The sequence below is a fragment of the Lygodium microphyllum genome, chromosome 12, assembly GCF_053477565.2.
Source record: "Lygodium microphyllum isolate KBCC chromosome 12, Lygodium_microphyllum_v1.1.10, whole genome shotgun sequence".
Lineage (NCBI taxonomy): Eukaryota > Viridiplantae > Streptophyta > Polypodiopsida > Schizaeales > Lygodiaceae > Lygodium > Lygodium microphyllum.
Genome location: NC_141146.1, coordinates 8,467,455 through 8,611,633, shown reverse-complemented (window position 1 = coordinate 8,611,633; position 144,179 = coordinate 8,467,455). Strand labels below are relative to the sequence as shown.

The following is a 144,179-nucleotide window of genomic DNA, read 5'->3' as shown; positions in this document are numbered from 1 at the left end:
AAACCACCTCCACTACTCCCCACCTTGCAAATTCAATAGATAATGTCTTGATCTCCTTCTGTGAGATCCATTGCACTAAATTTGACAACTTGTAAATCGCCCCGTATATTTTTGGAGTGAGGCATCTTGCAATTGCGATCGCTAGTATAAATTGCCAGAAATGAAGAAGCATTATGAACACTGACTAGACTCTAAATAGCAAAATATACAAGCCACTTACAATCCATTTGTAGTACAAACCTGACATATCTTATGCCAATCATGGGATTTTAGCCCTAATAGTTAATCATCTTTAGAAAAAGTGGATCTGAGAAAACACATCATACCCGTCAGAGTGCAGATAGACTTGATAATTTGCTTCACAAGGCGCTCTTCTTTAGTGGACAAAACCCAAGGAGCATGAGGTAGTTGCAAGCAACCATCAGAACTCTACTATAGCCAAAGCACCTCCATCTTGCCTATCTCCTTCAAATCTATTCGTGCCCCTACAGTGTCTCTATTTTCTGTGATGTGGTCCCATAGTAAGCTGCCCACATTCTTGAAAATATGCATGGGGATCCAACAAGTGGTTGATTTGTAAGTGGGTCGAATACGACAACTCGTAGAAAACTGAGAACCGTTGCATTCCATTTGGATGCAACTCCGTGTGGAACATTTTCAACTCGTACCAGTTTTGGGTGTTCATTCATGCTGGAGGTCGTGCAAGAAAGCCTTCCCTCAATTCATGACCCTCCAGCAAGAAGGAGGTGTATCCTTGATATACCATCTTCTTCATGGTTGGTGTTAACCCTAACACGAAGAAAGCAAAAGGAAGTGGAAAAGACGTAGGGCAAAGGCGGGAAAAAGGTAGCCCGACTGAAGAAAGAAAGGGAGAAAAGGCCAAAAGCGCAAGGGCAACCTTAAAAGTCCAAGGCAAAGGCAAAAGGGGAAATGCGCATTTTAAAATAAAAAGGCGCACCCTGAAATCTTGTAAAAGAGCGCCCGGCTCTCACCTGTGCAATTTGTAAATGTAGATGGGCGGTGGAAAGGAAGCTAGGAAGATAGAAGGACAATGGGGAAAAGGGCCTAGGCTACGGCCGACCATGTAAAAAAGGGGAAGACCGCCCAAAAGGGATTTAGGGTTTTGTATATAAAGTTGAAAAGTGAATGAGAAGCTCATTCTTGTGTGTGGCCAAAAGTGGCTCTCCTCTTCTTCTTCTTCTCCTTCTTCTTGCTTGCTTGAGCTTGTGCTTGAGAGAGGGAGTGTGAGAGTGTGAGGGAGTGAGTGTGTGAGGGTGAGGGACCGAGGAGAAGAAGCTCTCCATCTTCTCCTCTCTTCTTCTCTTCTCTTCTCTTCTCTTGTCTTGCTCGCGGACATGGAGCTTGGAGTGTGGAGCTTGAGGATGGAGCTTGCTTGAAGCTTGCACTTGGATCGTGGAGCTACCGGAGTGCGCGGGAGAGGAGGTAACTCGAACGGCATCAAGGTAAGCTCACTACACCTGTAAGGTATGCATAGCGCGTCGGCTATGTGAGAGGTAGCCATTAGTGCTCAGCTTGGAACGCTTGAAACAATAAGCGATCCGTGGGTCTTGGCAGTTGAGCGAAAGCTCCCACATTTTGGTTCCGTTGCCGGGACAAACGGATTCAAGCCTTGAGCGCTCGCGCGCTTTGAATCGAGCATTGGAGTAGGGTTTTCCCCGAACCGGTGCTTGAGGTAGATAGGTAGGAAGCGAGGGGGTTGAAGATGGTATTCGATCTCCTTGGCAAGTAGGTTTGTTGCTTTCTTGAGATTTATGTGGTGGAATGAAGTAGTGTAGGTATTTACTTTATGAATTGGGTGCATTAGGGTAGGAAAAAACAAAGAAAAAGAAGAAAAAACAAGCAAACAGTAGGGTTTTCTGTTGCTGTTTAACAGGCTAAAACAGGGAAACAGGGGACCAGATTCAAGTTTTTGGGTGAGACAGGGACAGGGAACTAGCTGTGAGGTTTTGCAGTGCTGGGAAAGGACCTTAAGAGGCCTGGGAGGCCAGGACAAACCTCAATTCCTTGGTTTGCCTTGTGAGAGAGAGAGAGAGAGAGAACTTATGGTTCACAGGACGAGGAAGCGCTACCTTGATCTCTAGGTGCCGGCGATTCGCGCTGCTCCAGGTGAGTCTGGTGTTTTCCAACAAGTGCTCTAATCAGATCTAGAAAGTCTGTGGTGATTGCGGGCAGCAGACAGTAAGGAGGGGTCAAACCCGTGGGAATCGCGCTCGCCGCCAACACAGTCGGACCAACTCGCAGTGGTCCGATTCCCAGAATCGGACCACCCGAGTTAGGGAGTCGGACCGTCTGAGTCCCAGAATCGGACCAACTCAGAATCGGACCACCCTGTCCGATCCGATTCCTAGAATCGGACCACTTTGAAAATCAGACCACTTTTTCAAACCGACTCCCAGAATCGGACGTGACCAAAATCGGACCACTGGGCCGATTGGACCAACCCAAGATTGGACGTCCGATTCTGATAATCAGACTCCTGAAAATCGGACATCTTAGAATCGGACCAAAAACTGTCAAAATCGGACAAGTATCTTGAACACAAATTCTGACACATCTAAACCCCAAAGTCGACCCAAGACCACGTAGAGCTAAAGGCACTTCACAGATCCATCACGGGGCTAAAATTTAGAGCACGTAGTTCAAAATTTGGCTATAAATGGTTCTCCAAATTGTGTATGGATTTTACCGTAATGGCCCTGCAGGCCGGGGGAGACTGCCCCCCCGAATCCCCGCAGAGGGGGCTCTTCCCCCTCCGCACCTCCCCCAAGTAGGTTGGAGAGAAAACGTGCGCCGTGACAGGTCCTCCAAATTAGACCCTAGTATAGCAATGGCTCTGCACCAGCATGGAATCTCACTTGCGATAGAGCAACCAAAAGCCCATACCCGAACAGAGAGAAACAGAGACCCTAGAACATCAATGGGCCAATCTAGCCATCAAGGGCAAAAAGGCCACACCACGAGAACACAAAGACATTGTGTTCAAACCGTGTCTAGTCAGAGAAAAATGCAACTTCAGTAAGCTACAAATGCGAAGATGACTGGACATGACACTCTTGATGAGAGATGTACCTTGAATAGCATTGCACTGACGATCCAAGACAGCACTGGAGAATCCACATCTGGTCGTGCAGTTGAGAACTCAAGGGCATTTGTCAGAAGGCTTAAATTTACAAGCCAGGACCCGGAAGATGAAGACATAGTACCACCTGCTTATCTTAGGGTCAAACTCACCGCGAAAAGAGAGCATACTATTGATGCTCTAATTGATGAAGGAGCAGATTTTAATATCTTGACCTATGAATCATGGAACCTACTAGGCCAACCAGAGCTCACACTGACTAGTGCAACTCTTAGCCCTTATGGGGGACACCCACAAGCACTCATAGGGAAGTGCAAAATCCTTGCGACAATTGAAATGGAAAGCTTGCCTATCCTATTTCATGTTCCTCCAAAAAGTGCTAGCTGCAGGAAAGAAACCCTCCTAGGAAGACCCTTCAAAAGGGCGACCAAATGTGAGGCTGACTATGTAGCACAGAGGATACACCTGACACTACCAGGTGTGAGGATAGTCACCACCTTTAGCAAGGGTGACCTCATCGAACCTCAAGGGAAAGGTAAGGAAGGTACTGATGTAACAGTCAAGCCTACTAACGAGGGCAAGGACTTGTTGGAAGAGTTAATACAAGCACAGGTCGAACAACGAGAACTAGTGAGTGAGGCCAGGCCTGAAACAAGAAGGTCAAGAGACAATGCCAAGGACGGGCTTTGGACTTACAAATATTGTAGAAGACCCCAAGAGAAACCCAAGCCTTATAAAACTGTGTGAAGCCACGAAGTTTCAATTGCATGAGGTCTATTTGAAGGGACACGCTAAACATGTCAGACTCACAGTGAGTACAAGTGGTCATCAGTATGTTATCTTCTCTCTCTTTTCAAGGAGTTTAAGTCATTGTCAAGTAAGGCAAGAGGAAAAAGGGCAAAGTAGGGGAAAGAAGGCTCGTGTGTTGACACTTGTGCCCATACAACAGCACCTTCCTACAATTCGATGCCATCATCCTCCATTGCTTTCTTCATCCCTTTTCATCTTGATTCTCAGCAGGTTGTGGGTGATGCTACCATGGTGAAGACAAGGCAAAGAAAGATTTCAAAAAACCTCTTGTGAAGAGAGGGCGACAATAGTCGAGGGCTATTCACGAGCATGACGAGGGTTGGAGTGACTGTCCACCTAATACAACTCTATCAAAAGTCAAGGATAACACGCCAAAAGCATCTTCTACTATGTCTAATGATGATGAAGGTGAGTTGGCTACTCCAATGCTTGATTACTCTATTGTTATGGATACCAATGAGCCCAATACCAGGGGCTGGTTAAAACAGATTGGTTTGTTTAGTTTTGTTGAGTTGCCATGGGATGCTTGGGGCAACAATGTGCATGCTCAATAGCAGTAGTTGTTAATGATTAGAGAGAGTGGCAAGATTGGTGGCAAACTAGAGCTTACTCCATCTCTTTTAGCTCAAGTGTTCTCCATGGAACTCAAAGATAGACCAAAGCATTAGAGGTGTATCGATGAAGCCATGCAACTGGAATTTGGAGCTGCTACTAATGTCAGAAATCAGTATGTCTTGAGACATGTTGATCCAAAGAGGAGGTCTTTTATAAAGTGGCTCATGCAAAGGTTTTTTTTGTTCATTAAGGCAGATGCCATCACAAGGATACATTCAGTATTTTATGGTATGCTGAAAATGTTGGAGTTCCAAATCGGCTAGGAACTCTATATGATAAATTGATGCAAGAAGTTCATGTACCATCCATTCGGAAGTAGTAGTAGAAAAGTAGGATTGGACCTATGTTGGTTGGGTTGTATGCTCATTTGTAAATTGTGTGTTCGACATTGTTAGTAGAAATTTTTGAATGAAAATTCATTCTAGTATGTGCCAACTTATGAATGAGTCCTCTTTTGCTATTCTTCAACTTGGGATAAAGGTCTAGGTGAAATAATGTCAAACAATGTTACCCTATTATGTTGTCCAGGTGTTGTCCCACTATACCTCCTATCAATTAAACTGAAATATCTTGAGCTCCCGATATCATATCAATGATTTTTTTTTTAAAAAAATGGAGTTGAATATCCCCTCTATATATTAAGCGATCAACCTTCAATTATGGATTAGTACAAAAATTTCTATGATAAGATTTGCAGTACTGTACTAAAGTTCCTACACCCTATCTACTACTACTACCTGTAAATGCCCTGTTTGGACCTGTAAAAAATCCCTAGATACAACAGACCCTATAGACACTTGTGGGGGCTTCAAAAAGGTTACGGGGAACCTATGGGGATCAAATTTGACCTACAAAAGGATGGGTACTTGTTGTTAAACCTATAGGGCATTGAGAGGGAAAGAAATACCATGTTCTCATCCACTGTTTGTTCCCATGTTTGAATGGGCTGAGATACTACTAGAACATTGTCAACCAATGCCAAGGATGATATATCTGCACCTAAACTTGAAATTTGAGTTGATTTTGAGGCTTGAGAGATGTGCCAAGGTCCTCCTCAGGCTGATTAATGCACCCCTTCGGGATCATAATCAGGAAGGGAGGGTCACCTCTATATTATCTTCTTGACTCACCTAGCATATCTGCTTTTTTATAATAGGAATGAACATGGCAAGGTACATGCTACTTGGCTAAGAAAATAGTGATGCTATGCATTGGACTAAAAAACTCTTTGAATCCTTTAATAAAATGCAAGTGGGAAATAGGAATTGATTGAATTGAAATGAGCTAAGGATAGGGTTGGACTGAAAAACTATTTGAATCCTTTAATAAAATGCAAGTGGGGAATAGGAATTGATTGAATTGAAATGAGCTAAGGATAGGGTATTACCCTTTTGTAGTGACTCGTTGCATTACATGTATCCCACTTATCATTTTCACTAATATTTTTAGTCATGTAGCATCAATGATCACTCAAGCTCCATGTTAGGTATAAAATGTAGGCAATGAATCAATGCTTGTAACCAATTTTGACACTAATCTTGAGTGGACATGATGAACAAAAGGGATTAAAAATAATTTAGTAGGAATACCTCTTGTTTCTTATGAAGAGTATTGAAGGGCTTAAATTGATCAATTCTCCACATAATACATCCCCAAAATGATCAAGATTGAGTGACATAGGTTCAGCTTCAACCAAAATTTGGTCCCATAATGCTTGCCCAAATATGTCTTTAGCTTGTATTAATGAACAATGCCCCAATGTATTATTAGAAATCCATGCTTGGGTAAATGACTCCAATCACCATAGAAGAATAGCCTTTGAGTAATGAAGATGTACTAATTCTTGATGGAGATCAAGAATTGAAGAAGATACCATACATTCAAGTATCCAAGAGAGTGAAAATGCCATCTTGATTACATGCCTCATTGTTGGCCAAATCTTGGTGGTGTGTCTTTACTCCCACCTTCCTTGAATTGATTAAACCATAAACCCCATTGTTGGAGCCTCATTCAAGCAAAAATTTGAAGAAATTTGTGGTTGCCCTATTTTTTCCCAAATTGGAATGGAGAAATTACTTTAAATCTTGTAAAGAAGCTCCAGTCTCAACTCAATGATGAATGTAACTTTTTGTATTTAACTTCTTGAGGCCAAGGAACACAAAACCCTTCTCAAATCTTCAAGAAATGGTCAAAATATATATGTTGTCCTGAATCTGCCATAGCTAGGGTTTCCATAAAGCTCCAAAGACTCAAGAGAAGACAAGGCTCTTGAATATAACCATCAAGTGCTCTTTATTGGAGAGTATAGAGCCTGACTGTAGCTCAAATGAAGTTAGAGGTGTCATGTCTTGCTGAGGATGAAGAATATGATGGCTGAAATTCAACACAAATTGTGTTGATGTATCATGATACACACGTGGTCTTCTACTCAATTTCCCAAGCATATATGGTGCTCAATGGGTAGGAAATAATATCAGGAAGAAGACTATGCCATGCTTAAAGCACAAAAGGAAGAAAAAAGAAAGATTAAAGCAAGAATATCCATGAAAGCTTTTGAGAAAGCTTGAGAGACAGAAAGGTAACTCTTGATTAGTGAAAAATTAACCTATTTAAGCCTTTTTCTAATCTTCATTAACCCCAGTTATACCAAATACCTCCAAAATGGGCCTCTTTTTGAAAACAAAGTACCAAAATGTCCAAGAATTCTCCACTTCAGATCTTCTCCAAGAGCTCTAAAATTGGTCAGCTTATTGTAAGAAACCTCGACTAGTCACAATTTGAATTGCACCAGTTCCTGTAACCAAATTTTAAATCCCAATTACTCAAAATGGTGTTAGTAACTAGATCTAGATTTGAAAATGACCTTGCCTAGAATCAAATTCAAGGCTCTGATACCATTGTAAAGAAGCTAATTCCCATAGTAAGTTAAAATACTAAAAACAAAAGAAATACACTAAAATGCCAAGAAAGCCATATCCAAGGTGGCTAGGCTGCCATGAATCATGTTACCACTTGAATACAAAGGCTGAGAATCATTCATGAGAGGTTGAAAAATGATATCCTCCTCATGCTATGGAGGGGCATGGAATCAACCCCAATGCCATGGTGGTCAAAGTGTATGCACCCTCAATGGATGGTGCAAGGTGGAAATCTTTATAAAAAAAAGTTTACAACTGGAAAAAGATGCTTGGCAAGTTACAACCCAACCTTTTATACCTAGCCCTAGACCTAAGGCTAAATATTGGCTAAGGTATTAATTTTTCATTATTATAGATATTGTATTGGAAGAAGCTTATGATGACATCACTAGATGACACTTTGATATAACCTCCACAGCCAAAAGGGTACTTTAATCACAGTTATGATAGCCTACTTGTTTTAAAAATGCTACATGGTTTGTTCAACATTGTAACAAAAACATGCAAAATTGCCTACCAAAAAGGATAGAATGGAACTTACACTAGTAATCGCATACCAACCCTGCTGGAAATGGGATATAGACTTCATGAGACCTATCAACCTATCTGCTCAATACTCACAGGCTCAATACATCATCATAGCCATGGATTATATGACAAAATGGGTAGAGGCTAGGGCCACCTGTAAAAATGATGCAAAAATTAGTGCTCAATTTCTATAGGAGCAAGTTATCTCATGTTTTGGATGCCCCATTGAAATCATCACTGATCAAGGCATGCATTTCCTCAATGAGGTCATTCAGTATCTCCTTTCCACATTCTTGATAATTCATGGAAAATCCAACCCCTACTACCTTAGGAAAATGGCTAGACACAAGCTACAAAAAAGATATTGGTTAATGTCTTAACAAAAAATATTTTAGCTTCACGATCTGATTGGGATCATAAACTCATGGCAGCATTGTGGGCCTATCAAACAACCTACAAGATTGTGGTCATAGATCAAACTCTTTTTTACCTTACATATGGAACTCACACCATTATGCCAATAAAGTTCTTGATTCCCAGCTTACGCAATGCAGCCTAAGAATGATGAGAAGGCACCAAGACCTTGGAGCAATGACTAGATGAACTCAAGCATTTGACAAACACCCAAATCCTTGCAACTTATGCCTTACTTGATAAGAACACTCGATGCGCTTGGTTTAGCAAACATATGTACTTGTTGCTGCTTAAGATCCAATAAACACTTGCCCCATGGTTAGAGAGAAGAATAATGCCTCCGATGAGCAAGAGAAGAAGATCAATGGCTATCCACCATGGGAGCCTGAAAAGTAAACTTCTATGAAGAGAGAGAAATCCTTTAATAAAAAGTAGCTAAAGTTTAAACACTAATTAACTCCTTGAACTATTGTTTAGTCAAAGTACCTTCAAAGATAGCATGTATCCAGGTGATGACCTCCTAGGTTGTCCATCCTACCTCCAACTTTGCCTCCATATCATGGAAATAGCTCTAACTAGGCTATCCTCTACACTTGAAGATCCCTTGGTCTCTACACTAGTCCCCTTCAGGAGTTGTACAACTTGTATCTATGTAACTTGGATTGATTGTTTGAATGGGAAAATCTTGGTTAGGATATGACTAAATGGATCAAAGACCAATGCTTTGATAGCACTTGTTAAGAAGAGGACTCAAGAGGAGAGAGAAGAGTGTAGAAGAGAGAGAAAAGAGGAGAGAGAAGATAGGAGGGATGTTGGGGGTAAAGGCGCCTCTACCTAGCCGCCCATGTATTACTACACTGACAGGACTCGCCACTACACACTGCAAGTGGCGGGCGCCAGTCACCATCACACATTGTGACTGTCGAAGTTCCCATTTTGTGTCTCTCTCTTTCTTGCTCTTGCTCTCCTACCATAGCTCTTCCAAGAAAGCTTTGATCCTTCTCACCTTTCAACTGGTATCAGAGCGTGGTTGCTTGAGCATTTTTCCTTGGTATGTGACTCATTTAGCTTCCTATTGATTAGCTACATGCATTGGGTCTCCTTCCCAGCAACCATAGCCGACTCTCTCGAGCTCTCGTCACTCCCCGACTTCCCGAGCACCTACCTGGCCCATTTGGGCACCCTCAAGGCATTCCTTCAGAGGTATTGAAGCATTCTTTTGAGTGTTTATTTTAGTTTTTGTAGGGTGGGGTACAACAGGAAAGGGCTGCAAAAAAAATCATTTTTTACTTTAGCCCTCCCTTGGCACTCATTGACAGCTTGAAAACACTTCATTTGGCACTTCAGAACACCCTCTTGATGCTCGGCATTGGTGGTTATCATTGGCATTGATTTGTGGACTGATTTACCTCAGTTCAAGACTGTTTTCCATAGTCCACATGCAACCACAAACAGTTTTACACCAACAATTTATGTTTATGCTTGGTTGGCATTGACATTTGATGCCCGGTTGGTCCCGAATGCTAGGGGAATGTATGCCTATGATGTGAGATGCTTTTGGGGCTGAATTTGCTCAGTCATTGACTATTTTACATAGTCCACAAGCAACCCAAAATAGGGCAACCCCCTACCATTACACTTTATACTTATGCTACATGGTCATTTGATGCCCGATTATGCCCGGTTGTGGTCTCGAGTGGTTCTCAAATGTTTGGGGAATGTATGCCTAATGATTGGCCATCATTTGCAGTTGATTTAGTGGCCTAAAATACTCAGTTTTACATAGTAAATCACTGTTGTACACTTCAGGGCTGAAGCTTGTTTAGTCACTTTATGCTCTACCTACTGGCCACAAGTTCTTCCCATGTGTTTCATATGACTATTGGGATGCAAATGAAGGTTGGCAAATGCTTTGGATGGTTCCGAAATGTATTTTGAGACTTGTTTGAGCTCCGTGTTGGTTAGCATTTACTTGACATTGGTCTACATTGGCATGCTTTGTGATGATGGAGGTTATACCTATGGTCTATGTGTGACCCATTGGTACAAGCTTGATGCTTATGTTACCTACATATGCTAGTTACATTATTTACACTTGAATGCTACTAGAACTTCATTTGCACTTGACTTTGGATATTCTAGAGCTTATTTTGGTCTTGCTTTGGCTTGTCACAGAGATTGATTGGGATTATCTTCATGACATTAGATGATATCATTGGATACTTGACTGCTCATGTGTTATGGATGTCTTACTGATGTATGATCTTGGATACTCCATCAGTCTTGCTCTTACATGCTTTGTTTGAGCTTATTTGCTTGACACTTACAGCTTGTGTGCCATGGGAGTGTCTTTGTATGCTTATCAGACATTGAGCACTGTAGGTTATGCATATTGAGCATTTGGATCTTTGAGACTGGGATCTCCTCGTGGATGATGTATGGTTGATATACCTTGGTCCGTGTAGATATACTTGGGTTGATTCGGCTTTGCTAAGTAGACACCGACTTGTGTCAGGTCTTGGTAGTGGGTTGATTGGGAGGTGTATCGACTTTACTAAACGGACTTTGTCTAACATGCTTCGGTGTTGGCTCATGTTAGTTTGACAGTTACATGCTTGTTTATACCCGGGTTTTGTATGGACAATAAGTGATTGACTTTGAATATTGGGTTTTGTCTATTGTTAGCTCTCATTGTACAGTGCTATCATAAATTACAACAAGCATATATCCCCAGACTGTCATGTATTTTTCATGTTGAATCATCTTGGTTTGATGTACTTTTGATTGTACTTGGTGGAAAGCATCATTAAATACTTGTTTCTTGCCATTTTGCCTTGGTTTTGGTGGTTTTTTGTCATTTTCTGCAGTTTACAACAAGCAATTTTTGAACTATCTGCACTATTTTGGAATGCAGTATGGCTTCTTCTTCCATTGATAGTGCTATCTTCAACATCACTAAGCTTGATGGTACAAATTACGCCTATTGGAAGAGCCAATTTTGGCAGGGATTGGTGCAGAAATCACAGATCAAGCCACTAAGCATGCATGGAGAGCAGCCTGAAACTATGATTGATGATGAATGGGATGAGCTTGATGAGTTATGCAAGTCCACCCTCATCTTGTCTCTCACTGAACAGGTTCATTACAATGTGGTTGAGGAAGCACAGAGTGCATGGTAGCTTTGGAATAAGATAAAAAACCTCTATGACAAGAAAAGTCCAACAAGTCAAATGTATTGGCTGAAGCAACTTATGGACCTGCGCATGAAGGAGAATATGACAATGTCTGCTCATTTGAGCCAGTTCCATGCTATTCTCAGGAACTTAACTTCGCAGGGCATTACCTTCAATGATGAGGTTACTCCATTGTTTTTTCTTGGGACTCTAAGTGAGTCATGGAATGTATTTTGCACTGCATTATATGCTCATGCTACTATTTTGAACTTGCTTGATGTAGAGAGTGCTCTTTTGTAGGAAGAGATCAACTGTAAGAACTTGGATGCCTCTCATGTGTCGCATGCTTTGATTGTTAGAGGCAGAGATGATAATGGAAAGAATGACCCTGGGAATGGCCGTGGTAGAGAATCGCAGAAGTCTAGGTCTAAGTCATGTGGTAAGTCGCGTGGCAAGTTTCGTGGGAGAAATGCTAATATGACATGTCATCATTGCAGCAAGAAGGATCATATACACCCACAATGTCATGAGTTATGCAATGAGAAGTGCAAAAAGAAAAGGGGAAAGACAAAGTACAAGAAAAGTCCTTTGATCGCAGCATGGTGCCTACGAAATCCAATGTGAAAATCTAGGAAATAAATGTCATGCAGACTGAGGACTCCGATGGGAAATACATACTTGCAGCTAGTTTCTGTGATGCTAAGCCGTTGACCAAGGTTCACTCTATGTATGCACACTGCTGGCTTTTGGATTCGAGTGCTTCATTTCATGTTACACCATGCCATGAGCGGTTCCACTCCTACTGCACTGTCTCTGGTTCCATTCACTTGGATGATGGCATGTCACTTGCTATTGTTGGCATTGGGGATGTACGGCTACAGTTCTCTACTGGCAGTACTTTTCTGTTACAGGATGTACATCATGTACCTACGCTTACACGTAGTCTTATGTCTACAGAGCCGCTTGATGATGTTGGATTTCATGTTTCATTTGGGGATCGTGCCTAGAAGATCACATGTGGCAGGCTTGTGCTTGCTAGAGGTGCCAAAGCTGGTAGATTCTATCCTCTTGTAGTTGATGGGTCCTCTGTTGACCATGTTCTATCAGTGGGTTCCATCCCACATGTATCTCTTTGGCATGCCCGTTTGGGCCATATGTCCTTGAAGGGAATGAAAAAGCTTTCTAGTTTGCAGTACTTACCGCCCCTTGACTACGCATGTTTTGATTCATGTGAGCATTGTCTTTATGGCAGACAGGGCTAGGAATACGCATAAGAAGTTTGGTAGGACACGCATGAGTGACCCCTTGGCATTGGTACATTTAGATGTTTGTGAGCCCATGTCCTGTGAGTCTATGGGTGGTGCAAGGTATTTTGTGACGTTTATTGACAATTTTTTGCGTAAAGTCTAGGCTTATCCCATTAAGTGTAAGTCAGATGTCTTGGCTATATTTCAGAGATGGCTTGCATTGGTTGAGAACCAAACTTGGCATACGCTAAAATGCCTTAGGACTGATAATGGAGAGAATATGTGTCACGTGCCTTTGAGCAGTTATGTGATGAGAGGGGTATTAAGCGTCAATTGATCACCCCCTATTCCCCACCCCAGAATGGTTTGGCTGAGTGGATGAATAGAACCATCCAAGAGTGTGTACGTAGTATGCTTAGCCATGCAGGCCTATTACAGAGCTTTTGGGTTGACACAGTCAGTACAGTTGTGCATATCATCAATAGATCACCTTTCAATGATTTAGATTTCCAAGTTGCAGAGGAGGTAAGAACTAGAAAACCTCATCTTATGTGCATCTACGTGTCTTTGGATGTGAGGCATTCTGCCATGTGCCCAAGGACAAAGCAGACTAAGTTGGATCCTAAGAGTATCAAATGCATTTTCCTTGGCTATGGAGATGTAGGTGAGATGGGTTACCACCTCTGGGATCCGCAAGCGCGAAAAGTCATCCGCAGCCATGATGTAGTCTTCCATGAAGTCAAGATGCATAGGCAGCCTGAGAAGGTGGTAGAGATATGCAAGGTTATATTCCAAGAGGAGCCACGTGCTCCTACACAGCCAGTTGGACAGCCTTCAGCAACAACAGTTGGTACACATGGCTAGGGTGTTGGACAGGATACTAGACATGTAGCAGAGCCTGCAGTGAGATGGTCTACTAGAGCTAGATGTCCACCTGATAGATTTGAGTCCTCAATGCATTTGTCTTGGTTACATATGCAGGAGAGCCTCTCACCTATGATGAGGCTATGTGTAGGGGTGAAAGTCATTCTTGGGAGAGGGCTATACAGTCTGAGATGGACTCCGTGCATAAGAATATGACCTGGGATTTGGTTGCATTGCCTCAGGGCAAGAAGGCTTTGCCATGCAAATGGGTGTACAAGCTGAAAGGCACCCCTGGAAACCCCAAGCAAGCTTATAAGGCAAGACTTGTCGTTAAGGGTTTTAAATAGGAGCATGGAGTTGACTTTGATGAAGTCTTTTCATCTGTGGTCAAGATGACCAACCTATGCTTGGTTTTGGCCTTAGTCACACAGCTTGACTTGGACATGTACCAGATGGATGTTAAGACTGCATTCTTGCATGGAGATTTGCACGATGAGATTTACATGGAGCACCCTAAGGGCTTTGCAGAACCTGGCACGGAGCACCTAGTGTGCAAGTTGAAGAAAAGTATTTATGGATTGAAGCAAGCACCTAGGGAGTGGTATCATAAGTTTGATGCCTTTATGCAGTCACAGGGCTACAGCAAGAGTGCTATGGATCTGTGTCTTTACATGAAGAAAGCCTGTGATGGCTCATTGCTTATGTTGGTACTTTATGTGGATGATATGTTGATAGCAAGGACATCTCATGATGAGCTGGATGCTCTTAAATCTCAGTTAAAGAAGAACTTTGAGATGAAGGATTTGGGACAGGCCTCTCACATTCTTGGTATGCGCATTAAATGCGACGGCCATCAGGGACTACTCTACCTCTCACAGAGGGAGTACATTCATAAAGTCCTTGAGCATTTTCACATGCAAGAAGTTAAGCCTATTGGCTGTCCATTACCTTCTTATGTGAAGGTTTCACAATTCGATTGTCCGTAGACAGATGGGTAGAGGGCCGAGATGGCCAAGATCCCTTATGCATCAGCCATGGGCAGTTTGATGTATGCGATGATAGCCACTCGTCCAAATATTGCCTTTATAGTTGGTGTTGTGGCACGCTATATGGCTACACCTAGCAAGAAGCATTGGGATGTCGTGAAGGGTATCAAGAGACCTAAAGGGCACATCAGATATGTGTGTTTGCTATGGCAACTAGGATACAAGAGTTGTGGGGTACACATACCTTGATTATGCAGGACATGCAGATAGTAGGAAGTCCACTTTTGGCTATGTATTCACCTATGTTGGAGGTGCTGTCTCTTGGATGTCCAGGGTTCAAAAGTGTACGGCTCTATCTACCACTGAGACCGAGTATGTTGCAGCCACCAAGGCCTGTAAGGGAGGCCATATGGTTAGGCCGTTTAGTTCATGACCTTAGGCCGTTTTTCCTCATCCTGTTGTACATGTGTACACTGTATTGTCTTTTCTTTTTCTTTTCACTTTTCATTAGGGAAATTTTGCCTTTAAGAGGGAGGTTGTTGGGGGTAAAGGGCTCTCTACCTAGCCACCCGTGTATTACTACACTAACAGTACCCGCCACTACACACTGTAGGTGGTGGGCGCCCATCACCGTCACTTTATTCTTTATTCTTTTAGTGACAGTTTGAATAAAGGAAGGCTTGGTCACACATTGTGACTATTGGAGTTCCCATTTTGTGTCTCTCTCTTTCTTGCTCTTGCTCTGCTGCCATAGCTCTTCCAAGCAAGCTTCGATCCTTCTCACCTTTCAAGAGAGGAGAGAGAAGCTACCAAAGCTAAGAGAACAAGGTTACATGAAGAGATTATAATTATGTTAATGAATGATGGAAAAAATACAAGTCTCAACATCTTTTATACATATGTGAGTGTGACATGATATTATCTCACAAACTTACTAAAATAATATCTCTTTCCAATTTCTTACACTTTCCTCTAACAACTCTAACCTTTCATACTTTTTCTAGTTTGTTACCAAGGAAATTTAAGGAATATTATATACAAAAAATTTAACAAATAAAAAACAATATCTCTACTTTTAATTTGGCTTTAATGTTTGTGAGTTTGACTTGTATAATGATCATGATTTTGACACCTATCTAAAAAGGAGGTTATAGGCTTTCTTTTTTGTGGGGGCTGTCCAAATAATGAGTGCATTACATTTGCAAATAACTTCTATTGATTCATGCCACAATAGATGTGCACAATCTCATAAAGCATGGATATTAAGGACCATGTGTTATTGATATTCTCTTGTTTCCCACTATGCACATGAGTGCACATATGTAGACAAACTTTCATATGAGCCTACTCTTCTTTATTTTTGAGAAGGCGTCAACTATATGGTTCTTTGTACTATATTTGTGCTATACATTGGGGAAGGACAAGTTATATTGTTCTATGTCTGCAAAGTACATTCTATTCATAGATCATATGGCATGTACTTGAGCAAAGTGTCTTTAAAAATGTAAAAATGTAAAATGATACACCATGGTGTGACTATGTGTTGTTATTTCCTCATGTCGTATTTAGATCTATGTTTCCCTGCATCATTACATATGATAAGGTACACCTAAGAAATAGTATGATTAGTCATGCCTAAGAAACACAACAATTCTTGGCCACATGGAAAAAGGCTTAGCTAAATTCTCCCAAAGAAGATTTTATGTGAATGTTTGGCTAATTAGCTAACTTTTACCTTAACCCTTCTTATCTATAAGGGGTTCTAAGATGGTGATTGATCACACAAAGGGCTTCTTACATGATGATGTATGTCTAGGTAAATGCAATTTCACCTCATGCAAACATATTACAAACAAACATTACCAATGCACATGTTGAGATACAACATGCTAACACTAAAGTTTAGGGGCAAATTGTAGCATATTATACCAATGTGCCATGATAGAAAACTTGCATACACTTTATGGATATAATTGAAAATGGACATTGTGTCACTTGGTTAGAGAGGGTTACCCTATCAAATTATTTGTTAAGAGTATGGACTAGCAACTCATCGCATGACATGGTTTGCCTTATGGCATTGGAAACTTACTGAATTAGATTAAATGCTTGGAAGAAGTCTTGTAAGTGTAGGCACATGTAGATGTATGGTTCTTTTAAAAGATCTCAGAACATTATGCATAGCTTGTTTGTTGACCTATACAAAATTATCAATCATCTAAGCTTCTTGGATATTGGACTAGCATTCCTAAGGTACCTAATGCCAAGATCTCAAAGACACATATTGCCAAGATTCGAAAGATACATAATGTCAAGAGCTAAAAGTCTAAGCTTCTCTCTAGAAGCTAAAGTGAAGGGTTTTGTGTATATATCTTGACCACACTCTCTCTCTCTCTCTCTCTCTCTCTCTCTCTCTCTCTCTCTCTCTCTCTCTCTCTCTCTCTCTCTCTCTCTCTCTCTCTCTCTCTCTCTCTCTCTCTCTCTCTCTCTCTCTCTCTCTCTCTCTCTCTCTCTCTCAAACAAGAGCTCGCTCATACTCATACATTTAGCAAGCTTCAATATTTTGATTACTCCCCTACGGTGCAAAGGTCTTCCAAGATTTTCAACGTTTTGATAATCCACCTATGGTGCAAGGGTGGCACCTATGGGAGAAGACTAGACTTGAATTCTTTCCCTAACAATAATGAAAACAAACAAGAGAAGAGGGAGGTGAAGCACTCAAGAGAGCACACACACAAAATCAATGGAGACTTGAGAATACAGAGAGACAAGGATGAAACCTTCTTCTTTCTTCTTCTTTAACACAAAAGAACTAAGTCTACAACATGATAAAAGACTAATATGAAAGTGCCACAATGTATATACACACAATCACTAAGTGTGAACATGCTAAGAAGGAAGAGGTGGCACAATAAATGTACCATAACCAAGGATGGACTATGTGGGTGGTGTCCAGCTATAGAATCACTGGCGTATCCTCATGTCGGTCAACATACCTTGAGCTCAACATGAGCTCGTGAACTCCAAGCATAGTCCTTAAACATCTAAGCTTTTTAACTCTCCTAATTCCTTGGTAAAAATATCAGTAGTTTGATCCTTTGTGCTAACATAAACCAAGTCAATATCACCTACTAGAACTTGCTCTTGAAGGAAATGGTAGTGGACCTCTATGTTTTTGGTCCATGCATGATAGATTGGGTTCCTAGCCAATTGAATTATGCTAAGCTTATCACAATAGATGATAATCTTCTTATCCACCTACATCCCCAAACCAACAAGTACCTTATATAACCAAGCTACCTCACATGTTACAATTGCATCACCTTTGTATTTTTCCCCTTTGTACTAGACAAGGCAACCATCGGCTATTCCTTACTGCTCCAAGTAATAGCACCATTGCCAAATGAGAACATAAAACCACTTGTAGATCCCCTATTTGAAATACTACTAGTCCAATTTGCATCTATGTAACCATGCAAGTCTAATGATACACCTGCACCATAGAATAATGCATAGTCCAATGTGGACTTGACATAGCGCAATGTACACTACATTGCATCCAAATGTGGCTTTTATGGAAGCTGCATAAATTGACTCTCCAAACTAACTATGTATTTTTTGTCTAGCCTAGTACTTGTCAAATAGATAAGGCTTCCCATGATCTTCTAATACATAGTGACATCCTCAAGTCACCCTCATGTGCACTAAGCTTAGCATTAACATCCAAAGGTATAGAGATAGGCTTGCAATCAGCCATACCATACTACTTCAACATATACATTGCATACGGTCTCTATGACAACCATATACCCTCTAGAGTCCTAATAATCTCTATACCAAGAAAATAGCACAACTCTCCTAAATCCTTCATATCAAATTTAGCCTTGAGAAGACCCTTCACATTGTCAATCTCTATCTCAGTACCACCCACAATGATCAAATCATCCACATATATAGTAATGCCCACAATAACTACACCACTCTCACATACATAGAGTGAGTGATCAATTGTGCTCTACAAAATCCAATGCTCACAAGGTATTATACAATCATGTCATGCCATGCCATAGGTGCTTACTTCAGCCCATACAAGGCCTTACAAAGCTTGTATACATAATTTGGAATATTCTCATTCACATTACCAGGTGGCTGCTCCACATAAGATTCCTCTTGCAACTCCCCCTATAAGAAGGCCTTCTTAATATCCATTTGATGCATGATCCAACCTTTTGATGTATCCACAACTATGACAGTCCTTATCGTGGCCATTTTAGTCACTCAAGTAAATACCTCCTCATAGTCTACTCATACCCGTCGTGCCTTATAGTGCTCAATAGATCCATCTGATTTAAGATTTTGACATTGTAAACCCATTTGCAACCAACTTCCATGTGTCATTATCCATAAAAGTGCAACCATTTATTCATCCATAGCATGATCCCAATACTCATTATCCACCCACTACATCCTCAAAACAAGTGGGTTTCACATCTTACACAACCTTAGCAATGTACACATAGTGATGAGCTACATAGCTATCATATATCAATCATTGTGTTGGATTTCTTACTCCACTTGACCTGCGTGGACCTGGATCACTACCATGTGCCTTAGCATCCTCTTATGCCTTTTGTAATACCAAGTGTTTTAATAGATGGAATTCCAAACTCCTCATCCAAGCTCTACTCAGAGCCATTTGAATCAGCATTAACATGACAGAAATATGATGATACATACGTCATTGTAGGTGAGTCTCCAACCTTCTCTTTACCTTTTCTTGATGTTTGTGATGTATTTGGTGGAGTAACTTACGACCTCAATCTACCACTCTAAGGTCTATCAAATATAGAACCATGACTAGGAGACTCTTGTGGTCTACATTACTATACCAACTACTCATTTCTTCAAAAATAATATCCTTGTGAACTCTCAACTTATGTGTAACATGGTTATAATATCTATATCCCTTCTGCTCAAGAGAATAGCCAACAAATACACATTTTTCTACTTTGGGATCCAATTTTTACTATGGAATTCATTAGGAATATACACACAAGTAATAAATCCAAATACCTTCAGATGGAATAGATTTAGCTTTCTATATATAAACTTCTCTTCGGGTATATGCCATGTACATCAGCATAGCGGGTGTCATGTTCATAATGCATACAACAGTAGCAACTACTTCAATCCAATAGTAATGGGGCAAGTTTCTTTCTCACATTAATACACGAGCCACCTATGCAATATGCATGTTTTTACATTCATCAGCAACTCCATTTTGTTGCGGAGTATATCTACATGTATACTGCCTCTATACACCATTTATTTGCAAAAAATCAAAAAAATCATTGGAGAGATATTCTCCCCCTCCGTTTGACCTTAGGCTTTTAATATGTAGCCTAATCTCCTTCTCAACCAAAGCCTAAAAGGTTTTAAAGTGAGTGAACACGTCACTTTTCTCAGGTATGAAGTAAACCCATACTTTGCAAGTATGATCATCAATGAAGAAAACATAATACCTGCAACCACTCGAAGTTGCAGTCTTTGTAGAACCCCATACATCAAAATGTATCAATTCAAGTGGCTTCTTGCATACATGTTTTTCATGTGGAAATGCATGTCTTGCTTGCTTTCCAAGTTACATGTTTCACATACTTTGTATATCCCATCAAATCTAAACTTAGGCAAGCCATCCACAATCTATTTTGATTGCATTTCTTTCATGGCAACATCCATTTTAGGTAGATTTACATCAAGAGTAAACAATCTGCCAATGCATTTCCCTTTTGCAATCAACCCACAATCATTTTCTAGATCTTTTACATAGCAGACATCATATGTGAACCAAACCTGCAATCTCTATTCTACCATGTGACCAACACAAACCAAATTTTTGGTAATACTTGGTACATACAACACATTAGTCAAGTACTTAGTTTTACTATCCTCCATAAAGGAATATTTCCAACATGAGTAATGGGGTGAGTTGTATCATCCCATGTCTTCACATAGCCTAGAGAATTTGGACTGCATATCTCTCTAAACCACTCTCCATGAGAAGTCATGTGGTTAGAGGCTCCTAAGTCTACATACCATACATCATTCTTTGATGAACCATTAGCAGTCATAGTATTCATAAAGTGCTACATAACAAACAACTATTCACTTCTATTATCATTGTTTTTGCTATTAGATGCATAGTTACCTTGTTGCTTTTTTCCATTTCTAATTTTAACCTTCTTTTTGAAGCAATCTTTAGAAATATGGCATTTTTTACCACAATGTCAACATTCTCTATTATCACCAAAATTCTATAGCCTATTAGAATTTGAAACTTGTCATCTTTGACTCCCCTTAATTGGGACTATCCTCCTCTATTTGTATGTGCATCATAACCTTGACTACGACCACCACTTTAGCCTTTGCCCATGACCTCTACCTCTGCTAGTCAAGTAAAACACTTGAAGAACAAGAATCCAAGCTAAGGTTCTTCTCCTCAAGGATTAGCATAGAAATCAAGTCTGCAAAATCAAGGATATCATCTATTGTATTCATAGATGACATGAAGCTCTTGTATTCATCTCCATGTCTATCTAAGCATGTACGCACAACATTATCATCATCAACGACCACAGTAATAGATCCAAACGCTTCCACAATACTCTTGATCTTCAAGGCATAATTATTAATGGACAGGTTCCCTCTTTTCACTTAGTTTCTAGACTTTATATTTACTTTCACACAACTTTCTAGCCTTGAAGATCAATAGTATTGTGGAAACTCTTGGATTATGCCTTGAAGATCAAGAGTATTTACTTTCTAGAAGCTCTTGGATTATGGTTCCCACATCTTTCTAGCCTTTGTATTTACTTTGAATAGTCTTGATAAATTCTTCCATGCAATAACAACGACTTCAGATTTTTGCAATTTAATTGTTCTATGAGTAGCATTTCGTGCAAAAAATCCATGTGCTACGGCCATGTATCATTCAATGTAATTCCAAACACCTTTGCCCTTCCAAAAAATTCTCATCTTGAACTTCCATGTAGGATAGTCATTATCAAGCTTTTCACTAACAATTTAGTTGAAGTTATCAGACATTTTGACAAAATAGAAAACCTTGCCAAAACCTGCAATCTGCAAGCAAGTTGATACCAAATGCATCACAGCCAAACACACAGCCATTCTCAATGATTGCACAATAGTAACTGTAATCTACAATTTGTATGCAAATGCCTTTTGTATCTACAACCTAGGAAACATCTGAAACCTTACATATTCAAAATCTGTAACCTATGCATCTATAGACGGCAGGTACTGCCAAAACTGCAATATACCTAGAAAATGTTGTTGAGACCACTTGTAGGTTCAAAACGGAGGCCGAAATGACCTCAAATACCAAAAATCACAACAGGGGGAAATTTGTAAAGGGATTTGCAATATATACACAGTTCTTCTTGCTCACAAAGTTTCACTACAATTAGAGATCGATGCTTGCTTGCTTGCTTCCATCCTCCTATGCCTTCACCTCGGCCTTCAATCGAGCTCAATGTAGCTGTGGAACGACTTTGATACCCTAAAAACAAACAAGAGAGAATGGAGATGAAGCAATTAAGAACACACACACACACACACACACAATCAATGGAGACTTGAGAACACACAAAGATCGGGTTGAAACTTTCTTAGTAGGAAAGAAGTGCCACAATGTATGTACACGTGGTCACTAAGTGTGAACACATTAGTAGGAAAGAAGAGGTGGCACAATAAATGTGCTATAACCAAGGATGGACTACGTGGGTGTAGTCCAATTGTAGAATGACTAGCGTATCCTCACATCGGTCACCTAACATACCAATGAATAATATCATGCCACATCACCAAGGCATGTAGTGGATGCCATCTCATGTAGACTTCAACACCTCAACAAATGAGATGTACCCAAAGACTTTATCAATCATCTTGGAAACACACCCAAGCCAATTGAGAAAGCCCATGGGAGGAATATCTACATCAATGAGTTAACAACTTGGAAGTAAAAATTGTGGCCTTGAAGGTCTCACTTTCCAAGATACATTTGCATAAGAAACAATTAGAGGAGAAGTTGGCTATGGAGGTGACTACAGCTGACAAGAAGATTGAAGATGAAGTCAAGTACATGACAACAAAAGTGCAAAATGAGGTACATAAGGAAATTTAAAAAATGGAAGCAAGAAAATAAAGTAGGTGTGATAGATACTGTTTTTTTATAGTTAGTGAAGCTGCATTCCAAAAAAAGATTAAATCCCGTGCACGACTAGGAGGATTTGAAAAATTACAAGAAGAACTAGATTATGGATCCAAACAAGTTCAAAACCAAACTAAATCCAATATTAGAAAATCGAGGTTTGAGTGGTTGACATCATGACACATCACCAAACAAGGGAATAACCAAGCAACCTTGAGTTTGGAGATGCACAATATAAAAGTGAAGTACTAAAGCAATCAAAATGTTTCAAGGGAAACCAAAGTGTGGATCACCAAACTATGGTTAGACTATGATTAGAGACTATGGTTAGATCTCCAAGATGAAGGAAGCTAAAAAAGTGAGAAAATGGGTAGTTTATCAAGGTGGCAAAGCCATCATAAAATACTTCAAAAAGCTAAGTGTTAGGCTACTATAGGCTCATCACCTTGTATAGTAATGCTTGTAGCTTTAACAATTTGTATTGATCTATGCCAATGGGATCCCAAAGTGGACTGTATATGGATCTTGAGTTTACCCTTCTATCCTCTATGCCTTTGAGGTGTCTTAAAGAACATTACACACACATGCACATGCACAAATACCAAAACCAAATGGGTTTGAAGGCCTTGCTATGAGCTCAAGGCTATTATGCACACAATCCATGGATTTGGCTATTGAAGCCTTCACAACCATTTACGCTTGGAAAAGCTACAATGACATCATCGACACCGATTGACTCATCTTAATCACAACCCAAACATCACCTAACTATGGAAACAATCATGGGATCCAGCCACACAATGCAAGACCTAAAATACTAAACTTGTGTTGGTATACATGAAGAAAGTACCTATTGTGGCATCTCTACTAATTTCCCTAGCTACAATAGAACTCTAGTATGAAAGCTTGCCAAACATGTTGGCCACACAAGAAAGCTCAAAGCTTTAACAAAAGGCAAACACCAAAGCTAGAAGTAGTGCAAAGACACACAATTAACTTGGAATGAGATTGGCTACAAGCACAATCACAAGATGATAGTGCTTCTTCCACAACAGCCATTAAAGACCAACAACAACCACTGCAGATGAAAATCTTGTCTTATCCTAATGACACACGAGTTGAAGCTCAATCGAATGCCCCACCCAAAGTAACTACTCTAATTGACCAAACAAGGCATATAAAGCTGGATCCGCCTTTAGGACTAAAACCCTCCTATTAGTGATCCTCTGTCATATTATATGGCCACTGATATAGGTGACAATACAATCGCATGTATCAAATACCTGGACAATATCTTCACCCTATTCGATCACAATTATGAAAGGATTGATCTAGATCTCTTAGATGAGAGTATCGTCAAAGTTGTTAAGTCTCACTACCCTACTTGTGGGTGGTAAGAGTTTAAATTCATTTTCATTAATCATCCTATGATTGTTGAAGAGATTATCTTGACTCAAATTTCACAAGACAAAGCTCTCTAGGGATAGATAATTATCTCTTTCAAATGCAATTGTATAAAAACAACACCAAAAGACCTAGAGGATCTTGATTGCCTAGTAAAACCTGAGTCCATCTTCTTGCACAAATGGTTCCCACCACACACATAATGGAAAATTGTTGGCTATGAAATAATGACCAATGTTGAATAGCATCATGCCATCAAGTAAAATGAATATAACTCCATCTATGTTACCTCTACATCATTTCAAGTACTCATTTTGACTCAAAATCAACCATTAAAAGGAACATGATGCTCGACCCATAATTGGACTAGATATTAAGTGAGGAAAAGCTTCCCATTATTGCTAGCAAAGTAGGATCATGCGACTTCCTAACAAACTTCCTAACCTATTTCACATGTTTCCATATGACCGTATGACATGTATTGTTATGTGTCACTAGAATATAATTTGCACTTCTTCGAATGGTTGTTGCAAGGCATAAACTCCCACTCTCATGTACATCAATTTGAACCCATCCTTTTCTTTCAATTTTTGTGTCACCCTTTCAATTTTATTACTTTCTAGCCTTTTTTTTTAACTTTACTTTATTAAAGAAACACTTACACTTGTAAGAACCTCACAACCCCTTCCAACTAGAAATCTATACACTAGTATGAGGAAGTATTGAAGGAATAAGGAACAAATGAATGTACTGTCTTTAATAAAGTTCATTTTCAAAGAAAATTGGGAAGTTTATAAAAATGTTAAAAAGCCATGCCCCTTGAGCATTGGTTACATATTTTTACGTGCCTAAAATCGTGTTTGAATTTTCCTCCTATTCAAAAGCTTCCACTTTGAGCTATTTTCCCTATGCAAATGACAACCTACGCACCTCCTCAAGGAGTCAAGGTTGTTAGGGACACCAAGAATGAGAACAAGAATAATGTATTCACCTTTGAGAACAATAACAATTCAACCTTCACCCGTAATTGTGGACTATTGGGGGCTTAAAGTTCCATCTCCTAGGAAACTTGGACATGCTAATGAAGAGCAATAGCATGGCCAAGAAATTCATCTCAAATTACATACTTTCCCATGTGTGGGCCACCACAAATATTGGGATGCTTGACCTTCATCCAAACCTTCAAAAGAATGGAGGCCAAAATGGGCATTGCCAACTTGAGAGAAGAGGTTGGAAAACTCTTCCTACTGGCCCTTACATGAGTTAGTGGAGCTCTCCCTAGGTCTAAAAGCAAGAGAAGGAATATATAAGCTAAGAAAGAAAGCAACAATAGTAGCATTTAGGTGGAACAAACAAATAGGGATGAATGATAATGGGTGCTATTCAACAAGAGAAATTGAAAGTGAGGGCCTAATTATTCCACATTTTATTCACTAACAAAGCCTAATGCAACAAAATTTTGAGGGGCCTCATGGAAGACATCCTATCCAAAGCATTATCAAACAAATTTGAGCAACTATTGGATCGACATAATCATGGAGGCACTTAAAAAGACCAAGAGAGTACTACGAAAGCCAAGGAATATTGACAAGTGCAAAAGAAATGTTCAATACAATAATGTATGGTCTGCACTCAAGTGATATGTGCTACCTTGGGAGAACCAATTGCAAGGATCTTCACAACAAGCCTAGCAACAAGTGTAGAATTTAGCCCTTTGACAAGGAGTGTGAGCATCACTACTACAATAGCCATCACCATCGCACATGATAGAGAACAATACACAAGAGTGCAAGGCTTTGCATGGCAAGGTGTAGCAGAATAAAGGAAAAGATCAAGGGAATTACAAGAAAATATTGACACATGAATGGGAGATACAACAAAATAAGTGAGAATCCAAAAGAGGACAAAGACACTGTCATCCTAGCAAGGAGGGCCTGATCTCACACATACCATAAAGGAGACTTGCACAAAAGAGAGGAAGAGCTACTTAAGAGGAATGAAGTTATGTGCAAAAAAGAGGAAGAGTTAATAATAAGTGTTGGTGTACACAAGTGGAGGAGCTAAAAGCTCTAACAAAGGATGGAGAAAGTCAATGAAGGGCCCACAAAAAAGAGAGATTTATGGAAGAAGATACCTCTAAAGCCGATGGGCATCAACCAAATGATTCCACAATGGGCTCTCATGAGCAAATTCGTCAATTAATCTACACAAGAGGAAACTTGACAATAATGGAACAATGATGCAAAGGACTTTAAAATGGAGTTCAAATTGATGACCTATGAGTGTGCCAAGGAGAGATTGGTGGCCCATCTTCACCATGTAGGATACAATGATTGGAACTCGAAAGACATGGGATTATGGCTATCCACATCCCCATCATCAAGTGAGGTTCAACAACCAACAAAATAGAAGCCATCCTAGAACCACCTTCCATCATGTTTCCTTCAATGGATCTAACAAAGCCCTTAGATTATGATCCAATACTAGAAGGAACCAATGATGAAGTTCCATATCAACAACATGTCTCAAAAGTCACACTAGAGCATCAAGAATCTTATGAAAGAATACTTAGGATATTGAGAGCCTAGCCACCCACAAAAGGGGATGGATGTTCCACTTAAAGTATAAGTGATAGAGGAGCAAGGTGAAATCCCGAAAGAACTTTCATGCATGTACCAAGGCAACAAATTGACATTGCACAAAGTCACATTTTACTTTAAAGTATATAAAGCGTCCAATTTCAAAAGGCCCCTTCCCTTGAAAAGGGTGTATTTACTCATTAAGAAAAGAGTGAAAATAACTCAAATATGGGTTATTAATGTGGAAGCCCTTTGCAAACATTCTAGCCTTATAGTTACAAAGAGGAGTGGTTGCTACCTCAAGCAATAACCTAGGGATGCATGTGACCAAGGCAGTTATAGTGGAAGCACCTTATTTTGGAAAATGATAAGTTTGCATGGGACGCTTACTACTACTATGTGCATAGAGATTAGCAAGCCCATCCCACGTACTATCCTTATCCTCAAGGGCATGATAAATAATGTGAAAAAATAACATGGGGAGTACAATTTTCCTAAGGTCCTTAATATTTGGGCCCTCGAGCATACACACATATATTTGTTCCAACCTATTACCCTTGCACTTTCATCCAAGGAATTTGTGAGACAACTACTTGGACCAATCATTCATTACATGTATTTACCTATGCTATTAGTGACACTCCTTCAACATCCACATACCTCTTACAAAGATGGGCTTCCAACCCTCTTCTTTGATGTGAATACTAGAATAGACAAGGTAATTGTTGCATCTTCACACATTGCCCCTATTGTCCTATTGTATAGGTATCTTGGAAGACATGGTGGGTAGTCGGTTCACCAAAGGCACTCATCCGTTCTACTAAAGTCTTTAGTTAGTCCAAGACTAAGTAAGCATTGCTTGATAAGGACACTACAACCACTCCCTAAACAATAGATGCCAAAAAAAAAAAAAAAAAAAAAAAAAGAGAATGAATAGAGAGAGAGAGAGAGAGAATGCACACAATTGATGCATCTATAGGAGTCCTTGAAACCTCAGTATCTTTTCCCATAGCACAACCCAAGGCATATCAAGGGCATGACACCTTGAGCTTACCCAATGATTTGCCATCATGAGCACTGCACTACACAACAAGCTAGTCCTCAACTATTGGACAACTTTTTAGGTTTGCCTAGGGTTCCAACCCACCTCATCATTATGCCAACACATGCACAAATCACTATATTGATAGGTATCACATCCCCACAAGAGTGCACAAAATTGTAGATACATGAAATGTCTCCACCCATACTAATTTCTCATCTCCTCTTATGTAGAAACTAACTTTATGTGCACAAAGGAGGAGGAGAGGGATAAACACACACACACACATTGAAATGTGAGAGGGGAGAGAGAGACACTGAAAGTTTTGGTTTCTTTATTTCTCCATATCATGTTATAAGAGTGGCATCATCCTAAAGAGCATGAAGAGTAGGATCTATTTGTGTATTCAAAAGTGGTAAATAGTCGAGATCAAGGAGAAGATTAGAAAAATAGGATGCTTCATGGCATGGTATGCATGTGTTTTTTTTTCATCCTCTTTCTCTCTCCATGTTTTGGAACATTCAAAAACATACCTTGACTCATAGCCCTTTAAAATTTGTCTATGCCTTTGGACCATGCATTGCCATGCAAATTACCCTAAATTATTTTGATATTATTTTTGGTTCGAAATGCATTGTCTTAATGTGGGGACAACTCTCTAACCATTGATATGCTTTCCACGACACTAACTTTGTACTCTTATCCCACGTTTGCCTTTAAAATGCACCATAAATTATACCTTGGATGCCTTGCAAAATGAGGGTCTTTAATCTTCATTTGTGAGCTTTAAATTATCCAACAATGCTTATGCATCTCGCAAAATAACTCACATTTTTCTCTTTAAAATATCCTCTCATTGTACTAAGAAGATCTAGGGTCCTTTACTAATGGTGGTGCAAAACATTTGAGAAACACATGGTCAAGAGACCACTAAATTACATGGATTTTGGCTTAAGCTACCTAATGGCATGTCCTAGGAATGTTGATCATCCTGGTTTTCAACCATTCATTATGTGACCTAATGCGATTGCTTCTCTATCATTATGGTCCACCATGTCATCACCATTTAGGGGTATTTATACTTGGTTTGCATTAAAAACATTTCAAAGGATTCGAAGAAGCCACTCCATGCTTGACTATAGCTAAAATCAAAAACACAATTCTCATATACAAGTATAAAAAGTGTTGAAGCATACTAATACTATAAATATCCTCTTTTACACAAGGCTTTCAGTTCTTCAACCAAAGATCTGATAATCATTTCTACAATGGATTTGGTTATTTACCAAAGATATTCCATACTCTTACCTTTAACTTTGCAAACACAAAGATTCACTTCCTCACCTCAACAATCACATCCATACATAAGATGGGACTTAGTAAACACTCACACACTTCTTTAGATCTCCAACACCAACACTAACTCCACCCATCCAAGGTAATTTGGAAGAGTTAGTTACTCTTGTGTAGAGGTAGATGGCAATGTCCACTCTTAAGTGCAATGCAATGTTAGCTAATCAAGTTATAACTCCTTGCCTCAACATTTTTCCCTACCATTTTATACTTGTGATTCCTTTAGGATATTAAAAGAGCACTTTTTTAAACTTTTAATTCATGACAAGAACAATATACCAATTTTATTCCCCATTAAGGTCTCATAGGTCATTTTTGCCCTCAATTAATAGACTTTTATTCCTATTTACACACTTGCCATATTGGCCACAATATCTTAACTATACATACAACCAAATGCAATCATGTCTATATGTGTAGACATCGTCTAAAATTATTATGTATGTGATGTATAAAATGCATCACGTGTATTGACTATCTATGTTGATACATAGTTTACACAAGCATATAGTCTACAAGAGAAATTTCATACATAAAGACAAATGCTCATTACCTGTGTGCACATGATACATGCACATACATACCTGTGTACACGTGCATGTGCACATGCACGTTATATAATAAAACATTCTATGCTTTCTTGGCACATGTTATAATACATTACTTGTGTGTGTACATATTCACACACACACACACACATTCTTGTTCCTATTATATCCAAATACAACCATTAAAACATATTTATACATAAGCACATTAACAAGTGAGAGAGAGTGTGTGTGTGTGTGTGTATGTGTGCACCCACAATCTAAAATAATATGCATTTCTAAAATTAAAGCATACATATAACATGTTTGAAGTCAATGCTTCCTTGGAACGTGTTATAATACATTGCTAAGTCAATACACACATGTGCATTTGTACATACATATTTACTTACGTACATATACATATAAACCTACTATCATAACTTCTTGTTCCTACTAGATCAAAATACAACCATTGAAGCATATATTTATCCAAGCACATAAACATGCTCTCTCTCTCTCTCTCTCTCTCTCTCTCTCTCTCTCTCTCTCTCTCTCTCTCTCTCTCTCTCTCTCTCTCATGTTTAGAGTACTTACAATTTGAAATTATACATGACCCTAAAACGAAGCATACATATAACACTTATGTTTTACATGTTAAAATCAATTAGAAGTCCATGAATGTAACACACATTAATATACACTTGATTGCACCTAGTTATATGGTGTCGAGATATTATTCATGGTCTAAGCAAGTTTTCTACTTTGAGGATCAGCTAGCATTATAAGAGAATGAGCAATAAAGAAGGGTACAATACTACCTAGGGATTCCTATTGTAAGAAACATTGCAAGGCTCATTCCACTAAAGCAACAATCAATATTAGAAACCCAATCTTTTGGCTTGATACGAATATAATCTCAAGTGATGTAGATCAACCAAAGCTAGTTTGGTTCTCGACACTCAATTCATCTATATCAATTGAATGCTCTTAAAATCAAGAAAATAACTTTTGCTTGCCAAGTAACGAACAAGACAGCACAAACCATTTGACACATTATCCATCAAAATGGACATAACCACCCTAACTATGGTTTCACATTTGATAACTTATCTTAAAATCTAAGCCTTTGCTTGCCAAGATCAAGTGCCTCTCAAAATCTAACTATGCCTTTACTTGTCAAGTATGAAAGCAATAGCCATCTAAAGCAATTAAGTATGAAAACCCTAATTATAACTAAACATATGTCACAAGCATCTTGAGTTGGTGAGAGGTCATAGAATCCGTGCACCTTGCAAAATAAAAACCATCCAAAAATGATCTAACAAATCAAGTCAACCAAAAGTACCTATTTAACTAGGTATGCTACTTAAATGCATAAATTTTTTCAAATGCTAAAGTTAACCCAATGGAATGCTCTTGATCATTTCCAACAATATCAACTTGAATTGTCAAACTTGGTTACGTTTTGCTCTTTGCAAGCATCTACAACCCCTCCCTTCACCACCCACCAAAACAACACACGTGCTTCCTGGCAAATCAAGGCAAAAAACAAGGCGACTATAACATCCATTGGAAACCAACTCCAAATAAATTGCAAAATTGCAACTAGAAGACTTTTAAACCCACAACTTGATGTGGATTCTTTTTTTCACTAGTTCAATCTAGAATCCATAGAAATTGTTAGAAGTTACAAGAACCCAAGCTAGTTACGTAACACCTTTTGTTTTCCAATTGTGTGCAAGGGTGAGAGAATGGTATATGAATCGTGCAATGCAAGTGTAGAACTTTTTGACACGACAAAAATCAAGGCATGCTCGGATCTCCTCTCCTCTTGCCCCTTTTCTTCCCTCTCTACCCCTCTCTTCTTCTCTACGTCTCTTTCCTCCTCCTCCCTCTTCTTCCATTCTACTCTTCTCCTCCTACTCTTCCTCTCCACCCCTCTTCTCTTCTTGCTCTCCTCCTTTTCTTCTCCTCCTCATCTCCTCTCCTTCCCCTCCAACTCTCTTCTCTCCTTCTCTTCCCTTCTCCTACCCCTCTTCTTTGTTCTTCTTCTACTCTTTTGTTTTTGGGTGTGTGTGTGTTTGTGGGGGGGGGGGGGGGGGGGGGGGGGGCGGTGTGGGTGTGTGTGTGAGAGAGAGAGAGACTGATCAACAATAAGTGCATAGGGAGAGTGAACAAGTTAATAGGTTAGCCTTTGAACAAGTTAATAGGTTAGCCTTTTGCTAGCCTTAGCTAGAGGCTTAGTACGCCTGTCACATGTCAATTACTATCGTAAGCTTTGCTTATTGTGTGATGAGATGATGGCTTTTGGAAGCAGTTAAAGAGAGAGAAATGACAGCAGTAATGATGATCCCAAGGTAGGTAGTTCACAATTGCAACATTTGTTTGGTTCATAAACAACATTGTTGCAATTGAGAGGCTATGCTCGGATCTTCAAAGTATAATGTGGCATGCATGAGCAGCGACAAAAATCTCAGCATTTCTTACATGCACTTACCTTTTAGATCAGGTTTGCTGAACCATAGATCGAAATCTGCTAGAAATAAAGGATGAGCACAAGATCTGATAGGATATATGTATATCAGTCTCATCATTTGGAGAAAAGAACACCACATACCAAGTGTAATCTTCAACAATGTCCACTACTGAAAGATATTGTTAGATGAAACGTGGCAACTGCAAGGTTCAAGCCTATTCAGCATGATTTTAAAGAGCACAGGTAGTTGGGACTAACATACATTTCACAAATCCAACAGTAACATGGAAATCCTAAAAGTTTCTAGAGATCCAAAACAGACAGACAAAGCTTTATTAACATATCTCACAAACCCACACAAGAATCATCAGATATCCAGATGCAGAGTGTGTGTGTGTGTGTGTGTGTGCGTGAGAGAGAGAGAGAGAGAGCGCTCTTTGCATCCCAGATAAGAAAGAACAAAGAGGATACATAATCAAATGCTAGAAAGAAATGCTACACTGAGAAGTTGAGGAATAAACCACCATGTGTGTGCACATGCACACGTGCATGATCAGTGTGTGTAGCATTGGAGCTACTGTGTGCATGTACCTAACTAAAGCCTTGTCAACATATTGAGAAAAACATCACAACTGCTGCCCAAGGCTGGCTTTTCAAACACCAAATCAAATCTGGGACATCCTGAAAGGCACCTTAGAGAGCTTTAAGAGCTGCATGGTAAAAATTGTAAGCAACTCTCCCTCCGGCAACACAAATCCCTGTCCATCCTCAAACATCAATGACTGCCTTTTAGCACTGGCATCCCGACTCAACCCCTCTTTCATTCACTCAGTAACTGCACAGATGACTTCCTGTAGCATCAGCATACCTGAGAAATGGGATTCAGAGTTTCCCTGCATATATGATGTGAAGAATACATCCTACATAACGAAGTCCTGTCAATGCTGTAATGGCCAGTGACATGTACTCCAATCATGTAATCCTCAAAAGGTCATCTGCAGGCCCTATCAGTGGTGCACAAAGGAATATTATCATTTTCATGCGTCTCATGGCAAACTGCAATAAATGGTGCTGGATTCGCAATAAATGTGGGAATATTTTCCCCTGGCATCAGGACGGATACACCAGTGATCATGCATCCCTTTTCCTGCAAAGTAATTGAGAATAGATGTCAAGCAAAGCAGAAAGGTCAAATTCTCACATACACTGATCTTGTTATTTTCCAAGCCTGTCGCAACAGTTTGTGAAAATTTTTGATAGAAACTATATACATGTCACTGTTGGAAACATACGCCTGCTGTAGCTGGTAATGGATGCCTGGTTATGATATTGTTCTTTAACCAGAGTAGAACTTAAAAGTGATGAGAAATAGAAAATCAGTGTGGCTATGGCTATCATTCTTCAACACAACTGATCTACCCAAGTAGAGTGTCACGCAAGCAAAAGAACAGACAGAAAAGCCATCAAATATTCAATATCATTCTTTAACGCAACTGCCAATCAGAGTACTCACACAGAGTTGATTCCGGGTGTTAGTAGACAGAAATGCCATCAAATGATTAAAACCAGTCCCTTTTTTGATTTGTATGTGTGTGTTTGTATGAGTGTTTTTCTTTCTTTCTTTCTTTTTTTTCTTTTTTTTTTTCTGTGGGCGGGGGGGTATGAGTGTTTTTCTTTTCTTTTTTTCTTTTTGTGGGTGAGAAGGGAAAAAGGGGGGGGGGGCGGTTTGGGGGGTGTGGTGGTGTGTGCAGATGATAAAAATCAGGAAGGAGAGAGCACAAGCACTGACATGACAGAAAGAAAGAACACATGAACATGAGCTCAGAAGATACAAGCAATGGAGTCCGTACGATAAAGCACAAATTTTCAGCAAAATACCAGCAGGGTACCAGCACAATCGTGACCAGTAGCAGTGCCTCCAGTTTCCCTCTCCCCCAGGGTGCAAGATGATGCGCTAAAAGAATAAGAGGAGTGGAGTATATGCAGAAGCCTCCAAAAAGGGCATGAGACAACTAGAGGAACCCTAAAATGGACCCCCTTTTTTTGGCGTGCATGTGCAGCGGGTTTTTGTGTGGATGCAGAAACAATTGGATGCGTGAAAGAGAAAGCATGAACATTAACAGAAGGAAAGAACACATGAACGCAACTCAGAAGATACAGGCAATGGAATCCATAAGATCCATAAGATGAAGCACAAGATGTGTGGTACGATTACCAATAGGCTACCGCCCCAATGATGACAATGAACAGGGCCTCCAATCTCCCTCTCTCCAAGGATGCAAGATGATGTGATACAAGAATGAGAGTGGAGTATATATATATAGAAGCCTCAAGCTAACACACGAAACTAAAGAAAACCGAAAATGGTCCACCCACCTACCTACCTATTTTTTTGTGCACGTGTGGTGGGTTTATGTGAGAATGCCCAAATGATTGGAATTGTGAAAGAAAAAGCATGAACACTAACAGAGAGAACATGAATACAAGAACTCAAAAGATACAGGCAATGGAATCCATAAGATGAAGCGCAAGTTGTGCAGTACAACCACCAATAGGATACTGTCCCAATGATCACAATCATCAGCGCCTCCAAACTCCTCTCTCCAAAGATGCAAGATGATATGAGACAACAAGAATGAGAGGCGTAGAACATATATAAAAGCTTGAAGAGGACACCCCAGATAACTGATGAAACACTAAAATAGGCTGCCCAATTGCTCTATCAGGCACGCAACTAAAGGAGAAACACGAGGCCTAAAGCCCATAGTATATACTAAACTAACACCTCATAGAGTCATGAATTTTTAACCGAATGCTCTTTCCACACTTGAGTTGTGACACTTAAGTTGTGCACATGAGTGGTACACATGTGAGATTAAGTTGAATGTGTGTCACAATGACAGATAATCCTAACTTTGGCAAGCAAGGACTGAAACCAGCCTTCCTTTTAACAAAAGGGTGGTGCAACCCTAAAATGCATTGATTAACAGCAATTAACAGCAAGCGATAAAAGCCTGAAATAAATAATCAAAATTGAACCACATTACTATGGGCTAGATTGCCTTTATTGAGACCAGTCAAAACCTGATTGGCCCCAAAATGTTGGGGCCCATTGTGGTATTTGCTTTCACATTAATCCATAAGCTATCCTCTATAACCATTAAATTTAATTTGCCCCTCGATCTGATGCACATCCAAACACAAACTGAGTCTCTAATGACCAGTCACATCAAGCCCCAAATTGCCCCTAGATTACAAGCACAAGCTTGAACAAATTCGGCCTTGTACACTTACATATAGGTCCCAAACAACTAGTAGCATCAAACCCAAATTGCCCCTTTTTTATTGCATGCAAATCAACCCACCTATAGACCCAGAATCTCACCTATGCTACTATCCATTAACCAAACTGTTGGAGCGCACGGGTAGCGGAAGTGTGAAGATTTGCAGCAGAGGAAGTGAACGGGTGGGTGAGAGTGAGAGTAAGAGTGACGAACAAATTTGGGTGTACCAACAATGTGTTGGTACACAAAGAATAAAATGTATTTATACTTAGGGCCCATAAGGGTGCATTCACATGTACAACATAATACATGTGTAAAATACACGGAGGTGAATAAAGGACCTTTACATCCCAACAACCTCCCACTTAAAGGTCCGGAGTGAACCTTTAACCAACGCCCACTAGTCGTATGCAATGCTCATGCTGAGCCTTGCCTAGCCTTTTAGTGAGAACATCTGCAGGGTTGTCCTGTGTTTTGATCTTAGTCAATGTGATTAGACCATCCTCCAGAATTTGTCTGATAAAGTGATATCGCACATCAATATGCTTTGTGCGTGAATGATACATGGCATTTTTAGCCAGATACACAGCACTCTGGCTATCACATCCCAACACTGCAGTACTCATAGATATGTCGAGATCCTCTGCGAGTCTCCTCAACCATATAGCTTCCTTAGAAGCTTCAGTAGCTGATATGTATTCAGCTTCAGTAGTACTCAGTGCTACAATGTTCTGCAACCTGGAGAACCAAGAGACGGCCCCTCCAGCAACTGTAAAGACATACCGCTAGTGGACCTGCGAGTGTCTAAGTCACCTGCCATGTCTGCATCACAATAACCCTGCAAATTAAGTGCACCCTGCCCATAGCAAATATACTTTCTTTGTGTACCCTTTAGATATCTAAGAATACTCTTGACAACCTCCCAATGTGGTTTGCCAGGATTTGACATAAACCTGCTGACAACTCCCATTGCATGAGCAATGTCTGGACGAGTAGCCACCATAGCATACATAAGAGAGCCACAAGTTGATGCATAAGGGACTCCCTTCATAGCATTGGCTTCCATGTCATCTTTTGGGCTGTTGGCTTTACTAAGCTTAAGGTATGGAGGTAAGGGTACTCCGAGAGGCTTAGCTTCAGCCATGTTAAATCTGTCCAGTACCTTTTCAATGTACTTTTCTTGAGATAAGAACAACAATTTCTGCATTCTATCCCTACGAATCCTCATGCCCAATATATGCTCTGCATTCCCCAAATCTTTCATGGAAAAAGCTGATTTCAGCTTATCTTTGAGAGCATCCAAGCTAGTCTTTCTCTTCCCAGCTAGCAACATATCATCCACATATAAAACAAGTATGATAGGGCTGCCATCTGTATCCTTTTTCATATACAAACAACGATCTGCATGGCTGCGTGTAAACCCATGAGAGAGCATAAAAGTGTCAAACTTTTTGTACCACTGCCGTGGTGCTTGTTTCAGCCCATATAAGCTGCATTTTAGTTTACACACCAACTGCTCTTTTCCAGGAACTACAAAACCCTCGGGCTGTTTCATGTGGATCTCCTCATCAATGTCACCATGCAAAAAAGCTGTTTTCACATCCATTTGGTACAGCTCTAAATCCAATACAATAGTGAGAGCAAAAAGCACACGTAGTGTGGTCATCTTCACGACAGGTGAGAAGACCTCTTGGAAGTCAATCCCTTCCTTCTGTGCATATCCTTTGGCAACCAATCTTGCCTTGTACTTGAGTTTCCCATCAACTGTCTTTACTTTGTAAACCCATTTGTTTGGAAGAGGCTTTCTTCCTTTGGGCAACGACACAAGATCCGAAGTATCATTAGCATACAGAGATTTAATCTCTTCCTGCATAGCTAGCTCCCACTTATTGCTGAATTTGCATGACTTAGCCTCTTTATATGTCAGAGGCTCACCCTCATCAGTAAGCATCACATAATGCAAAGAGGGGTCATACCTATGTGGCTGCCTTCTTGGGCGTGTAGACCTGCGTACCCAATGATCTACACTCTCAGGAATCGGATCTACATCTGGAGGCATGTTATTTTCAGCATTTATTGGCTGCTGTAAGCCATTTTCAGCATGCTGTTCATGCTGTACAGCACCTTCATTTTCATTTCCAGCACCTGCATTTTCATAATCAGCAAGTCTATCTTGCTGTCCATGACCTCCCTGTGCTTCTATTTGCTGTCCATCATCATCTGGCTCAAAGATAACCGGCTGATCATCAGTTTCAGACTGTGGTACAGCACCATGAGGCTCATCATTTGAAGTAATAGGTGGCTGCGAATTCTGAAATTTGACCTTTTTCATGTCTTCATCAGAGGCTAAAGTACTTTTCAGCAACTTTGCCTCATTAAACACAACATTACGACTGTGAACAATTTTCTTGGACTGAGGTAGCCACACTCTATAGCCAAATTCACCCTCATCACCATAGCCCATGAAAATGCCTTTGGTGGATTTTGGGTCAAGCTTATTCCTCAGCTCATTTCTAACATGCACAAAAGCATCACAGCCAAATATTCGTAAATGGTCATATGAGGCCGGTTTGCCAGACCAAACCTCCTCAGGAATGCCATTATTCAAGGACTTGTTTAGAGAGCGGTTGCAAATGTGAACCGCGGTTTTAAGTGCCTCTCCCCAAAATTCATGAGGGAGATTAGCAGTGGACAGCATGCACCGCACTCTCTCACATAGAGTCCTATTGTATCTTTCAGCCACACCATTTGAAGAAGGGCTGTAAGGGGCTGTAAGCTCCCTCTCGATCCCATGCAGGTCATAAAAGGACTTAAATTCATTAGACATGAACTCACCCCCATTATTAGTTCTCAAGCATTTCAACTTTCTACCTGTCTGAGTGGTCACGAATGCATGAAAAGTTTTAAAAACAGCAAATACTTCACTTTTCTTTTTCAACAAATAAATCCAAATCTTCCTGGAACAATCATCAATAAAAGAGGCAAAGTATGCAGCACCACCCAACGATTTCAAAGCCATGCTACATACATCAGAATGCACCAAGTCCAATACATTTGACTTACGGGAGACACCAGAGTAAAAGGAATTTTTCATTTGCTTTCCAAACTGACAGTCATTACAAAAATCAAGTTTAGAGCCTTTTCCATCAACCCTCTTCAAAGAGGTAAGAACATCAAGTCCTTTCTGGCTCATATGGCCTAATCTCTTATGCCATAACTCCAAATGACAGCCAATTTCAGCAAAACTACAAGAAACTTGCCATTCAAAGCTTTACAGTGCAGACAATACAGAGTGCCCTTCTTGGTTCCTTTAGCAATCAGCATGGAACCCCTTTTTTAATTTCCACAAACCACCACCAAACAGTGTGGTGTAACCATGCAAGTCAAGCTGTCCAACAGATGGTAAACTCTTCTTGATGCCAGGCACATATCTGCAATCTTTCAACACAAGTTCTTGCCCATTATCCAAAAACAAGTGTATGGTGCCAATCCCATCAATGCTGCAAGCATGATTATTTCCAAGGTAAACCTTGCCATAACAGCCTGCATCAAAAGTAGCAAAACACTCCAAGCATGGAGTCACATGGAAAGAGGCACCAGAGTCTACAATCCAAGTCTGAGTGACACAATCATCAACTAACAAAAGTGCATCAATCACATCAGCCTTGGTGATCTGCATATCCTGCATGTGACATACAAGGGCATCATAATCCACTGCACATAATACATCAGCCTCTGCATCTGAGAGCTCCTCTATGGCAACACTAGAGGCCACATTGGCCTTTTCCTTGCCTTTACTTGCCTTAGATGCATCTGTCTTTTCCTCTTTCTTCTTTTTGTCTCCTCCATTCTTCTTTCTCTCTTGTTCCTTCTTGTAATACCTGCAATCAGGCTTCTTGTGGCCCTTCCGACCACACTGATAGCATGTAACATCACTCTTTTCTTTTCCTTTGCTCTTGCTCCTGCTTCTCTATCCAGCATTTGCATTTTTCTTTTCAGCCCTGCTTCTAACATTATAAGTTGAGTTGCTACCTTCTCCACTAGACTTACGTCTAATTTCTTCATTTAAGATCGAACCCCTCACACCATCATATGTGAGATTGGGGTTATTGCTGAGAGAAACAACCAAAGTCTCCCAAGAGTCAGGCAATGTCATGATCAAAAAGATCGCCCTCAACTTATCATCAAAATCCAAACTTGCATCCTTGAGCTGATTTAAAATGCCAGTAAATGCACTCAAGTGCTCAGCTACAGGCTTGGACTCATCCAGCCGCATATTTACCAACTTACGCATTAAATGCACCTGATTAACAGGTGTGGTGATCTCATAGGTAGTCTTCAACTTCTCCCATATTGCATGACCAGTGTCTAAACCCTTAATGTCTGTCAAAATGTCATCAGTGACACCCATCTTTATATAAGCCACAGCCCTTTTATTGACTTTGGCCCAACCCGCCTCAGACATTTGTGCAGGTTTATCCATTTGCAAAGCATCCTCACAATCCTTTAGGAACAGTATGCCCTGCATACGATCTTTCCAAAGATCAAAGCCCTAACCATCAAATCGCTTGATTTCCATCAAACTTTTAATGTCAGAACTGGAAGAAGTTGCAGCCATTTTTCACAAGTACAAGTGTAAAAGCATTGAACTGCAAGAGCACAAGCTAAATCAGCAAATACACCGCTGTTCTTGCATAACCAGCAATAATCCTCTGCTGTTTTGACATAAACCAGCCACTGCACAGGCAAATAATGCAGAAATTTATCAAATTCTGCAAAAATTCCAAATTTCCAGGTCCAAATGTGCACAAATGTCAGCCAAACTGACTCAGCTGAGCAAAATTACATCAATACATGAAAAGCTCCAATTTTTCTTGGTCCAATGCCAAGAAATTTTACTCGGATGAGCAAAATTCCAACAAATTTGAGAAAATCCCCAAATTAATTGAGGTCAATGCGCACAATGTCTGCAATTTCTGACACAGATGTCACTGTCAAGCATAAACAGCATCAAATCTGGGAAAAGCCCCAAATTTCCAGGTTCAAATTTGACCAAATCTGAGAACTAAGCTTGCGTGCGCGAACTCCTGTCAATGGCAAAGGGGTTGCTTGCAGTAAACCTTAGAAAAATTTTAAAAATTTCTGGAAGAAAAAATGTGTCGGATTGCAGCCGTTGACCTGCGCTGCCCGTCAGATGCCACGCAGCCTTGCGTGAGCTGTCGCCTGCTCAAAAACGTGACGAAACTGCATCGCGTGACCTATGCAGCCTGCGCCTGGTGCCACGCAGCCTGTCGCTGCAGTTTCGTGGCCTGCATTGACCTGTGCAGCCTGCGCCTGGCTGCTCGTGACCTATTCGTGACTACCTGCCTGGTCAAAAATTGACCTATCGCCTGTCTATCAGGCTGTCGCTGCACAAAACATGACTTGCAACACTGTCGCCTAACTGTCCAGCACATACACATGCCTGGAAACAGTGACGACCTGACCTGTATGAGTGACGACTTACTGATTTCTCGCGAGCAAAGGGCTAGTGATGTCTCACGCGGACTTCGAGAAGCGCAAGCACCTGAACCTCAGCTCTGATACCAGTTGTTGGAGCGCGCGAGTAGCGGAAGCGTGAAGATTTGTAGCAGAGGAAGTGAACAGGTGAGTGAGAGTGAGAATAAGAGTGACGAACAGATTTGGGTGTACCAACAATGTGTTGGTACACAAAGAATAAAATGTATTTATACTTAGGGCCCGTAAGGGTGCATTCACATGTACAACATAATACACGTGTAAAATACACGGAGGTGAATAAAGGACCTTTACATCCCAACACAAACTTGCATCAGCAACCTTCCTCGACTACAAAGGCACACATGCATGCATTCCAATGCTAGTAAGCAAACCTTAATCCTTGCAAGTTACACCCTAAGATCAACAAATCAACAACCTTAATACAATCAAATTCAAATCTGAGGCTCAAATCTCCAATTTTTTTCACCAATGGTGTATGCATCAAATCTAGATGACAGAGAAGCAAGAGAGAGAAAATTATGCATGTCCAGCATTAAACAATGGCCAGTATCAAAATTCCACATTTGCCCCTTGATTTAGGCACACTCATACACAAATTAGGTCTTCTATACTTGCATGCAAGTCACCTTGGATATAGATGAGCAATCCTTCTCAAACCTACTGTAGTTTCTCAAATTTCTCACAATTTGACTTGTTGCTTGGCTGAGATTTGATGGCACGCTTCTCAAGACAAGCTGACAATTCCTAATTTTAATAGGAATTACCTTGCTATTCCTATCAAAAGAGGATTCAGCAACAAAAGCATAGGAAAATGTTGTAATAGACTGTGTAACACCAGAAAAGAGAATCACTACAAAGAAACAAAAAGGACACTGCCCAAAGAACTCAAGTAAGAGATGCTCAGGAAATGGAATCGATATGCCATGATATGAGACAATACAAAAACTACACGAGTCACCAGCTATGTGGGCACTAGCACTGGCTCCCTCTCTCAATAGGTACCTACTATGGAGAGAGAGATAAATAACTCACACAGAAGGGGGGAGCTCAATATATAGGCATAAAAATATCAAGATGCCTCAAAGAGAACCCGATATTGATGTTGATCATACTGGCTCCTAAAAATAGAGAAAAATCATAGCAGCTCTCTATGTCTGTCAACGATGTCTCTAAAGTAGCACATGTAACCATCTTGTAACCAATACCACATTGCATACCTGACCATGGATTCCTCGCCTTTGGCCAAATTGTCGAAGTGTCCCCTCATGTGAACTCAGACTAGGAGCCAAGCCCACTCTCTGTCAAATAGCTCATCATGAACTTGAATGTCAATCCCCGGCTTCAAGATTTTAAAACTTGCAAGACTTCAAGGAAACACTTGTACAAAAGTATAGATGAGGTCAAACCATCCCACCTCACTACTCACACACTCCCTCTCTAGAACCAGAGAGTTGTGAGGGATAACCTACACTGGAACCTAAACCTCGACTTGTAGATAATGAAGATTCACTAAGAGAATCGTCACCCTTTGTCATTGTCCACTCCTTCCGCAAAGCTGCTAATGTTATCCCTTCTTGGCATAGCAATAGTAATGAGACTTCTTCTTCTTTTTCTTCTTCTTCTTCTTCTATATATCACCCACTTTGAAACTAGAACTGTTGGAGCACCAAGAGAGAGCATCCTCACCGAAACCTGGATCTCGATTTTGAATACATCAAGCCTCCCATATAACACTCATAGATGAGTAAGCAATGTTTGCATGCTAAGCATCGATATGAGAAGCCGATGAGTTGTGATGAGAGAGAGAACAAAGAAGATGAGTAAAGGAAAGGGATCTTAAGGGATAGAGATGTGCCAACAAAATAGGCTCACAACAATTTCAAGAAGTCAAGCAATAAAGAAAGCACATAGAGCAAGGATCAAAAGTAACCAAAGAGTAGTGAGAATAATACGACAACAGATACATAAGAGCCTTCTCTACAGTTGAGTAGTGTATTGCACAAAGGCTGATCAGGAAACAAGACACTTGCTGCAAAAACAGACCAAACAGGAAAGAGGAAAGCAAAATACAACCAATACAATGCAAAACACTAAGGTTGCAGCCACCAGAGATTGGAAACCAGCTTGAAAACAAACGCCGGGGCCTTGCACAGAAGCAAGAGATTGAACGAAGATGCTGAGAACAAGAACGCAGAGTTAGCAAACATTAAATGCTGCTCCACAGCAGGGGAAACTGGTCGCCTCAGCCTGTAAACACAAGATGCAGATGCAGCCCCGGAAAACACAGATGGTGAGGAGTCAGTAAGAGGTTTCCAACTCTGAAACAGTCCCAAAAATAATAAATGTTGAAGGCCCACTACAAAATGCAAGCTGAAAAGCCAAAAAAAAACAGGCTGTTTTGGCTACAGACAGGGTCATCCAAGCTGTAGACAGGTTGTACCAATCAAGGAGGTCCAATTAGTAGCAGAAAACTCAAAGCACAAATCTAAAACAGAATAAAAAAGCACCAGCACACCTCAAATGGCTGACACTACGCAGGAGCAGGCAGCCCCCAACTTGAAATCTGATACCATATCAGAAGTGGATGCAGAATGAAAGCGTAGGAAACTTTGTAATAGACTGTGTAACACAAGAAAAGAGAGGAGAAAAGAGAAACATTACAAAGAAAAGGACACTACACAAAGACCTCAAAAAGAAAGAGATGCTCACGAAATGGAATCCATATTCCAAAACTCTAGGCCATCTTGTGGGCTACATGTTGATGCCCTTTGATCCATGATATGGGCTCCCTAGGCATTTAAACTATTATTGAATGCAATTGTTCCCCCTAGTGTCCTAGGCACTAACTAACACTAGGGTTAGGGTTTATTTTACGGTTTCCTATGACGGTTAAACTGTTAGAGTTTCATTTTTTATTATTTAAAGACACTTCATGCCTCATTTGCACATAAGTGTGGCAATATTCAATGTGATCACCTTGAGCGTTGTACTCCCTCTCACTCATTAATACATTGCTTCTCATTCATGACCAAGTATCGTTGTGCATCGATTAATTCTTTCATTCTCATTCATTTTTCATTAAATTAATCACACAATTGCTCCAAGCCTAGGCCAACAATGGTATCACAACCAAGCTCCTATGAGAGTGCACAACAGAAGAAGGAACACGAACACAAAGAGAAAAGAACACAGAGAGAGTAGGAAAAAAGAGCACTAGGGGCCAAGAAATCCACAATCGTGTCCACCACTAAAAGGGATGGGGGATAGAAGGTAACCACCAGAGGAGAGGGTGGGAAAAGGGATGGTAACAAACGGAAACGGAGCTAGCAATTTGCCTCGAAGGACCATGCATAAGAGAAGGGAAATGGAGCCTAGAAAGCTCGCTCTCCTACCAACCTGTTGTGATTACAATCCCAATAGAAGAATTCTCAATAGAAACAGCCTGTTTGGTAAAGATAACCAAAGTACCAAGCCTAGTAAGGCCATAAAGTGAGAGAAAGGGAAAGCCCCAATCTGAAACATCAAGGGTATGTGAAAGGGAGCTCGAAGCACGGTCAGGGAATAAAGGCAAAGTGCCAATACACTAATAGGCACCGATACAATTTCACCAACAGTGTGATCGAACCCTCACAAGGCCATAGATCTTGCAACAAATCACTTCATGGAATCATATGACTAGAAGCTCCACTATCGACTAGCCAAGGCTTCTCAGAAGACGAGGCAACCACAGAAGAAGACTCCAAGTCAATAATATGAAAGAACACACACTCATGGGTAACCATCGGAGTAGAGGTCGAAGGCTTGAATAGTTTAGCTCCATCCTTTGGTCCAGATGGAGGTGAGGATACTTCTTCCAACATCTCTCCTCTAGATGCATCCCCTCCCCACATTATGGACATTTAGGCTTCTTCAAATCAAAGTCAAAGCTTGAAGAAATCTCCTGTCATTTAGCCTTGGACTTCCCTTTCTTATTATTCCCCTCTCCCGAACCTGCAACAAAAGCTTTGATAAAGATGGATCCACTGGCAACCTCTTTGACGTGCTCGTCATGCTCTAAAACAAGCGGGGCAAGCTTCTCCCATAGAAGCTTCTCACAAGTCCTCGACGTAAGAAGGTTGGTGTAGAAGACATCAAATCGAGGAGATGACAACTCAATCAAACGAATCATAGTCATATCCTCTAAGGAGATCATTCTGCCAAGGGACATCCCTCATATCCTTCAACCTCTTAATATGATCCTTCATGAAAGGAGAATCATCAACCTCGTGCATCTGTAATTTCTTCTTAAGAATAATCCTGTGTGCATCCGTAATTTCTTCTCAAGAACAATCCTGTGGAAAAATGTACCATTGATAACACATGGAGGCCAATGAAACACACCTTTTATAAGGCATAGAGAGAACAAGGAGGAGAGTATTCCCAAACAAACGAGCTAGGTGACCTCTGTGCTTCACGATCCACGCAATAGTCTTCGCAATAATCTCACTACCATTTGGAGGACTGTGGAAAAGGCTCCTCATCTATATCATCAAAGCCATGAAACTGGTTGAAAGACATCTTCAAAATCCTACAAAACACCCACAAGAAATTTGTATCTTGGCGGTAAACAGCCCCAAAACAAGAAGAAGCGGCTAGAGGATCACAAGGAAGTCGACGTAAAGGGTCCGCCTGTAGAGAAAGGTTAGGCATGGAGATCGAGACAAACAGTCGTTACGCGCAGTGAGAGAGACAGAGAGAGTGCGAGAGAGCAGAGTAGAGAGTGAACATGTTTTTCGGTACAATGACGAGTATACCACTTTAGGTTTTTAGATAGATATATGTATGAAAGCACAATGTGCTAAGGGTGTGTTCACACCCGTGCACATATAAAAGGCATGATGGCCCTTTATTCCCAACAACCTCCCACCTAAAGGCAATGTGCCTTGAGAGGAGAAAAGAATCAGCTAAGTCTAGGTATGTACAAAGCTGAAATAGATATATCTATCCAACTCCCATCACCTGTCGGCAATGAGCAAACCGCTCTGCTGGAAGACCCTTCGTGAGAAGGTCTACAGGACTATCATCTATATGCACTTTGACAAGCTCAATGCTCTTGCTGTCAACTACATCTCTAATGAAGTGGTATGTGCTTTGTCTTTGCATGAAAGACAGGATTCCGTGCTAGCATGATAGCACTCTGACTATCACAGTGGAGAACAGGTGACTCTGTGATGCCAAGCTCTCCTACCAGACGTGAAAGCCATTAAGCCTCTTTGCATGCCTCAGTGGCAGCTACATACTCTACCTCTGTAGTAGACAATGAAACACACTTTTATAGCCTGGAGATCCAAGAGACTACTCCTCCTATAAAAGTAAACACATACCCAGAAGTGGACTTCCCACAGTCCGCATAACCAGCATAGTCTGCATCCGTAAAGCCAACAACAGATGCCTTCTCCTTTCCAAAGCAGATGCACAACTCCTTTGTGCCTTTGAGATATCTCATAATACCTTTCACTGCAACCCAATGCTTCTTGCTAGGGGTTGCCATGTATTTGCTAACCACTCCCATTGCAAAAGCAATGTCAGGACGTATAGCAACCATGGCATACATCAAACTGTCAACAGCTGAAGCATATGGTATCTTGGCCATTTCAGCCTTCTCATCATCAGATGTAGGGCTGGCCTCTGCACTGAGTTTCACATATGGAGGCAATGGAACCCCAATTGTTTTCCCCCCCCTCCATATTGAAACGTTGCAAAACTTTGGAGATATACTCCTATTGAGATAGATAGAGTAAGCCTTTAGATCTATCTCTGAGTATTCGCATGCCAAGAATGTGATTTTGCATCACCCAAATCCTTCATGTCAAAGCTGCCATGAAGACTTTGCTTCAATGAATCCAAGGAATGAGTATTCTTGCCAACAATCAGCATGTCATCAACATACAAAACCAAGATAATCAGGCTACCATCTGCTGCCTTTTTGGTGTACAAGCAGTGATCCACTTGACTTCTATGAAAGCCTTGGGACTGCATGAATGTATCAAACTTATGATACAATTCTCTTGGTGCTTGTTTCAGCCCATACAAACACATTTTGAGTTTACATACCATTTTTTCTTTCCCTTGTTCAACAAACCCTTCAGGCTACTGCATATACATGTCTTCATATAGATCACCATGTAAAAACGCAGTCTTTACATCCATTTGTATGAGTTTCATATCTTCAACTCCAACCAAGCCCAAAATGGTTCTCAATGTAATCATCTTGACTACATGAGAGAAAATCTCATCAAAGTCAATTCCATGCTCTGCTTGTACCCCTTTGCAACCAATCTTGCTTTGTACTTGGGTGAGGAACCAGAAGTGACCTTCATCTTGTAAACCCATTCGCATGGAAGGGTTTTCTACCCTTTAGGCAGCTGCACCAGTCCCAAGTGCCATTTTTTTCAAGAGATTCCATCTCTGACACCATGGCTTTATACCATTTCTTGCTGTCCTGTATGTCCATTGCTTCCTTGAAGCAAGACGGTTCACCACAATTTGTCAACATGACATACTCAGCCACATTAATTGCACCACGAACAAACCTGTTAGGTTGCCTAGTAGCCCTAGACGATCTCCTAACCCAACGGTCATTGTTTGCTGGCTGTTCCTGCAAATTTCCATTTTCAACATGCTGTCCTGGCATTTCAGCTTGCAAATCAGCATTAACAGCTTGCTATCCTGGCTGTTCATGCACATGTAATGGCTCATTTTCATGGGCAATAGCTGGCTGATCATTTCCAGCATCATTTCCTGCATTCACAGGTTCATTTACAGCAGGTATTTGCTGCTGTACAATGAGCACATTTTGCTGTCCAAAATGTATTTCTTCCCGGAATACAACCCTACAGACTTTCTCAGTCTTTTCGGGCTGTTTGTGCGTGCGATCATCCCGAAAGATAACGTCATTGCTGCGTACTACTTTCCTTTTCTCGGGATCCCACAATTTATACCCCATTTCACCCTCGTCACCATATCCTAGGAAAATGAATTTACAGGACTTTGGCTCAAGTTTGCTGCGTTTTTCTTTACGAATGTGCACAAAAACCTCACAACCAAACACTTTCAAATGAGCATATGAAGGTGGCTTGCCCGACCACGCTTCTTGGGAAAAAAAACCCCCCCCCAAAAAAAAAAACCTGTTTGGTGACCGATTAATCAAGTGAACGGTTGTCATAACAATCTCTGTCCAAAAACCATGGGGTAATGCAACATGAGACAGCATCATACGGACCTTATCCTGTATGGTCCGATTCATACGCTCTGCAACTCCATTTTGGGGTGGATTATGAGGGGCAGTGAGCTCCCTCTTTATCCCTTTGCTGTCACAAAATACCTGAAAGGCCTTAGACACATATTTCCCACCATTGTCAGAGCGAAGACACTTAAGTGTCTTATCTGTCTAATTTTCAGCAAATGCCAAGAATTTTTTAAACTTGTCAAGCACTTCATCCTTGCTACGAATAGAGTAAACCCATACTTTCTGTGTAGCATCATCGACAAAGGTGACAAAATATTTCTTTCCCCCTAAAGATTATCCTGGCATTTGGCATACATCCGAATGTACTAACTCTAGAGGAGAAGATTTCAAAGAAAAAGACTTTTTGTGAGACGTCTGTGCATGTTTGCCATAAATGCAATGATCACAATGCTCAAAATCAGCATAACGAAGACAAGGCAAATAACCCAATCGAGAAAGCACTTTCATTCCTATTTGACTCATGTCCCAACTGGCCATACCACAAAGAAACGCTTGGCTGCTTGGTCACGGCAACAACATGGTCACGCACACTAGATACATGAAGTGGATACAAAGTATCACTCTTGCAACCTTTGGCAATAACCATCATCATCTAGCTGCCCTGTGCTAATCAAGCTCTTCTTGAGCTAAGGTACATGCCATACATGCTGAAGTGTAAAGACAGAGTCATGCTGAAACTGTAGCTACACACTGCCAATACCTGCAATCTCAAATGCATAGTTGTCCCCAAGATGGACAACACCATGTCAACCCCCTGTATAGGCGGAAAACCACTCACGATGAGGGGTGACATGAAAGGAAGCATCTGAATCAAGAATCCCGGTATGCATGTCATCATCTGTATCTACAAGCAAAGCATGTATACCAAAGTATGAAGAGACAAAGAGTACATCACTCCCACTATCACTATCATGAGTGACTACATTCACCTCTTCAATTTTTACACTTCTCTTCTTAGGTTGACTGTCCTTCTTCTCTTCCTTGCTATCATCTGTCTTCTTGCCTTTTCCTTTCTCTTTCTTCCATTTGTAGCAGTCACGTTTAAAGTGACCCTTCTTTCCACAATGATGGCATTCAACATCTTTGCCACGTGATTTACTGCATCCCTTGCTATTATAATTGCCCTTTTGCTGTGATCTGCCCTAGTATACAAAGCACTGGAAGACTTACTGGATGCATTGTTCTACCGATTCATCTCTTCCATAACTAGAGCACTCTCTACATCAGCATACAAAAGGATTACATTAGAATTGCTCATAGTAGTCCTAAATGTATTCCAACTCTCTGGTAGAGTGCAAAGCAAGAAAGTAGCCTTAAATTCCTCATCAATCATGAACTTCAAGGCAACCAACTGGCTGAAAATGGAGGTAAACTCACTCAAGTGAGTAGACATTGCTGTACCTTCTTTCATACACAAATCCATAAGCTTTTTCAGCGAATACACTTTGCTTGCAGCACTCTTCTGTGCATACAGTTCTTCCAATCTAGTCCATATAGCATATGCAAAATCCAAATATTCAATGTTGAACAGCAAGGCATCAAAAATTGATAGCTCTATGGTTGAGCATGCAAGCTCATTCAACTCATCCCAATCATCCTGATCCATGTCTGCGGGCTTTGCCCCTTTGGTTTTGTTCGGCTTTGCCTGCTTCTTTTGTAACAAGATATTGTAGCATTGCTTTTGCCAAGCTGCAAAATTGTGTGCGCCTTCAAGCTTCTTTATGTGCATCAAATTACTGCTGTCATTGCTGCCAGCCATGATTTTCAGCCCAAATGTGACCAAAAAACCAGTAAATGCAGGCCCAAACTGTCATCCAAGTGACCAAGGTACAAACAAGTACCAATCAGCAATAAATGACCACGCAAAAGTATAGATTTCAGATCTGTAATTAAATTTTCAGAAGCGCCAAACCAAGTGCTACAGCATTATCCAACTGATTACAGCTGTTGCAAGGACATGTGCATCACAGTACATGAGAAATCCCAAAATTTAAGCTGCAATTTCTGTTATACAGGTACCCACGAGCATAAAATTTGACACGAACGGTCAAAAGCCCCAAAATTTTGTGCTCAAAGCATCAAACACACATCTGCATTTCCTCTGTCATGCATAGGACAGTCCAATTTTTCCAAAATAGAACAATTTCAGCAAAACCCCCAAATTTCACCAAGTGTTGATGTCCAAATTGCGTGGAATTCAACCTGCATGTACATAAAATGACCAAATGCTGCACAAATTTTGCCCAAATCGCAAAAGCCCCAAATTGCACGGGGTCCAATGTGCCTCAATATCAAGAAATTGGGTTAATTTCAGCCCAATTTGTGCATGTACATGAAAAGCCCCAAATGTCGGGGACAAAATGTCACAAATTCCTGCAATTTCTGAGACAAATTTGCTTGTCCTGCATCAAATTTCCCAAATCTAGGAAAAGCCCCAAATTTCTGGGCCAAATGTTGAGAAATTTCACTCAAATGAGCAAAATTTCAACAATTTTGGGAAAATCCCCAAATTCAAATGTGCACAATGTACGCGCAAAACCCTGTCAGTGGGTATAAGCAATTTTTTTTTAATGAATTTTTTTTAAAAGTTCTGACAGGTCCGTTGACCCACCAGGCATTGACGTGAGCCTGGAAACCCACCGGCTGGTCGCGCTCGTCAGCGCCCGCTGCAATCGTGTCGCCTGTCCGTCACGGGCTGGTCGCAGCTCATCAACGCCCACTCGCTTCTCCCCTCCGGTCTGCTACAGTCGTAACCACGCCTGCTCCCTATTTTGGTCACTGCACGCTGGTCTTCTTCGTGAGCCCCACTGCTACTTGTCGCGCCTGCTGCCTATCATCCGCTGGACCACACTGGTCAATCGTCACTTGCAATCGTTATTAGCTACTGCACCAATCGACTTTCTCTCCAGCACACGGGCCTACTTGCGACTCTCCTGCTCGCCTTTGAGCTGTCTCTTGCCAACTCTGGTCTTCTACCTCAGCCTGATGACCGTCTGCAGCACCTTACGCTCTGATACCAATTTGTAGGGAAAGGTTAGGCACGGAGATCGAGGCAGACAGTCGTTATGCGCAGTGAAAGAGACAGAGTGCGAGAGAGCAAAGTAGAGAGTGAACACGTTTTTCGGTACAATGATGAGTGTACCACTTTAGGTTTTTAGATAGATATATGTATGAAAGTACAATGTGCTAAGGGTTTTTAGATAGATATATGTATGAAAGTACCACTTTAGGTTTTTAGATAGATATATGTATGAAAGTACAATGTGCTAAGGATATGTTCACACCCGTGCACATATAAAAGGCACGATGGCCCTTTATCCCCAACACTGCTCGGGGAAGAAATATTGTCACCTGCACAAAGCAACTGTCATTTTCAAGAAGAAAGGTGTGTTTTCAGCAAAACACTGTTGTGGCAAGGCCACTTAGCAATCTAGGGTGGTCTCCTCCACAAGAAATCAGAGCTCTCTCTCTCTCTCTCTCTCTCTCTCTCTCTCTCTCTCTCTCTCTCTCTCTCTCTCTGTGGATCTGAACACTGATACCATGTGAGTGTGCAAAACGGAAGAAGGAACACCAACACAGAGACAAAGGAACAAAGAGAGGCTACAAGGAAAGAAGAAAGAAATCTACACTGAACAAGGAAAGAATACTGAATATATGAGGACTGATCAATCCTTGGATGCACCCCACAGCATTAGTGGGGGTATCGGATCAAGCTGATGATGATAGTAGCACCAAAGACGGAGGAGGATGACAAATTCTGAGCGTGCATCTACAAAGGAAGGAGGAAGATGTGGAAGGAGCATATCCTATATATAGCCAACTAACCCCAAATCTCATCTACAATAGGTGGTGATTTACGATCATACATCACTATTTTGGCCATTGTCTACACCATTCAGCCCCATGTATCACCCACAGCTCAAAACTGCCGTGCCTTTTCTAGCAGACATGGCAGCCTAGAGCATCACCACATCTGCAATTGCCACAATACTCCGCCTAGACCTACAGATTGTTGTGCTACCCTCGCTGCAAATTAGACCGGTCCACAACATCCTCGCTAGTCCAATTGCTAGGTCTCCTCACCTCATCATGTAGCTGATTGTCCCCTACCTCCTGTTGATCAGTTGACAAGCTCCCCACACTGAACACCACTACCGTCTAAAGCTACGCCAAGCGTCATTGCCTACTAACCGACACACATTTGATCACCGCATTCAACCCACCACTGACGTCACGTTTGCACCCTTTCCACCATGCTAGACTCACCTTGCCACACATTCGATGTTTTCCACATCACAAATATCAGCCAACTACCTACCTGTCATCTGCCGGCGTGCTTCTTGAGACTGCCAAGTCAACACCCCACTTTTTGCCATGTTTCAATTTGGCTGACATATCAATTTTAATCCAAGCTTATACAAAGGTACATTAATCATTATTCTCTTACATCAGAGAAGCCCTATTCAGGCTGATTGCCCTTCCTAAGCTCAATCTAGCACAAATTTGGGGCTTTCCTTAAATTTCACTCAATGTTTGTCCAATCTATACAAAATTTGAGGTTTTCCATCAATTTTTCCAAATTTTTCGCCAAGATTGAAGAATTTTGTCATTCATCACCGACAAATTTAGAGCTTTTCACTAAATTGATCACTGAAAATTTTAAGGCTTGTCAAGAATTCAGCATTCTTCTCATCAACATTAAGGTCCAATTCATCAACAAGCATGACATTCTGCAAATTTCACAAAATTGCCAAATTCCTCTTCAACTTTCCAACAAATTTTGGGGCTTTTCATCATTTGAGCTCAATTTCAACTGAATTTCTTCAAAAAATTTGCAACTTTGGTAAAATTCATCAAATTTCATCAATATCAAGGCTCAATTCACCTTGTGGCATGGCATTAGACATTAATTTATTAAAAAGATTTATTCAATTCCTTCAATTTCTCTTCACTTTTTAGGTCAAATTTGGAGCTTTTGCCCAATTCCACCACCGAGGCGGCCAGAATTTGGAGCTTTTGTCTCAATTCATTTTCTTGGCCCTCAACATGCTCCAAAATCATATTATTTCGCTGCTGGCCTTGTATTTTCTGGACATTGAATATATATTTTATTATTTCGACGTATTATTGGGTGAATTTTCAGTATATCCTACTACTGTCTGCATTATTGTAGCACCTTCAGCCATTAATCTCTAATTTCAGCATATCATTGATTACGTCTTGATCCAATAATATTTTATTTTTAAAATGTTTATTTTCTACATATTTTTCTCTACTCAACAAGAAAACAACAAGAAAAAATTATTGTTCTTCATATTATTCGACTTCATTGAGGCAAGCAAAATCTCATTTATTCAATGGCTTACTATTATTCAAGCATTTATTCTCTCTCTTCACTTGGGAATTATTATTTTATTGCTAATCATCACTCATGACCAGTAATAATAATAATGATTTATTGGGAATGCTTGGCGCCGACAATGACACCAATTATCCAATGTGGGCTTACATGATGCGACACGTTCTAGTCATGAGAATCTATGGTATATTGCGAATGGCACCGAGAAAAGTTTGGCTTATTTAACACCGGCACCGCCTCCTACCTCCACATTGCGAGGTGGCTCTCATGATGCTGATTTCTATTTTTGTTTTTTGAACCAGGTACCTAATCAGGCTCAAAGGCAGAACCCTGTGTCACTAGCTTATGATTTCGCTACTTCCTTCAGGACCAAGGTCCTTGGAAGACTCCTCCCAAGGGGGGGAGCGTGGGTAGGCACCTAGCACCCCAGTTCAAGGGTCCAAGTAGTGTTGGACTCTCACCAACTAAAACCACCGATCCCAGCGGGTTCCCTTAAAGGGATGCCATACCCCAAGGTCGGGCGTCGGCTCGAAGGTGGTGTCCCGTCACACTCAAGCAAACACTGCCCCCCGACAACATTCGCTTGCTTGAGCGAGGCGGTGCCATCATTGGTACGAGTACGAGCTTGCACACAAGTTCGCAAAGGGAGGATATCGTCATCTCCCTACCCGCAGTGGGTAGGGATCATGCATATAATGCTCCCAAGTACCTCGGCATCGCCTCGCCGAGAAATGCTGCCACGAGGCGATGCCCCGCGACCACATTCCTGGAGTGCGGACGAGTGCTCACCCATTTGGGTAAACACACCCCGCCAACATCTCCACCAAGGAGTAGCGTAGCTTCATCCTCTAAGGAACACCCTCGGGACAAAAGGTCACGAGTTTCGCTTATAATATCCGAAATGTGTCTGTCACGTTCATCGGCCAAAGCAAGATAGGAGACCAAGATGTGTGCATAAGAGGTTCCTGCTTCATGGGAGCTGCACAAGGGACAAGTTTGTTGCCAAGAGTGACAATAGCTATCTACCATCTTCACATCGCCAACTTGTGCTAAGCACAAAAACCGTTCCTCTGAAGCCTTGACATTCTCCGATAGGTTTGTGCGAAAGAGGTAGTTCCTTCAGCATTCAAACTTGTTCTCATTATAGGAGAGTCTCACACACTCGTGTTGTCATTCCCATTTCCAAACATGGTATCTTACAGTGAGTAGAGGTGCTTCAGAGACATACTTTTCCAACCAACGCACGGTCTTGGAAGACCAAGTCCATTTGTGGACTTTCTTAGTACATGACGGTGGTTTCGAAAGCTCTCGAATCCACGTTCTGACCCTAGGTACTTTTCAAAAGCACATGCACGTTGCCCGCCGCAAAACACTGGAATGGGGGGGATATTGAATTCCTTATGCAGGGTAGCTGTACCGACTACTCTCGACTTGGCCTCCTTGCCTAGGATCCACTTCATCCCCATGATCGCCATTGTCTCTAACGGCTCAGGGAGTGTCTGACGATGTCCTCCCATAATCTCGGCTTCGTACGTAAGGACTAGAAGCACGCATACCTTAAAGACAATGAGTCTAGACCACATGGGGGTTTTGCAAGCTACGTTGTTTGCAAGCTGCGTGCTTGCGGAGTGGAAGGGTGTTGTATACGATTCATAGAGGGACTATACCAAGCTTCTAAGATAAGGGTGAGGGTGGGAGACCTATCCGAAGCCATATCAGTGAAGCGAGGCGTATGCCAAGGATGCCCCGGATCCCCCACCCTCTTTAACATATTTGTCAATGATATCATAAACGAGGGTGACGGATTCGAAGTCAGTGTTCCCGGTCTTCAAGGGAAAATTCAGGGGTTGCTTTTTGCAGATGGCTTAGTTCTTCTTGCTAAATCCGCGGAGGAGCTACAAGCAACATTAAACCAGTTTACGAGTGGGCAACCAAGTGGGGAATGAGCTTTGGCCTATCAAAATGCAACGCCATGGTTTTCTTTGGTAACTTGCAAGCTCTGCAGGATCGACCACTCTACCTAGGAACCGAACAGATTGAAGTCTGTGAGAGGTACACTTACCGGGCATCGTCTTGGATAGTGAATTCTCAATTGAAACAATAATTCGAGAGAGGATTGAGAAGGGCCGTAAGACCCTTCATGACTACCAAGCCTTCCTCTCTTCCCACTCAACCCCCATGTGGACTAGACTCATTATGCCAAATCATTTTCCTCTTCCACAATGCCTCCCACTCAAGATCAGATTCAATGGGATGGCCATGATGCCCAAGCACATGCTTTAATTGCTTTATCTATAAAGAGAGTCATCGTTCCACACATCAAAATTCAAATCGTGCAAGACAACCAAGGAAGCATGGCAAAAGCTTGCATGATTATATCAAATGCATAATGAATCATGCGTTACTTTCCTATGTAAGCAACTAGAAGGTGTTCACATGGAAGGAGGAGGTAACATGGATGCCTATCTCACTCGCATCAAAGATCTTGCATGCAACTACTAAACATTGATGAAGAAGTCTGAGATAATCACCTTGTTTCTATCACTCTTAATGGTGTACCGGAGTCATATCAAGGTTTTGCTACCAACTTGCGGTTGGTAACTATGGGTAACCAAATTACTACAGTTTCGACCAGCTTGTCTCTCTTTTGTTGTAGGAAGAACAAAGTCGGCTCAACCACAATGCTACCATCAACTAAACAGGCCTTTTTCAACCATCATCATGGAAAACCAAAACCGAATATTAAAAAACAAGGCTGCTGGTCAAAAATCAGCAACCTTTCAAGCTCGTCATCCTTCTTCTTCCACCCCTTCTACATCCAAAGATACATTCAACAAACCTAAGAGGTGTAATTATTGCCAAAAGACAAGGCACGACATCACTGAATGTCGTAAGTGCATTGCATTAGAAGTAGAGGGAGAGAGGGTGTGGTCAATGCTCGCTACTTGATTGATTGCAAAGTGTGTAACAAAGTACAGCGTACAACCCTTGGACTTTAGGGTTGTGTAAGTGGCTTAAAGTGTGTGCACACACAGTTAGAGTATAATGTGTGGTAAGTGACCATACTGTATAACATAAATACACAAATGAAGAATAATGTGACCGAGAGAAAAAACCTCTTGCGGAGAGTAAAAAGTATCCCAATGTCCTACACATGCGGATCACCAACACTCTTATGTGAGCGTAAGCGTGAGTAAAACCCAACCAACCCCCCCAGAGTAATAAGTGATCAACATACAAGGATCATCCACCAAAGGAGATCAAATTAAACCATTGCGAAATGCTTCAAATTTGTCGCGAGGAAGAGCTTTGGTGAAGATGTTTGTCACATTGTTTATTATAGGACAATAGACAAGGTTGATATTCCCTACATGTAGCCTCTCTCTAACAAAGTGATAATGTATCTCAATGCATTTCATGCATGCATGAAACACTGGGTCCCATGTCACTATAATAGAACTCTAACTGTCAGTAAACAAAGGAGTAGGCTCCATGACAAATACATCAAGATCAACCAACAAACATCTCAGCCATGCACATTCAATTGTAATAGTGAAAGTTGCCTTGTATTCAGCTTCACAAAATGATATGGCAACAATGGATTGTTTCTCGCTAAGCCAAGAAATGCAAGAAAAGCCAAGAAGGAAACAATTTCCACTCATAGAGTGACGAGAATCAAACTCTCCAACCCAATCTAAATCATTGTAAGCATATAGCTACACTGCCCCCCCCCTTTGGCATAAAGCAATCCAAGAGTCCTAGTGCCTTGCAAGTAACAGAAAACAAACTTCACAGCTTGTCAATGTAACATGCGTAGGCTATGCATATATCTGCTCAAGGCTAAACTGCAAACTGAATATTTGGCCTTGTGTTGCATAAATAAATAAGGCATCCAGTTGCTAGAGCATATGTATGAATAACAAACATATCACAATTATCACGCAACGACTGCTAAAGTCCAATCTCCATCAGTGTGCCTACTGTCTTGCAATCCTCGAAACCAAATCTCTCAAGGATTTTACAAATATATATAGACTGTGACAAACCAATGCCTCTAGTATCACGAATAAACTGAATGTCCAAATAGTAATGCAAAGGCCACATATCAAAAGTTTGCTGCAAATTTTTCTTAAATGCTGAAATTTAACCAGCATATGTCCCTATGAGCAAAAGATCGTCCACATAAAGGCAAATAACCAACAAGGATCCCCATCAAATCACATTAGTGAAAATTGTTTGCTTGGTGAGATGCATCAATTCTCATTTCATTGTTCATTCACCATCTATTTTGCATCTCCTTCACAGTGATGTTTGTGGTCCTATACAGACCAAATCCATTGGTGAATTTCTATATTTTGTCACATTCATAGATGACAAATCTTGGTTCTAGCCACATTAACCATCGAGCATTGATGAAGCTCTAATCAAAGGATATGGTCAAGGATCTACCAAAAATTCACTTGCCATCAAATCACATTTGTGAAAATTATTTACTTGGTAAGATGCATTAATTCTCATTTCCTAAGGATTGTCATGTTCATTCACCATCTATTTTGCATCTCCTTCACAATGATGTTTGTGGTCCTATGCAGACCAAATCCATTTGTGAATTTCTATATTTTGTCACGTTCATAGATGACAAATCCTGATTCACTTCAGTATATGGGCTGAAATTGAAGTTTGAAGTCTCCTCTTGCTTCGAGACTTTTATTGCCATTGTGGAAAACCAAAGCGGCTTTTGCATTTTGACCCTTTGCACCAATACCGGAGGGGTGTGGTTTTAACTTCAATATATGGGCTGAAATCTAAGTTTGAAGTCTCATATTGCTTCAAGACTTTTATTGCCATGGTAGAATACCAAACAGCTTTTGCATTTTGACCCTTCACACCAAATTGTTTTCAGAGTATCTTGCATCTTGAGGTGTTCATCATCAATGCACCATTCCTTACTCCCCACAACAAAATGGAATATCCAAACAAGAGACTAGGTCACTCGTGGAGATGTCAAGATGCATGTTGAAAAGTAAGAATTTGCCTAATTCTTTTTAGTTCAATGCTATTCTATGTGCCGCTTATGTTTTGAACAAGTATCCCACAAGAGCTTTATGTACCATCACTCCTTATGAGGCATAGATTGGCGATTGGCTCCAAGCCTTCTCTCTCTCATATGAGCATTTTCGGATCATTGGCGAGTGCTCATGTGTCTTCTCAAAAAAGGCATAAGCTATAGATGTCCACTGCATATTTATTGAATATAGTGTTGAAAGTAAAGGGTACCGTCTTTATCAACCTTCTACAAGTAAGGTTATTGTCAACCGAGATGTTATCGTTGTTGAAAATGCTTCTCACCCCTTGTTAGACTATCAAAAATAGCCTATTATTGATGCTTCAAACATCTTTGATAACCTACTACCACTTTCCATGATGGTTCCATGGCTAATCATTCCTCTCAGCCTTCATTTCCACCACCTACAAATACATTACTGTGAGAGTGCACAACAAAAGAGAAACACGAACATTGAGAGAAGTAAAGAGAAAGAGAGAGAGAGAGAGAGCAGAATATGAAGAAAGAATATTGCACTAGTTAAAGAAGAATGCTAATACAATGGGAATGGGCTGATCAGTCCCTGCACGCAGCCCAAATCGTCAGTGAGGACACCAAACCAAGCTCATGATGATGGTAGCACTAGACACAGAGAGTCAAAGTGTCGAAGTGTGCACCTGCAAACGGAAGATTGAAGACTAAAGAGAGTGTGTATGTGCCAAGTGGAGGTGTGGCTATAAATAGCTAAAATTCCAAAAAACTAGCCCACCTGCTCCTGCAAGGGACATAAATGCGGCCAACCAGCACACTAAAGAGAAAAATGCCAAAAAAATAAGGGAGACCTCAAAAAAATCCCAAATGACAATGATAATGTCTAATAGATATATAGGCAATTTGTGGAAAGTAAAAACCGACCTAGGAATGCACAGAGGAGGCCGACAAATAAAGAAAATGCACCGAAACTACCAGAGCTCCTATGCAAGCCAACCAACAATAAATGCTAGTCACTAAAGAGAAAAATGCTAGAAAAATAAGGGAAACCTCGAAAAAATCCCAAATGACAATGATAATGTTCAACAAATATAGACAGACTATGGAAAGCGAAAACTCACCTAGAAATGCACACGAGAAGCCAACAAATAAAAAAATGCACCTAAACTGCCAGAGCTCCTAGGTCTCCATTAAACTCTCACACAAGCTCACAACCAAGAGATGACAAACTGACATGACTAGTATAGGCGAGCTAACACTCTCTCTCAGATCCTGGGAGTATCTAGAGACCTAGTCATCTCATGTGACGAAGCATAGAAGCCTTGAGCAAAGGCTTCATGAAGAGATCTACTGCATTATCCTCCGAGGGACAATAGGCCACCGCTAACTTGAAATCCACATCCGCTCACATAGTGATACTAAACCTCAATGTACTTCATGTGAGAATGAAACACAAGATTATTCGTTAGAGCTAGAGCACTCTAGTTGTCAACACGCATCTCTGTAGGTCAATGCTGAGGAAAGCCAAACTCCGCCAACATGTGGCAAAGCCAAACCGCCTCCACAATGGTAGTACATAATGCACGATACTCTATCTCTCTAGAAGAAAGGGCCATAGTAGGCTACTTCTTGCTGCTCCACAAGATAGCTCCCAATCCAAGGGAGAATGCATAACCTATAATGGACAATCGCGAAGCCACATTACTTACCCAATCAAAATCACTCCAACCAAAGAAAGTAACCCCCTCTCCATACATGATCCTGTAGGATCAAGTCCCCTATAAATAATGCAGAACACGCAAGATTGATCTCTAATGCTTCTAAGTGGGAGTATTCAAGAAAAAAGACGACGATGCTACAACTCCGATCGAGTATGAATGAGCCAAATGAGGGATCCAACAAGGCACCCATAATGGGTGGCATCTGTAAGGGGAGCTCCAACTGCCAAAAACTTGCTCTCTGGGTCTATGGAGCAAAAAATAGGTCAACAATTGGCCATATCAAACTCTGCCAGAAATTCAATAATATACTTGTGCTACAAAATAAAAATGCCATGTGTCATTTAATAGATCTCCAATCCAAGGAAGAAATGTGAAATCCCAAGATCCATTATGTCAAATTCATATCGCAAAATCACTCAAGTATAATCAACCTCCTAAGGAGAGCTCCCTGTAATGATAAGATCATCCACATACAAGATGAGCAAAACACACCTATCACCCTCGATCTTGAAGTAGAGATTGAGAGCTAATCGATGGAAGCCACTCTGTTGAGCTAAACACGCTTTACATTTGATTAGCATTTTTAAACAGCCCCAAAAAAAGCTTAATTAATGAAAAATGTAAATTTGATACATGGTTCGAGAGAGTTTCAATGGTCCCCCACCCCCAAAACCCTAATTTTTTGGGCACCCTTCAACATCTATAAGTAGACAGGCTGCCAACCATTCAGCCTCATCCTTTTGTGCAGGTTTCTCACTCTACAATGCAAACTTCAGCCATCAATCATCTACCATATTATCTCCAACCATCACCGGCTGCAGCCCATTATTATTTAGCCTTAGGCAACATGTTTTCACCATCACCTTACTGTTTGGAGATCTCCATCTGCTACACCATCATAGCACCTGATCAGCTTGCTTTTTCAGCATTTGATGCCAGTCAACAGGCTGCTGCCATCTCTGCCACCAAGCGATTGCTGCAATACCTAGATTTTTACTGTCCAATATACCTTCTACATCAGCAAACACCTCTCCTCTTGTCACCTCAGTTCCCTTACACGTTTGGTGTTTCCTACACTCCAACACTTCGACTGGTGGTCACAGCAATTGGGATCCCCATCTCCAGTGGACATCACTCTTCGACACTCCATTGCTCCACCCTTGGGCATTCTACACTCTTACATCCATTTACAACATTCACTCACTTCAAAGTTTCTTCTCTCTATGTTTGTCTTTGCGTTGGAGTTTTGTGTTTTATGTTTAGGGTTTGAGTTTTGCTAGTCTCTATTTCAATCTTTGTGTTTCAGTCTTGGTTGTACATGATGTGTTTCCTCAATGCAAACCCTAGCATATCTTCACAACTCTATAGAAAGAGTTGATCAATCCTTTGGTACCAAGCACGAGAAGCCTACTTCAAGCCATAGAGGGCCTTCCGCAATTTATAGACATGGTCCTCCTTCCCTTGCACAAGAAAACTTGGCATGAAAAATCTATGTCCTAAGAGCATAGTTCACACAAAGTGAAATATTCTATTGGGCTTGTAAATAAGTTGATTTGCATGGATGTGTAGGAGAAGCAAGAAAGTGAGAAATATCTGAATCCTGTATGAGCTACCGATACCACCAAGGAATCCAAATAGGCTTGTCCTGCTATAAGAGAGACTAAGTAGCCTCCAGTACCTATAATGCAGTTGTCTATAGTAGGGACTCCCCCTCACCAAGGAAAGGTAAATATGCCTCATTGGAAGAAGGCTCTCCCCTTTGACAACTGATCAGTCCTAGAAAACTCTGGAGAGGAGACTGAAGGGATAGACATATGCGACAAAGAAGTAGTAGTCGCATCCTTCTAAAGGTAGTAGGGAAGCCGGAGTAGAGCGTAGAGGAGGGGAAGAAGCTAAAAACGAAGCAAGGATGCTAAGAGGCAAACTTGAAAGAAATGAGAGAAACTGAGGATGGGGGAAGGTCAGCTAATGACGAAGAATCACATGTAAGAGAACCATCAATAGAATCCTTGAAGGCTAGAACCTCATGGAAGATCACATCCCTACCCACCTCAAGCTTCCATGTCCACGAGTCGTAGAGTCCATAGCCCTTCGTGATAGTGCCGTAGCCCATGAAATGAGCTTCCTAGACTTCGAGTCAAGCTTAGTCTTCCTCTTCTTCTTGTTCACATGGACAAATACATCACATCCAAAGATGTGGAAGTGAGACACAGAGGGCTTTCAACCAAAGAAAGCCTCGTAGAGAGTCATGTCATGTAACACATAAGTCGGATAATAGTTTATGGATGTGAACCATAGCAACCACTGCCTCATCCAAAAGAATATGAGAAAGACCCCAATGTTTCAACATCAATTGGGCCATTTCTGGCATGTTCTAATTCACACTCTCTACCACACCATTCTCCAAAGGTGTATTCGGGTGGGTATACTCCACCCAAATGTTGTGATCCCTACAAAACTAAAAAAAGAGGTTAGAAATAAACTCTCCATCATGATCTGCTTATCTGCCATGAACTTTGGAAGTAGTGTGTGTCTCCACAAACACCTTCCACTCGCGGAAACAGAAGTTCGACTTGCTCTCATACTCAGAAAATAAGGCCACACATAACGACTGAAGTCTTCTATAATCAACATCAAATACTTCGCCTTCCCAAAGGAGGCCTATTGAGCTAAAACATGCTTTACAGCTGATTACCATTTTTAAACAGCCCCAAAACACACTTAATTAATGAAAAATGCAAATTTGGTGCACAATTCGAGAGAGTTTTAATGTCCCCCCAAAACCCTAATTTTTTGGCGCACCCTTCAACATCTATGAATAGACAAGCTGCCCACCATTCAACCTCATCCTTTTGTGCAGATTTCTCACTCTACCGTGCAGATTTCAGCCATGTGCCATCAGCTGTCCAGCCATCACCGATTGCAGCCCATCACTATCCAGCCCTAGGCGGCCTATTTTCAATCATTGCCTTGATGTTTGGAGGTTTCCATCTACTATGTCATTATAGCACCTGATCTGCCTACATTTTCAGCGTCTGATATCAGTCAATAGTCAATAGGCTGCTGCCATCTCTTCGGGATCATCAAGGATGAGCATTAACAACTTCTTCTCAAGGAAAATCTTGTAGGCAAACATCTTATGCTGATACAAAGACGCAAGCTTCTTTACACTTCCGCCGCAATCTTTAACCTATGAACATGCACTTGGGCAAAATCTTGCAAACTCATAAAGAGAAAGAATCAAGCTTGAGAGTTGAGATAATCCCACAAGGTTCCTCAGTATATAGAAGTCCCATCTGTTGGATCCTCCTTAGAATGGAGAATCTAAACAAGAGCTCAAAGATCGAAGGTTTCGAGTATGCACTCCATCTTACACAACCACAATGAATACTTGTAACTATCAAGTTGTCCATTTTGGGTAATGAAAGTAAGACAAGCACCTACATCGAGGGCATCAAGGATGGCATCTTCACTAAGGACAAAACCTTTTGTGATAGATGAATAGAAGGGGAATGGGTGTGAGCAGGGGACTCCTCTCACCGACTATAATCACAATAATCACATCTCCATTCAAAAGAGTATATGGAAAGAAGCTCCTCCTCTGAGTCATCAAAGCACATGAACATGTAAGACATCTTTGATCTTGCAATCACTTAGAAAGCTGTGTTTGTCAAAGAAAGGCCGTCGCTTGCACCAAGAAGTTGTCGCATATGCCAAAAAGATGTCACCTGTACTAGAGAAAACTATTGTCTACAAAATGCAAATTTGTGTTTGTCGCAAAACACAGAAAATTAGAGTTGTCTAATATTTGAACAAGGTCGCCAAGTCTTGGATGATGTCATCTGGTCTCCAAAAGGGTCAATTGGGCACTGGACCACCTCTATGAGCACTAAATGCAGCAAACGCAAGCTGAAAATTTGTGTATGAGAAATCTGGGCTGCTCCATGTTAAAAACCTACACTTCTATAAGAAATCTCCAAATTGTGTCCTCACTTAGGCGATGATACCATGTGAGAGTGCGCAAGGGAAGGGGAAACACAAACACCGAGAGAAGCAAAGAGAGAGAGAGAGAGAGAGAGAAAGTAGAAGATGGAGGAAGAATACTACACTAACTAAAGAAGAATCCTAATACAATGGGAATGGACTAATCAGTCCCTGCACACAGCCCAAAGCGTCAGTGAGGATGCCAAATCAAGCCAATGATGATGACAGCACCAAGCATGCAAAGTCAAAGTATCGAAGTGTGCACCTACAACAAAAGAATGAAGACTGAAGAGTGTGTATATATGCCAAGTGGGAGAATGTGGCTATAAAAAATAGCCAAAACACCAAAAAATTGGCCGACTTGCTCTTGTAGAGTCATAAATGCTGGCCGACCACCAATAATTACTGGTCACTAAAGAGAAAAATACCAAAAAATAGAGACCCCAAAAAAATCCCATATGACAATAAAAATGTTCGGTAGGTATAGGCAGATTGTGGAAAGTAAAAATTGGCCTAGGAATGCACACTGGAAGTAAACAAATTAAAAGCATGCACCTAAACTACTAGAATCCTATGTCTATATCACACTATGAAAGGAGCTCACAACCAAGAGATCACAGACCAACGTAGGCAAGCTAACAATTACAGCAATCTATTCAGCCTAATTTACAGCCACAATAGTATCATGATACCTTGTCTGAAGAGCAGACCCTTATTCTTGATCAGTCAAAGCATACAAAGGCTGAAAATTCAGCAGCCTAAGAGAATCCCTTACTTGCTGCTAGACACTCTTCAGGATAGCAAACAACCTCTTCCTTTGGCTGCCTGCACACAAGCCTGTGCTCATAAAGAACAAGGTTATCTTCTTGAATGTGCATTGGTGGCTACTAGCTACAACATGCAATGAAGAATCTTTGTGTTATAAAGATGCTTTTTCGGATGATCGTTGGATGGAAGCAATGAAGGCAAAGATTGATTCCATCCATCATAATGACAATTGGGAGCTATGTACTAACCTCACGGCAAGCATGCAATAGGTACCAATGAGTTTATAAAATTAAAAGAAAGTTAGATGGTTCTATTGACAGGTACAAAGCCCGCCTTGTTGCCAAGGGCTATGCCCAACAACAAGGAATCAACTTTGAGAAGACTTTTGCCCCTACCTCTCTCATCATTACCATGAGTATTATTGCCCTTGCTGCCCACTTTCATTGGAAGATGCATCAACTGGACATCAAGACAACATTTCTCCACGGTTATCTCACTAAAAAGATATATGTTTCTCAAACCTCCAAGATTTGCAACTCAAGGCTCTGAGCACAAAATCTATTGCCTCAAGAAGACTTAGTCTAGTTTAAAGCAAGCTCCACGACCTTTGGTCATAGTAGCAAGGGAACGCCATTCCAATCCCCTTGGGAATGTGGGAACGTGTTCCACACCAAAAAAATGCCAAAGGAACGGGGAAACGCCTGTGAAGGGGGAACGGCCGAGGAAACATGGGGGAACGCGGGGGAATGTGGATGCTACCGTTCCCCAAAGGACGACGTTGAAAAGGTGACGGGTACTGTTGCGACTACCAAAAGTGACCATGAGGTGTCCAGATTGTGGCAATTGGCGTGTAAATTGTCAGACTGTCAGAAGCAAGACGCTGTGCGCTGCGACTCGCGTGCATTCATTTCAACCTCTAGGTAAGAGAAAACTGCCCGCTGGACTGCAGTCTCCTCTCTCTCTCTCTCTCTCTCTCTCTCTCTCTCTCTCTCTCTAAAACAGCTCTGTTTTCACAGTAGTCTCTTTCTCTCTCTTAAAATAGACTGAGTCTCATGGAGGGTCGACTAATGCTTTTGATTCCTAAATTTGTAGAAGTCATGGCTTCCTCGAGATCAAAGCGTTTGGGCAATAAGCGATCTCAGCCTAGTTGATGGGACAAGGTTGAGAAAGTGGACCATTATGCATCAAAGGGAGGTGCAAAGAAATGGAAATGCAAAAGGTATGAGCAATTGAAAACAAGAGGATCCAATCATGTGAAGCAACACTTATGTCATGTTGACATCGGAGCCCAAATAAATTTCTGCCCAAATACCACACCGCAAATGCGAAGACAGCTCTTGGCAATGTACCCAAGTGAAAAAGACAAAGCATGTGCGAGGAAAAAGCAAGCAATTGCTACATCTTTTTTTCATGGACAAGCTAACGATATAGTCATAGGTGATGAAGCCATGCATGGGGGACTTGGAACTCTTGCATCCTTACAATCCCATCATGGAAAATGCAGCAAGCAGCAAACCTTGGGAATAGCTCAGGATCCTCGTAAAAAGGACAAGGTAGATGCAACTGTGGCAAGGTTTTTCTACCGTGATCATGTTGCATTCAATGTTATAAGATCTCCCTACTTCCTTGAGATGGTCCAAGAGATTGCCAAGTATGGTCCAACCTATAAGCCTCCATCATATAAGACACTGTGTACCACTTTGCTACAAAAGGAAAAGGATGCAATTGAATGTGCTTTGGCAACTGTGCAAGAAAGTTGGGTGAAAAATGGTCTCTTTGATAGCAAATGGATGGAGTGATACTCGAAAGCAGTCCATCCATGGGATGGTTGCTTGTTCTCAAGGAAAGATGCAATTCATTTTCTCACATGATGCCTCAAGTACAGGAAAAAATACAGATCAGCTTGTGGAAGAATGGGCGAAAGGTGTTGAAAAAGTTGGGGCTGAAAATGTAATCCAGTTTATTGCTAATGGTGAGGCAACTCAGCAGGTATGAGACGTGAGGACAGATATCCGCACATCACATTCAGCCCATGCTTTGCTCATTGTTTGAGCAATTTGTTGAAAACATGGGTAGCTTGTCATGGATTGATCCCTTCATCCAAAAGGACAAGGATGTAATCAGTTTCATCCAAAGCCATCAGTTCATTCTTAGTGAGTTCCGTAGGAGATCACCTAAAAAAGATCTCTTAAAGTACTCTGAGACACGCTTTGGCTATAACTTTCTTATGACAAAGAGACTTGAGAAGGTAAGCTTACCCCTGCAGCAATTGGTGGTAAGTAATGAGTGGATGGAATGGGCTACTTCTAGATTATGGGCTGATATAGCAGTGGAGAACATCATACAAGATCACGCATTTTGGAATGAATTAAAAAACATCAATATTGTGATGAAGCCAATCATGTGCTTGATGTGAATTGCAGATGGACGAGAACCATGCATTGGAAAGGTCTATGCGAGGGCACATCCCATGATTGAGAAGCTAGGACAACTTGGTTTGGATGATGCAAAGTATCAAGAAGTCCGAGATTTATGTGAGGCAAGATGGGATGCTTATTACTCACCTATGCATACAGCAACATATGTATTAGATCCAAAGTTCCAAGGGTGTGGTCAAGAGAAGGATGAAGAGGTAATGCAAGGTTGGGACACAGTGCTTTCTAGGTTGGTTCCCATTGGTACTAAGAGAAGATTGGTGAAAGATCAGCTTGGTTTTTATAGAAACAAGTTAGGAAGGTTTAGGTCAGTTGATGCACAAATAGATCGGTTTAAGATTGGAACTGCCTTGTGATGGGAAGATTATGGAGCACGTATACCTGAGCTTCAAACATTGGCAGTGTAGATTTTGTCTCAAGGTGCAAGCTCCTCTCCCATTGAGCAACTATGGAGTGTATTTGGGCATGTTGCATCTAAAAAGCGGAATAGGTTTGGGACAAAATGACTTGATATTTGTCAGTGCAAACTTGCACTTGCTTGCAAATGTGGCTTCCCTTAAGGTAGAAAAGTTTATAGCTCTTGATAAAGAAGAGTCCTCTGATGATGAGGATGGGGAGACACCTATGCCTACACATATGGCCGATGATCAAGATGCTTTGGAACTTGCAAATGCTGATTTTGATGATGATATGGCTTTCTTAGACAATGTGGATTATAGTCTTTTGGATAGTCTTGCTGCTAGTGGCAACCATGTATGATCCAATGGTTACTTTGAGAGACTTTCGAATTCCAAGTTGCCATATTTTGTCAACTATACTTGTTACTTGATGCTTCTTGACTCTTTTATGTAGTATAATCCTAGATTATCATCTATTTTGGATCTTATAAGTTATGTGCTATGAAAAAGACTATCATGTTTTGCAAATTGTGCATGTGTTTTTCAAAGAGCTTTTATGAAATATATAAATGAATAGTTTAAAATATATAAATCATATATATAGTACAAGTTGTTCCCCTTACGTTCCCGTTCCCCTTGGGGCTTCATTCTCGTTCCCTTAGGACCTCACGTTCCCGTTCCCGTTCCCGTTCCCTTGCTACTATGCCTTTGGTACACATGCATACATTCTCATCACTTGCATCTTGGATTTCAAAATAGCCCTACTGAGGCTACTCTTCACATTTGACATCAGGGACCTTATTTGGGTATCCAGTTTACCAGTGTCTACTCCCTTGGAGCTTGGTTTCAAATTCACTTTTGATGATGGTAGCTGATTCTTTGATACTACTTTATATCAGTAGGCTATTGAATGCTTGATTTGTCTATGTCACACGAGACCCGATCTTCAATTTGTTGTTTCCCAATTGAGCAGATATATGCACAGTCCTTCAATACTTCACTGTAAGGCAATGAAGCATGTCTTTCGGTATCTTAAAGGCACCCAAGATCTTGGCCTTATCTACAAGGCTAAATCTTCACTTTCTTTGCATGGATATTTTGACAATGATTAGGCTTGATATTCAGATTCTCGTGTCTCTCGTAGTGCCAACTACTACTTCTTGGATACATCTCTGGTTTCTTGGTTCATTAAGAAACAAACTACAATTGCTACTTCCAATTGTGAAGCAGAGTATAGAGTAACGTTCACACCCACAATGGAGTGTGTTTAGCTCCACAAGTTATGTGTAGATCTTTGTATGCACCATAACGTTCAAACCCATAATGGAGTATGTTTAGCTCCACAAGTTATGTGTAGATCTTTATGTGCACCAAACGGCTCCAACACTTATCTACACTGACAACTAGAGTGCGTTGGCCATTGCGCAAAACCTAGTGTTCCGTGCTCGCACAAAGCATATAGAAGTTCATTACCATTATGTTCCTGAGTGGAGGTCAACTAGAGAAATAGAAATGTCTTCCATGTCCACTGAATACAACTTGGCATATCTTTTCACGAAGGCTCTTCCTCGACCGAAGTTCTAGGCTTTTCAACAAGCCTTCAACTTGATACCATTTGTTTCATGATCTGTCATACTTTGTACTGTCATAGGGTAGAGGAGCCAATTATATGACACCCCAAGTAAAGATGTGTCGCTCACTATCAATCCATAGTAATTGACAATTTTCTTTTGTTGAGCAATGTCGCTCATGTATCGCATGTTTGGAGAATAAAAAATTCTCGCTTAAATGCTTCATGCAACAACAACAAAGGCAAAAAAACAAAACCAAACATTCATGTTACATCACTAGGGCTCCTCAAAACCAAAAAAGTGTCATCTTACTAGTACCTGTTTTTTAATTGTCTCCTTTACCCTAGGTTGTTATATCCACTTGAATGAACTTGGCAACCATGACCTTATATCTCTTTTTATTTCTAGGATTCTGTCATTTCTTCCTAGATCAGTCTACCCATTTCATGGAGAGGAGTTTTGTAGGTCATCTTGTGGGCTACGCATTGATGCCCTTTGATCCATGATCCGGGCTCCCTAGCCATTTAAACTATCATTAAATACAATTATTGCCCCTAATGTCCTGGGCACTAACTGACACTAGGGTTTATTTTAGGGTTTTTGATGACAGTTAAGCCGTTAGGGTTTTATTTTTTATTATTTAAAGACTCTTCATGCCTCATTTCCACATTAAGAGTGGCATTATTCAACATAACCGCCTTGAGCGTTGTACTCTTTCACTCATTAATACATTGCTTCTCATTCATAATTGAGTATCATTGTGAATCAATTAATTCTTCCATACCCTTTCATTTTTCATTAAATTAATCGCACAATTGCTCCATGCTTGGGCCAACAAAAATATGAGACAACATAGAAACAATGCAAGTCACTCGCTATGTGGACATTGTCTCTCTCTCTCTCTCTCTCTCTCTCTCTCTCTCTCTCTCTCTCTCTCTCTCTCTCTCTCTCTCTCTCTCTCATAGGCCATTTTTGGTCTTTAGAAGATGTTAATATAACTTTCTTTCTTTCTTTCTTTCTCTCTCTCTACACAAGTACCTGCTATGCAGGTATGCAGATGAATAGCTAACCCTAAAGAAGGAAGCTTGCATATATATAGGCATTAAAATAATGCCAAATATACATCATGTCAAACAGCTAAATAAAATAGTAATAACCACGTTGGCCAACATGAAATGACCAAAACCTCATAAATGACCCACCATTAAAAAATACCTAAATTCTCTACTATCCCAACCTTGTGCCTCACACATGAACTCACATATCTACTAACAATTCCCACCCAAAAATGCTATAAATCACGTCTCTTTGTTGTCCTTGACGGCCCAATTGCTCTCTCTCAACCCATCACTCAATTCTCTGCTCCCAACTCTAACCTTAACAACCCAAAATGGGAGAAAAATGTTAGCAATCATGTTTGTCATACTTTGCTATCTCCTGCCTGTGAGCCTCAATTGTAGTCAAACAAGGACTTTTGGAGCTCTGACAGGTCTATCGTGTTTTGATGGGGGAGGCTACTCATTCTAGCATGGCTATTTGGGTGCATTTCTTTTGTTTGTCAAGTTTCAATGTATTTTCCATGAGCAATTTCTACATTACCCAAGCTATCCACACCTACAAACATTGTCCTTGCCAGTCAGATTTTTTGGTGGCCATCTAACATTTTCTATGCATTTATTATGCCACGACCAGTATTTAACCACGATCAGCATTAAATGCTAGTCAGCCAGCATTTATGACATTTTCAAATTTCAATAGGCTAGTTTAGGGATTTGTGGCTATTTATAGTCATTCCTTGCTTGGCAATCATACACATCATCATCTTCCTTCTTCCCTAGCAAGTGCACACTCCAACTTCGTCATCTTCCTCCGTCTACGTTATTGTCATCATCATCAACCTGATTTGGTGCCCTCACTAATGCTATGGGTTGTATGCAAGGATTGATCAGTCCATCATCATTGTATCAGCATTCTTCTTCAGTCAGTGTAGTATTCTTTCCTCATCTTCTACTTCCTCTGTGTGTGTGTGTGTGTGTGTGTGTGTGTGTGTGTGGTCATGTTTCTCTTCCATCGCGCACTCTTACATGGTATTCTCCAAGAGCAGGTTTTCATTGCCGAGGAGCAGCCCAAATTTCCAAAACGCGAATTTTCAGCCTGCTTTTGCTGTGTTTTATAGCCTGAATAGGTGGTTCACTACCCATTTTCACCCCCAGGCAGCCAAGCAACAACCTCCAAGGACCAAGTGGCAACTTTTCTACATCAAGTGGCATCAACTTTTGCATTTTTCCCAAAATGCAAATTTGTGTTTTTGTAGGTGTCCATTTCGTGGTGTAAGTGTCCACATCTCGCAACAGTTTTTTGTGCAACTGACACCCTCCTAGTGGTAACCAACAATTGTTTCCTTGTCAAACATAGCTTTCTGGGAGATTGCCAGTTCAAAAATGTCTAATCACAAGCTCTTGTTGATTCAAAGGATGAGGCCTCTATTTCTTCCTCCAAGAGACAGAGAGATTTTCGTGCTAATTCACATGATGAACGGAGGTCTCCTAGCATGTTTGTATGGGATCCCTCTCCTCCCCATTCTCTTCGTCTTTCACAAAAGGCCTGCTCTACTAGCCTTTATATGCCATTCATGGCACCCTGGATACTGTTAAGAAACCCTTCACCCACAGTTTGCATTTTGGCGTTTCTGCGTTTTGCATTTAGGGTTTGCAGCCCCAAAAAGGGGTGCCATCCTAGATTGATTGTGCCTATTTATAGGCCACTCTCTCACTCATTCTTTACGGCTGATTCATTCAGTGTCACAAGACTGTGACAACTATTATCTTTTTGCTGATTTCCTTATTACTATTTTATTTGGTTTTTCTTTTTGGAAGGATCCCTCTTGAAATCTAAACGCCTGAGTTGCATGGCCAGTATGTGAAACGGATAGGAATGTCAAGTGAGTCAAGACTGGACAGTTAAGGTCCAGTACAAGTCTGGAAGAGACTGATGGCACGGTAGATTGACGAGCCTAGAAGAGACTTGTGAAAGTGTATATGGACAAGTGTGTTGAAGAACTAGCCTGGAAGAGACTAGTTCAAAGTGAAGATGGACAAATCTCCAAGAGATTAGTCCATGTGGGGTCATCAGTGGAGATTCACTTTCAGTTGAGCTACATTGCAAATTTGGATGTAGCCATAGTCTGCAAAGATGGTCAGAAGACTAGTGGGGATACAATGGAAGCAAATCCTAAAATTTAGGGAGTTACTATCTTTGGACCCCAAAATCGGTTCGCATCATTATCTTCGTTTTTGCACGAGGATTAATCCTTTGGTCTGTGCCGAGGTCAAATTTCGCACCGAGGATGGAGAATTGTAGACCGGAAGGCTAGAACGGGAAACACCTTCCAGTGCTGCCATTTGGCACAAATTTGTGCACTTACCTCTTTAAAGAGGGGCTAGCATGCAGTTTTTTTGGCCTTTGGGGGCTCATTTGAGAAGAAGGAACAGTTGCTGATGGAGAAGATTTGAGAGCTTGCCTACCTTGTCCATGATGCACAAATGGCTGAGCTTGCTCCCCACACTAACTCTCTCTCTCTCTCTCTCTCTCTCTCTCTCTCTCTCTCTCTCTCTGACAGTATGGTTATGCTTCAGAATCAAGGGCGTTTCTTCTGATTCATGTACAGTTGTGTGGGAATATGCTGTTTTTGCATGAGGCAAGAGCCTCCTTTCTCCAGGAACGGGGGCAGTTGTTTGATGTCCTCGAGCAGGAACAGGTGAGGGTGGTAACCTCACCAAGCAAATATCTGAAACAGCACTAAATCAGTACTGATTCTGGACTATTCAGAGGTTATTTCAGAGCCCAATTGATGTCAGAATCAAGGGGCACTTGGCACAGATGTTGGAGAACAGTACAGGGAACAATCTGAGCTGAAAATAGGTTTTAAAACACGTCTGAACCAGTAATTACAGTGGGCTGAAATTGTCAATTCTGCACTCCAACCAGAAGTTTCAGACTTGGGCAGAGTTTCCCCTCCTGGTCAACTTGTTTTGGACCAGTAATTGTATTGTTATGCTGCCAAATTTCACCCAGAATAGGTGAAAGACAGCCCATTGTACTTTCTCTCTTTTTAAAAATAAAGAAATACCGCAAGGGACGCCTAACTTAGGGGCCAACAGGGTGTCTATGTCACAACAGGAGCATTCTAGCTTCCTCTATGTCTTCTTGATTCTGTGTCTTTAAGTTCAGGTAAAGTGGGCGACTGTGAATTGGGTGAAAGCATTTATATATTTTGGTTGTACACTTCCGCCCTTTCCAGAGAACAGGCTGGTTTCATTCAGTCCATCACCTCTTCTCTCCAACCTCTCCACTACCCTCACACCCCTTCAGGAGGACATTGCGGTTCGTAGTTTGTGGCTGTCTTCATCATCTTCCTTGTGCTACAGCACTGTTGTTCCCTTGTATCACGCTCACACCCCTTAAGGAGGACATTGCAGTTCGTGGTTAGTGGTTGTCTTCATCATCTCCTTTGTGCTACGGCACCCTTGTTCCCTTGTATCACATTCACTCCATGATTCAAAACTTCATCATTCCATTCATCAGAGTTTCTTCTCTCTCCATGTTTGCCAAGTTCACTCAGTGTTCCTCCCCGCAAACCGCACTGTCATCTTTTGACATGGTATCAAAGTTGGATCTGCTCAAACAGCGGTAAAGATTCTCCACTCTAGTGAAGACAAAGACAGGTGGCGGGTTCGGCATCCATTTCTCTTCTTCTTCCGTTGCATCAAAATCTCGTTTTTGCGGGTTTCAAGTGTTTTCAGCTTGCTGCCCACACCCCTTTTGCGGGGGGATATCGCAATCTCAGCTGTCCCTTGCTCTCATCTACAATCAGGCACCTATTTCCAACCTTCCACCCACAATTTGCAGCTGTTTACAGCAAAACAATTGTTGCTAATCACTCTCCATTTAGAAAACAATCTGTTTTTGCAGATTTCGGGTACTTCAGCTTGCTGCCCACACCCCAGATGTGGAGGACATCGCGGTCCAAGCTGGCCATTGCTGTCTACAACAGTCTCGAACCTGTTTCTAGCCTATCACACACTGTTCGGGGCTGATTTCAGCATATTGACTGCTGCTGCTGTTTTTTCCTGCGTTTTTAGTCTCTCTCTCTCTTGCAGCCTACGTTTTCAGTCTTTCTCTCTCCTCACCTGCATTTTTCTACTAGTTGCAACCTCTTACTACTGGTCGCATCCTCCTCCCACTGGCAGCTCACTTCCGGCCCTTCCACTGCCCTCCCACCCCTTGAGGCAGACATTGAGGTTTGTGCTTCATACTACCCTCGCACCCCTTGAGGCGAACATTATGGTTCATGGTTCATGGTGACTGACCTCTTCCTTCTTCAAAAAGGCACACTAGTATCCATGGCTTCTTTACCAACAGATGACCAAACTACTAGGTGCTCCTACTATGGCATCATCGGACACACCACCGATGCTTGCCGACTTCAACCTTTGCTCCCCACCCCCCCCCCGGGAGTATATGCGTCTTCCACTAGACACTCCTTGTGCCACCTCTCCTTTCTGGGCCACAGAGATCGTTTTGCATCAGCTATTAGAGTACTATGCTCAAGGCAATAAGAGACGCATCCAATACGCACTAAGTCTTTTCGAGCACATGGAGGATTGATTGGCACTACAGCCTCCTGGAGATCGTCGCAATGTCAGCGGCAGTCTTCTCCCACTTATTTTCAGGTACAATGGCTTCCACGACCTACGGATCCGCAATCCCCTCCATCGAGAGAGAGTGATTGTTTGATACCGTCTCCTCATCAATCCGCTCCTTCGAGAGACAATGGCTGCTTGACTCCTTTCTCTTCCTCGACTACCCAGTCCGCTCCATAGAGAGACAGCGACTGTTGCCAACCTCTTACTCATTTAGAGCCCCAGCCTTCCCCACCCTTGACTACTCAAGCTCAAGAGGCCACCCCTAGGAGTTCTTCGACACCCCAAATACCTTCTTCGACACGACCGGTGGCACTTCCTTCGTCATCAAATATTTCGGAGTCCGTGATCCATGAGTTTTTGGATTCCCTATCTACTTCAAAGGGGAATTCAGAGAGGGATGTTATTTCTTTACCCTAAGAGGGGGCATCTACTTCTTCGACTTCAACAGGGGCCCCTCCACGTCCCACCTCAGAGGGGGAACCTACTCCACATGAAGTTCATCACCCATCCCCTACTTTCCTTGGGTGGCTGTCTTCAACCAATCATCTCTTCTACTAATACATAGGCTCTTTAGGTACCACCTAGATTGGGACCTCGAAGGTTCAACTGTGACTTGGTGACGAGGCCTTTGTATTCCTTCTAGCATGGATGCACAGAGCTAGAGGCTTCTCGCCCAAGGTTGAGTTTCGGGTTCTCCAATTCACTCTGTCTACTGTTCTTTACTGCAAGTTTCCTTTCCGATGGAAATCTTGGATCTTAGGGATCCTCTACATCTTCCTCCTTCTCTTCTCTTCTTGCCTTGGTCACTTGGTCAGCATGGGGCCACCTCCCGAGATCAAGTACGAGCATATCCTTATGGTTCTCGGCACCACACAAAGTCCAACATTCCTCTTATGCATTGCATATTTTCATCATCTTTGTACTAGGGCGCTTGGGCAAGTGAACAATTTTCCCACCACGAGGGATACTATCCAAGTGACACCTGCTGCATGAGTATTCTTTAGCATGTAGCATTGCATCTCCACCTCACTCTTCTCTTGTTCCCCTTTTTGGGCATGAGAAGGGGTGTTGAGAAACCCTTCACCCACAATTTGCATTTTTGTGTTTCCGCATTTGGCATTTAGGGTTTGCAGCCCCAAAAAGGGACGCCATACTAGACTGATCGTGCCTATTTATAGGCCACTCTCTCACTCATTCTTTACGGCTAATTCATTCAATCCGTCACCTCTTCACTCTAGCCTCTCCACTGCCCTCACACTCTTTAGGGTTTGCAGCCCCAAAAAGGGGTGCCATCCTAGACTGATCGTGCCTATTTATAGGCCACTCTCTCACTCATTCTTTACGGCTAATTCATTCAATCCGTCACCTCTTCTCTCTAGCCTCTCCACTGCCCTCACACCCCTTAAGAGGACATTGTGGTTCGTGGTTCGTGGTTCGTGGCTGTCTTCATCATCTTCCTTGTGCTACAGCACCCTTGCTCCCTTGTATCACATTCACTCCATGATTCAGAACTTCATCATTCCATTCATCAGAGTTTCTTCTCTCTTCTCTTCTCTTCTCCATGTTTGCCAAGTTCACTCAGTGTTCCTCCCCGCAAACCCTACTATCTCACTGGTATGTCATCTTTTCACAGATACAAGTGTTTGTACCCCCTTCTTTGCCCAAAGAAAGCTGGCTTGATGGTGTAAGTCTGCCTCATTTAGCATGTCAGTCTGTCATCTCCTAGTTGTGAGCTCTTGTCAAAGTCTGGCAGGAGACATAAGAGCTCTGTCAATTTATTTAGAATGTGTGTTTGCCTACATTTCCTTCTCGGTGGCCAATAGCCCTTTTAGGCGTTTTTGTGCAGGTTGACCCATTTTAAGGGCCCAGTCGGCCAGTTTTGTTGGCCACCAGCAAGTCGGCCAGCTTTGGGGAGATGGGGCTATATATCGCTACCCTCAATCATTCTTCTTCTCACTCTCTTCTGCAGGTTACAGCACACACCTTGCTCCCGTTCCTCTCCGACATTGGTGCTGCCACTCATTTCAGCCTGATCTAGTGATCTCACTGACGCTCCAAACTGCATGTAGAGACTGATCAGTCCACATCTTTGTATTCAGCATACATTTCTGTTATCTACTCTCTCTCTCTCTTTGTTCGTGTTCCTTCTTCCATTGCGCACTCTCACATACGGTTCCAACTACTTCCTTTGGTCATGTAAAGTGGAGTGTATTCTTAATACCTTCGATCTTTGGGAGTTTGTTACCTACCTTATTCCCTGTCCAGTGGAGGATTATGCGCAAGTTGCACCAAGCAGTAGAATTGTGGACAAAGATTACTTCTTTGTACCATCAGAAGACATTTACCCATGGGATTACTCTCAAGAAGAAGTTACGAATGCTCATCATATTTTTTTCTTCATTATGTGCTCTCTCTCTCTCTCTGTGTTCATGTTCCTTCTTCCATTGCGCACTCTCATAGATGGTTCCAACTACTCACTTTGGTCATGTTAAGTGAAGTGTATCCTTGATACCTTCGATCTTTGGGAGTTTGTTACCCACCCTATTCCCCATCCAGTGGAGGATCCCACTCTTGGATCATTGATGGATCATGTGGCCTTATGGAATCGGCTCAACTCTAAAGCCCAATCTTTCCTCTTTATAAGCTTAGATTCTGTCCTAGTGCATGTGCGCAAGTTGCAGCAAGCAACAAAATTGTGGACAAAGCTTGCTTCTTTTTACCATCAAAAGATATTTACCCATGGGATTACTCTCGAGAAGAAATTACGAATGCTTGTTGTTAATGATTCTCCTTCCATGAAGGATCATATCAACAGATTGAAGGATACGAGGAATGAGCTCGCATTCCTTGGTAGGATGACCTCTTCAACAAATACGGCTATCATTCTTTTGACTTAGCTGCCATCTCCCCAATTTGATGTCTTCTACACAAGTCTCCTTACATCAAGGACCTGTGAGAAGCTTCTGTCGGAGGAGCTTGCCCCACTTGTTTTGGAGCATGACAAGCACACCAAAGAGGTAGCCAATGGATCCACCTCCACCAAAGCTTTTGTTCTAGGTTCAAGAGGGGGGAGAAAAAGAAAGGGAAGTCAAAGGCTAAAAGACTGCAGAGTTCTTCAAGCTCCAACTCTAACTCGGAGAAGTCTAAATGCCCATACTATGGGAAGGAGACACATCCAAAGGAGAAATGTTGAAAGAAGTATACTCACCTTGATCTGAGAGCAAAGGATGGATCTAAAACGTCCGAGCCTTCTATCTCTACTCGAGTCAATGTTCCTTCATATTGCTGACTTAGAGAAGCCTTCTTCAATGGTTGCCTCATCTTCTAAGAGACCCTGGCTTGTTGATAGTGGAGCTTCTGATCATATGACTCCATGAGGTGATTTGTTGCACAATCTATGCCCTTCTAAGGATTCACTCATCACTGTTGACGACATCGTATTAGTGCCTATTTGTGGTGTTGGCACTTTGCCTTTATTTCCCAAGTACCGTTGAGCTCCATTTCACAAGCCCTTTATCTTCCAAACTCGGGCTTTCCACTCCTCTCAATTTATGGCCTTACTAGGCTTGGTACCCGGGTTGACTTCACCAAGTAGGCCATTTATATTGAGGATTCTACTACAATCGCTATTATCACGATACATTGGCCAGAGAGCGAGCTTTATCAATTTCCCTTCTCTTATGCACAGTCCTCCGAGGCAGTTCTCTATCGCTACACCCATTCTTGCTTGTGCACCATCTTTTCCACAGGTTCCTTCCTAACCTCCACCCTCTCCTCCAATGGTTCCATCATACCCCCCATCCCTTTAAGAGAGGGACAATCTCGATGATGTGGTTGTGGCTTTATGGCCCCTAGTGTTTCAGAGGGGGATTCCCAAGGTCGTGAGGAGCTTCTTCATCGGCAATCTTCATCAATAGACTTCATCAACATTTACATTCCTCTTGTCATCCTAAGATCTGTTACTTCCTTGGCCTTCTGCCACATCCTAGGATCTGTTACTTCCTTGGCCTTCCGCCACATCTAGGATTTGAGGGGTTATATTTGTAGTCATGTTTGTCATGCCTTGTCATCTCTTGCTTGTGAGCCTCAATCTAAGTCAAACGAGGACTTTTGAAGCTCCGACTTTGTTATGTGTTTTGATGGAGGAGACTACTTTTTCTAGAGTGGCTATTCGGGTACATAACTTTTGTTTGTCAGGTTCCAATGTGTTTTGCATGAGCAATTTCTACATTTTCCAAGTTGTCCACACTTGCCAGACATTGTCCTTGCGAGTCGGATTTTTTGGTGGCCAATTGGCATTTTCTAGGCATTTATTTAGCCACAACCATCATTAAATGCTGGTTGGCCAACATTTATGGTATTTCTAAATTTCTATAGGTCAATCTAGGGGTTTTGTGGCTATTTCCGGTGCCCTCATTAACATTGTGGGCTGCGTGTACGGACTGACTAGTCCATCATCATTGTATCGCCGTTCTTCTTTAGCATGTGCAATATTCTTCCCTCATCTTCTACGCTCCTCTGTGTGTGTGTGTGTGTGTGTGTGTCTCTCTCTCTCTCTCTCTCTCTCTCTCTCTCTCTCTCTCTCTCTCTCTCTCTCTCTCTATGAATAAGAGTATATTAATGTATGGAAATATTTATATCAGGCCTTCAAGCCAACCAAATAGGAAGGAAACAACTGTAATGAAGCCATCAGGCTTTTAGAACAACCTTCTACACGAGTACCACAAAGAGATCAAAGAGAAAGGACAACAGGAGTAAAGCGAACAATAGCCAGCCAGGGAGCAGCAATGTCACGAAGAACCAAGTCAGCTGATATGGCTGCTTGGAGGCTAACCCTTTTGCAGGCCCTATGTGTACAAAGTCATCCTTTGTCTGATATTGCTAAATTTTTCATAGAAAAGATTGGCATATCTCATGGCAACACGGTTATTCATGCCTCCTGGTGGCATGTGCTCAATTCCTCAAGGCCTATACAAGTCTCTCAATCTTTTCTCCTTTCTCGTTTGATTGCATCCTGGCAAGAGATGTTATGTTTTGCAGTTTGGTGCCCTCCACATATTTGTAAGGAGGAGAATTCGCTACAAGCAAAAGTACTAGCCTCCTCCACGTTGTTGGACTGGCTAGATAAAGACTTGCAGAGAGACAAGTTTAATCGAATGGCTCGTTTGGGGTTACGGACTATCCTTGATGGTGTTATTCCTGAGCAGCCCCGTCTTTATTCTTTCAGGCATATTCATCAGTACTTTCAGGTGCCTCGCGGATATAGTGACATTTGGTCGTCCATATAGGACCAACTTCAAAGGTTCTCTCCCTTGCCTGCATTACAGCCATTGCAACCATGGTGTGATTGGATGTTTGTGCTTCCTGATGATTTCCAAAAGAGGTCAGCTAATCAAATATATCATCACATGGTGGAGGCCAAGAAATGGGTCACTGGGAAGGTTAATAAGTTTTTTTTTTTTTTTTTGTGCCTGTGTGTGTGTGTGTGTCTCTCTCTCTCTCTCTCTCTCTCTCTCTCTCTCTCTCTCTCTCTCTCTCTCTCTCTCTCTCTCTCTCTCTCTCTCTCTCTCTCATTGCGCACACTCACAAAAGAGAGCCCAACATGGAAGGTACACTTACATATAGCCCAAAATTGACCCCCTTATTAAAATACCATTAAATGCCACCCAACCTCAATTTTAAATCCTAACCTCTTCAGACCTAAAATTATTAAAACTTTTCACAAACCTTAGTTTAGAACATTAAATCATTTACATCTGCAACCTCCCATGACACAAAAGTCATTTCCAAAGGAAAATTCAATGTCCTTGACCAACGATGAAAGCATATGAAACTACTGTAATGGACTGCACAACACATGAGAAAGAGAGACTCCAAAGATAGAGAATAGAATTGCAAAGAAAAAACTCAAAAGAGTGCTCGAGAAATGGAATCCATATACTAAGACATGAGACACTCGAATACAACATTAAGTCATTGACTAAGTGCGCTGACAAACACAACTAAGGAGGAGGGAGCTCAACTACAAATAGCTAAGAATTAGAAATCAGTCAACCAACAATAAAAGCCAAAAAAGAAAGTCAATCAAATCAAAAAATGCATAAATAATCAATCATCCATAAACGAACTTATCACGTAAAAATAATATAGCCCTGATCATGACTAAAAAGAAATGCATCCAACTGATTGATCCACACTCAAACTCATATATGAACTGACTAATCTACTAACACCCTCTCTCAAATCATGGGTGATCTCATACGATTCAATATACAATGATAAGTACTCATCATAGTACATACAACAATGACCATCAAAGCAAAACCATGGATACCCAAACAATGGGTGATCGAGCCACTATAAAGATGCCTCGGAAGGAACTTGATGTCAATGCCAATTAAATTACCTCTTGAAAATAAAAAGTAGTCATAGAAGCTCTTTGTCTATCAACAATGCATCTCTAATAGCATATGTGACCATCTTTTCAATAATGACTCTGACTAAAGTGACCATGGGTTCCTCTCATTTAGCCAAACCGCCAAAGTATGTCCTCACGTCAATTGCTATTGTTGCTGCTCCTTTCACCATGCTATTAGCTCCTTGCAATCCTTGTATAAGTATCCCTTCTTCCCACAATGAAAGCATTGGACCTTCATCTCCTTTTTCATATCACCCCTCTCTAAAGCTACACCTTTTTCATATCACCCCTCTCTAAAGCTACAAAAGCCTTAACATGGCCACATGTCAAGATGAAAGTCTCCCCTATAACCTCAAGGATGCCTCATCATAATCACATGGAATGGAAAATGAAAACAAGGGGACACAAATGGGATGGCCACAAATTGTTGTTCCTTATGGCTATATAGTCATACAATAGCCATGAAACAAGAAATAGGAACGGAAAACTGAAACAAGGAACCCAAAAATAGCCATTTCTTACGACTGTGCCTCGTGCTCCAACAACATGAAGAACGTAAGATTAAAGTTCCTTGGTATTGATGATGTCTAGGCCCATAGAACATTGGTTACTGCATCAAACTCTAAAGGGAGCTTATAAACTACAATCGCCACAAGATGAGCTTCTTGAAGAGCTGATTGCATGTGCCGAAGTTGATTCTACATCTCTATAATATGAAGTAGAAAATATCCTTCAGCTCCAAGGTTGTGACCATAGAGAGTCATAGCTCACATAGTTAATGGAGCCTCACACAATATCTATAGCTCTCCCAAATCTCTAAATTAGTCCTATAGAAGGTAACTGCCAAAATGATCTCTTTAGATATGTACTTCAAAATAGCAAAGTAATCATGGGCATCATCTATATCCTAAGTGTCAAAAATGATAAACAATGGAAGAATAGACAAGTGCTAAAATAAATTGTTGAACACAAGACAAAAAAGAAAGGAAACATAACAACACTATAAAGGAAGAGAACTCAGAGATGCTCGAAAATGGATTCTATATGCCAAAAAACAAGAAATATGCATGCAACAATGAGCCTCTGGCTCCAAGGCCCTAGCACCGGCTCCCTCTCTCCACAGAACCTATAGATGATGTGACTAAATGAGGAGGAAGCCAAGTATATAAACAAGAAAACAATGTCAAAATAGAGACAAGTTGGCCAGTATAAAATGCCCCAAATAAGCATCATAATAATCATAACAAAATGTCTACATAACCTAGCCATGCTTGTGTAAAGAAATACTCTAAACGCAAAAAACACAAAACCAATTGTACGACACAGGACAAACTGATAAACACAAAACACAATTAGGGTTAGGGTTACAGTAACTCAAAGATAGTGAACACAATGAATAATGAATTCAATGAATATTGAATACGTTGTGCTCATGCAGCAAATATACTATGCAGTGAATACTGAACCTCGAACTCTCGTAACTCTGGATTAAGACAAAGGTTATGAGTTGGAGAGAGTGTTGTATTGTGAATGGATCCTAAAACGCAGCAAAGGCAATCTCTGTGTATGGAACACCAATAAACATAGTCAAGGAAAACTGGATCCCGTGCAAATGGCAATGCAAAAGAGAGAGACTAAAAACACAAGTACCTAAGAAGAAAGAAAAATTAGGCAGCAACTACAATCAGTAGGCAACTATGCAAAAGATGCAAGTAACAATCGGAGAAAAGAGAAACTAAGCAAACGCGGATTTTAGAGATGGCAATAATGTCTAACCAATGGCAACAGTACCATAATGACATCAACAGACGCAACAATCTAATAGTAGGTGATAGCTCCAAGGTATCAAGCGATAGATGCAAATAAGTGACGAAGGTCAAAATCAAGTAGCACATGGTGGCAAATAAATAGGGGAAGCTCTTATCGCGATGTCCTCCACGAACAGGGTGTGGGCAAAAAAGATACCGCTCCTAAAACTTGCAAAAACGAGAATGAGAGAGAGTAGTACGTTGCATGGCTATTTATAAAAAGTTTGGGACATCCAGACTAGGATTGTGCATATGGGACACAATAACTCTCTAGGATCGCGTTTCCTTTTAAAATAAGATGGTTTCTTCATTAATTAAGTATTTTTGGAGATATTTAAGCCAAGCTAATGTATTTTTGGCTCAACACTCCCTCTCAACCTAAAATTGAGCCACGAGAAGTAAGCCAGTCAAGCCCTGTTGAATAATGTTTTTTTTCCCCAGGGCGTCCCATCCCAAAGCAGCCAAGGCATGAAGCAAAGGATACACAACAACTCCCCCATGACCTACCAAGACTATAGTAGCAATGGTTATCTTACAAAGGTAGCCCAAGTGATCGCCCCACAGAGGCCAGGGCATTGAACCAAGGGTATGTCTCAATTGTCCAAGGATCTACCAAGTCCTACAAAGATGATTGAAATCAGCAATCGACTCTTTTTTTTAGGACTTTGGTTCAATGTATCACAAAATTTAGCATTAAATAAGAATTTTAAACCAGTCTTCGATTCATTAAGTCACTAAGCCCCAAAGTACGGAAAAATAAGAATAGATAGCCCTACTACATTTATAACACAGGCAAAACGGTTCCACACACTACTAGAATAAGTATCTAAGGATACCTAAGAGAGAGTGTGGGTGCGAATCTTATGGAGAATGTGTGGAGAAACGTACAATACAACACGTAAGCAAGCAAGACAAGCAAAGCCAACGTGCAGACATAGGAAAAAAAAAAGCCTTAGGAGACTGTCATGTACAATGCCACAAGTATAATGGATTCGGAGTCCACCACTCCAAGGGTGACCAAAAAGAGAGAAATATGCGCAAATACATGTTTACATGAATAGAATGTCAATGCATGGGATAATGCAAAAGAAAATCTCATACAAAATGTGATTCAATGATACCACTTGGACAATACCCTTGTAGGAAAATTGTTCACTTGCCTAAGCATCCATATAATCATGTCATCTTGACAATGCGGATGAAGTTACAAATGTCCATAATGTACAATACAAAAATAATAATTGTCTAAAGGTGAAAAACTGTAAACATTATCATTGTCATTATTAAAAGAAAAAAACTGCTTCCTCTCAAACTCCGACGAAAAGTAAGAGAAGCACCCTCTCCTTGTCAATCTAAAAATAAAAAAGGATATGCCCAAGCCGATCCACGATAAAAGATACTATAGAACCAACCGATTGACACCGCCTTGGTCAAAATATCTATAAATTTATCATTGGACAAATAGTACCTAGCTCAATCTGCTCTCTAGTAAAATGGTAATAAACTGCCACATGCCGTGTGTCAAGATCTTCCGCCTAATTAAAATCATTGTATCCCTGCAAGCATAAACCATGACTATTAAATGAGTCTATAATTACAGGTACACCTTAAATATCTTAACACACAAAGACAAGCAATCCAATGAGACATTCTAGATACATTAAAATACTGACTAAGCAAACTAATTGAGTATACAAGATCTCGTCTAGTATGAATCAACTAGAGTAATTTCACTACAACCAAATGACAGGTATGAGCATTAAAAGATTGACCCCAGATATCCTTGTGCAGATGGAAAGTGGAATCTAGAGGCAACCACTCGCCATATCTAACCAGAGCAATACTATTCCACCAATTAAAGGCTATGCTTCTGCTGTGACAAAAAGATATTTCCCTTACATCTAACAATCTCCATTCTCGAGAAATAAGATAATAAACCTAAGTCTTATCATCTCAAATGTAGAGCAAAGTTTTGCCTTAATTTTTGTGATAGCTGCAGAATCTGAGCCAATGACTAAAATATCATCAACATGCAATAGGATATAACTAACCCCCACGCTAATAGTGTGCACATATAGATTTGAATCATAGGGGATAAAACGATATCCATGAGTCCATAAAAACTCGTTCATCCTATGGTACCAAGACCTTGATGCTTACTTCAGCCCATAAAAAGCTGTTCAAAAGCGAAATGCCTTATCAATCCGATCAATGAAAGAAAAGCCGAGAGGCTACATGTACCCAGTCTTCCTCCTCGGATAGAGTGATAAATCCCTGATTACAACTTAATTACAGCAACAAACAATTGATGCAAATCTTAAAATACAAATTTATCTAATCTTGGACAATGATTGACGCCCCTTTTGGTATTTCTTTAGCTTTATTGAAAAATAAGTTGATTTACAATGGGATTCTCCCGATCCCCTTCACAATCCAAACTCCCCTTGCTGTCCAAAGTGGCCAGCAAGTCTTTAATCTATTTTGCCCCTTACTTTGGGTACTTAATTGGCCTTCACCCACTTCATAGAAGATAGAAATGCCCCAAATTCAATGGTTGGCTAGTCCTCCACCTGAATTTAGCTAAAATTCACCTTCAATCTTAATAAATCCAAGTCTTGAAGCTTCCAATTTCTAGTATACTTCCCGAGGGTGCTGCTAAATCCTAATTTCTCCTGCAAATTAGGGTTTACAGCAGAGAAAACTAAAATCTCTCAACCTCTGGCACAACAGCTTGTAGATGCAAAGAACTGAAGAAAACCAATCATTAACTGTCACTGCCCTGTCTCAACAGCATATAGATGTTGTCACCTACTGTTGATTGGTCTTCTCCTGTCTCTGGCTGCCTCAGAAGATTCTGACTAGCCAATAATTAAATTGACTAGGCATCTTCCACTCTTGAATGTCTCTGCACCATTCTTTGACCATCAGATTGGCATTAGGTACCATTAAATGTCACTTCTCTAGTGTAACCAATTGACACTTATGGCCAAATAAATGACATAGGCCAACAACTGACACTAGATACCACCAAGCATAACTTATAAACTTTTATCTTTGACATCCCGTAATTTCCTCAGATCCCAAGCTCGTAAATTTACTTTGACCCCAATTGCACCTCACACGTGCAATATTTACTTAATCATGTGATTAAAAATTAATCCACGTGTTAAATAAGATTTCAAATATGCATATCCTCATGACACTACACCGCATAAATTTTCTCCTCAAAATAACTGTTAGAAAAAGCCCTTTTAACATCCATCTGATATACCAACTAACCATGGTGAGTGACCAGCGCAATCAGCAGACGAAATGATATCAACCGAGCGGTAGATGCAAAGATTTCCTCATAGTCAATGTCGTGCTTTTACTTGAAACCTTACACTACAAGATGAGCCTTGTATTTGTCTAAAGAACCATCAACCTTGAACTCGGTTCTAAAAATCCACTTCATCCCGATACTGGATTGTAATGAGAACGATCCACCAATGTCCAAGTCTCATTTTGATCTATACTAAAACGAAGGGCAATTGCTGCAAAATGAAGAGGAACTAGTCAAATACCATCAAAATTTGCAAAAACGACCTCTATAAACAGTCGCCTAGCCATAGTTAAGGACAGAAAACCAAAAGCACAGGATAGTTAAATATTTAATGCAACAAAGTGACAACTAGAGATAGAAGTTCAAGCACAGGCTGAAAATGCAAATTGTAGGTCCGAAAACGCAAGTAGCACTGAGTGCACACAAGTTGAAAACCACCAATAGCAAGTCATCTGATCAACAAAGGAAAAAAAGCCATGTAATCAACAGAAAAATTGCAGCATGAACCTAGATCCTACAATCTGATACCATATCAGAAGTGCTGCAGCAATGGAAGCATAGACAAGTGCTGAAATAAATTGTTGAATACGAGACAGAAAAGAAAAAAAATAAAAAAACACAGCAAAGGAAGAGAACTTGTACATATGCTCGAGAAATGGAATCCATATACCACACACAAGAAAAACATGTTCAACAATGAGTCTCTGGCTTCAAGGAATTGGCATTGGCATTGGCACTAGCTCCCTCTCTCCAAAGAACCTGTAGGTGATGATGTGACTAAATGATAAGGAAGTCGGATATATAAAGAAAAAAATAATGTCAAAATAAAGGCAAGTCAACCAACATTTAATGTTGGTCGACCAACATAAAATGCCCCAAATAAGCATCATAATAACCATAATAAAATACCTAAATATATAAGTCAAACTCACACATGAGTTGTCTGGATTGCTAACAATAAAAACTGCCTTCTAGTAGTTGTCGCAGTCTGAGTCATTTGAAAGAGAATCTAGAATACAAGTATGCATTATAGCTCTTGAAGTGCCATAGGTGCTTCTACACGAACCAAGCTTCCATAATGGCACTCCAAGTGAGATAATCAAGATCATGAAGCTTATCATCAATAAAACAATGGAGATATGTCATTTGGAGAGGATAGGATGAGAAGAAGTAGAGAAGAGATGTAGAGAGAGAGTATGGCACAACCCAGTACAAATTGTACTTGGCACGAGTTCGCATACAAAGAAAAAAGACAGCTGATCACAAAATCATTGCTGCACAAAAGAACAAAATCTGATCAAACACAACTAGAAATGAAGTAATCACAAAGATTACAGCCAATAAAACATGAAACGCAGAATTAGCAGCCCACAATACAGTGGTACAGCCTGATAGAACTATCCCCCGACCTATAAAAGGACTGAAAACACAAAATGATAAGTCAAATCAGGAAAATGCATGGTGTTGGAGCCAAAACACAAGCTAGAAAGTGCTCAAAACAGGCCGTTTCAGTATTAAGAATGATGCCTAGGCCAGAAATCAGTTGCAATCAACAAGAATCAGCTGATCACCCACAAAAAAGGTGGGGACACACCAACAACAGCAAAAAACAGCACCATAAGACCTAATATAGACATTTGATTGTGAGTGCATGCAACTAAAGAGGAACATAAACATGGGGAGAGAATGGGAAGAGAAAGATTGATAATGAAATAAGAGAATGGAAAAAACAAAGAACTCGAAATGAAAGCTAAATACAAGGTGGACTGATCAATCCCTACATGCAGCCCAAGGCATCAATTAGGGCACCAGATTAGGTTGATGGTGGAAGGCAACATCAAAAGACAGAGGTGAAACTAGCCTTCCTCCTTGTATAGGGTGGTAAAACCTAATCAAGCACTTAATTACAGCAATTAATAACAGAGCATAAACTGAAATGCACACATTACCTTAACAATCTTGGACAATAGACACCCGGTTGGCCCCGAGACCCCAACACCCCTTTCGGTATTTCTTTAACTTTGATTTTGCTAATGGACAATATACAAGTTGAGATTCCACAATCTCCTTTGCTGATCCAAAAGCCCATTGCTATGCATACAATCAACAAGCAATAGGGGCCGATTGCCCCTTGATTATCACCCAAGAATTGCACAAAGGGAACCACCGACTAGCCAAATGCTGCCCCAATTTACATTGGATGACCCAACATACGAAATCCCTATCAATTCCACAAAGTTCAAGTGCTGATTTCAGTGTATGGTGTCTCTTCTTGTTGGCACCAGTCCCAAGGTGGCTGTCGAACCCTAATTTCTACAAAAATTTAGGGTTTATAGCAGCAATCCTCTTGCTGTCCAACAAATTTGGTTGAGATCTATTGAGAATGGCTGAGAAATGCCGAGATCTTTTGAGAAATTACTAAAGAAGGTCAAAGAAAGCCAAGATTAGAGAGAAATATGATTTTCTTCATTAAAAAACCCCTAAAATCTGCATGTTGCCTACTCAAGACTGCATTTAATGCAATCACCTACTACCACGCACCTCCAAAATGTTGTCACCAAATCAACAATGCTGTTGCTACCCCCTAGAAGGTGTCTTCCTACTGTCCCTTGCATGCTAAGGCCCTAGATGGCTGTCTCTTGCAGCAAATTACTGTTCTCTAATCAGGAAATAGACCAACAGCTCCCTCTCTCTCTCTCTCTCTCTCACAAGCTATAGACTAACTAAATAGCTTAGACCCAACCCCCATAAGCGTTTTCTCAATTTGCATAGGCATTTCTGCCAAGTGGCAACCTACAAACCCATTTTTCAGTATTATTTAGCCACTTAATTAATCTTCAGAATTAAATAATCCTGAAAATTAATTTCAACCCTTCTGACCCTGCCCAAAATTACATGTGCCCATCCATTAACACATTGGCTAGGCCATTCGCAACCTAGAGAGATCCGCAACCTCTCTTGACCCTTAGACTAGTATTAATTAATTAATTAATTAATGCTAATCCATGATATCACCACTAACACTTATTGGCCAAACACTATCCTAGGGTCAAAGCTAACACCAACTGAACCCCAAAGCCCAGTTGGCATAGCTTATTACAACTTTTGCCTTTGACACCCACTGCATCCTTTGCCATGCCATGAAATAACTGTCATTTGCATCACATGAGCTAAACAACCTTGAACATTTGATTAATAACATTATCAAATGTTATCGGCAAGATTAAAGCATCTCAAAGTTTCACATCCCCCCATGATAGAGAGGAATGTCCCAGATGTTAAAAGTGTCTTAAAGAACTACAAACAAATAATGACCAACCAACTAGAGCACTACTAGATGTAACAAAAATATGCCAAAACCCGTTAGATGCTACCTATAGGGGCCAAAAAAGCTCGTTGATTGACCAACAACAAAATAATAATAAAATAAAGCTCTCACCATCATGATTCATAAATGCCAATTGCCTTTGTTAGAAGTCATGTTTGTCATGCACTGTCATCTCCTATCTATGAGCCTTGTTCTAAGTCAAAACCAGAACATTAGAAGCTCTAACATTTAGTCTATCATGTGTTTTAACATAGGAGGCAGCTCTTTCTAGAGCATGCATTATAGTGCTTTTCTTTTTCAATCAATTTTAGGTGTGTTCATATTGGCTAAGGTTTATTTCCAGCCTTGCATTTCCTTTTCAATGATTTGAGGGCGTATTCACACCAATTTTTTGTGGCGCTCAGCTCATACTAAAGGCAACTACACATTATTTTATGCAATCAACTAGATTTTTGGCACTCCTGCACAGCAATCAACCAGCTTTTGGGTTATTTGGCTATATTAGCCTACCCTCTCACTTGGTTGGTCATTCTATCTCGCAAGTCTTCAACACATTTCAACATCCGGGTTATTCCTCCATCTTCTTGCCATACATCATCAACCTCATTTAGTGCCCTCATTGATGCCTTGGACTGTGTGCAAGGACTCGTCGATCCTCCTATTCAACATTCTTTCTGAGTTCATTGCAGTCTCTCTGTTCCCTTCTCTATTTGTATTCATGTTTCCTCTTTCCTTCCACTCTCTCAAAGCCTCAATCTAGCCGATGTGAATACAGTCCAAATCCACTAAAAAAGAAATACGCAAGCTAGAAAATAGCCAACCAATGTGAGCACACCTAAAATCAACTGAAAAAGAAATGCATGCTCTAAACAAAGCTGCCTCCTCCATCAAAACATACAACAAACCGAGTGTCAGAGCTCCTAACGCCCCCATCTAACACAAACCGAGGCTCGTAGATGAGAGATAACTATGCAAGACACAAATGACTGCTAACACAAATACCATGTTAAAAGTGGATGTAGTTATGCCGATGGGAGAATCTTGATGTAATAGACTACACAATACAAGAGAGAAGAGAGGGATTGCAAAGAGAAGAGAACACTGCAAAGGGAATCAAATGAATGCTTGGAAAATGAAATCCAGAGACAATAGAGCACTCTAAGTCGCTGGTTAAGTGGACATTGGCACTAGCTCTCTCTCTCCATTGTCACTAGCTCTCTCTCTCTAAAAGAACCTGCAAATGTCAAAGTATGCTAAGACAACTAAGGGGGAGAAAGCCCCAAACTGTGAATAGAATCTCCATGAAAAAGTTGGTAACCCAAAAATTAGGCGCAAACAATACAACCATAATCACAATCGAAAAGAAATGTACCCATAACCCAACCAGCCAATCCACGCACAGACTCACACATAAACTAACTAATTTTCTAATACAATGGAGCCCACATTTAAAATGATAAATCCTCAATAGTAAATGAGCAACCAAAATAACCAAATTACAAATAGAATAGATAAAGCGACTAAGGGCAAAGTGTCCTACTGCCTTCTACTAAGCGATGAGGCGCACAAGTAAGAGATGACCATGATGCTAGCAAAAAATCTCTTAATGATGAAAATACATGAGTGGGCCGCAAGATTTCCTATCACTACTATTCATTACAACGGACCCTACCCTTGCTGCATTGCATTCCCTTAGTACCTTGGATGAGTAGGATGCCCCAAGTAGGCATATTTGCAATCTTAAGTGTTTCGCTTCACTATTTTCTTTACATTTAGCACAATGCTACATTTGGTATCAAAGATAAAGGCGTAAAACTCTAGGATCTTCTTTTTTTCTCTTCACATCATCTTTGTCTTGAAGAGCATTATGCTCCACATGTGGTACACAATAGAGAAAGGCTGCAATCAGCAAAGCTCAAGTAAAAAAGACCCCAAAGTCCTCTCCTGCAACTTATCCCCAATGTCCTTTTAATAGGCTTCCTTAAGCTCCCCAACTTGGGGACCACCGGCTTACATCAGCCAGTCAATTTCTCGCCTCAGAAGATGCCTCGCTTGGTTTGGCAAGCCTATATGTCGGGTGTGGGAAAGAACACAAAGTGCTAACAAGGCATGTGGACAGGCGTACATACAGACAATCAAACAGCTAGGGACAGGCAACCAAACAAGTTGACACTACCAAAAGCAATGACATGTCAGTCAGACACTGCCATTAGGCAAGTTGGACAGGTCAATCAGCTGGAATTCAATCAGGCATGGCCTTTAACTATGCTGCCAGATTTTGCATCTGCTTCAGATTAACTCTGTGCATTGGAAGTGCTGTCACATCTTGCTGTCTGGGATGCCCACTTTCTATATTCAAAGTTCACTTTATTAATATTCTTCCCATCTCTATAATCTTTAGTGTACTGTTTTCTAAGGATCCAGTCCATGTGATTACACTAGCTTGGAACCAACTAGAATAAGAATTAACGGCATCCAAAAATCAAACCTATCACTGCCACAAGGCCAGCTACATCTTTGCTATATCTGCAACTTAACTCTGATCGTATCGACCACAAGCTTCCTCAAACATCAGCAGATTCAAATTTCATAAAATTAAACTCGAATTTCTTAATATTAAACTTTGCACCAGAGATTATTTACTTGATATATAGCATTAATCTATTTGAACGGTGAATAAACAATGTTATAGTGCACTTTTAGCAGCTTTGACTTACAGAAAAGTCGTTGTCGCTTAACATACTCACCTGTGTGCTCCTTGAGCCGCCTGGGTCTGGTGGACGGGCAGCAAGGGTTGGGGTAGCAGGGGGACGGTGGATGAATTTCTCAAAGATGGCCACAATGAGGATTAAGGAGATGAAAACACCCGTGGCGAGGAACCCAAAAGAGACCGCATTCAAGGAAGAGCCTTGGCGCAGTAAGGGGTCATCGTCAGGCCCTGTGGCACCTCCAGAAACCATTGCAGTCGGATGTGAGGATGGGACGGGAGGAATGCCTTGAAAGAATATCATGGGACGCGGGAGAATACAAAGATAGGGAGATCGTATAAGCAGGCACACAAGGAGGATAGACTCCAGGCACAGAAATGAGAGGAGATCTCTATGTTTCTCGGAAGAATGAGATGAGAGAGAGGACATAGATGCTGCGTCAAAGAATGACTGAAGACGCCCTAGAACATAAGATTCTCCCTCAATGTTTCTCTGGAGGGACCTTAGGATATAGATTCCATCTAAGTGTTTCTACCTCAATGTTTCTGTGAAGGAACCCCAGGACATAGATCCCATCTCAGCGTTTCTGAAGAAACCCTACAAACACACAGACGTGTAAGAAAGAGAGGGGGGTAAAAATGTCTACCTAGCTCTTTGCTTGCCGATTTTTTTCTCCTTCCTCTTCTTCTTCTTCATCATCGTCTTCTTGTCCTGTCATGCGTTGGCGGTGCAGTTGCTTTCTGACTATGGGCATGTGTTGCGAGGTTCCACCTGGGACAGGAGGATGCGACCATGGTCATCGTCATCGAGAGAGATGCGTTGGAAGACTCGAGAATTTGATATCTTGCCTGCGTTTGTTATTATCTCTCAAACCAAACAGTAAATACTTAATTGCTTCTATAAGGGGGTTCCTTTGTGCTTTTGTTTTTGTCTTTCCCACAGCTTAGGCCCAAATGTGGTTTTGTGCATCTGGTTAGTCAATCATGTCTCCTGTGGTTCCAAAGTCAACTTCCTTGGTAATTGTGTTGCATGGTCACCATCTTTCAACATGCAAATTTCAAAGATCAATCACTCTGCCTAAGCTTGCCCTTCATGGTTTCTCTTTCAAAAGTGGTGAAACGAGTAATAGGTCATTCATGATGTCCCTTAACATTACCCCCTCCAATATATCTATCATCGATGACTCCAACAAAGACCGTCGAGAGATATGTACATCAACCCAAAAGGGATTAGACCACATTATAAAAAAAACACAAAGACGTTGCTCTAAAGGAGCCTACAAGGTGCACACTTGGAGTAAAAAATTAGGCTAAGACCCATGCTACAATATGTTGATTGCTATTTCTATGTCTAACAACCAAAACATTTACAATGAGTTTCTTGTTTGTGGTATTTTCATGTAGCTTGTTTTTGTTTTTCCATGCCATACATCTAACCACTTTCTACAAGTATATGTATAAGGATTTTACGTGCAAAATCTAAAGTGTATACAATGTCAAAGCTTACAACTAGGCACTTTGGACCCGTGGTAAAACAATTAGGACCCTACACCACACTTTACACAACAAGAGTGAGCAAGAGCAATGTTCACAGTATAGTTTTCACATATAGGCTTCTTATTCTATCTTTTATCTTACATGCACAACATTGTCTTTGATATGTCGTTCTTTGTTATGCCTCGACTAGTCACAATAGCAGTGTTTATGCATGCATGTCTACGTGTATGTATGTGTGTCTTGATGACATGCTTCACATGCTATAGTTTTCACCACTTAGGTTGGTGCTTCACACTATTGGTCTCTATCCGTGTGTGTGTGTGTGTGTGTGTGTGTGTGTGTGTGCGTGCGTGCGTGCGTGCGTGCGTGCACACACCCCTTTGTCTTCTCTCATTGATGCCTCTATCCCCCTTCCACATGTAAAGGTGAAAGACCTTTCTTAGTATATGATTAACTTTGGAATTACTTTGGGTTAGATCCTAAACTTTAACTTCCCAAAGTCAACTACTTAGTGTTCTACCTATCTCCCTCTCTCAGCATCTCTCTTTCTCTTCCTAAGGTTTTGATGTGTCCCCCCCCCGTCTCTCTCTCTCTCTCTCTCTCTCTCTCTCTCTCTCTCTCTCTCTCTCTCATGGAAATTTAGTTATGGCAAGATTACCAAAAATGTGTAAGGTATCACCATCGTCCAAAAGTCACACATGGGGGGAGAAACATGAGAAGCAATCTACCATTTGGAGTTGTAAAAGATGTCCAAAGGCATGTGCAATATTCAAGACCATGGCTTGGAAAATGTAGTTGTGATAGCCATGTACAATGAAGGAATTTAGCAATTGAGGGAGGAAATGCTCACAAAAGTGGAATAATGGAATACATAAGGAGATATAAGCACATTTTACCTTGTGGAAGGAAGGCATCCAATCATTTCTTCGAGAGAGAACGATAGTAATTGAGGAACTTAAAAATAAGGTAACCATCTAGAAAATCTAGCTTGATCTCTTTAAAAAACGGAAAGGTAAGATTGTGGAGAATAGTAATTGAGGAACTTAAAAACAAGGTAACCACCTAGAAAATCTAGCTCTATCTCTTTAAAAAAGAGAAAGGGAAGATTGTGGAGAATAGTAATTGCAGAACTTAAAAATGAGGTAACCATCTAGAAAATCTAGCTCCATCTCTTTAAAAAAAAAGAGAGAAAGGTAAGATTGTGGAGAATATCCATGAAAAGATGCAAACATCATTTAATATGCTATAAACGTGCATAGAAAAAGGAATCAAGCCACGGGCAACAATTGCAAATAAGGTTTGAGGTGATGTGGCAAAAAGTACTAAATGGATTGAAATGATGAGGAAGGTCCCACTAAAGAAATAAGAGTTTTCAAACACTACATATAGCAAGAGGAGAAATGAAAAATGTGAGCCTTACAAGTCCATGTAGTGGGGTGGGAAGAACAAGTCAGCCCACTAGACAATGCCAAATGACTACGTGGGAAACTAGGGATCCCTAATATCTCTATTGTTGAGAGTGCATGGCGAGTCGACAAGAGCCCAACCCCAAATCCTCAACTTTACTAATTTGGAGACATGAAAAGACTCTCTCTCCAAAAGGAAAGCCCTCAAAGGAGAGAATACCTACCTCGAGAATGATCTCAATCCAACACAATTAGCCCATCGACAAGAATATATGCCACAAATCATCAAGGCCCATAAAGTGGGCAAGTACATAGCTTATAGATGCCCATTTGTTTGCCTACCAAAGATGAGATGTTGCAAATGGGAGATGACCTACCATCCTCGAACACGATCATGAGGTGACTCCAGAGGGTCATGAGGGGTGGCAATTCTATACAAGGAGGAGCTATATCACATTGTGCAGGTCGTGAGGAGAGATGAGGAAGCTCACTTCATGTTGATTTGGATACATATAGATCACCCATGTGATACATACATTACAATATACTAGTTCACCCTAATAAACTCTCCATTTACTACCCAAGGGGAAGAATCAACCTACCTACCATTGTGTATTATTCTAGCACAAGGGATGTTCTACTCGCTATCTGGGGATTTTAATGCATGCATATGATAGAGATAGGTTTCATTTTTTTAGGGAAAGGATCATATGCATTGAGAACTAGCATTAGAGGAGATGGGACTTAGCAAGACATCATAAGACATCATAGAGTGCTCAAGACTATGAAGACTGTCTCTTGGTTCTAGGAGGTACACATACAGGCTATTCTTAATGGTCTATCTAGATGGCTAGGATTGGATGCTCTCACATGCTTTCCATATAAGCATGCATCTAAATACCCAAGAGGAGACCCCTCTACAAGACCTATGTAGAGGTTCCAAGTGAGCATATTGGAGTATCTATTTGATCCTTACCTCTCATCCCATATGATTAATATTTTGCCATCTCCCTGCATCCCATTGCAAATCATGTCAACAAGGTGGTATGAAAGGCTATGCTTGGGGTGGGATGGCTATTCTTGGGTCAGGATAACAAGGTGGTATGGAATGCATTTCAAGAGCTATCAAGTCAAAAACAATGCTCGACTATGGGACAAGTGCAAAGATCCTATTATTTCAACATTTCAACCATCATAATCACTCATTTCCCTTCTCATAACCACTGCTACTATCATAGATTGGCAATGAAAACCAACAAATTTGAGATTGTAGTAGACACATCTAAAGCTTGCTTGTCATTGTAGTCTTGTTGCAAAGGTGATGGTGATCTCACAATCCTTGTGCAACCACCTCAATCACCAAGCTCTTGATTCGAATGCTTAGCCCATCTCCATACTAAACTTGACGTCACAAAATAGATGTAGAGAAGGGGAGGGAACAACAAACTTGTCGAGCATTTTAGGTCTCAATCCTCATGCTCTCACTACGACACTCACTTCCTCACTCCCTCTTCCACTCTTTCCCTCAAACGGTAATGAAGAATCACAATATAGTAAGCAAAGAATAGCAAAAGAGGACTCATTCATAAGTTGGCACATACTAGAATGAATTTTCATTCAAAAATTTCTACTAATATACATGGTTACTCTCTATAGGATTTTCCATTTTTGATTAGGCATCTTATTACCCTTTTGACTTTTGGATTGGCCCTTTTGCATATGGCATTACAAGTTGAATCCTCATCACCTGTCCAAACATTGAGACACCTATTTTTCTACCAATAAATTAATACAACTTGCACGGGAGTGAGCTCGACTCTTGATAGAATTACTTACAACATAGGGTGTGCGTGTGCATGCGTGTGTGTGTGGAGACTTCATGAATTTTTTGTGGTAGGGCCTTAAAAGGCCCTCACCAATTTTTGTTTTTTAGTCTCTCTCACGTTCTCCTTCGTTGCATCGGCTTTTTGTCACACGATTGCTATAGTCAATTAACATGTACCCCCTCCTAAACAAGTGCTACTCCCATGTCACTTGGATAATGGTCCAATGAACTATAGTTTGAAGCATTTAGCAAATCCAATGAATGGTAGACATCATGCTCTAATGGTGGTGGGGACTCTATGCTAGCTTGGAGGTCAAGTACAAAAATTGTCACTTGAAGTAAAGAGTCAAAGTGTGTACCACTAGTGTTGGAGGTTTCCTTAGAGAGGTTTTGTGTACCTACAATTGTGTGCACTTTGTGGGGATGTGATACTTATCAGTGTAGTAATTTGTGCATGTGTTAGTGTAACTGTGAGATGGGTCGAATCATAGGAAAGGCCAAAATTTTTTCCCACACTTGATACCTCAAAAATAGCAAATACGACAACCACATGTTGATTACTGGTTCCAAGTACTTGAAAATTAGTAGTTACAAGTTGTTGTGGATTATCTTACATATTTCTTTTAGGATGCATGTCTTATTCAAGGTCCAAATCAGGTGGTACATTGCCATACATTTATTATGATGAAAATGCTAGAGCATCATTGATATTTTTTCAAGTCAATGCAATTATTATTTGCATTTGGAGCAGCAATCTACTTATTTTGTTATGGTTCTATATCTTCATTCTGTATGATATACTATGGATGTCATTGTATATGATGAGTTCTCAACCCTGGTGTATTTCATTGAAATGGTTGTACTATATAACTATGGTTCATTACATGTTAGCAGTTGCAGCTACTTTCATTTTGGCTATAATGCAAGGGGGCATTGTTCAAGTTGATTATGATAAGTCACAGAAGGATTCACATGTTTAGAAAGTAGTTGGAATTAATTTTATGCAAGTCATGGCTGTAGTGCCTCACACAATAGTAGTGCAGAATTCTATGGATATTATGGTTATTTGTCAGTTTTATGAGATAAATAGTTCTTAAACTTTGATAATATCTCATTATACTTATGCTGGTGATATTTTAGTGTTGGAAGTAGTATTTGTTTGTCTTGAATGGACAAAAGAGATGTCATTCATGTTACAGGAAACTGCAATCTTGATGAAGGTGATTGTAACCTTGCTGCAAGAGACAGGGTTATTGTAGCAAGAAACAAGGTTATTGTAGCAGATAATAAGGTTACTACTGCAGGAAATATGGTTACTACTCCAAGCAGTAGGTTTACCATTGTTAGTAAAGAGTAACCCCATGCAACAACACATTTATCCCATAGAGAATGACATTGATTTCATACAACCAAACATCAACTTGGTTGCAAAAAGCAATGGTAATCTTAAGGGGAGTAAGAGAACTGATATTGAGACACTCAAGAAGCAGCAAAAGCCTTTATAAAAAACAAAGGAGGATTTTGATAGAGTATGGGTAAATAGACACATCAAGAAAAAGATAATTAAGGAGGGAGATCTTGTTATGGTGTATAATTCAAGGCATGGGAAGCATCCATGAAAGCTAAAGCTGAGGTATACTGGTCCTTATGAAGTTGTAAAAGATGTTGGTTAAGATACTTTTGTGTTGGCTACCTTGAAGGGTGAAATAGTTAAGCCCGCAGTGAATGGGTTAGATTAAGAAGGTTAGTGCAACTGGACTATGATGATTTACCTCATGAAGTTCAGGAGGAACCCATAGTTGCAGTGAATTTGATTCAAAATTCAACAATGTCACCTCATGGAGCAAGTAATGGGATTTTACCCCATAGAGTTTTTTTTAATTCTTTGAATCTCATGATCATATTTAGGGTTTCTTGGATTGATTCTTTACACAAAGAACCCTTATTTTATTATTAGATATTGGAAGATAATGTTATTTTACATATTATTTATGGTGTTCATAAAGAAGACATGCAAACTTCAATATTGCTCTATGAAGTGCAAAATATTTTGGAGTTGTTTTATGTCATGATAGGAGTGCAAAAGAGCTTCATGAAGTGGTGGTATCATATGACATTAAAAGTTGGTTATTGGAATTTGCCTTATGGGGATTTTATTTCTAAAGCTTTCTCTCATGATATTATGACTTGGGGCAAAATGGTATCATGCTTATGGGAGATTGTGCATTGAAAGGACTTTTACCTTTTAACTTTGGATTTGTGTGTGATGGTCTAGAAGACCAATTGACTTTAACCTCAGTTCCTTTGGTATTTAAACTGTGTGAAGCCACGAAGTTTCAATTGCATGAGGTCTATTTGAAGGGACACGCTTCACATGTCAGACTCACAGTGAGTACAAGTGGTCATCAGTATGTTATCTTCTCTCTCTTTTCAAGGAGTTTAAGTCATTGTCAAGTAAGGCAAGAGGAAAAAGGGCAAAGTAGGGGAAAGAAGGCTCGTGTGTTGACACTTGTGCCCATACAACAGCACCTTCCTACAATTCCATGCCATCATCCTCCATTGCTTTCTTCATCCCTTTTCATCCTTATTCTCAGCAGGTTGTGGGTGATGCTACCATGGTGAAGACAAGGCAAAGAAAGATTTCAAAAAACCTCTTGTGAAGAGAGGGTGACAATAGCCGAGGGCTATTCACGAGCATGACGAGGGTTGGAGTGACTGTCCACCTAATACAACTCTATCAAAAGTCAAGGATAACACGCCAAAAGCATCTTCTACTATGTTTAATGATGATGAAGGTGAGTTGGCTACTCCAATGCTTGATTACTCTATTGTTATGGATACCAATGAGCCCAATACCATGGGCTGGTTAAAACAGATTGGTTTGTTTAGTTTTGTTGAGTTGCCATGGGATGCTTGGGGCAACAATGTGCATGCTCAATAGCAGTAGTTGTTAATGATTAGAGAGAGTGGCAAGATTGGTGGCAAACTGGAGCTTACTCCATCTCTTTTAGCTCAAGTGTTCTCCATGGAACTCAAAGATAGACCAAAGCATTAGAGGTGTATCGATGAAGCCATGCAACTGGAATTTGGAGCTGCTACTAATGTCAGAAATCAGTATGTCTTGAGACATGTTGATCCAAAGAGGAGGTCTTTTATAAAGTGGCTCATGCAAAGGTTTTTGTTGTTCATTAAGGCAGATGCCATCACAAAGGATACATTCGGTATTTTATGGTATGCTGAAAATGTTGGAGTTCCAAATCGGCTAGGAACTCTATATGATAAATTGATGCAAGAAGTTCATGTACCATCCATTCGGAAGTAGTAGTAGAAAAGTAGGATTGGACCTATGTTGGTTGGGTTGTATGCTCATTTGCAAATTGTGTGTTCGACATTGCATCCGTCTCTTTGGGAGTCTCCAAAGATGGACAAGGTTAGTGCATTCAAGAGGCAAAAATTGGTGGATGGGATACTTGTTGACCTTTATGACAAAGATTTGTCTCATGCTCATGCTTTGAGTGATGTTGAAAATGACAATGAAAAATAGTTTGTGGATCCTTTGTTCATGAGTTTTTCTTCTCATGAAGTGTCACATGTTAATACTTTGGGATGTTCTATGCCTTTGGATATATCAGAGTGGTTGAATGATGATGTAAAAAATGATAGTGTTTAGGAAGATGTGGTGATTATAGCTGTAAAGAAACAGGTAAGATTCTCCAAAGTCAAGATGGAGAATATGCCTATACCTAGACACAATGATTCTATGCAACACGGTGTTGCTTTGTCTTATGACAGAAAAGTGGTTCATGATGGATAGGTTCCTCAAAATCTTGAGGAGGCTTCCTCTTTTGCTGCAGGTTTGTCTCAGTTTATGATTGAAATGCATGCTGATGGTACTGTGAAGTTGGATGTAGTGCAATCTTTGCAGGAGCAATTGGCTTCCATGAAGACTAAAAAGGACACCATGCATATTGAAATGGAAAAGATGAGGGAATTGCATGATGATGAGGTTGGTGCTATAAGGAGGAAGATTGATGAGTATGTTGATATGCTAGCTAAGTGTAATTTGTCTTTAGTTGCTTTTAAAGAATGGACAGCTCATATGCAAGATAAGTTCAATGGTGAACTTGATTTGTTGGCCAAGGAAAATGCTAAGTTAAAGGCTGATAGAGTACTATTGGATGCTCGTTTGCAACCTCTTCTTAAAGTGGAAAAGCAACTCTTGAGTGATTTGGAGGTTTTCTAGATGGGTCTATTTTTATGCAACAAGATTCGGCTTCAATGAGAGTTACATTGACTACTTTGATGGATGACCAGTGGGTGGGTATTGCTAATAGGATGTCACAGGTTATATCTAGACCATATGCAGTTTTACAATAGTCATTTGTGTCTGAAAATATGGAAGCATTTATTCATGAAAAAGTGCTCTTAAGGAGAAAATTGATGGGATGCAGGTTGAGTATCATAGACTTGTGGCAATGGTTACTACTTTGTAGAGTGTTAAGCAGATTGATCATGCTAAAAATCGGTCTTCTAATGTTGATGTTATCAAGGCTGATATTAATGATGTATTGCATGATATTCATAACTAGGTTTAGATCAGGGAGCTTACAATGGATAAGATTCATGATATGCATGTTTTACCTCTTGGGTACATGAGCAGCATGACCAGGAGCAATCTATTATGGACTATCATGATGCTCATGAGCCTCATAGTTCATGAGTTATTTTGATGTGCCGTTGTCAGATTTGTTTGTTTCTTTGTCTATCATACTTACTTCATATTTGATATCTATGCCTCTAGGATTATGCCTTTATGTTTTGTTTTGATTGTCTTTTGAGGGGGTTATGCACATGTAGTAGGGGAATCTAAGTATCCTACTAGAGAGGCTCTACTTATGGTTACTTTTTGTGGCTTACTTCATGGTGAAAGTATGTGAGTAAGGCATAAATTTTCTCACTAGATATGTCTAGTTTTGGATAAGGCATTTTGACTTCATAGATCATGCAAGGGTTTGAGTCATGGCTATGCGAGCTATCCACCGAGGCTGTGCTAGGTGTTAGACATGGTCATGATCTCACACTATATGGATCATGTATTATGCCCTGAGTATGGTTGGACCTTAGTTGTGTTAGTCTTATGTGTGAGGCAGCCTCTATTTGTCTCATGAAGTTCACTGCCTCATGAAGTGCGGTTTTGGGGCAGTTGCAAAAACGTGACCTGATGAGGCATTTTGTGTATTCTTCTAATCGATCTGGTCATATGTAATGTCTATACTTGATGTATGATGGATTTATCTGATTATGAAGAGACTGGCAGTTTGCGCCATCATCTATGGTGTCTTTATCTCATTTGCAGCATGTTCTGTGTGTTGTACTTCTCATTTTTTGATATGTAGTGCTAAATGTAGTATGTCTATGCTTCTACGAGGTTAATTCTGAGTTTCCACGGTTTTTGGATGTGATATTGAGTATTTACCCCATGAAGCACCCAAATCAAGGCCTTTTGCAATTTGAGGAAGATTCGAGAATGACGCCATGCTATGTGTCGGTTGCCCTACCAGCAGCCTTACCATGAAACCACACTATCCAAGGGTTAGACAAACATATTTTGGAAGGGGAGCCCCATTGGTCCTCCCTTCACCCAACGATTCAAAGCCAACCACGCCGAGGATAGATATCAACCCTATATGGATCCCTAGACCTCCTGCACCTATTGTTACCCATCCATCGAGCGAAGCTCTAGTGCACCTTATGGAGGAACCCCGAGAGGAAGATTCTTATTTGAATCCTTATGTCTCTTACAACGAAGAAGGCAATCCAATATTGATGGACTATAGGTCCGTACTAGTCATGGCCTTAGGTAGAGGAAGAGGTAGAGGCCTAGGAGGAACTCAGAACCAGGGACCCATAGCATGTTGGACATGCGGTCATCCAAGGCACATCTCATCTCACTGCCCTGAAAAGGATCAAGAAAATAGAGAGAAGGTTGATTTGAGGTGCCTCAAATATGAAGCCACACATCTATTTGCTGATTGCCCTAGGCGGAAGCCCTCCACTAACTCGACAATTCTACCACCTGTTCCATTCAAGCTCTTTTGTGTCGAGTTGCATGACAATGATGTTGCATCCATTTTCCTAAAAGTCATGACACGAGTTTAAACGAGGTAGACCAATATCTCACTACTCAAGCCTAGCAACTTGGATGCATCCTCCATAGGGAGGAAGAATCAATGACAGAGGAAAAGGAGAATTGAGGCAAAAATAATGATCAAAATTGAGAGTGAGACCGCATTAACCAAACAAAAGCAAGTTATGGATGCCGAAGCAGAAACATTTGCTCCTAAGACAAGAGAGAAGGGAAGCACTAAGGTTGGAGAGTACCTTAACCCCAACCAACAACAGCTGAAGGTTGCAAATAAGGTTAAGGAGTGGATAAAAGAAGCGCACGCTCACCTTCAAGATATTGAACCTATAATTGAGGAAGAGATTGAGGAACTCTCAACCATGAGCCCACCAGCCTTACCCACGTATTTGAGGGTAGGAGAGACAACATCACCACGTGAACAACTACATGGGCAGAGTGAGAGGACTGGGAATACACAAATAGTTCATGAACATTGGCAATAAGTAATCCATGGAGCTGAGGAGGGTAAGAGGGATACTAGCTTGCTAGCCACACTCATAACAACTCCTGTGATAGTGTCATCGAGAGAACTGTTGAGATAAAACCTTGCACTTTAGCAAGAATTGAAGAAATGAGTCGAACACAATAATGACCATAAGCTGCAAGACTTTCTAGGTCACAATGCCGTGACACACGTACCAAACCTAACACTGAATCCCATGTCTAAGTCCCCTCAAATAAACGAAGATGCACACAATCTTACCTATTGTCACCCTAGGAGGCACTACACAAAAGGGGATAGTGGACATGGAAGCAAGGTTTAGTATACTTAGTCATGCAGTCCTGTAAACTTGGGGAAACCCACCGATGGAAACCGAATGGGTCCAATGTCACCCTAGCAAATGAGATGAAGGTTAGACCCTTTGGAGTCCTAAAGGATTGGCCACTAAAGATAGCGGGAATCCAATTCTCAGTGAACTTCATAGTCATGAAGAGAGTGGATTATGATATCATGCTAGGGAGGCCATGGATGAGAAATGCTAGAGTAATAGAGGATTGGGGTAATGGCCTAATATTCTTGGGCAATAGATTAGAAGCAGTCTGAGTAGAAATGGACACTTGGAGGACCTCATCCATGGACTTAGATGCCATCTCTAACTTGCTGAAGGGAGATTCAAAAGCAAGAAGTGATTATGGGCCTCTAACAAAGTACATTTCTTACCCTGTGGATGAGCAAGATTGGATGCACATGTTGGCAACCATTGATCTCCCATTCTCAAAGGAAGAGGGTGAATACAAACAAGCTATAGGCTTTCTTAGTAACCCTAAGAGTGCCATCATTTCTAAACTATCCATAGTACCTGTGTGCATGATGATCGGAAGCCCCATGGGCCAACCTACATCAATTGCATGTCATGTCCCAGCAAACAAACTTGAACTTGACGAAATCCTCAAGCACTCATTAAGGAAGCTTGCGGGTAACCCAACTACCAACTTAAAGCTCCTCGAGGATCTTATGGGAAGTAGGGAGTGCCAATGGACCAAGGTGGACGACCTAAATTTGTCATATAAACTGGGCTCTCATGACAAGTGAGAAGGAGAGTAGGAACCTTGCAAGCAACCTATAGACCTAGTTTGACAATTCTAATGGCAAGTACGAGGACTATTTCTCCACTAGTGAGAAGAGCAAGGAGGAAGTACAAACCATAGAATATGATTCGAAAGGAAGGATAATTGAGTAGATTAGAGTAGACTTTAAACCCCGAGAGATAAACATGTTTCGAGTGAGCAAAGGAGTTGCCAAGGTAGATTGTGTGACGTACTTGCCTTAATTTCTTGACGGATAATGTTTTAGTAGTCGCACAGAGTTTTCCTTCCAGTTGTCGCCATCCGTACTCTAACCAGAACAATCGGGTTTTGTTCGGTTGGTTAACCCTAGGTCTACTCACCAATGGAAGCGTCCTATCGTTATCCACGGAGGACCAACCTGAAGGTTCCTCATTGATCTAACAGTCACCTATCAACAACTAGCTCACATTCGAAGGTGTCCTTTGAGAGACTTCTTGTCCGAAAGGAGCGACTGCAATTACCCTTAGTTCATGGAGTACAACACTTTTTTCCAATAGCAGACAAAGGATTTATGAGATCCATCACAATGCTCTGCCACATCCACCATACCTTTCCCCTAAGATAATTTATAGTTCGGGTTCTGAGACCAAACCCTACGTAAGTCAACGAAGTAGCCCTTCCTAGAGTTTCTTCTTAGCGTTTGTCTTTGGGAAAACCTCTCGGCTTAACCGAGACCACCTTGCCATAGGATTGGATTTGTCAGGAATCCATCCACCCGCTTCCCTCTATGGAAGTTCTTAGTTATTTAATTACCTACCACATTATGTGAAACATATAAAAACAACTTCATTAATTAGAATCCCTTTATGCACATATGTTCATTTACATAATTTACTCATAGACATACAACCAGAATAAAACAAATTCATTGATTATATTCCATAATGTGTGTTCTCCTGCCCATATAGGAGAAAAGAAAAATTTACAATTCCGCGTGCTATCTCATCTGGTGCATTTGCATGTCACCAAGATCAAAACCACCTATAGCTAGCATTACAGGTGTCCCAAGTAGAACTCATGCCAAATAGGGGACCAAGTAGTTCTTAGGTGCAAAAAGGGATTTACTAGCCAGAGCCCCCCTGGCACCCTATCCACCTCCTACTTAATATGATCCCTGCTGGGAGACCTCTTGCCATCGGAGCTGATTCATGCTTCCGCAGCGGTAAAAACATTCCCTCTTGGTATGGGGATTTAGTACCTATCCTTGGGGGAGGTATAGGGCTCCTCAATTTTTATATGTTTCAACACTTAATTCAATCAGGATATAATCTAGAAGATCACAAACAAGATTGATGTCTGCACGCAGTTATGACTTCAATCAATTATGCAACTTTCAAGTGATGCTTAATTCTAGTAGCAATCGACACTTGAGTTTTACATAATGAAAATTTTCCCTTGGAATTTAACTAGGGGTATCTAGATTTTGGGATCTCTTACTTCCCAGTTATTGTAGCCAAGTTTCTTGGTCTTAAGTCAGTATTTCTCAAGAGACTTATCTTATTTCTATTGAATTTGGATAGAAAATTTTTAGAAAAAAAATCAATGGTATCGCAGTTGGCAAAGGGTTGTCATCCACGCCCGCGACTCCGTTAGTGACTCCCGTGCTCGCAACTCCAATTGTTTCACGTTAGTAGGGGCATTTGTGATTTTTCGCTTCTAAATTTTTTTTCTTCGGGGCCATGACAGAATAGAAAGGAGAGTAGAGGTATGATAGAATAGGATAGAGTTCTTCAGTGTCTTCTCTTCTCGGATCAGGGTAGGAGAGGATGAGAGTCCTTCAGTGTATCCCCTTCCTTGGGTTGAATGGAATGATGTCTCTTTGTCTCGTGGAATAGAGTCTCCTCCTTCTCGATCAATGTCTTATCTTCATCAAGATTGCTCGTTGTCACTCTTCTAGTAATCCCCAACCCCTCAATTTATAGTTTTGCAAAGGGGGGGGGGGGGTGGTAGAAGAGAGGACACTTGCTTTTTTTTGTGTTTTTTGATGACATCATCGATGATAAAGAGACAAAGCTCTCTTTTACCATTTTTGACGACGTCAGGGAGGGGCTCCATTTCTGCAACTCGAAGGTAAATTTTGAAAAACATGTGGGCGAGGATGCATTGCATGCCACGTGGCCGGCCAGGCGTACGACCAAGGCGGCACCAAGACATAGACCTTTGCATCTTGGCCTTGGCATACTTGTCAACAAGCTACGAAGGTTGGAGCCGTTGACTGCGCGCGAGAAGCTCCCACTAGCTTGTAGGAAAATCTTCCCAGAAGGCCACCCATCCCCACAGTGTCATCACCCAAGTGCACTTAATTGCAAAGTGGCTATCCACTAGGCTAGGTTTTTTTTTTTGTTATTATATACTACAAACATAGTTTTAATAAGCTAGTCTTGGGAGGGTCTCCCAAGTCTTTCTTCCATGAACTAGCATATAATGCCTCATCAATTATCTTCATAATGAGAGTCAATTTCATAATTAGAGCTAGTTTTTTTTTATTTTTAAAAATAAATGTGCAGCATGAATCAAATTTTCTTTGGAATGTATACACACATTAGAATAAGCTAAGTAATGGGGACATTACAGATTGCAATTGAGCTTGGTTGAAATGTCTCGAGGTGGTAAATCCCGAGCAAGTGGGACTATCTTATCCTTGCTCCCCACCACTATTCAGAGTTGGAATAGCTTCAGAGTTGTGAGCACTAGTACAATTAGAGCTAGTTTTTTTTAAATGTTAAAAATAAATGTGCGACATGAATCAAATTTTCTTTGGAATGTATACACACATTAGAATAAACTAAGTAATGGGGACATTACAAATTGCAATTGAGCTTGGTTGAAATGTCTTGAGGTGGTAAATCCTGAGCAAGTGGGACTATCTCATCCTTGCTCCCCACCACCATTCAGAGTTGGAATAGCTTCGGAGTTGTGAGCACTAGTACAATTTTGAGTCAGTCACAACAAGCTATGATAGTGACCTCCAGATACCTCAACCACTTGGGACCTGGTGCACTAAGGGGGATCTTCTGGTCCACCTAAGGTGTAGGAAGTTAAAGGAGAAAAAAGGGAAATTATCACTGTCGATAGAAGCTAAATAGTAAAAGAAACCCCAAGACCTGCCCAAGTGCTTCACAAGGTATAAAAAGGGCGATAGAAGAGTGGTGTTGGTAGGAGCCAAGTGAAAAGGGAAAGCAAGTGAATCCATCGAAGGACCAGCCAAGGTTAAAGAAATTAACTTGGTGAGGGGGGAGGACAAGCCTCGACCTGTGTACATAGAGAATGACCTAACCGAGGAGGAAGAGCATCGAAGGACCAGCCAAGGTTAAGGAATTTAACCTGGTGAGGGGGGAGGACAAGCCTCGACATGTGTACATAGCGAATGACCTAACCGAGGAGGAAGAGCATGATCTCAAAAGCTTCAAGGGAGTCACTAATGTATTTGCATGGTCTTTATATGCAAACTAAAGGGAATAGATTCGAGTATTGTGACTCATAACATTTCTATGACCCCTGATGTAGCACCAGTCAAGCAACAACCATATGCAATGAATCCTAAGTATGCACATGCTGTAAAGGAGGAGATTGATAAATTATTGAAGGCAAGATTCATTTAGGATGAATAGAGCATATAGACTCAATGTCACTCATAGTTATAGTCATGAAAAAAAATGAAAAGATTCGAGTGTGCGTAAACAATAAGAAGGTCAATGCAACCACAAAGCGAGATAATTACCCACGACCATACACGAAACACGTGCTAGAGAGAGTGGCAAGGAAGGAAGCCTATAGCTTTTTGGATGGCTTCTCAGGCTATGACCAAGTGCAAGTCCATCCGAATGATAGGAGTAAGATGACATTTGCCACCAAATGGGGGGTGTTTGCTGAGATAGTCATGCCATTTGGATTGACTAATGCTCTTGCTACCTTATAGAGCCTCATGTGTTCCATTTTAAAGGACATGCTTAAGAAATGGTTGGAAGTATTTGTTGATGACCTACACATCCACACCAATTGAGAAGGCCACTTGGAAAAGTTGTGAATAGTCTTTGAATGGTATAGGCAATACGGTCTCCAATTGAACCCCTTAAAGTGGCAGTTTTGGGTCAAGCATGGTTGCATCTTAGGGCACTTTGTGTCAAAGAATGGGACATGTACATACTTTTTTTAAGTCAAGGTGATTGTAGACCTTCCCCCTTTGACCAACTGCAAGGGAGTTCAATGTTTCTTAGGCCACACAGGATACTATCGATGATTTTTATTAAACTATGCATTGATTGCTAGATCTTTGTACAAGCTAGTGATAGCATTTGTGGTGTGCAGATCGGTCGCAGTATGCTCACGTAGTGAATCCCGGAAGGTCCCCAAGAACAATGAACTCTACCTTTTTGCACAAAAAACAATGTAAAAGCATGAACGACAAGAAGCAAGAGACCAATTGGGTTCAATCTCCCCCCATGCCTTGTGTGAGCGCTTCACAAAGCATGCATTTTATGTATATTTCCATCTTCATGCTCAATAATAGCCCAATTTACAAAAATATGACAAGCTTTTAGCTTTTGAGTTTGCTTTCTACAAAAATAGGAAATAAAGCTAATGGACGGTGCCCATAGAGTCTGGCACGCCCAATCTCAATGTCCAAAATAGAAATAACATATCCGTGCGCATAGGCGCATACAAAATAATAATCAATAATCGATGTCTCAATAGACATAACAAAATATAGGCGTGGCGCCTATCAAAATATAATCCAAAGGTCGAATACTCGCTAAACTCCAATGCTTTCCTCCGCCACTGCTGCTATCTCTACACATCAACTGAAGCATTCACAATCGTTAGTAAAATAATACAATTAAACCGACAAAAGTGAATACCTAGCAGTCTTCATCTACATAAATAAATCAACTGGTTAGAAATAAATCCTAACCTTAATTTATTACGAGTGCGCACTCTAAACTCATAAACGTTTATTAATTTAATATGCATTTTGCGGAATCACCCGCTATGGAATCACCCATGTACACACTAAATTAATGAAACGCCCGAAAAGGACAGGCGTCCCCATCAACTTCTTGCACAAAGAATCCTCTTTGTGTATGAGCCCCGGTCATCGAAGTTTACGGAATCCACCGTGGAATATGCCTCCTGGCATCATACCCCCGAGGTGGGATAGCAATTGACCTCAATTGCTATTAGCTCAATGTGGAGCTAACAGAGTGGGGAAAGCATTTAAGTCTCTAGCGTGCATCCATTGTGCTTCTTCTACAGGATGGTTCTTAAATTTAACTAGATATCTAGAATACCTTCGGCCAGTTCTAGTGGTCATGTAGTCAGTGTCTATGATGGCTTCGGGTTCAAGTATTTCAGTCTCTTCCTCTAATAAAGGTGGGTTTTCATAAACAGGGTGGATAGGTAATTGGCCTCTAAATGGTCTCAATAAATTAATATGAAATGTATTATGAATTTTCCAATGAGATGGCAATTCTAACTTGAATGCATTATCATTAATCTTATGAATGATTCTAAATGGTCCATAGAATCTAGGAGCTAATTTGACAACTGGATGTCTATCTACACTTTGCAGTCTACGCTTTTCTATTCTAAGCCAAACATAATCATCAACTTTGAAATTCATGGCTTGTCTTTTCTTGTTAGCTTGTTTCGTATATGATTGTTGGGCTTTAGCAATCATATCCTTAACCTCATCAAAAATACTGTTATGCATAGTAGCAATATCATCAGCACTCTGAATTCTATTAGACAAAGATGCAACAGGTGTAGATAATCTATATCCATAAATGACTTCAAAAGGTGCTTTCTTTGTAGATGTGTGCGGTGTATTGTTGTATGCAAACTGTAATAAATGCAAATGAGTGTCCCATGTCTGAGGTTTGGAGATAGCATATGCACGTAAAAGATCTAGAATGGTGCTGTTTGTGGCTTCTGTTTGTCCATTTGTTTCTGGATGAAATGCAGATGAGAAATCAATCTTTGTGCCTAGATTTGCAAACAGTGTGATCCAAAAATTGTTACAAAATCTAGAATCACGATCTGAAATAATCACTTTTGGCAATCCATGGTTAGTAAAAACAATTTTCAAAAATAACTGTGCTGCTTGTGATGCTGTTAAAGTTTTCTTACATGCAATGAAATATGCTTGCTTACTAAATCTATCTACAATTGTCCAAATCATGTCATGGTTAGATTTAGTATTTGGTAAACCAGTAATGAAATCCATAGAAATATGTTCCCAAGGTTTAAATGGAATAGACAAAGGCATTAGTAATCCATACTGTTTACCATGATGTCTCTTTATTCTTTGACAAATCAAACATTCAGAAACGAAATTAGATACATCTGCATCCATATGCGACCAACAAAAATCTTCAGTTAACATGCGTAATGTAGATATGATACCTCTATGACCTTGATATGGGGGACAATGAATTTCATTCAAAACAAAAGATCGGAATGGAATAGTAACACACAATCTCTTTTCAAAAAACATAAATCCAGCATTATATGACAATGAATCAACATGAATCAAATTATTTTGAACTAATTTTTGCCAATCAGAATGAAAAGTAATATCCTGGTGATATGTATCTTTCATAGCAATCAAAGAATCAAAAGATATGATAGAAATATTATGAATTGCAGGTCTTCTACTCAATGCATCAGCAACTACATTTTCTTTTCCAGGTTGGTATTGAATGATAGGATGAAAACTTTGAATGAAGGAAGCCCATTTGATATGACGGTCAAAAATTTGGGGTTGGCTAAGTAGATGTCTAATGCTTTGCTGGTCGGTCTTTATCATGAATTCTGAACCCATTAAATAGTGCTTCCACTGTTTTAATGCTTGTACAACTGCTAATAGTTCTTTGTCATAAGTGGAATATTTGAGCTCAGAGGGTTTCAGTTTAGAACTAGAATATGCTATTGGATGATTGTCTTGCATTAGTACGGCTCCTATTCCTGATCCGCTAGCATCGGTCACAACTAGAAAGAATGGTCTGTTAAAGTCAGGCAATTGTAGAACAGGGACATTAGTTAATGCACGTTTCAGTAAGTCAAAGGATTTCTGCTGAGTTTCAGTCCATTGATAAACAATTCCTTTCTTAAGAAGTTTGGTTAATGGTAAAGCAAGTAATGAAAAATTACATACAAACTTCCTATAGAAACTAGCAAGACCAAGGAATGAGCGTAACTCATGCACATTTTTAGGAACAGGCCAATGCAATATTGCATTAATTTTCTTAGAATCAACTTTAATTCCTTCTTTTGATACAATATGACCTAAATACTCAATTTCTGTCTTAAAAAATTCACTCTTTTCAGGATTTGCAAACAATTGATTTTCTTTCAGTAATTGAAAAACTAATGATAAATGGTCATAATGTTCTTTTTCACTTTGACTAAACACCAAAATATCATCAAAGAAAACAATCACACAATATTGATATTTCAAAAAGATACGGTTCATCATTTTACTGAAAGTAGCATGTGCATTAGTTAATCCGAATGGCATGACTAAGAATTCGTAATGGCCAAATTGTGTTCTGAATGCGGTCTTAAATATGTCAGATTTATCTAACCTCACCTGATGATATCCAGACTTAAGGTCAATTTTACTAAATATAGAAGATTCTTGCAGTTTGTCCATAAGGTCATCAACTCTAGGTATAGGATACCTATTCTTTACAGCGATCTTATTTAATGCTCGGTAGTCAATACACATACGATAGGTATTATTCTTTTTTCTTGACTAAGAGTACAGGTGCACCGAATGGGGAACTGCTAGGTCGAATTAAGCCTCTATTTAGTAATTCTTCAACTTGACTCTGGATTTCTTTTTGCTCTATTTGATTGTGCCTATATGGTGCTTTGCAAGGTGGTTGTGTGCCAGGGATTAAATCAATCTTATGGTCTTCTGGACGTGAAGGTGGTAAACCTGGTGGTAGGTCTTCTGCAAAACAATCCTTAAAATATGCAAGAAATTCCTTATGCCTAGGGTGCATATGATTTTCCTTTGCGTGCAATTCATTCACCCAAATGAGATATGATTTAGTATTCTTGTGTAGTGCACGTTTTGCTTGAGTATGCGAAAGCAGGGGAAAAATATTAGATGCATGCATACCATATAATGTAATAGATTTTCCTTGAAAATTAATATTCATTGTGTGCGTGGAATAATCTATATTTGGATTATGCTGGTGTCTCCAAGGCATTCCTAAAATAATGTCGCTTGACTGTAATGTGACAACTAAGAAATTTCTTCTTTCAATATATGAACCAATTTGAATCTCTAAGTCTTGTACTTCTTGTGTGCCATTGTACTTAGTGCCTAAAAATGCAGCTTTTATGCGATAATGCATAGGTACAGTCTGTAATTTCAATTCCTTTACCAATTTTGCTAAAATAAAGTCATGAGTACTACTGTCATCATGCAAGATAGTTCTTTCCTTTACATACACCAAACATTTCATAGTCAACAATGAGTGTGGAGTAGGCATACCTGGTAAAGTGTCGGAAGTAGTAGTAGTATCATCCTCATCTTCAGTGAAATCCGGCATATCCTCATGCTCGTCTTCGTCCATGGCTCCAAGATAGTTGATATGTGCTGGTGGCTTCTTTGAATGACAATTTGCTGCGAGATGCCCTGGCTAGTGACACTTATAGCATACTATTGGCTTGGCTTTGGTTACATTATTTGCAATGGCTGGAAGTCTGGGTACATTTGGATTTGCTTGTGGAATAGGCTTAGAATTTGGATTGACATTGGAGGGTAATGCAGGTGGTTTAGGCCAATTCTTGCGGAAAGATGGTGATGAGAAACGACCTGGATTAAACCTTCTAAAATTGGAATTGAATTGTTTAGATCCATAATTACCATTGGCTTGGAATTACTGTGGTCGTCTGTCTCTTCCGCGTAACTTATCTTCAGTGTCGTGAGCTAAGGAGATGGCGTCTTCAAGGGTAGCAGGCTTGAACATGTTCACTTCAGCGTAGTAATGTCCAAGAAGTCCAGACATATACTTCCGCTTATTTGTCGTCTCTGGTACGTCTTCAAGCATGCGTAGCTGTAGGAGTGCATTCCAAAAACGCTATGTATACTGTGGAATAGGCTCACGATCCCGTTGTTGAAGTAAATCCCATTGCTTGATAGTCTTCTCATGAAATTGTGGTGGAAGGAAATTCTGCATGAACTTCTTCTTGAAATCTTCCTAAGTAGCAGGACATTCTATGCTCTTGCGGACTACAGTCCACCAAAGTGATGCTCTATCTATCAGATGATTAGTAACACACTTGATTTTATCTTTTTCTGGATAAGTTTCCTCATGGAAATAGTCATCAAACTGGCTAATGAATGATAAAACAGTCTTTCCTTCTCGTATACCATTGAAAGTGCGAAATTTGAAACTTCGTTTACTTATCTTTGATTCCTTGCGAATGGTTTGTGCTTCAAGAGTGGCGTCGATGGTACGTCGAATCAAATCTTCAGCTTGTGGTTCTTCTTTGTCGGTAGACGCTCTTTGTAGTTTTGTCAATTGCGCTTGCAATGCTTGCCTAGCCCTTCGCTCTTCTTCCAATTGTAACATGATTAGATCCATCTTTTGTTCCATGGTAGGCTCAGGTAGGTCGTCTTCAGCCATAGGATCATCCATATGTGGGATCGTCATCCTGTAAAACTCAATAAACCTTTCTCACTCAAAATTAGGTTAGCGGGATGAGCGTAGCTCAAATTCGGGGTTACAAGACTATGTATTTTTTGGTATTTCTTTCTCAATTTTCAAAAAATCTGTAATATTTCCGTCTTCGTTTGCTGAAAGTACTTCAATGAACTTGTAGATAGGTAGAACACCTTGCCACGAACAACTTTCCAGTTCAGAGTTTTTGCATAGGAGCAAGCCTTCTAGGAGTTTTGAGCACTAGTCAGTTCTGACTCCAGTTGACTAGTCTGATTTGCAGAGTTGCAGACTTAGCCGACTTACAGAGTTGCAGACTTGCAGAACTTAGGCCGACTTGATGAACTTGCAGGACTTGATTCCACTTAACTTGCAGAACTTGACTTTTGCGGTGTAGGACCTGGAGTTTGTCAACTTTGTTGCCTTGTGTAACTTGCAGGAAGCTTAGAGTCTTAAGCTTAAGAGACAGCACGTCGCAATTTTCGTGGGGGGGGGACCGTTTTTTTCTATGCGCGAAAAAATCGGAAGGGTCTTCTTAGACCACGATGTGAATTTTTGAAGCTTATTAAGCTTCTTAAGCTTTCTCTTAAGCTTTTTGAAAGAAGTAATGATAAAAATAATGAAGCTTATCTTTGGTTTTCAACGACTTGATGAAGGAGATGGATGCGTGGTCCTCCGCCTGCAGAGCCTGGTCCTTCGCGATCTGACAGTAGAAACAGGGGTTATGATCGCCAGAAGTCTGCCTGTATCGACGGTTCGCGACGAGATTGACTGTAGAGCCCGATCGTTCCTGGAGCTCTGCCTTCGCCCGAGATTGGTAGCGATTGGAAGCTCTTGATCTCAGCTCCGCTCTAATACCATTGGTGCGCAGATCGGTCGCAGTATGCTCACGTAGTGAATCCCGGAAGGTCCCCAAGAACAATGAACTCTACCTTTTTGCACAAAAAACAATGTAAAAGCATGAACGACAAGAAGCAAGAGACCAATTGGGTTCAATCTCCCCCCATGACTTGTGTGAGCGCTTCACAAAGCATGTATTTTATGTATATTTCCATCTTCATGCTCAATAATAGCCCAATTTACAAAAATATGACAAGCTTTTAGCTTTTGAGTTTGCTTTCTACAAAAATAGGAAATAAAGCTAATGGACGGTGCCCATAGAGTCTGGCACGCCCAATCTCAATGTCCAAAATAGAAATAACATATCCGTGCGCATAGGCGCATACAAAATAATAATCAATAATCGATGTCTCAATAGACATAACAAAATATAGGCGTGGCGCCTATCAAAATATAATCCAAAGGTCGAATACTCGCTAAACTCCAATGCTTTCCTCCGCCACTGCTGCTATCTCTACACATCAACTGAAGCATTCACAATCGTTAGTAAAATAATACAATTAAACTGACAAAAGTGAATACCTAGCAGTCTTCAGCTACATAAATAAATCAATTGGTTAGAAATAAATCCTAACCTTAATTTATTACGAGTGCGCACTCTAAACTCATAAACGTTTATTAATTTAATATGCATTTTGCGGAATCACTCGTTATGGAATCACCCATGTGCACACTAAATTAATGAAACGCCCGAAAAGGACAGGCGTCCCCATCAACTTCTCGCACAAAGAATCCTCTTTGTGTATGAGCCCTAGTCATCTAAGTTTACGGAATCCACCATAAAACCTCACGGAATCCACCAAGGAATATGCCTCCTGGCATCAATTTGAGTGGACCCATTAAAGTCATTAGGCCTACGAAAAGCCTAAAGAGGCTCTAACTAGATTAGTCCATCATGTTTCACATAGACATTGATGTATCAAGAATTGTCGTGGGAGTAGTGTTATGCCAACCTGGCAAATATAACCTAGACTATCTAGTGAGTTTTGCTAGCAAACACCTCACAGAGACAAAAATGAGCTACTCCACGATGGAGAGAGAAGGGTTAGCCATGGTGTTCACTGTAAAGAAGTTCAGACATTATCTTTTAGTGACATCCTTCACCTTCTTTGTGGACCCATCAGGCATTGCTTTATCTTGTGAATAAACCTTGCGCAATGGGATGCATTGCTTAATGGTTGCTTTTGCTCTTGGAATTTGACTTCTTAGTGGTTGTACATAAGGGAAAACAACATTATATGGCACATCACATGTCCCACATACACACAGGAGAGGCCATTGAACAAGGAATCAATGATAACCTACCTGACACGCACCTTTTTAAAATATTTGGCAAACGAGAACTATTTAGAGTAGACTTCACACTGTATTGGGTAGAAGACATAGTCCACATACTCAAGAATGGAATACCAAAACAACCAATAGCAAAAGCTAGATTGAAAAGACTCATCTTGAAGTTCCAACCTTATCAATTGATTGCACATCAATAGTATCAGGTAGGACAGGATGGGATTTTGAGGAGATGTGTCTACGAACACGAAATAGATTATGTACTCAAGGAAGCACATGGCATAATAGTTGGAGGGCATTTTAGTGAGGACACTACCGCACGCAAGGTGCTCCAATACTAGTTGTGGTGGCCGCTACATTAATCCGCTACGTAGCTAAGTTTGTAAAGCATTGGGATGAGTGCCAATGAACTAAAGTCTTTAGTCATTTTAAGAACAAAACGGAGTTGACTCCAATGATTGCGTGCCAACCATTCGAGAAATGAGGAATCGATTTCATTGGCCTAGTCAATCCTGCAACTTAATATTCCCAGGTAAAATACATCATTGTTGCCACAGAGTATCTCATCAATTGGGTAGCTCCATCAACTCGCAAAAATGATGCAAGGATCACAACCAAGTTTCTTTGGGAGCAAGTAATCTCGTGGTTTGGTTGTCCCATAGAGTTGGTTAGTGACCAAGGCACACAATTTATCAATGAGGTGATTGCTCACTTGTGATCCACATTTCTAATAATCCATAGGAAGTCCTCTCTATACTATCCATAGGCCAACGATCAAGCCGAATCTACAAACAAGGTCATAGTGGGTATTCTAACAAAAGTCATCTCTGCCTCCTCATGTAGTGACTGGGATAACAAACTTATGGCAGCTTTGTGGGCATACCAAACGGCCTATAAAATAACCACATGACCAACTCCATTTGAGTTGACCTACGGAATTGAAGCTATTTTTCTAGTGGAATTATTTGTTCCTAGATTGAGAATAGTAGCCCAAGAGCGATGGGAGGGCCAAGAATCACGAACAAATTACCTAGTGGAACTAGAATGCCTCTCCGAGACTCGTCTCATTACAACCCATGCTCTAATCTATGAAAAGGCACACTGCAATAGTTGGTTTGACAAATATGTCAAGCAACTAGACTTTGGGCAAGGAAATTTAGTATTGCTATACTCTATCAAAGGACAGAAGCAGAAAATGGAGTTTAGGGGATTGGGACCCTTCAAAGTTCATACTATCAATAGAACGATGAATGTAGAACTAGAAACCTTAGAAGGACAGGGTATAGGTTTCTGTAATGGAAGCCGCATAAAAAAGTACTACCCCCCATTACATCCACTTCATGAATCTCCGATGTGGACCCATCGTTGAATGTGAGAGTTGTGACCATCATAGAGCTCAAGGATCGAATGAGGAAGCAATAGCACTAGCCTACCTGCAGATCATTGTGACCTCCCAAACGGTGTGCACCCTTGATGTGCTAATTGACGAGGGAGCCGATGCCAATATCTTAACACATGAACACCGGAGCACACTAGGTCAACCCCAACTGCATCTAACCAATGTAAAACTAAGCCCATTTGGGGGCCAATCCTACCCACTCTTGGGGAAATGCAAATTAGTGGTTGCTATCGAGATTGAGACTCTACTTGTCATTTTCTACATGTTTCCCAACAAGCAAAGTGTTGGGCAAGGAGACCTTGCTAGGACAAGCATTCAAAAAACAAGTTCAATGCAATGTAGACTATGTCTCGCAGTGCATCCACCTTGCCATTGGGCATATTAGAATTATAACGGCTTTTAGTAAGAGCATTGTAGTTATTCCAAGACATGTAGTGCTACTGGGGCTGAACCTAGTGTCTATCCTAATGAGGGGAGTGGTACATTCCCACATGCTTCCATAATACCTACCATGTCACATCAAAGAACCATAGCCCAAACACTCAAGTGGGTTCCCAAGCACACACCACAGTTTCACATATGTCAAACATTGGGTGTGTGTAATTCCCATATCTCATGCTCTAGGCCTAGATGGTAGAGTTGGAACTCCTATAGTGCACATGTGAGGGTTGTGAAAGCCCTATTGCGAACCCAATGATATTATGAGGGTAACACCTTGCTGTGGTTTCCCAAACTCACAAAGGCTAAGCCGACTCCTCAATCTTATGTTGGGGGTAAAGGCATCTCTGCCTAGCCGCCCGTATATTACTACACTGACAATCACCGCCGCTGCATACTGCAGGTGGCGTGCACCCGTCACCGTCACTTTATTCTTTATTCTCTTAGTGACAGTTTGAATAAAAGAAGGCCCGATCACACATTGTGACTGTTGGAGTTCCCATTTCTAGTCTCTCCCTTTATTGCTCTTGCTCTCCCGCCATAGCTCTTGAGTCCAACCTTCGATCTGTCGCTCCCTTTCAACTAGCATCAGAGCTTTGTTTTTCGACTCTTGAGCTTGGTTCATGGCATTCTCAGCATCCCATCAACTCCCTACTTGCATTGGGTCTCCTTGCCGGCAACCATATCTGACTCCTTGGAGTTCCCGTCACTCCCTGGCTTCTCGAGCACCTTCCCAACATTGTTGGGCACCTTCAAGGCATTACATCAGAGGTATTTGATCATTTTCTTCAGGGTTTACTTCAGTTCTCAGGTCTCACAGGCTGTAAACAAGTTGTGGGCAGCCATAGCTCACACCTCTTGGAACTTTCTTCACCTGGATCTTGCTTCCAGCCTATGAAGAATTGCTGAGGCTTGGTGTAGGCCTTCTTTGGCCCTTGTTAACACGTGAACAGCAGATCCCCTCAGCCAGTTCACGTATTTTTTGCGCATGTTTCAAAATTTGGCCCAAAAATCACTCTTTTTGTCATATCTCGGGCATTTGGAACCCGATTCAGGCAAGGTAAGAGTCTAAGTTGGGGTTTTGGCATGCTTTGGATGTGACGGTGATGTTAGATTTGCCAAATTCTAATGAAAAAATCTTTTGCAATAGATTTCAGGTCTGAGACAACATGTATTTGTATGCCTATGCTTGTTTGGTCATGACTACATAACCGGTTTGATGCCTATTGCATCCCAATTGATTGGGGGATTGAAGCTACATGTAATGCTATGATTTTGGCCTGATTTTGGGGCTAGAAATACATAGTTTATAACAATAAATGCATGCTGAATACTCTTGGGCTGAAGCTATCTTTCATGCTTTGACATATGCCTATTGGTTTGAGATGTATGTCTTGGGTTATGCTATGATGTATTGATCATCAAGGGATAACTTTGAGCTTATTATTGAATCCGGATGCTTTTGGAAGCTTGGGCTTATTTCAGCCCGCACTTATTGACATTGGTATATGCTTTGACAGTGATGCTTCTTGGGTTTATGCATACATGTTGCCTACGACTTGATGCTCATGTCACGGTTGATTACCCTATGCATATGTTGAGTTTGAGTGCTCATTGCAGCTCCACCTTGAATGCATTTTGGATTATCAGGAGTAGTCTTGGATGTTACTTAGCTTGTCAGAGTTTGGATTGGGATGTATTTGATGTCTTACATGCTTATGGATGCTAGAATACGGATGCTCTATCGCCTACATGTTTGGGATGTACTATTGATGTATTGTCTTGGGCTTATGTCATTGGCACTGTGTCTTGCCTTGGCTTGAGCTCTTGAGCTCATACATATGACTTTTGTGCCAGTGGGAGCATTCTTGAATGCTTATCAGACATTGAGCAGGCGGTACTTTTATGCATTGAGCCGTTACATGCCATTGAGCGGTTACAGACACTTGAGACTTTGGGACTTCTTACCTTTTGGGATGATACATCATATGTCTTGGTTCATTGTATGCTTATGAGCTAAGTCTCAGTTTTGGATCCGTATCTTTGTGAACTGACACCTACTTCTGTCAAGTTTTGGTAGTGGCAAGAACACTTTGCCCCGTTGACTGGGGGGTGTGCCTACTCACTGGTAGATCTTTGTATGACATGCTTGGGTGTTGGATTCATGCTTATTGATCATCATATGCTTATGCTATGCCCGCATGATGTCGACTTTGGTCTTGGCAATATCTGATTGCCTTGGCACTGCTAGCTCTCTTTTACTGAAATTTGAAATTTATTACAGCAAGCATATATGTATGAACTGACATGGATTTTTCATGCTGAAACACTCTGAAATGATGTACTTTCACTAGTACTTGGTGGGCAACAGCTTTGATTTCACTTTTCTCGCTATTTTCCCTCGATTTTGGTGATTTTTTGGTCATTTTTTGCAGTAAACAGCAAGCAGTTTTGAACTATCTACAGTCTTCCAACCTGCATTATGGCGAGTTCATCCCACTGATCATGCTATTTTCAACATCACTAAGCTTGATGGTACGAATTACTCTTAGTGGAAGAGCCAGATTTGGCATGTGTTGGTGCAGAAATCGCAGATCAAACCTTTGAGGTTAAGCGGGCATCCGCCTGCAACTATGCCAGATGAGGAATGGCTTGAGCTTGATGAGTTATGCAAGTCCACCATTGTATTGTCTCTCACAGAACATGTTCACTACAATGTATTTGAGGAAGAACAGAGTGCATGGCAGTTGTGGGAAAATATAAAAAATCTCTATGACAAGAAAAGTCCAGTGAGTCAGATGTATTGTGGCTGAAGCAGCTTATAGATCTGTGCATGAAGGAGAATGTGACTATGTCTGCTCACTTGAGCTAGTTCCATGCTATACTCAAGAACTTGACTTTGCAGGACATTACTTTTGCAGAGGATGCGACTCCTCTTTTCTTGCTTGGTACTCTTAATGAGTCATGGGATGCATTCCGCACTGCATTATGTGCCTCTACTACTACCTTGAAATTATCTGATGTTGAGAGTGCTCTTATGCAACAAGAAGAGGTTAACTGTAAGAATTTTAATACCTCTTGTGTGTCTCATGCTATGACAGTTAGAGGCAGGAATGATGGATATGGAAAGCATGGCAGTGGCAGTGGCCGTGGACGGGATTCTCAAAAATCTCAGTCCAAGTCTCATGGGAAGTCACGTAGCAAATTGCGTGGCAGGAATGCAGATGTTACTTGTCACCATTGTGGGAAAAAGGGCCATAATATGCCACGATGCCATGAATTGCACAATGAAAGGCGCAAAGATAAAGGGACAGATAAAGTGTAGGATAAGTCTTCTAATCGCAGCATAGTGCCTGCAAAGTCCAGTGTTAAAATTGAAGAGATCAATGTTATGCAACCTGAGGATGTTGATGATGATGATTATATCATTGCAACTTCTTCTAATGCTTCGCAGATGACATAGATACACTCTATGTATGCACAGTGTTGGCTCTTGGACTCAGGTGCATCCTTTCATGTGACACCTTGCCGAGAGTGGTTTCATTCCTACCGTACTGTTTCGGGTACTGTGCGCTTGGGTGATGACAGCTCTCTTGATATTGTGGGCATTGGTGATGTTAGGCTGCAGTTTCCTTCTGGCAGTAGTTTTGTTATGCAGGATGTACGTCATGTACCTGCTTTGACACGCAGTCTCATGTCAGCTAGACAGCTTGATGATACAGGTTATCATGTATCTTTTGAAGACTCTGCATGGAAGATCACTCGTGTAGACTTGTGATTGCGAGAGGTGCCAAGGCTAGCAGTCTCTACCCCTTGATTGTATCGGCTTCTTCCCTTGATCATGTTTTGTCTGTGGGTTCTATCCCACATGTATCTCTTTGGCATGCCCGTTTGGCCCATATGTCCTTGAAGGGAATGAGAATGCTTTCTGGTTTGCAATACTTATCTCCCTGAGTAGAAACTAGAAGACAATGAGGAGAAGAAGGAACTTGAGTAATTAGGGGAGTAGTTGGTTTTTGAGGGAGATGACTCCTTCCTTATCCGCCTCACTCGAGGTGAGGTCTTTTTCTTGGATGCTTTGCATCTTCGCCATCAATTGGTGCAATGGTGTTTCCTCCAGTATCACCATCTTTTGGAGGATTCGGTCCTTCATAAGTAGCTTCTTCCCTTGCCCTTAAGCTGTCTATTAATTAGCATACTTCGGGAATCTCCAAAAAGCTACGATACTCTATCAATTGAGCTTGTAATTGCTCGCTTGTAGGCACTTCATTAGTTGACATCTTTACCTTATTCTTACAAGGATTGCCTTTACTTTGAGAAAAGCAAAGAGACTTGCTCTAATACCATTGTTATAAGATCAGAGATACACGCTCGACTTTCTTATATACTTAAAATATATATGGTGAATATTATGCTGGCGCATAGAGAGAACAGATGAGAGAAAAGAGAGATGTAGAGAGAGAGACACATAGAGAGATTGACAACACACTAGGGATTTGAAGATGGGCTAGTCCCCCCCCCCCCCCTTGTGGAGTTATATTATTGACAAGGAGTAAGCTCCTCAATTACACATAAACCAGTTCTTACTTGTAGATCTTGGAAATAAGATTACGGTTCCTTGCACGGTATACAACCGGCTAACACTTGCACAACTTGGAAGTTGGTACCTTTTGATCCTTCTTGAGTCTCCTTCTCTCCTACATAATATGTGTAGGGCTCTTCTTTTGGAGCTTGATTTCAGCAAAGCTTCTACAGCACTTACACGTTCTCTTCTCCTCCTGGAACTTGATTTCAACAGCACTTCCATAGCACTTGCACCTTCTCTTCTCCTCTTGGAACTTGATTTCAGTAGAGCTTCTGCAGCACTTGCACTTTCTCTTCTCCTCTTGGATGCATGCAAAGTGATACTTCCTTCACCTCTCCCACACCCAAGGAGAGCCTCCTCTTTTATAGGCTTTCAAGAGCTTCTCTTCTTGGAGAGAGATTTGAGTACCAAGATTGGAAAAGTTGATCTTCATGCAAGATGTGGCTGTTCCAAGACCTACTCTACAGCACCAATTTCGAGATATCTCTCTTTGAGTTGCTTGGATGAAAAAACATCCAATACAAAAGTTGTAGATCTTGTTGTTTTCGATAACCATATCAGGCCATTTTTAGAGATCATCTTTCTATTGCGATATGTTTTAAAAATGGATTCACCATGTCTATTTTAAGAAAAACAACTTTTTTAAACTGCACTCTTAACTTGTGGTCATGCAACCACCTTAAGCCATAGATAAAGAGAGTTCATTAGATTTCCTTGGGCATCAACCTTAAGATTAAATTCCACACAAAAGCTTGTGTCATTTTAGACCTTAGAAAGAGAAAATCACCTCTTCTCACTTCCAGAGGATCATGTCTCTCATCTTTCTCAGTGAGAGAATTACCTCTCTCATATTTCTTAATGAAAGACCTTAAAACCTTGACTTGTAAGGGAGAGGATGACCCTAAATGAATACAGTGCTCATTGCACACAAGTAAGCCTTCCCAAGTGTCCTTGAATGTAGCAAGCCTTCCCAAGTGTCCTTGAATGTACACATAAATACATATACATAATGTTAATGCACTTCCTCTTCTTAGAACTCAATCCATCTTCATTTATGTGTAACTCCTTGGTTATTGTGTACACTCTTACACTTGGCAGACACTTCTTTCCCCATTCATAACTTGTACTGCATGTACCAAATATCCCCTTCACAGTGCTCTGATTACCCCATTAAGTGATGCACTAGGAATATTGGTCTCTAAATGGTCTCATGGCCTTGCTAGATCATCGTCAACACTTAAAGAAAAGCGAGTCATTAATTTATTAAATAGATAATGTGTAATAAGCAATCAATTTATTGACTTTGGTGGTAGAAATAAAATGTGCCATTTTTGTGAACCTATTCCGAGCAGATTTTTAGAACCCATTTTAAAGTGAAAAGGTGGCCCAAGGGCCATAACATACCAATTTTTCATGCAAAATGAAATGGATGCGAATCGATGAGCTTGAGTTTTCCTAGATGGAGTTCAATGCAAGGAACCCAAGACTGGTTTGTTGATCGAAGTTCATTTGACCCCCCATTTAATCCCCGCAACGTTTGGCATTATAAAGCAACTATGTGATCTAGGAGTCGAAAAGTACACGACGAAGGCCAAGGTCATAGATTTCAATGCTATGAAGCTAGACAATTAATCAAATCTTGAAACCAAGCTCATTTGCCTCGGAAAAATGCAAAAAACTACTTCTTCCAAGTGTGAGCATGAAAATTTTAAACTAGTTATTGTATTTAAACGTTAAGCCTTGTTTAAGGCTTAATGAGAATCCAAAGGGCACAAATATGAAACAAGGGGAAGGGGGGGAGGCGCCATTTTTTCCAGTACCCCAAAAAATGATTTTAAAATGCATTGTTTGCCTAGTGGAACTAAGAGGAATGGAGAAGGCAACAAGATACTCAATGTCTTCACCATCCATCATGATAAATAGATAAGAAAATGGTGTGCTGAATGAAAAGATCTAATTTTAGTATTTTTCTCTCCTCTCTCCTCTTGTTGTATGTTTCTATGGGTAATGTATGAGAGAAGGGGGTGGGATGAGATGAAATATTTTGATTGTGCGATGATGCAGGAGTGCAAATAAGCATATATTGGGGTTGGAAGGATCATTAGCGGCTGTTGGGGAGTGTCAGCAAACCTCTAGTTATGAAATATGTACATCATAAGGCGCAATTTCATGAGTAAGTCCTAGATTTAATTCTTTCATGATAATTTTGGTTGGAAATGATTGTATTTGGTTTGCCAATGCTCTGATTTATTAGCCAAGTTGAAGTAATCAAGAAAAATCAGTTGTACAATAATTTATACTAAATACGCAACAAAACCAACAATATTGTGGTTTAAGAAAAATTATGTGTTTTTGAGATTTTGTCATGCATATAGTGTTCCTATGGGTTGTAATATGATAAGATAACCATTCTCAATTCAACCATGTCTCTATGTTAAACTGGGTTTTTTAATTGCTTTTCGGAAATAAAAATGCAAGAAAAATATGCCTTAAACCCACCACCGAGTACATAACTTTAAACAATAGGGACAAGGGGATTGTTGAGTGCTTAAAGTACACTAAATTCTGATATTTTTATAATGCATGGCATGTAAGATACATTGTTCTCTAAAATTAAGGGTCTAGTAGCATGAGAATGCTTTGTGCTAGCCCTAAGCAACGCAGTAATTGCGGATTAGAAGAAATACATCAAAAGAACTAGTTTTGAACTTTCACAATGCTAAAACTTGTTTGAGCATAGTAGTCACACACAATCTCATTGCTGCACGCACCATATGCTATCACCCTGGATGCATAGCAATTGTTTTAAGTACAATGACCTACGTTGAGAGTGTGAGGTACCCTAAGCTGCTCTAGGATTAGAGATTTGGTTCCTTGGGGGATATTCAATGAGGACTATTTATTATATCCTGGATCAATCAATCAAAAGAGTAGAGCTTGCTTCGAATATGCTTTATGTGTTCATGGCGCATCTTAGGGCCAATCCCCAAGCTATAGGAGAGCCGTAGTGGAGCCACGGTAATCAATCGAGGGGCACTCTCTTTGTATGTGCTTACATGGTATATTACACCAATATGTTTAGGGACTCCCTCTATGAGGAGTGTGGGGAAGGATATCCATTAAACTACAAATCGTAGAAACACAAAATTTATGTATTCAAGGTTAGGGTAGTATCCCCCTTAGATACTCCTAGCCATGAGGCCGTGTGGGGCGGTTTGAGGTATGTAGTAGAGGCCCGACTAGTGCCTTAGAGCCAATGTCAAGCCCATTTTAGGTCTTGAGAAGAGGTGCATTTGCTCAAAGCTGCTAATAAGTGGCGATTTCCAAACCTTGGTTGAAAAGGAACTTAAATTTATAACCTTGTCCATTAGGGCTACGCTAAATTATTTATAAAATAGAGTTTGTCCAAGATTTCAAACACTTGGCTTGCCCTATTCAAAATCTCCTAATAGACCTATTTAATTATGTAGGGATTGAATTCTCTATGAGAGATCATTTATGTAATGTGGATAGTAAGCACCTAGTTGTTATTCCATCCTCTAGTATGATGGCATGGGCCGACTTGGTGTAGTCTCTATTCAAGAACCAACTAAACCATCCATCAACCTAGAGGATATGCAACGAGCATGTTAGAACCTATGGCAATCATGACCAACGATCATGCTAAATGTTGAGATGGCAAGCTCAATACATGCATACATTGATGATAGACAGCCTAGCTAGATGGGTCTGCACGTCTACAATTAGCATGTTAGTGGTCATTATGATACTCACATGGCCACTGAGTTATCACTTATTATATTTAGTTTATTACACCTACAATTGGCAAAGATATAGCACTAGTCGATTAGTGTAGTCAGTTATGCACTATTTGACTTAGAAGGCAACTTTCCTTTATGTTGTATCTTACCTATACTTTGTGTACATTGTATAAAGTGTGGAAGAAGAAGAAAAAATCAGCAAGAAAACGTTTTGGCCTCCATCTCTCTTCTTGTGTTCTTGAGTGATCTTCCTCTTGTGTATACAGTGTGAGTTTGGCACAACAGCTCAAGCAAATCCCCCCCATCACGCAATTCTTGACATGGTATCAGAGTTGTGCCACTGAGAGAGGTTGATTTTGAAGGCTGAAGTGAAGGAGAAGAATCAAAGTTCGAGCAAACAAGCAACGGGTAAGAAGCTCTCCCATTCTTCCACTCTCTCTCTTGGATAGTGCTTGTGGAGGCACCGGAAGCAGGGTAGAGCGAAAATCTCAGATTGCTATGAGATTTGGTGTGCGAGCAGAGCACCGTATATTTTGCCAATAAGCCCTTTAGGGTTTTTTTTCAGTTATTTTGGGCATCTAAGGCTATTTCAGGCCCCATTTTAGAGCCCTAAGGTTGCGGACAACAGTTTTAGGGTATACTGTGATTTCGGTTGTATTGACCGAAAGTGGGTGCACAAGTTGTAGATTTTGAATCTGTAACTTTTGAGATGTTTGCAGGAAGAAAACATAAGGTTTATCTGCAAACATGTTGCAGATTACATGTACTATTGAACAATCAGTGAAAAAGGTTGCTTGGTGTATTGTTGTGCATGTGTTGTGAAGGATTGCAGAAGACTAGCTTGATGTGTTGTATCCTTGTTTGTGATAATGGCAGAGAATAGTGGAAATCCCATTATTGAGAAGCTTGACAAGAACAACTACCCTTCATGGAAGTTTTGTGTGACGAACTTCCTGATGACACTCAAAAGAAGCATAAAAAGAAGGCACAAAAGAATCCAAGCATGCATCATATTTTTATTTTTTGTCAAGAAAATAATACTACATTGTTACAAAATCACCAAAAAGAGATAGAGATATGAGAGGGCCACATCCACATCCATATCTATCATAAATAAATGGTATACACAAAAGTGTTACGTGCATGCATTTGTGAAGGGTAGGAATAGTCAAAATTAAAGGCCAATGGCCTTATAATATCAAATGTATGAAAGTTTCAAAGAAATAATAAAATATGAAGGGGTGTGCTTTTTGGGAAAGAGGTGGGGTGGAGTGCACGAATGGTTATGTGCCTCTCTCCCTTTCCTCTCTTGTCCAATCGCATATTCTCCTTTTTGGTGGTGCAAAAAGTTGTTCTCTCTCCTCTCTCCTCTGTCTTTTGTGCAGAAATTCTTCTTTTCCCTTTTGTTCTTGTATAATTGTTGAAGCTATGGATGCAGATGATGAAGATAACGAATCGGTTCATTATTAAGTGGAAGATTTATGGTTTCTTTTCAGTTTTGAGATTAATGGCTCAGCCATGTGCATAGATTCTGCACGCTTCTACCTTGGTTTCATGTTCATTTTCTGCCGTGGGAGGGTTGCTGTCATTTTGGTGTGCACCCGGGGAAAAGGCTGATCTCAAGACTTGTGGAGAATCTTATGGAATGCAAATATGGAAATCTTGGGAAGTAAAGGTGTGCATCGTGGAAGGCTATGAATGTTTTTTTGCTTGGAAATAAATGCGATATCTCACCAAGAATGCAAGAAATAGTCTGCTTGAAGATAATAGAGAATATGGAGAAGAGAAAAATGAAGAAATCTGATACAGTAAAAGCCTAGCTAGTAGGAAGAAGAATAAGAATAGGAGTATCAGCTATATAATGATAATCGAAGGAAATGCTCTTCAAGATATGAGAGGAGGTGGAGAAGAAGATGCCTCCTATCAGACTTCTCAACAATCTTTATGTATCAAGAATAGAGAAGAAGAAGAAGGACCAGGCAGGCTGCCATAGATCTTCTCCATCCCCCTTAATAAAACCAATGGTGCTCTATCATTGTCGGACATGCATCGCAAGAAGATGAAGAGAAGCAGGAGAAGAAGAAGAGCAGGAATAGCAACTTGAACCGTATGAAACCTTATGCTTCGTATGAAACCTTATGCTGCCAAAGGTTGCATTTTCAGACAGATGATCTACAAATTCTAAACCGCGATCTAGCATCCGTTAGAGAAGAGAGCAGGAAAGAGAAGAAGAAAAAGAACTTGTATCAAAAGAAGGCAGAGAAAGCACGAGAGTATCGGTTCCTGTTGTCTCCCTCTTGTCTCAACACTCGATTCTCGAATTAGATTTCATTCTATCATTCATCGGCCCACTAGAATGCAAAGCCATGTCCTTGTCTCCATTCTAGCCATAACAGTATGCTTGTTAAATAGCATCGGTGCGCCTGCAATAGGCACATAGACTGAGACGTGAGCGAGAGATAAGGAGAAAGGATGGCATCCTTCCAGGAAGTGCAGGGATATGATGGGGGACATGGTACAATGAAGGGATGAGAGAAGCAAAAGAAGGCTCAGAAGTCAAAGGAGAGCTACAAGGTCTACATTTGTAAAGTGCTGAAGCAGGTGCACCCAAACAACACCGTCATCTCCTCCAAGGCTATGGCCATCATGGATTCCTTCATCAACAACATCTTCGAGATGGTCTCCCATGAGGCCTCCCATCTCACCCATTAAAAAAAAGTCACCATCATGTTGCGGGAGATCCAGATAGCCATCTGCCTCATTCTGCCCAGGGAGCCTCTCATCGTTATGCAGCCTATGATTTGGCCAGTCCAGGTGCCAATTTGCAGGGTCCTGTCCCCATTCGGAATGGGCTCTTAGAACAGGCAGACAAACAGCAAATAACATCAGATCAAAGAGTATTTCAACCAGGGATGGAATATGGAATCGTCCTATCGCTCAGCTCCACCAATCGCTTTGAATTTGCACCATATGCCTGCCTAGGAGCGGCATGAGGCGGCCAGATCCTGACAGCTTGGATGAGTGGCCGGATCCAAATAATTTGGGTGATGTTGTGGGCTCTTCCTGTAGGACTTCAATCCTGGAGGGAGAGGGTGATGACGACGAAGACGAAGGGGGATCATCACATGCGTAGAGCTGCGCGGCGGTAGTATCGCCATTGCCATCACCGATAACCTTCTCGAGGTTTCTTATCATTTATGTCACAAGGTCCTCTTGGCCGGCTGGGGGAACGAAGATAGAAGGGTCAAGGGATGGCTCAATTTCATAGAGCTCCTCGAGGAAGGAGAGGCGAGGAGGGGAAGAGGGGGCCGAGCAGGAGGATAGGAGGGCCTGTTTGAGAGGGGGAGAAGAGGGGGAAAGGCTGCCGTTGCAAGGCCCCACTTTTTGCCCAGAGGGGAAGGGAATTCCTCTAGAGAGGAACTCATGGCAGTATTCTTCTAACACAAAGAAAGACAAATTTGTAGATTTCTCGTGGTTTATCTAGGCGGCAACCTTTCTTGTTGATTCTACCTGAAGCCCATCGCATCACTTGCCAGCTCTGCTTATAGAGAGCATTATCCCTATGGGCAGAAGAAGGCAGCCTCTTATATTAGAACACACACCTGAGGCTCTCTCCACCTTTAACACGCAAATTGGCTACCGCCATGATCACGTTCTTATTCAGTTGATCAGAGGTGGCTTCCTATATGTGAGAGAGAGAGAGAGAGAGAGAGAGAGAGAGAGAGAGAGAGAGAGAGAGAGAGAGAGAGAGAGAGAGAGAGAGAGAGAGAGAGAGAGAGAGAGAGAGAGAGAGAGAGAGAGAGAGAGAGAGAGAGAGAGAGAGAGAGAGAGAGAGAGAGAGAGAGAGAGAGCGGGATATAGCAAGGAAGATAAGGGAGATATTGAAGAAAAGAAGAAGGGGAAAGGGAGGTCACGGGAGGAGAAAGCTTGGTGGGAATGGCATCTTCCTTTCCTCTCCATATCTCGTTCTCAGTCTACCCTTTCCATCTTCCCCTCAAGGAGAATGGATAAACCCTAAAAAAAACTTAAGTTTAACCATTTAAAAAAAAAAACAAATCATAGAAATTTTAATCTTTAAAGGTAAAAGCATTATTCCCATGCTTCATTCCTCCATCCATTGCCCCTTTATTATGCCTCCTTCTCTCTAGCCTTGTCACCCCCTAATCTTATTCTCCTCTATCAATTTCATTCCCCTCCCTTTACCTCATCTCACGTGGCAACAGAGATCACAAAGGACAGATAAGTATTTTTTTAAAATATTTAAAAGAGCATTTCTCAAATCTAGTAATTAAAAAAAAACTAAAAGCAATACATTAAAAATGTACAATTAAAGTGGTTATTCCTATGCCACGCCCTACCCTCTCTCCCTACATAACTTCCCCATTAGCCTCACCTACTCCCCAAAAATTCCCATTCACCCCCTTATCAACATCATTAATTGTTTATGAGATCCCCTCTTGTTTTTCCCATCTTCCTTAATCATTGTGAACATACAATACAAACACATTGACCTTTTAAATCAAGCTTACACCAATTACCATAGGAACATATCCAATAGAAAATTCAATAGCATATTTCCATGCTCTCCTCTTTTTCCATATACAAGTGAAAGCTTTATTTTGATGAGATGCCCTTTAGAGCTACATGATGGAGGGAATCATTATTCTTTACTCTATTGGGAATGGAGGAGTTGTGCTCATGATCCATGTGAAAGATTGAGCCCTATCCTTCAACAAGTATGCAAGTTTTTTAGTGTGGGAGGAAATGAAGGCAGGAGTTCCCTTACTCTGGTGGTCATGGTTTGGAGTCCCATACCCTACCATGGCTAGGCCTTGTGATCAAAGTTGTTTTACTAACAATTTTGGAAGTTGTTTATGTTAGACATTGGTTCTTCTTTGACAAGGTTCGCGAGGACGCTTCACATTTCAGTGTGGGAGGAATATGATGACACTCAAAAGAAGCATAAAAACAAGGCACAAAAGAATCCAAGCATGCATCATATTTTTATTTTTTATCAAGAGAATAATACTACATTGTTACAAAATCACCAAAAAGAGATAGAGATATGAGGGGGGCCACATCCACATCCATATTTATCATAAATAAATGGTATACACAAAAGTGTTACGTGCATGCATTTGTGAAGGGTAGGAATACTCAAAATTAAAGGCCAATGGCCTTATAATATCAAATGTATGAAAGTTTCAAAGAAATAATAAAATACGAAGGGGTGTGCTTTTTGGGAAAGAGGTGGGGTGGAGTGCACGAATGGTTGACTAGACACTTTACATTGCTTCATATTTGAAATTTTACAAAGGGGTATAAAAAGCAAAGTGTTAGTTTGCAAAGGATGTTTCCATGTTTAGCACATTTTGGTGCCTTTATTTGCACATATTTCTTGGTCATCATTTCCTCCCATGCTTAAGTGTGAAGCGTCCCCGCGAACAAATTTGAAGAAGAACCACAATCAGCTCTTGGAAAAATCTTCATCTTCATCTTCGGTCGTCGATCTTCATTTCTTTTCTTCATTGTCTTTGAATTGTCATTGGATTTGGAAAGGAAAATAATCACAAAAAATACACACACAACTAGAACGTTGAAGCCTAGGTTTAAACACATGCCAAATAAAACTACAAGAAAATACCCGAAAGATAGGGCTTTTCAACAATTTGTAAATAAGAACAAGGTCACACTCAAGTTAGAATGAAAGATAACCACACTATAAAGCTCATGAAGAAAACCCGAAAAAGATATATAAATGAAGTACACCCTTACAAAATATATTGATTTAGAGTTCTCCCACCCGGTTAGAAAGGAAAAAGAAAGGTAGATTTTATTCATAACATCTTTTAGAGAAAAAAAAAATCTGGTATGTATTGAAGGAATGTAATCTTGGGAAGAGAAGAGAATAGAAGATGGAAAGAAGCTGCATGTAAATGGATTTTAGAGAGTTTTTTTTTTGTCAAAGGTTTTAAATATTAGCTTTATTGTGTGGCAAAGAAATATAAGATTAATTAGATAATCTTGTTGAAGAGATAAGGAAAAAAAAGAGGATGAGGCTTATCAGCAAACACTGATGGAAGAAGGGAAAAATCTCTCCGCCATATCCTCACTATTGCTGCAGCAGAAGAATGAGAGAAAATTCGCCACCTATGGAAACAAGACAAGGGGTCAAATCTAGATTGCTAGTTGTGGGAATGGTTGGATGGGCCACATCATTGCTATGATAATCATGGACTGCAGGTGGTAGTAAGACAGCTTGTAGGCAAGTGGCCATATGCTGATGATATTGGGTTGTGCTAGGCCGGTTCATCTTGTGATAGCGAAGCTGCGAGTGGGGCATAAACTCTCATTATTACACTCCAACACAGTAGTGCTATTGTCCGTGTAGAACAACGATGTCGTCATGGATGTTGTGGTGGAGTTTGGGCTCCCATCACGCTTCCTATGCTGGTGACCTTTGTCTGCTCCATGACTAGCAGATGCAGCTCTGTCGATCGTGTAGCTTCTCCATCGGACATCAAAGCTAGCTGTTGGTGCACAACACTACGTGTTTGGGCATCATTGAGGGAATGGTAGAGCAAGCCTGGAGATTCATCTTCTTCTGCAACTCGTCAAGTGTAATCATGTGGAGCATTGGTTCTTGATCTTCCCACCATCTCTGCAACAAGCATAGCTTCAGTCCTTTCCTCCTTGTCATGGCAATGGCTTCAAAATCCCTCTTCCTTGCAAGATCCATAGCCACCTCTTTTCCTGGTCAGTGCACCAAATGAACGGCACCCTGCCACGACACAATATGAACCACGAACCGGCTAGGTAGAGGCTGCAAATACATTTGCTGGCCACAAACACCTGCAAGAAAACTCTCCTTCTCACCAAGAACCATGCTCTCCAAACACGCAAGAGGAAGGCACACAATAAATTGAGAAACCTGAACCATCCTCACCCTCTTCCTCTTCCTCACTCTCCATTAGATTTTGCAAAGGAGCACAAGAGAGAAAAGCAAGAACAAGAAGGCAAGTGTTGTGGCAAAATGAGAGAGGGAGAAATGAACCGTGACAAGAGAAGATAAAGGAAGAGATAGGGTGTAACCACCTCAACCTCCCACCTCCCCAAATCCCACGGCTGCAACCACCTCCTTTTCCTTTCTTGAATTATAAAATTCAAATTTGCATACATTGGCTAAGGTCTAAGGACCTTTTAATTTTTGGAATGAGACAAAAGGTGTTTGACCTTCCCTTTCCTTTCAACATTTTTTTAATGTGAGTCTTTTTGACTACACACTTTACATTGCTTCATATTTGAAATTTTACAAAGGGGTACAAAAGCAAAGTGTTAGTTTGCAAAGGATGTTTCCATGTTTAGTACATTTTGGTGCCTTTATTTGCACATATTTCTTGGTCATCACTTCCTCATTGGAAAGGGCCTTTATGAGTTTGTTTCAGGTAAAGAAAAGGAGCCAGAGCTGGGTATCCCTCCGACTGTAGATGAATTAAAAGCATGGAATGTGAAAGATAAAAAGGTGATGTACTGGCTATTTGCAACAGTCATTGATAATACGATATTGGGACATATTAGAAATGTTGAAACTTCACATGCAGCTTGGATAATTTTTGAGAACATGTTTTCAATAAATACAAAGGCATGAAAGATTCAACTCAAGCAAGAGTTGAATGCCTTGAAGAAAGGAAAAATGTCTGTCAATGAGTATGTGTTGAAGGTGAGGATTATTGCAAATGCTTTAGCAGTGATTGATACAATGCCCGATGATGATGATTTGGTTTCATCCACTTTGAGTGGCCTTAACAATGAGAAGGCATGGAAATCATTTGTTACTTTAGTATATGTACAGAAGCCATTTCCAGATTTTGATGAGCTTATCTCTCTCATGATTACCAAAGAAATCAATATGCAGGGTGATTCGTCTGAAAGAAATGGTAAATAGGTCAAGGCATTTTACTCAGGTTCAGGGAGGAGACATGGTAGATCCTCTTTGAGAGGCCGTGGTATGCGACGTGCTGATAATAACCAGCAAAACAGGTTCAATCAGCAATTTGGTGAAATGCAGGTTTCACGAGGCCGAGGAAACTTTAGAGGCAGGGGGAGCTCTAGAGGAAGAGGTGGATGGTAGAATAGAGGTTCTGGAAATTCTACTATTGTTTGCCATTAGTGTGGCAAAACATGTCATATTGTAGCCAATTGTTATTATAAGAAGGATGATATTTGCAGTGGTAAATTGCAACAAGGAAACTATGCATGGTCTTCACAACAGAATAAAGACAAAAATAAGCGTCTGTTTGTTATGCAGCATATGATGAATGCAATTATAGGAAAGGGGACACATGATGATGTATGGTATGTTGATTCAAGTGCATCTAATCATATGACCAGTCATGTTGAATGGTTTGGAGTGATGCAGGACTTACAAAATCCAGGTTATGTGCAGACGGGTGATGATTCATGCAACCCAATTTCACACATTGGAAAGGTTCCCTTGTCCTTGTATGATGGCCAGACAAAGAGTTTGAAAGATGTATTATATGTGCCATCAATCACAAAGAATCTAGTGTTTGTTGACCAAATGGTAGAGCAGGGGTTGCAGGTTTGATTCAATGCAAAATGTTGTTTCGTAGAAGACTTTAATGATAAGTGCAGATTGGTCGCAAAAGGAAGTAGAGTTGGCCGCATGTTCATTTTAGATGCTAGAATTCCAACAATGGATGCTGCTATGTATGCTAAAGGAAAAGGAGTAGTTGCACATATTGAAATATGGCATAAACGTATTGGACATGCAAATGGGAAAATGCTAAAATTAATGTAGTCTAGAGGATTGATTGCCTTCATTTAGAGTTCCAGAACTGCATAAAGTCTGTGAAGCATGCCAGTTTGGTAAGCATGCAAGACAACCCTTCTTGCATGACCTAAGAAGTGAGTAGAAAAATACTTGATGTAGTGCATACAGATGTTTGGGGGCCTACACAGAATGTATCTCTTGGTGGTAGCAAATACTTTGTCACATTTATTGATGACTGTTCAAGGACGTTATGGGTATACTTCATGAAGGAAAAGAGTGATGTATTTGAGCACTTCAAATCTTTTAAGGCAGGTGTTGAAACAGAAACATGCTTAAAAGTGAAGTGCTTGAGATCAGATGGAGGGGGAGAGTACCTCTCTAATGAGTTTACTAGCTTCTTGAGGACTCATGGGATAAAGAGGAAATTTACTTGCAGGTATACCCCACAACAAAATGGGGTTGCAAAAAGAAAAAATAGGCATATTGCAGAAGTCACACATGCATTAATGGTTGAAAATAATATGCCCAAACATTTTTGGTCTGAGGCTATCCATATTGTGGTCTATATTATGAACAGAACCCCCACAGCTGCAGTTCATGGGATAACTCTTGAAGACTGCTTTACTGACAACAAGCATGATGTATCGCACTTGAAGTTATTTGGATGTGTTGCATATGTTCATGTGCCAAATGAGCTACAGAAGAAGCTTAATCCAAAGGCAGAAAAATGTATTTTTTTTGGATACTCTTTATAGCAGAAACGGTATCGCTATTATAACCCTGTCACACAGGTGAGTTCAGAGTGAGCAGGGATGTTATCTTTGATGAGATGGGTAGCTGGTATGCACCTGATGGTGATGCATTAGATGATGAAAATGATCAGAACAACTATGTGCAGAAAGAAAAACAAGAATCACGAAGTTTTAGTGGACCAGAAACATCATTTGGTACTATACCTACAATGAGTCCTTGGTTTGGGAGACTAAGGAGTAGCCCCACATCTTCAGGACGATCTATAAGTATTGCAGTGAAGGATTTGATGGAGATTCTAGTGGTTCAGAGAGTTTGGATGATGAGCTTGGTATTCCTTCAGTCGGGACACCAGGTGTACAGAGAGCTCATAGTAATGTAAAGGCTCCATTGAGTGATCTGGTGGTACGTAGATCTAGCAGGGTCAAATACCCTGTTAAAAGATTTGGTTTTGAAGGTTATGCAGCTCACCATTATGCTTATATGGTGAAACTAGTTGAGGATGTTGAGCCCACTTGTTTTGAGGATGCTGTTGGTCATGCTCATTGGGATGCAAAAATGGATGAGGAGATGGCTACATTAGAAGCCAATATGACTTGGAATTTGGTACCCTTACCTAAGGGTAAGAAAGCTATTGGCTATAAGTGGGTTTAAAAAGTCAAGCATAATGCAGATGGTTCAGTTTTAGCAGGTATAAAGCTAGGCTAGTTGCAAAAGGCTATGCTCAAACATTTGGCATAGATTATGAAGAGACATTCAGTCCAGTTGCAAAGATGGCAACTGTTAGGTGTGTGATTGCCTTGGCAGCAGCCAAAGGTTGGAGTTTGTAGCAAATGGATGTTAAGAATACCTTCTTGCATGGTGAATTGCAAGAAGAAGTGTATATGGAGCAGCCAGTAGGTTATGAGGATTTAGAGCATCCCACATGTGTGTGCAGGTTAAAGAGGGCGCTCTATGGGCTGAAGCAAGCACCTAGAGTATGGACTGACAAGATTGGAGAGTATATTGTCAATATTGGATTTTGTATTTCTGATGCCGATCACTCACATTATGTGAGAAAGGGAGATGCAGGGTTGGTCATCATAGTTATCTATGTGGATGACTTGATTATTACAGGTGACAGTGACAATGGGATTGCTGAAGTTGACTTCTTGAAGAAGAAGTTTGAGATGAAAGATTTGGGTGAGCTAAGATACTTTCTTGGTATTGAGGTGATCAGATGTGATGATGGTATATGGCTATCCCAAAGGTAGTATGGCTTGGACATGTTGTCCAAGTATGGTATGACAGCATATAAGCCTCTTTCAGTACCATTGGAGCAAAATGTGAAGCTGAGTGCTGATGTTGGAGATGAGATAGAAGACCCTACTATGTTCAGGAGGATAGTAGGGAGTTTGATTTACATGACTATCACAAGGCCACACTTGAGCTATGTTGTTGGCCTTGTCAGTCAGTTTATGCAGATGCCTAGAAAGCCTCATTTGGATGCAATTAAATGTATATTGAGGTATATGAAGTCCAGTTTACATTATGGACTTTTTTATGAGGCAGGTAAGGACGTACAAGTCTTTGGATACACAGATGCAAATTGGGCTGGTAGCATGTTCGACAGAAGATCTACAAGTGGATTCATGTTTTCCCTTGGTAGTGCAGCAGTTACATGGAGCAGCCAAAAGCAACCTACAGTTGCTTTATCGAGTACAGAGGCTGAGTATAGAGGTGCTGCTATGGCAGCATGTGAGGTGGTATGACTGCAAAAGTTATTAGGTGATTTGGACATGCAGGGAGATGGTCCAGTTGTCATTCATTGTGACAACATAAGCAGTATACAGCTAGCTAGGAATCCAGTGTTCCATGCTAGGACAAAACACATTGAGGTGCACTACCACTTTGTGAGAGAGAAGGTACTTGTAGGAGAGATTGACTTGGTATATGTTAGCACACAAGATCAGATAGATGACATTTTCACAAAGGCATTGGGTGCAGAGAAGCTTCGAAAGTTTCAAAGCTTACTTGGAGTTGCAGAGATAGAGTTGAGCTTGAGGGGAAGTGTTGAGATGGCAAGCTCAACATGTGCAGACATTGATGATGGACTGTGTGGCTAGATGGGTCCACACATCTACACTTAGCAAGTTGGTGGTCATTATGACACTTACATGGCCACTGACTTATCACTTATTATATTTAGTTTGTTACAGCTACCTACATCTGGCAAAGATATAGCACCAGTCGATTAGTGTAGTCAGTTATGCACTGTTTAACTTAGAATGCAACTTTCCTTTATGTTGTATCTTATCTATACTTTGTGTAAATTGTATAGAGTGTGGAAGAAGAATAAAAAATCAACAAGGAAACTTTTTGGCCTCCATCTTGTTGAGAACCAGAGTTGCAACATTGGAATGTGTGCACAAGAGGGAGAAGAGAGTTCAAAGTACAAGAACAAAATCTTGCTTACTAAGTTGCTTAGAGTACAACTTGGATGCACTCTCTCTCACTTGATAGTGACCCATAGGCTATTTATATAGCCTCTGCCAAGCTAGGGTTAGGGTTTCCCTTGCCCCTAGGGCTATTCACACTCATCTGCCCTTATACTCTCTTGCTTATTGTGGGTTCCTATGCGTGTCTTCTAACACCCCCCTCCCCCTCAATGCCAGGGTGGCATTGGATTACAAAGCATATAAGAGTTCCCCCCCTTCTTGGGATGCCTTTATAAATCAGGCTTATAAGGTTGTTTTAGGTAGATGATTTAAAGAGTCAAAATAGTCGATCTTCAGATGGATTGGAGGCATAGTTGGCCACAATTCTTTGGGTATATCAGGATTGTTGGGGCATTTACCAGTGATATGCCCTGTCTTCTTGCATTTGTTACATTTTCTCTTCTCGGGATACTTCTTCTAGCAGTTGTTTACAAGATATCCTTTTTTCTTACAGAAAGAACATCTAGTGAGAGCTGTATGTACTAATACTTGATCACGGGAAGTTGAAGATGCCTGACCATTGCTGCTTTCTTTGTGGTTCCTCTTTTCTTCATCCAAACAGGATTGAATGGTACTTGCCAATGTAGGATCTGGAATGTTGGTGAGAGTGGTTACAAGAGTAGGAAACACCTATTTTACAACTTTTAGGAGAATAGCAATAGCATCTTCTTCATGTATTGAAGCTTGTACAGAGGCAAGCTGTGCCATAAGTCCCTTCATATGAGAGATGAATTTTCCCAAATCTTCTCCTGATAGATATTCCAAGCTAAAGAATTCAATTTTAAGGAAGATTTTAGTATTTTTACTAGTGGCTCCATAGAGCTTTTCAAGCTCGTCCCATTTTTCTTTAGCAGTGTTTAGTTGATCAACATGATGAATCAGGGATTCATCTAAGTGTAACATTATGATTGCTTGAGCACGTTGGTCATCCTCTATATCAACCAGATTTGCAGAGTTTACAGCTCGACTGTCTTGAATGAGAGGCCAATACCCTCTCTCCATCATTTTGTATTTTATAAGTACCTGCCATGAGTGGAAATCTTTGCCATCAAATTTTCGAATTTGAGGATGGACATCAACATATGTTGTGGTCATTGGGAAGGTCTTACCTCTTGTTAGGACAATGGCAGTGTCTAGTCCCTTACAAAATTTCCACTGAATGCGGAAGCAAATCAGACAATTTGAAATCAAAGTTGCAATGAAGAGAAAGGTTGAAAATCATATAAATGTAATATTTCAAAGTATGACTGTGGTGGTCCTTTCTTATGTGCAAACTTCTTCCGAGGTTTAATAGTCTTTTTAGGTTTTAATGAAGTAAACCTAGACTAGACTTTAGGCTCCTCCTTGTGGTATGGCTTCAAGCAAAGGATGATTAATGATTAGTGTTTAGAAACACTAATGTCAAGCTTAGTGAAATGCTTGAATGAAACCCGGTTGGAAGTCGGCTTCCTGATGCACTTAGTGATGTCCATTGAGCATGCCCAAAAGATTTTAGATCTGAAATAAGCTTCAAAGAATATGCTTCAGTGATTAGAATCATTGTTAATGAAGCTCAGAGTGAAAAAAAATGACAAAATGTCAAGCTTAGAGCTTGCTGGCTATGGCTACCAAAGACCCATAGTTAGGATTTGGCTTGTAGCAGCCATCAGAGGTTGAATTTCTCGGAGCCCTCTTAGGGGTAGATGGCCCACTAGGGGGGCTACAAAATCCCTATGGTAGCCACCATGAATGCGCCTCCTATAGCCTGCGTTTCAGCACGAGGTAGTCGCCTACCCAGAACCACGCCGTTCTAACTCAGAATGTAATGCCGTCCTTTTGCGCGCCTTATTCCATGGTCTATGGTGATAGACAGTTGTGCCCTGAGATGTGGAAGAGTTTCTCAGAAGGAACTAGGAGCTGATATGGCCTCCTTTGTCCTTCCCAAGTCCTCCAATGGAGGTAGGTTGCATGCAACTATGGAGGAAAGAAGGATAATATGAAAGAGGTAAAGGCTCATGTGCACTTAGTGATAGCTGAGGCTGAGGGAATCTGAGGAGATCAGAGATGGCTCTGATACCATGTTGAGAACCAAAGTTGCAGCATTGGAATGTGTGCATGAGAGGGAGAAGAGAGCTCAAAGTACAAGAACAAAATCTTGCTTACTAAGTTGCTTAGAGTACAACTTGGGTACACTCTCTCACACTTGATAGTGACCCATAGGCTGTTTATATAGCCTCTGCCAAGCTAGGGTTAGGGTTTCCCCTGCCCCTAGGGCTATTCACACTCATCTGCCCTTATACTCCCTTGCTTATTGTGGGTTCCTATGCCTGTCTTCTAACACATCTCTCTTCTTGTGTTCTTGAGTGAGCTTCCTCTTGTGTATATAGTATGTGTTTGGCACAGCAGCTCAAGCAAATCCCCCCATCACGCGATTCTTGACACTAAATCCATAACACCATGGAAGAGTACCAACCTACAATGGAATTTAGTTGTGGCTAAAATGTCCCATGTGGTGGGTCACCATGCTGAAATATTAGACCTTACAAGCATTGGAAGCCTTAGTTGTAAAGGGAAAGCCCTTACTCAAAAGACCCGATGACTTGCAAGCTCTAAATCATACATAAATTCATTTTGGAATGGCCTTTGAATGGTCAAGGTATGGAAGATCCTTTGAGGAAGAATCAGAATGATATGCTAAAAGTTATACGACTCCCTAGACTACTCTATGAGTTGGCAAAAAGGGAAGTCGTGGAGCAAGTAACCTTCCTACATTGATAAAGGTGGAAACATAAGAGATTAGGAGCCCTGAGATTTTGAAACTAGGTTAAGATGAATGTGAAAACCTTGATGACCCAGTGTTGATCTCAAAGAAGAGGACTAAATGTCCTCCTCTTTATAGGGATCTCCCAATGTTTTATGGGCTGTTAGATGAGGATCTGATGCTATACTTCAAAGAATATGGCCTAACTTGCTTTACAAGTGGGTTGACGATCTACATCAGATGCTTGTGTTCTCAAGTACCCTAAAGGGAGAGGCTAGGAAATGGTATTGGAGCCTCCCAAGAGGGTCAATAAAATCATTTGAGGAATTATGTAATAGATTTTTGTATAAATATGAAAATAAGGTTCCCATGACTCAGGTCTTGGGACAACTTATACAGGTTTGGCAAGAGTTATATACCTCCATCAAAGAGTATAGGATAGCCTTTAATGACATTTTGAAGCTTTGGCTAAGGAAATTTAGTAAAATACCAGAAGATGTGCTTGGTGAACTCTTTTTATTTGCTTGGAAATAAATATCCACTCCTTTAACTTTAAAAATAAATATGTCCTATATGGAAAGTGCATTATTTGAAAATCAAATTTCAACCTCTATTCAGCACTTATGACCCCTTCCCTACCATTAAATGTTATGCTTGCAATGGTAGGAATGTTTTCATGTCATTTTCTTGTCTAAAAAGTAATAGACCACGCACTATAACATAGAAATGGGGATAAGTTGAGGCTAAACCTCGTGCTTTAGGCCTACCATACATCCATAAACACATTTATAATTTTTTGTAATTTTTTGGCATATGAAATCTATTTTTCTATATAAAACCTATTTTTTATTTTTTATTATTTTAAATCTCTTCCCATTTACTTTCGCATGAACCACCTTCAAGAGAAGAGAGAGGGAGGAGGGAGAAAGATTGATTTTTGCATTTTCTCTATAGTCCACCATTTTTTATTAGAGACCGACGAATCAGAGCAAAAAAATGGTGAAATCGACTTGTGTGATCATATTGGGTGGGTGCTTTCAAACCCCAACTCCCAAATTGTCATGATGATGGTGCCGTTTCTAATCGCACCATTTTGAAAAATGTCCCCCTCCTCCCCCCCCCCCCCCACAAAAAAAAAAAAAAAGTCAAATTCTTGGGGGGCCCAAGGTCCCCCCAAAGGCCAAAGGCCATACCCATTCCAATCTTGCATTATTTGACCCCCCAAAGTACCTAGTCTTCAATTCCTCCCATGTTTGCTACTTGATTTCACTTTCAAAAAATTTTGCGAGGCTATCTTTAAGTCTCGAACTATCTGAAATTTCCCTTGCTTCAATCTGATACTCGAAAAAATTATGGAAAATTTACAACCAATGCAAGGTCCATATTTTGAAGTAATTTGAATTTTTATCTTCCACGGCCACTTAAAATTGTTGAATCCACATCTTCCGCTTTTGTTGAGCTTTAAATTCTTCCTTAAATTCTTATTATTTGGTGCTTGTCTAAAATTTTCTTTATGTTAAAACTCCGCTTTCATTGGAAACCATGAGATAGGGTGACTCAACTCATAAAATCCACGAACTGATCTACACATAAATAAACTATAAATAGCATCAATATGCTTCAAATAAGAATACACACTAAAACACAAACACAACTCTCACTCATCAAATCCACGAATTGATCTACACATAAATAAACTATAAAGAGCATTAAGATGCTTCAAAGAAGAATACACACTAAAACACAAACACAACTCTCACTCTACCCCATGACCAAATCAAGGCATGAAGATCCATAAGGGATAAGCCAAGTATAACCTAATAGAGACCCAAAGCTAGTCCCTAACCAACTGCTCCAACACAAACACACTGAAGAGAACTATCAAAGAAGTCATCCTAAGAGGTGGTTTGAACTACCTACTTGACTTAGAATAACTGGACCAAGAGCTCCTACTAGGCGAGGACTCCTAT

The 144,179-nt window shown here is 40.7% G+C and overlaps 1 protein-coding gene across 3 annotated transcripts; it reads right to left on the bottom strand.

Annotated features, from left to right (window-relative positions):
• Positions 1 to 32,718: 32,718 nt before the first annotated feature.
• LOC148027430 (uncharacterized) lies at positions 32,719 to 94,004 on the bottom strand. Of its 3 annotated transcripts, none has more exons than XM_087689115.1 (3): positions 93,568 to 93,804; positions 92,961 to 93,466; positions 32,719 to 33,416 (listed from the first exon to the last, which is right to left on the bottom strand). In XM_087689115.1, exons 2-3 carry the CDS (start codon positions 93,348 to 93,350, stop codon positions 33,261 to 33,263), a joined length of 546 nt encoding a protein of 181 aa, XP_087545241.1. In that variant the 5' UTR covers positions 93,351 to 93,466; positions 93,568 to 93,804; the 3' UTR covers positions 32,719 to 33,260. The 3 variants fall into 3 exon arrangements, 1 of the variants encoding a protein (XP_087545241.1); XR_015692594.1 differs by lacking the exon at positions 93,568 to 93,804 and adding an exon at positions 85,032 to 85,119 and having other exon boundaries at positions 33,281 to 33,416; positions 92,961 to 93,561; XR_015692595.1 differs by lacking the exon at positions 92,961 to 93,466 and having other exon boundaries at positions 33,278 to 33,416; positions 93,568 to 94,004.
• Between the last annotated feature and the right edge of the window lie 50,175 nt (positions 94,005 to 144,179).

What these genes read in the sequence shown, in the direction of transcription:
- LOC148027430 (XM_087689115.1), bottom strand. Translation starts at nt 93,350, where the DNA reads ATGTCCTCTCTCTCATCTCATTCTTCCGAGAAACATAGAGATCTCCTC. An exon ending in GCGGCTCAAGGAGCACACAG is followed by an intron (nt 33,417 to 92,960) that starts GTGAGTATGTTA and finishes ATTACTTTGCAG; the next exon opens with GAAAAGGGATGCATGATCAC.